The 144,179-nt window shown below is 39.8% G+C and overlaps 1 protein-coding gene across 1 annotated transcript; it reads left to right on the top strand.

Annotated features, from left to right (window-relative positions):
• Positions 1 to 29,022: 29,022 nt before the first annotated feature.
• On the top strand, positions 29,023 to 93,145 carry LOC122814458 (E3 ubiquitin-protein ligase TRIM39-like). Its single transcript, XM_044087038.1, has 6 exons — positions 29,023 to 29,416; positions 38,620 to 38,715; positions 51,774 to 51,920; positions 53,571 to 54,116; positions 83,325 to 83,451; positions 93,012 to 93,145. Exons 1-6 carry the CDS (start codon positions 29,246 to 29,248, stop codon positions 93,143 to 93,145), a joined length of 1,221 nt encoding a protein of 406 aa, XP_043942973.1. The 5' UTR covers positions 29,023 to 29,245.
• The last annotated feature ends 51,034 nt before the right edge of the window (positions 93,146 to 144,179 follow it).

Genomic DNA, 144,179 nt, shown 5'->3' with positions numbered 1-144,179 from the left:
GTCGGACATTCCTGGTCAACAAATGTAAATAAATAAATAAATAAATATCCTTGCGATTGGAATATGTGATATTATAGATGAGCTCAGTGCATTGTTTGACATTATTCTTTAATTTTCCAGCATAACTGAAGAATGATTTCTGTTTGCCTTTGTTATCTGTAGTGAAATTAAACTCGTACTGTGTTTTACATTTTGTAGTTTCATAGTTTCATAGTTTAGTACTAGGCTATCTGCCCTGGGGCATTTGTAAGCCTAGCCATAGTGATGTGGCTTTCGCCACCCCATGAAATGGTACAAAAATGCACAGAATAAATTTAGAATACTGTGCCTCTGCCTAGTAGTGACACAGTGAAGGTCCCCTTATATAATAGAATTAGTTTACTGTGCCCCTGTCTAGTAGTGACACAGATGTGACCCCTGGGGTAAACTTATGATCTCCCATCCACTCGCCAAGATTTCTCTTGAAGAGAGTCAGTGAGGGGCTCTGCCTAACATGAACTGGGATCTTGTTTCAGAGCATGGGAAGCCTCTGGGTTATGAATCTATCCCTCCAGCATGTCTTATTCATACTTGTGCTGAGGTTTAAGTCTTTAGCTCTCGTGGTTCTGATGGATTTGGATTTTTTGAGGTGGAGCATGTCCATCAGTTCCTGATTGGACATGGCCTTGTACATCAGGCAGAGATCACCTGTGAGCAGGCGGTATGCTACTGAATAGAGCTGGAGTTTCTTTAGTCTGGCAGAATAAGACATATGTTGGAGACCCTTGATCCTCTTGGTGAGGTACTTTTGTGGTCTCTCCAGCTGTTGCAAATGCCGTGTGAGGTACATACCAAATGGGGCATTGTACTCAATCATGGGTCTGATGAGGGAGGAGTACAGGGGTACAATGACATCCTTGGATCTGGATGTGAATCCCTTCATGATAAGGTGTGCAAGGTAGAATGTTTTTCTAACCACTTTGGTAACGTGGGTGTCAAATGAGAGGTCGCTGTCGACTTGGGTCCCTAGGTCTCTGATTACTTTTTCCGTACTCAGTGGGTTGCTGTCTATGTGATAATTTGTGGGTACTTTGTTTTTCCCAAAGGGGATGACTATACATTTTTTGGCATTTAGTTTAAGGCCATGACTCCGGCACCAGTTGTCCGTTTCTGTGAGGCCTTTTTGTAGGATGTATGTGTCCGCTGGTGTACCGACTATGGTGTCTAGTTTGCAGTCATCTGCGAACTTTGTCAGCCACAACCCTCCCATGTTTGCTTTAACATCTGAGAAATAAATGCCGAACAAGAGGGGTCCCAGGACAGATCCCTGTGGGACACCACTTGTGACTGGCTTTGAGTCTGACATTGCTCCAGTGATTTTAACTTTATGGGTTCTGTCCTTTAGCCAGTTTGCAACCCATCTAGTGACATAAGGGTTTACATTTAAGCTGTTGAGCTTATCTATGATGCCTGCGTGGGGTATTGTGTCGAAGGCCTTTGCCAAGTCCAGGTAGGCTGTATGGACTGCTTTTCCCTCATCAATGGCTCTAGTGACTGTTTTGAAAAAGTCAACCAGGTTCAAAAGGCAGGATCTGCCCTTTACAAAGCTGAACTGGGTGGGGTCAAGTGTCTGTAGGTCCCCAATGTCTCTGTTTATAAGTTCCATAATGATTCTTTCCATAGCTTTGCAGACCAGGCTGGTTAAGCTTATGCGGCGGTAGTTCCCAGGGTCTGTAGAGGTACCCCCTTTGTGGAGTGGGACCACTGTTGCTGTACGCCAGTGTTCAGGTACATATCCTGTAGTAAGGCTAAGGTTAAATAGCATTGTTATGTGCAGGTTTAGCTCCTCTTGGAGTTCACGTAGCACGCAACCCGGGATACTGTCAGGTCCCATTGATGCTGTGTTTTTAGCTTTGCTGAGGGCGGCTCTCACCTGGACATCTGAGATGACAGAGAGATTACATTCAGCTGGGATAAGTATTTCTTCTTTTGGGGGTGAGGGAGGGGAGAAATTTGCACTGAACCTGTCAGCCAGAATGTTGGCAATATCTGTGGGTTCAGTGTATTTTTTGTTGTTGTGAACTAACTCTGAGCATATTTGAGGGTTTCCGCCCAGGTTTCTAACATAGCTGAAGAAGGCTTTGTGGTTATCTTTAGTGTCCTTAGCGATTTTTCTCTCAAAGTTTGCCTTGGATGTTTTTATGAGAGAACGTAGTTTTCTGCTAGTGTTGATCAGAGATGTCTTCCCTTTATGGGATTTTGCTCTGTCGTGCAGTAGCTTCCTTCTTTTGTTATACAATTTGTTAATGGCTGAGGTCCACCAGACAGGACGCTTGCCTTTGGTGGAGAGGGTCTTGGATTTATTTGGGATTGCATGATCCATGCATTCTTGGAGATGTCCATAGAAAGCATTTGTGAAGGATTCAGCATTGTGTGATGTGGTATCCACTGGCCCAGTGGGCTTAAAGGATACCATCTCAGTCTTAAGAAGAGTGAAGTCTGCTTTTGAGAAGATTTCCACTGTGGTCTTTTGTGCTGGGGGTGGAGGTAGCATATGTATATCCAGGGTGATTAGTTTGTGGTCAGATCTCACTAGTAGTATTATTATTAGTAGTATTATTATGTTTCTAGATGAGATGCTTCGGTGTGGTCCTAACATAAGGGGGTGAAGATTTCTTATAAGTTTCTCAGCATTTTTCTTCTTTTCCTAAAAAAGACGCTTCAGGTGACAACCATGGTGGGAACTGATAACAATTTATTGTAATAAATAAAAACAAGTGAGTGCTTTTGTGTTTGTACCAGAACGTTTCTTATAGTTCAGTACTAAGCTAACTGACCTTGCGAGCCATTTTAAGCCTAGCCAGTTATCTCTTGTGAGACTCAAACCCTGCACCTTGTGTTTGTAAGGCAAACACCTTAACCATTAAGCTACCCTTCCAACCTCAAGCCTTAAACAACTCTCTTTTAAATAAACTCACTAAAACTGCATATTAAGTTGTGTGTATGTAAAAAGATATATAATACACTCTCTTAAATAACTGAGAAAATCTTAAAAAATATATAATATAAAGTTGTTTAAGTTTTCTACATTATAAAATCTTGGGTTCAATAATTATTTAAGTTAGTGTAAGTTTTGAAATGTTTTTAAGATGGATATACCTTTATAACAATTGCCACAGTTCTGTGATAGGTCTCTGAGTCTCACATTAATTGATTTTTGTATTTAAACAGATAGTCTGAAGAAGTATTCTGGAACAAACGTGAAAGCGCTCACTTGTTTTTATTTTATTTTATTACAATAAATTGTTATCCTTTTCCACCGTGGGAGTCACCTCAAGCGTCTTTCTTTGGATTTACTCATATTTTCATTGAGGTGCTTTGTCCTCGTACGTTTGTGCTTTCTCGTTGATTTTTTCTTCTTTTGTTATACAGTTTATTAGCATGTGAATGCCATGATTGACATTTATTCCTGAATTTATCATTATTTATAAGATGAGGACTCCCTCTTCTGTGCAGCTGTTTAGGTGTTGGCAGAAGTCAAGAGGTGATTGCAGTATCACTCCCAGTTGGGTTCATTTTCAGAGGATGTACAATTACAAAAGACAAGTGATTTTATTAGTGTGTCTTGAAGGAGATTGGGCATGCAGGTACTACATGGATCCCAGGAAAAATGTGCTTCTTTATTATTGTTGAGGATAGCAGTCAGCTTCTGCATCCTGTGTTCATTCCCAGAACCATTTCAAAATGTTACTGATAGTTTTCATCCTCAGTCTGCAGGCACAGTTTGTAAATATGTCATTAGCTACATTTGAGTAACATTTTACAATTGCTTACAGACTGCATAACATCTTTAAGAACAGTGGCAACACTAAACTTAAAAAAGTTACACTACATGAAGACGAAAGCCATTACTCAGTCTTAGCTCTGTGTTGGAATTCATTAATCAATTCAATATTCGCTTAAAACAAAACTTTTAAGTGGTAAGGAAAATCCCATAATAGGCGAGAAGTGATGCAGACATATCTCCAGTTAAGTGGATGAGGCATAGAAGAAAGGTGAAAAATGTCACCATTCATCTTGATGGGGCAGGGGAAATAGAGGTTTATTCCACATTTCAAAGATTCAAACACTGTCAATGCCTCACACTAAAGGGATTGTCATTTCTATGTGTAACTGCTGCAGAAGCCATTATTGGTAGAGTACGGCTTTGTAGAAGGTGAGGCATATTTTGAACTTCCCCGAAGACTTTTTTTTGGCCCAGTTGAGAACTCTTATTTACAGTGAAACTATGAAAGTTTAGTGCGCATTTTTTTATATTACTTCTCATTTTTTTTAAAGAGAGGGCTGAGAGGGTTTTGTAAAAGACCCATTGGTCCTGTTGAGCTGTGTGTTAGGAATAATTGTCTTGTTTTGTTATATGGGTACTAGATAGGTTTTTGATGGATTTTTTCAAATACAGTCTTTGGTGCAGCAGTAGTGTTGTCACCTCACAGCAAGAGGTTCTCCCATTCTATTCTTGGCTGGAGTGCCTTCTGTGTGGAGTCTGCATGTCCTGCCCATGGTCGAGTGGCTTTCGAAAGACATGTGTGAATGGGCGTGCCTTCGTTGAAGGTTGGGCATCGGGCTGGCACCTTGGCACCATAAAAATTGACTGCCAATCATTAGCGGACTGGAGTTCTGCTGGCGACCCCTAACCGGGAAAAGCCAAAAGAAAAACAACAACATTTCGAATACAGGCTTTGTAGAAGAAGTTTGTTAGCACAGCATATTTATACCAGACAACTGCTGGATATTTCAGGTAAACGTATAACTTTTTACTTTTGATAAATAGACAGACTGTGATAAATCATTGATTTCAGATCATGTCCTGTATGTATATACTGAGGAAAAATAGGTATGAATTATCCATTTTGTGCACGCCTATTGCAAAGTTTTATGAGTAAGGAATGTAGTGATATCAGTGGGCAGTTACATTCACATGGATATGTTTTTTTTCCCACCTCATTGGTCTTATATTATTTCATCCTATACTGGGTCATTTACTTTTCTGACATGTGGGAATTAGCTGAGCATTTGCTTTATGTATATGTATGTGTGCATGTGAGTGTGCGTGTGTGTGTGTGTGTGTGTGTGTGTGTGTGTGTGTGTGTGTGTGTGTGTGTGTGAGTGTGTGAGTGTGTGTGCGTGTGCGGGTGTGTGTGCGTGTGTATCTGTGTAAAAAAAATCTTCCAGCAATTGCTTGTGTATGTTTGTCCATACAACAAGTACTAGTCTGCGATTGGACACTTGACGGTACCTAGATGTCTAATTTAAAATTACTGCTATATATCAGTCCCCATTACCTTAGTTATTTAGTGGTGTCACAGTGGAACACTTAGGGTCTCGCAGCTTCTGACATGGTTTCTTTACATAATACAAAGTAACCAGAAGTCACAGACAATCAGGCTAACCAGTGGAGGCCTGAAATGTTTGCTGTTTTTATTTGTTTGTTTATGTTACTTCTATGCAGGAGTCCATGGGTAAGCTATTATTCATACATCACTGTGGATATAACTATAGTCTGAGTATGTCTTATGATAATGGAAGGGAACATAATTTTGTTATCTAGTAGTGTAAATACCACCTCAGGTCTTCCCCAAAAAGAGTCCCTTGTTGGACTAACCCAGTCGACAAAGGATAAATAAAATTAAAAAAAAACTTCTTTACTGCCTTGCAGTCTCCCACCCATTTCCCAGATGCTCTAGGCTTCTTCTCTGGAAAGTGGGGGCACACATTTGTAAGTGTAGGACAGTACTGTGCCTGAGATGACAAAGCAGGTCATGGATCAGGATCTGTTGGTTTTAACTCAGACTACATGCTGCTAGGGATGGCCACATTTACCTGGCACCCATCGCTGTCCTATATTTTCTTTGCATACTTTCCTGCAAAAGTGTTCTCTACTTGTTTCCAGGGAACAACATTTTTTATCCATATAGTGTGTATGTATATCTGTGGGGATATGCATAACAGATGCATGTGCTGATGACTGCACAGTAGCTAAGTATGCTCTTGTGTAAACTTGGAGTGCCATGGTACACGATGGTTTGCTGACTTTTTTCCTAGCAGTTTTAGTAAATTAATTTCAATACAAATTTGAGGGTTCATCTTTTGTGTAAGAACTTTGAACAACACTGAGAACAGAGAGACTCTGGTATTTCTCAGATACAGTTTATGCCCACAAATTGCTTTTAAGTGAAACTCTGACGATCAAATTATTAGGTCAAACTGGAAACTACTTTGATATTTGATATATGGGTCTACTTTACAAACCCGAAATCTCACTTACCCGACTTTCATATAACTGAGATGACAAAGCAAACACTCAGAAGTCTGTCAGCTCGTAACACCAACTTTGAACTCCAGGTAACTAACTGCTTTGCCAAAAAAACAGAAGCAAATTAAACCCACACATGTGGGGGATTTCACCCTTACATGCCCTTATGTAGGGGGCTGTGCCCCACACTATCCCCAACTAAATATACCAACTCTGCAATTGCACTACGCAGAGGTAAGGGGCAAAGCTGAACATGGTGGTCAAGCGGTTACTTATCTGGAGTTGAAAGTCAGTGTTCTGAGCGGTCGGTCTTCTGAATTTTAGTCTCGGTTATATGAAAGTCAGATAAGTAGGATTTTGGCATTTTGAAGTAAACCCATATATCTATATACATATGTTTGTGTGTGTGTGTGTGTGTGTGTGTGTGTGTGTGTGTGTGTGTGTGTGTGTGTGTGTGTGTGTGTGTGTGTGTCTATATATATAAATATATAGATATATATATTGTATTTTATAAGAAGCGATCCCCCTCCCAGCCTCTCCCAATATGTATATCACAAGCTGAGATCTTTGCACCAGCAATCCCTATAGATGGGTCTATACCTGCTTGTATCAGTGGTAGGGCCACCCTTATGAATGGGGAATCAACACTGCAGTGTGCATTGCCTGACCCTGTGGCAAGATTTAGGTTGAACAATAAAGGACTTTACTGATACTGTTTATAAGACAGCACAGTACATTGCCAGAATCCGCTGAAGATATATATTTTGCCTTAGATAGTACTTTAAGGCAGTAGCCCTTGGAGACAGTGACATGGGGGGAGGGGGGTGCCTCTAATATGTATGTGGTGGAAATGACAGTTTCAGTCGAGAAATTTACAGCAAACCTGTTAGCCAATAGATTGGCAATGTTGCAAGGATTTGAATAGTATGTGATATTATAGATAGCCTCTGAGAAGCGATGCGAATTATTCTTTAGTTTTGTAATGTTGCTGAAGAAGGACTTCTAATTATCCTTAACCAAAGTAGCGAGCCTAGGTTTATGTGAAGCTTTACTGGTTTTAATCGCTGCCTTCATTGTTTTGTTATGATATTTTATAATGTCTTGGTGAAGTGAGGTTCTAGGCTTATGAGGTAATCTAAGCAGTTTCTTCCTTCTGTTGTAAATTTTATGTATATGTATTGGTAACCATGGCAGTAGATGTTCTGAGCATAAATTTAACCAGTTTGTGATTAGACTTAACAACTGAGGGACCAACCATGGGCAGGGAGCAAGCCGAAGCTGAGTTTGTGAGAACTAGGTCCAGGATATTTCTGCCCTTGATGGGGGTTACAGACAGTTTGATCCAAGGAATTCTCATGCACTCATTCTATGAAATGTACATACCCAGTGTTAGATGTGTTAGTACTCCAATTTATGCAGGGGTAGTTAAAGTTTTTCTTTCTTTTTTATGTCTTTTCTGTGAGTATTAAAAACCCATCTTTAATAGAAATGTTTTTAAAAATGCAAGAAACGTATCATGGTAATGTCAGGCCATTGAAGGGGACCTATAACAACTTATAAGATGGAGTTCAAAGAGTTCACTAGGAGGGCCATTGGGTATCGCTATGGAAGAGGTGAAATACCTAAGAAAAACTGAGACATCATCACCATTCCAGTAGGCATGAATGTGTAACAGATATAGAACTCAGGCAGAGAGGGGATGCTGTCACTGCAATTTGAACCATGTCTCAGTTAATACACAAGCATGGACTTGTTTAGGCAGAGAAGTGCCTGCAGATCAGACAGTTTGTTATTTATTCTCCTGGTATTGAGAATGGCCATATTTATTTGGTCTAATTTATAATTTGAGTTATTGGTTATGTTGGGATGTTCACTAGATAAACTCTGACTAAAGAAGGCACAATGAAGGGAACAAAGGTTTTGAACAGTATATGTAAACCCTCAAAAGGTGTAGACCATCACTGGCAAAGCAAATAGGATTGTCAATAATCTTGTTTCAGGGATACAAATATCAGACAACTATGGAATGACACTGCGACAAAGGAGATACTGCCAACAAAGTATGCTAGAATTTTGTAAATAATTATATGCCATTTGTGCATATCAAACTAATTTATGGTAGATGGTAGTGTTACAAATGTATTAGAACTGTATGTCATATAAGATTCTTGTGTTACAAATGTATTACAACTGTATGCTACGTGTATATCAAACTGGTTTGTACAGATGTGTGTTCAAAAGGCATTTTATAAAATTTTGTGTTTGAAATTCATCCACAGTGTGCTCTACTAGAGAGAACAGAAATGTACATGCACTACTGTAACTGTTTAGATGCATATGCATAACAGAGGAAACTGGAATGTTAACCTCAGTCCAAAAACCTTTAGAAACAGATCTGAAATTAAATTACTTTATAGGCTATGCCACAAAGAGGTTCTCTAACATGTTCATTGCAGCTAGAGACACCAAGTCTGCACTAAATGCTTTCTGTATTGTCTTTAGGGGGAACTAATTACTACCTATGAAAGCATAAAGCAATGCAATTATTTTGTGACTTCCAGCATCTGCCAAAGATTTGAATGAAAGCCCTTGTCTATGTATTTTTACAAGTAGATGCTAAATGCTACCAGCTGCCATCAATGGCTGTTTTGGCCTGAGAACTAGAAGTCAGATGACAAGAAGTAATGTCATTCTGCAAGCTATCCTAGCAGTAATATTTGAGATATTATTTTGAGATGCCTCTGAGTGAGACAGAGCATTCTGCATTCTGTCTTGGAGCTGACAACAACTAGAAGATCCATTCACCACATCTGCTCTATTAGTAAGTTCTTAGGTTATAGCATAATTCTCTTAGATTCAGTCAGGAATAATGTGAAACTTAGTTTAGATATTTTTCTCCTGCAATGGTGTTTTAAATATTTCCTGTGGTTTTGAACTCTGATGTCACAGTGAATATATTTTTAGTATTGTCTTGTCCATTTATTGTTTATTGTTAAATATATTTAAATCTTTCATTGTGACTGATCTGTCTAGAGATATTTAAGTTTTGTGAGTACTTGCATATTTATTTGGTGACACTGTGTGGGCAACTCCTAACAGCCTTGTTCTTGGTCAAACTACCATTTGTATTAATATTAATATTACACAGTAAGATTGGACACCCTTTGTTAAGGGCCCTAAAGTAGCTGATAAGGGGTTCTGGTGGAAGTGGTAACTACCTTATAGTCTGGGCAGAAGGGAGCATAGGTAGTAAAATGTGCCAGACTTTCCCATGTATGTGTGTGTGTGCGTGTGTGTGCGTGTGTGTGTGTGTGTGTGTGTGTGTGTGTGTGTGTGTGTGTGTGTGTGTGTGTGTGTGTGTGTGTTTGTAAATCAAACCTCAAAGAGTGTGCGAGTCAGCTACTTGGACAGGGACATAAAGCACTGATTTGGCAGAGAGTGCTGGAGGTCCTGGCTTGGTCACTCAGCTGAGATTTCAACTTTATAGCTGTGCCAGTATGGAGTCTTAATGGGGATCTGGAGAAACAGGGAAAACCCAGACCTGGACTGATTGTGGTCTCTGTGTGCTGTTAAGGGAAATTGCACTTGATGCAGAGAGCTTGGTCTGGAAATATTGTGTGTCTACTTTTTATCCTCCCAGTGAATGCCCCCCACTTTTGCCAGTGGTGAGGATTTAAGCTCCTTGATTATTGGTTGGCAATGGAGGGTTGTCACATTTGGTGGGCAGTGGTGGGATATCCACATCACATTTGACTAGCAGTGGTGGGATTACCACATCACATATTAGGATTCAATGGTGTGGATACTGAACTCCTTAGCCTGTAAACAGTCGTCACTAAAGAAGGTGTTTGTACTCTCAAGCAGCTACACAGTGAACATTCAGAGTTTCATATCACAATAGTTTTATTTATTTATTTTTGTTAGCATCATTAAACAGGGACAGCAGGCAAAGGATGTCTGCAGAGGATTATGGCAAGCTGACGACTGCTGCATGCCAACCTGACTAAAGCTGGAATGATTGCAGTCTTAGTCACAGATGCATCACAGACCAGCAACCAGGAAGACAACCAGACTGGCCTTGGGGATGTACATCTCTCAGAAAATGGACCGTTCAACTTTTCTTTAGAGGATGTAAAAATCCATCTGGAGTTAGAGACTTGAACTGGAAGACAAATATTTGGAAATAGAATCAGCAGAGAAACTGTGGCATTTACAGGCTGAAGAAAAGGTGAAAGAAACAAATGAAATTAGAATCAGCAGATAGACTGAGACATCTTGAAGCTGAAGAAAATGAAAGGCAGAAGCAACATAAAAAGGGAATGCTGACTCTTTGCCAGGATCATGGAGGTAACAGGGAAGGGAGTAACCAAACCCCAGAAACAATAAATGTCAGTAAATTTCTTCCACAGTTTACAGAGGGTGATAATTTTGATAGTTTTATTCATATATTTGAAAGAGTATGTAAACAGTATAATGTTGACCAAGGCCTCTGACCCCCTTACTCCATGGTAAAGCTGTAACTGCTTTTTTCTAAATTGTTTGATACTGATTGCTTAAATTATAATACAGTTAAAAATTATCTATTGGAATGTTTAAGTTAACACCTGAAGCTTATATAAAAGAGTTTCATGAGCATAGATGCAAGGCAGATGAAAGTGCATCTGTGTGAATATACTGCTGAGTTAAGCACTTATTTTCATAGGTGGGTGAGTGAGTGTCAGGTCACCAGTTTTGAAGGGCTGGCAGACTTTTGGTGAGGGAACAAGCCCTTAGCACTTTGCCTGAGGACATGACGATCTGGTTGGCAAATAGAGAATGTAACACCGCAGATGAGTTTAGGAGAAATGGAGACCTATATCTAGCAAGCAGGACATCACTGTACAGAAAAGGGATACTCAGTGCTGCACATGGCTCTAAGAGAACCCATGGTGGGCAGCCTAACCCACCCAAACACAGTCCATCATTGGCAAGGAAAGCCACTAGTTCAGGAACATGGCCAAGATCAAGGGTTAAATGTTTTAAATGTAACCAGTGGGGCCATGTAGCATATAGATGTCCAAGCAGGCAAGGTGGGAAACAAAAGGTAGGGGAGCCAGCAAGTGGGAATGACAGAATGCCAACAGTAAGTTGTCTGGAGACAACAAGGGTACCAAACTACCACAAGAGGTTATATCCTATCTTAGTAGATGGGAAACAGGCCACTGCTCAAAGAGAGACAGACTCTGACCTAACCATCGTGAAGCCTGCAATGGTTAAAGAGGAGCACTACTTGCTTGGGCAGTCTACTCCAGTCAGAGCTTTAGGAGGAAACCTATTCAAAATACCTTTGGCTTGGGTTCACCTTGACTGGTAGAGTGGTAAAGGAAGAAAGCAAGTAGGTGTATTTGAGGTTATCTCTGGAAGTGTTCTAATAGGGAATGATTTTGATAATGCAGTACCTTGTGTGCTTGCAGTTACATGCAGTCAGAGTCAGCTTGGAGATCAGGCTTGTCGGTCTGGTAGCCTGGGGGAGCCCAGGCAGACCGCAGACTTGAAGCCAGGACTGGTGTGTTGGTTACTTCAGAGAGGGAGCTATCCTGTAGCAGGGAGATTGAAGGTAAGCCACAGCTGCTGGTGCGCACTGATGTTCCCTTGGACAGAGTGACAGCAAGAGCAGAGATGAGTAGTAGTACCCAGGCTGACAGGGAGACACCGCTGTCAGAGGACACCAGACTTCCTGTGGAAGGGGAGCTGGGAAGGGTTACAGAGAGAGAGAGAGAGAATTAAGACAGACTCAGCTCTCACACCCTACAATACAAGGCTTGAGGGAGGTAGTGACGGAGCCACCTGATTCTCAAGAAAAGGGGGAGATTGTATACTGGGACAAAGGATTACTGTATAGGGAATGGACCCTTGAGAGAGGGCTAGATGGTGAGAGAATACAGCAGTTGGTAATGCCCAGAGCCTTCAATCTGGCACTTCTAGCCATAGCCCATGATATTCCTTTTATAGGTTCATAGGTTGGTACTGGGTTATCTGACCGAAGGCATATATTAGCCCAGCCACATTGTGTGGTATTCACCACCCCTTTCGTAGTTCCCTAGACTCTTGTACTAGCAGCTAGTACCCTTGGCCCCTATCTAGTAGTGCTGTTGGTGTGATCCCTGGTGTGAACTTTCTGTTACCCATCCACTCATCAAGGTTCCTTTTGAAGAGTGATAGTGAGGGGCTCTGTCTTATGTAGCTCGGGACCCTGTTCCATAGTAAGGGAAGTCTCTGCGAAGGGAATCTATCCCGCCAGCATATTCTATTCATTGTTGTGTTGAGGTTTATATCCCTAGAGCATGTAGCTCGAGTAGATTTGGTTTTGCTAAGATGGAGCATATTCAACAATTCTAGGTTGGACATGGCTCTGTACGTTAGACAGAGATCACCTCTGAGAAAGCAGTATGCAACAGAGAGCAGTCTTAGCTTTTTCAATCGTGCTGCATAGGGCAACTGTTTGAGGCCAGTAATCCTCTTGGTTAGGTACCTCTGTGGTCTCTCCAGCTGCTGGAGATGTCTAGCCAGGTACATTCCAATTGGTGCATTGTACTCAATAATGGGTCTGATGAGGGAAGAGTAGAGGGGCACCATTACATCCTTAGATCTTGATGCGAACCCTTTCGTGATCAGATGGGTCACATAGAAGGATTTTCTAACCACTTTGGCAACATGGTTATTAAAGGAAAGCTGACTATCTACTTGGGTCCCTAGATCCCTTATTTCTTCTTCAGATTTCAGGGGATTACCTCCTATGTTGTAGTTTGCTGGTACTCTGTTTTTTCCAAAGGGGATTACTATGCATTTGTTTGCATTTAGCTTGAGACCATGGCTTTGACACCATGCATCAGTCTCATTTAGGCCCTTCTGGAGGATCTCCATGTCAGCTGGAGACTCTATTATAGCACCCAGTTTGCAGTCATCCACAAACTTAGTCAGCCACAGCCCTTCCGTGCTTGCCTGTACTTCTGAGAAGTATATGCCAAACAGGAGAGGCCCCAGGACAGAGCCCTGAGGCACACCACTCGTTACTGGTCTGGATTCGGACATAGACCCTGCTACTCTTACTTTATGGGATCTGTCTGAGAGCCAGTTTGCGATCCATCTTGTGACGTAAGGGTTTATGCCCAGGCTGTTGAGCTTATCCATAATACCTGAATGGGGAATGGTGCCAAATGCTTTAGCAAGGTCAAGGTAAGCTGCATGTACCTCCTTTCCCTTATCTATAGCCTGAGTAACTGTCTCAAAGAAATCCACCAGGTTCAGGAGGCATGATCTGCCCTTGACGATGCCGAACTGTGTGGGGTCCAGCGACTGGAGGTTCCCAATCTTTCCATTTATGAGCTCCATAATGATTTGCTCCATAGCCTTACAGATCACACTGGTCAGGCTTATTGGTCGGTAGTTCCCAGGGTCAGTTGTGGCCCCACCCTTGTGTAGCGGGACCACCGTTGCCGTGCACCATTCTATGGGCACATATCCTGTGGAGAGGCTGAGACTGAACAGGGTATTAAGATGCGGGGTTAATTCCTTTTGGAGCTCGCGTATGACACAGCCTGGGACACCATCTGGTCCCATGGAGGCAGTGTTTTTAGCTTTAGATAAAGCCTTGTTAACCAATGTATCAGTAATAATTGGACTTACACAATCCCCTGGAATGGTAATAGGCCCTGTAGGTGGTGAGGGGTGGGGGGGTGGGATTTGCACTGAACCTGTCAGCCAAGATGTTGGCAATGTCAGAAGGGTCAGTGTATTTTGTTCCATTTTGTACTAGCTCAGAACAGACCTGAGCATTGCCATTTAGGTTTTTGACATAGCCATAGAAGTTCTTATGGTTATCCTTGGCAACTTTCTTTTCAAAATTAGCTTTAGTTGACTTGATGAGGCCCTCAATTTCTTACTAATGCTGATCAGGGATGATTTTTCTACTTGAGATTTGGCCCTTTTTTGTATAAGTCTCCTCCTTTTATTGTAAAGTTTGCTTATGGCCGGGGTCAACCAGACTGGTTTCTTCTTGCTTGAGGAAGGAGTCTTGGTTTTATTTGGGATAGCACGTTCCATGCAATCCTGAAGATGCATATAGAGTGCCTTGGTGTAAGATTCCACAACCTGGATATCATTATCCTTCTGCAAGGGAATAGTGAAGCTTTCCACTTTGGATGCAGGTAGTTTGAAGTTTGCTTTGGAAAGGTTTTTGACTATGGTTTCTTTGACTGGGGGAGGTGGAGGGGTGAGGATGTCCAGGGTTATCAGTTTGTGGTCGGATCTGACCAAGGAGGGAGTGATAATGGGTCATATAGGAATAAAGCATACAAAGACCTGTATTATACAGAACTTCTATTGGCCTGGGATTCTGGGATTTCCAGAGATGAAACAGGGTACATCAGGACATGTGAGCAATGCCAAAAGGTAGGCAAGGCAGGAGACAAGGTAAAAGCTCCTTTAATGCCTTTGCCTGTGATTGAGGAGCCATTTCAGAGGGTAGCTGTGGATATTGTGGGGCCACTGAGTACCCCAAGTTCCACAGGGAAGAAGTATATCCTAATGGTAGTAGATTATGCTACCAGATACCTTGAGGCAGTAACGTTGTCCTCTATTGAGGCAGATAAGGTGGCAAATGCTTTGTTAGAGCAGGGTTGGTTTCCCAAAATATATACTGACTGGCATAGGTGCCAATTTCATGTCAGACCTGCTAGCTTGTTTGTGGATGCATTTTGGAGTGAAGCACCAAAAGACCACCTCCTACCATCCCTAGACTAGTGGTCTGGTGGAGAGGTTAAACTCTACACTAAAGACCATGCTGCTGGCATTCGCAGACCAGTTTAAGAGGAATTGGGACAAATATTTGCCAAATCTGTTGTTTGCTTACAGAGAGGTTACTCAGAAATCTACAGGTTTCTCACCTTTTGATTTGCTGTATGGGCATAGAATGAGGGGATCTTTAGATTTGATTTGTGATGTGTGGAAGGGTGAGTATGAATCCCACAAGGAGTCTGTTGTGGCATATGTCCTAAACAACAGGACAAGGCTCCAGGAACTTACGGGCTTGGTCCAGGAGAACCTGGCAGGTGCCGAACAGTAGAAAAAGGTGTGGTATGACAAGAATGCTAAAGCTAGAGAGTATGGTGTGGGACAGCAAGTTATGGTTCTCATTCCTGTCAGACACAATAAGCTGCAGGCAACTTGGGAGGGACTTTTCAATGTATTAAGGAAGGTCAGTGATGTTAACTACCTGGTAGAACTGCTAGGCAGGAGGTAGAGGCACAAATTATACCATGTTAACACCATGAAACCTTACCATAATAGGGATGCCCTGGTGCTAAATATTTGCAGTAGAAGGCAGGAGGAGTTTGAGGGGGCTCTATGGCTACAGGGAGCCAGCCAGCAAAATCACAAATTACTATGGTGGAGCCTAGAGTTGCAGGCATGTGATATGACAGTGCAGCACTGTATGGGTGTCAGCAATACCAAAGCAGCTGTAATCTCAAGACAGGGTATGGGGGAATGTATTCCCAGATAGGCTCATCCCTGTCAAGCAACATTTCTCAAGGTTCACTTGAAAAACTAGCTTGAATCTTCAAATGGGGGAAGAGATGTGATGAAGGAGATACTGACAGCACAGCTAGCCAGAATTTTGTAAATAATTATATGTCATTTGTGAATATCAAACTAATTTATGGAAGATGCTGGTGTTATAAATGTATTAGATCTGTATGTCATATAAGATACTTGTGTTACAAATGCATTAGAACTGTATGTCATGTGTATATCAAACTGGTTTCTACAGACGTGTGTTGAAAAGGCATTTTATAAAGTGTTTGTGTTAGAAATGCATCCATAGTGTGCTTTACTGGAGAGAACAGAAATGTACATGCACTATAGTAACTGTTTAAATGTATATGCTTAACAGAGGAAACTGGAGTGTTAACCTCAGTGCAGCAAACGTTAGAGAAATATCTGAAACAAAATTACTTTATAGGCTACACCATAAAGGCTACACCATAAAGAGGCTCTCTGACAGGTTTCAATGCAGCTAGAGACAACATGTCTTTACTAGAAGCTTTCTATATTGTTTTTACGGTGAATTAATTACTACCTTTGAAAGCATGAAGGAATACAATTGTTTTATGACTTCCAGCATCTGCTAAAGATCTGAGTGAAAGCCCTTGTCTATGTATTTTTACAGATATATGCTAAATGCTACCAGCTGCCATCAATGGTTGTTTTGGCCTGAGAACTAGAAGTCACATGACAAGAAGCATTTTGCAAGCTATCCCAGCAGTAATAGTTGGTATATTATTTTGAGAAGTCTCTGAGTGGGACAGATCATTCTGCATTCTGTCTTTGACCTAACAAGAAGATCCATTCAGCACATCTGCCTTGCTGTATTAGTATGTTCTTAGGTTATAGTATAATTCTCTTAGATTCAGTCAAGAATATAGTGAAGCTTAGTATAGATATTTTTCTTTATTTATCAGAGACTGTCCTGCAATGTTGTTTTAAATATTTCCTGTGGTTTTCATCTCTGATGTCACTGTGAATATATATTTGGTATTGTGTTGTTCTTTTATTATTTATTATTAAATATATTTAAATATTTCATTGTCTTTGATCTGTGTAGAGATATTTAAGTTTTGAGAGTTCTTGCATATTTATTTGGTGACACTGTGTGAGCCACTCCTAACACCCTTGCTCTTGGTCAAACTACCATTTATATTAATATTAATATTAATACTGCACAGTAAGATTGGACACCCTTTGTTAAGGGCACTAAAGTAGTTGATAAGGGGTTCTGGTGGCAGTGTTAACTACCTTATAGTCTGGGCAGAAGAGTACATAGCTAGTAAACCTAAGCCAGGCTTTCCCAGGTGTGTGTGCATGTGTGTGAGTGTATGTGTGCATGTTCATGTGCACATGTGTGTGTGTGTGTGTGTGTGTGTGTGTGTGTGTGTGTGTGTGTGTGTGTGTGTGTGTGTGTGTGTGTGTGTGTGTGTGTGTGTGTGTGTGCGTGTGTGTGTGTGTGTGTGTATGTGTGTGTGTGTGTGTGTGTGTGTGTGTGTGTGTGTGTGTGTGTGTGTGTGTGTGTGTGTGTGTGTGTGTGTGTGTGTAAAATAAATCTCCAAGAGTGTGTGTGTCAGCAACTTGGGCAGGGACACAAAGCACTGGTTGGACAAAGAGAATGTTAGAGGACTTGGCTTGGAACTCTGGCTAAGAACTCAACTCTATAGCTGTGCCAGTGGGGAGTCTTATTGGGGATCTGGAGAACGGGGGAAAAATGAGCCCTGGACTGACTGTGGTCTCTGTGTGCTCTTAAGGGAAAGTGCTGCATCTGGAAATACTGTGTATGTACCTATCATCCTCTCAGTGAACATCCCCCACAGGTGCCAGTGGTCAGGACTGAGGCTCCTTGACTTCTGGTCCAGTGGTGGGTCATCACAGAGACCAACTACTGAGCCAGTTGTTGAAACAAATTTTCTTTTATTTGAATCTTGGTGGCATTTTCTGTAAGGAGGGGTACTACTCAAGACCAGAGTCCTATCCTTGATGGAAGGATGTGTAGCAAGTTACAGCAAGTTGATCATTTCAATGATAATTTGTTCCATGGCTTTCCACAATAGACTAGTCAGACAAATAGGGCTGTAGTTTCCAGGGTTGGTTGATGGTCCATCCTTGTGAAGTGGGATAACCATTGCAGTCTTACACTCTCGTGGTACAAAGCCTGTTTTGTTGCCATAGTTGAAAAGTTACTCAAGTGGCCCTAATAGGTCATGTTTCAAGCTTTTTGGAATGCATCACCAGATACTGTAGGGGTCAACTGAGGCTGTGCTTTTGGCTTAAGCAAGTGCCATTAGGACCTGCTCCCTGTTAATAGTTGGGGAATTATGGTACTAGATATTTCATGGGAGAGACTGAGGGGGAGTGGGGGGTGGAGTATGAGCTAAATTTGTCACCCAGCAAATTCACTATGTTGCCTTGCTCAGTAAAGGTGGCACCACTGAACAACAGTTCGGCACACTGATGTGTGCTGCCTTTGAGGTTTTGGACATAGTTGTAGAAGACCTTGTGGTTGGCTTTAGCCTGTGATGCTATTTTGTTTTCGTAATTGGCCTTATTGGACTTAATTAGTCCTCTAAGTTTCCTGTTTAGTTTAATTACAGAGCTCTTGTCATTATGGGAATTATTCTTCCTGATTTTAGCAATAAGTTTTTTTTTTCCTTTTGTTATATATCCTGCTAAGGTTAGCATTCCACAAGTGTGGTTTGTTTGTTTGTTTGTATAGTTTGTTTTTGGGTTTACTTCTAGCAGTCTATATTATCAGCACAAAAACGCTTTTGAGCGAATACTACAACAGCGACACATGTAGCCCGAACCTCAAATGTGCCGAAACCCTTAAACCACGAAATTTAAAATCTCGAATCGTCATAGTCGGCCAATCCCACCACGCGCTACATACTACGTACCCAAACATCACATACATACACTAACCAAACCCTACTTCTAACCCTACACTAAACCTTACATACATTACTATCTATGCACTTACCTTAACCCACACTCTAACCCTAAGGTCCATAATTATTGCTCACTTACCCTACGGAGACATACCCAAACAAAACAAATAATCCACACACATACACTTAAAAAAACCCTACTTCTAACCCTACTCCAAACCTTACATAATTTACCTATCTATGCACTTACCTTAACCCGCACCCTAACCCTAAGGTCCGTATCTATAGCACACCTACCTTATGGAGCTATACTGCAGACGGGCCAACCATAACAAATCGACATTTCAACTTTCTCGGTTTTGGACGTTCGCTGTTTCCATTGTTCTCACAATATGTGTCACTCTTTTTAGATTCGCTCAAACGGATCTTCGGTCTTCTAATATGGACCCACTTCTAGTAGGCATGCAGGGTCTCTGTGAACAATTCTACATAGATTGCTGAGAACTCAGGGTTGGGAGAGGCACTGAATTTTGACAAACTATTGCTTAACAGGATGTAGTTTGCTTAAGAATAGTTCCTAACTGTTACATGGCTTGCAGGGTTATGGAATTGAGTTTTATTTTGAAGGAGACAGCTTTGTTGTCTGACCTCACCAGTAGGATGCGACACTGGTAGGGTGTAGTGCACCCCTATATTAATGAGTACCAGGTCTGTTACGTTTGAACCTTTGGTGGGAGTGCGCACTATCTGGTCAAAGGTGTTTGCATTAATAAACTCCAGGAATCATTGCACCTGTGGGTATGAGGCTGTATATGTTTTTCAGTTTATAGATGGGTAGTTAAAGTCTCCTATGAATAGGATACTTGGTTTAATGGTGAGTGTCTCCAGTAGGTCTAGGTATGAGCTAAGGGTTTATAGGGACATAGAGGATGACCTATAGCTTCCTAGGATATGGTATCGGAATTTGCTATGGTGATTTGCGTGTGGATAAATACCAGGGCATTGTCCTATTTAACCAATGCAGAGTTATGCTTGTTTCTAATACTGACTGATACTCCACCAGCTTCTGTCCCTGCCTGTACAGCTGATTAAATGTGTGGGAGGCCCTGAAACCTTCCACTGCAGGAGTACTTTCTGTGGATTTAAACAATGTGTTGGTAATGATACAGATGCCTATATCCTCCAGAGTGAGGATAGCTTGTAGGGTGTGGAGTTTCTTGTTTAGTCTCCTTGCATTGAGCAACAACACCTTCAGGTTACTTTGGGATGTATTTGTTATGTCGGTAGGTTGGGCAGCTTGGAAGTGTCTAAAAAAAGCTCTAAAGGGATGGATAAAGTTTTAGCCAATATTTGAAGCCTAGGGGAGATAGGTGCAGACCATCCTTTGTAAAGTAATGTCATTTGCTAACCATATCCTCCCATGCTGACAAATATTGAATTCCCGTGGACAGACACCAGAAACTAAGCCAATTATTGAAGTCAATCATCTTTTGTTAGCACCGTGGCATCATCTGTGGTGAAGGTCGAATGCTGCTCATTGCAAGCCAAATACTAACTGAGACACTTACTTGTTTAATGTAAAAGTATATCTTTAACATAAAGGATTAGGTCATGCATAGGGATGTCATTAGGAAGGTTAATGATAAGGGGCAGGAGGTATGAGGGGATGGAGTGAAAAAATGCTGAGCATGAGTTGGAGTTTTTGCAGCAGCTTTGAAACCGAGCAACTCAGCATGGTCATACAGTCACTGCCATCTACCATCACAGTCATACAGAAGTATTTTCCATATTGGTTTACTCTAATAATAACCAGACACACTGTTTTTCTTATAGGTTACCACCTGTCCCGTTTGCACAGGACAGTCCCTATTTGGACACTTGTTTCCTGCAAAAACAAACAAAAAAAAAAAAAATGTCAAATGTCCTAAGATTTTATGAGAAATAAATTTTATAAGCATCCTTTAATAGTTGCATAAAAGTTGTTTTTTATATGAAAGACCTGAATACTATATGAAACAGCTTTAGTAACCGAAATGATGAAACAGTAAGCTTTTATTTTGACAAAAAAAAAATTATGTTTAGTCTTTTGCATTGGCTGGGGGTGGAATTTGTCCTGAGAAATTTCATGTTTCCACCAAAAATCTCCCACTTTGAACATCTGAAAAGTCGGCAGCCGCCTTTCTTTAAGATTTCTGTATAATGTTAATTCTCATTTTCTTCAGCATTACCTTAGACACATGGTTTCACAGCTCCATAATGGACAGTGGTTACTGATAAATTGTACGTACTTAAGAAATCTGAAGAACTCTGTTTCTTATTGAATTTGTATCTCCCCTTATACTGGTTCGAAACATTTCTCACTACAGTGTATTTTTTTCGGTGTTGATGCTGTATAGCTATATCAGAAGCAAGTTGTGCATACATTTATTAGGGGTGCCACCTTTTAACAAGGCCAAAGTGGGACATGGGGGTGTGGTCAGTAGGACAGGGGGTGTAGCCAATTTGACACTGGCCACACCCCACATGACATCACCAGAGATGTTAAAGGAGATGCAGGATTACAGTTATGGGTACAACATTGTGACGTTATTACAGCATAATGAAAACTCACAAACCATTTAAATGAAGTTAAGCATTACTGCAAAAAACAAATTAATCAGTTATAACAATAAGTAAACTTTAAAGGAAAAAAACACACTACTCATTAAATAGGCACTTGTTTATTTAAAAAAAGTAAAAATATTCACAAACCAACCATACCCACACACAAGCCAAGTGTATAATTAAGACTGTTTTTATTGCAAATTAAAGCTAAAGCAAAGAAAAACACAAAACTACAGACTGAACCCTAGTACTACATACTACACAATGCACACTAGCAAATTAAAGCTAAAGGACATCACAATGATCTATTAACGAACATGCCCAACAGCAGCAATGGCTGTAATGGGATTATAATGAAAACAGTACATTGTAAATTTATTGGACATCAGTAAAAACAAAATACAAACTTTGCTGCTTATAAAAGCAAACTATTCTGAAATGACTGAAAATAACTGGAACAACAAACTCTCCAAAACGAACAAAACAACACAGGCCCCGATCTGGCTAGAATAACTCCAAAAACGTTTAATGTGAAGCGCTTTTCGTCTTCCACCTTTGGAAGACATCATCAGACAAAAGAAAAAAACTTCATACACAGTTTTAAAATGAAAAAGGTGCCAAAGCAAAGCACAGTAATTGAATTCAGCCACTATGCTCGAACGTTTTCTATCTGTAAGCAAAAAGTACGCTGAAAAAGCTACAACAATAGAAATACATCACACTACTTTTATATTTAAGACTGCCCCCACCAGAAATAAACAAAACTTCTATACACATGGTTCAGCCTTTAAAACGTAATGCTTCCAAATCATACCCCAACAACCACAACAATTATAATTACATATACATACACACACCACAGGTTTTATAACTTTAAAAACTACTACTCGAAAATCTCAAAATAACTACTGCACAGATGTAAATACTGCATACTGCCCACAGCCTTCTGCATCAAAAGCAAGTACACTACATGTTGTGCTATTAACAATGTAAGCAGACTCCGCATAAGCAGCACTAAACTTTTTCTCACATGCAGCTCTTAGCTCCTTGTAAAATCTACTTAACACTCAGCTGTATCTCTGAACTTTGCGGCACAAGAAATCTGGAAAAAGCCAAAATTTATTGGAGGGGGGGACAAAAGCCCAAAAACCAGGGAGACATTTTAAACATTGCTGGTATAATGTTGAAAAGTTGCTAGAATAAAATGCTTTACTACCACCGTACATTTCACTGCCAGGACCCTGAGCAAAACAGTCAGAGCAACATACCACTGTGCCAAATCAGCTGTTTTGTGAAAGAGAGGAAGACTGAAACTTAAATGGCTACCATTTAGTTTATTCAGTTTTCACCATAGCTGTCAACCTCTTAGCATAAAACACCTGAACAAAGCCAATAATAGGGGAATACAGCCCCCAAACATATTCAGTGAATTCAGTTCCCACCATAGCTCTCAACCTCTTAGCACAAATCACCTGGACAAAGCCAGTAATGGAGGAATACAGCCCCCAAACATATTCAGTGAATTCATTTCTTACCATAGATCTCAACCTTAGCACAAAAAACCTGGAGGAAGCCAATAATGGGGGAATACAGTCCAGAAAATAGGGACACATTTCAAATATCCATCTTATAAACTTAGAAAATTGCTAGAATAAAAGGTTTTGAGTTACCATGTACTTTCTGAAGAATATGAAGTCTGAAATTCAAATGCTTGTCATTTTTATTTATTTAACATTTTTTTAACCAGGAAAGTCTGACTTGGAACAAAAGCCAAATTTTTAGCAGAGGCCTAGGGAGAAACACTCCAGACACATGTCTTGGTATGATGGGAGGACACCAGAGCAAACCCACACAAACACAGGGAGGACATGCAGACTCCACATGCAACCCAGCCAAGAATCAAACCAGAGAACCTGTAGCTGTCAGGCAACAATGCTACCACTGTACTACTGACTGTGTAAAGAAACAAAAATGTAAAAAACACAGATTTTATGGGGAACAGAACAGAACAAATATGAGGCAAAAAATCTGCAATTTGTTTACAAATGGTGGTGGGTAGGGAATTTAGGCTCTTGCCACTTGGGCCCAAGGTACAGGGTTCAAGCCTGTGGTATTCTCTACCCACCACCATGTAGCAACTGGGGCATTTCTCACACACACACACCCTACCTGCAGCAGTAAAATCCATCCCAGCAGCAGCAAAATTGATGAGACAGCAGCTGTAAAATGTACAATCCAGCCATATAAAAGCCCACGATGAGAGGGCAGCTGTAAAATCAATCCAATCCTGCAGTAATTAAGTCCTTCCCCTTCTGTGAGGCTCATCCTTTCCCTTCCTATGAGAGCACCAGTATGTTGATGTTGCAGTACCTGCAGCAGTAAAATCCATTCCAGCAACAGCAAAATTGGAAAGAGAGCAGCTGCAAAATGTAAAATCCATCCTATAAAAGCCTGTGATGAGAGAACAGCTGTAAAATCCATCCATTCCTACTGTAAGCAAGTCCTTTCCCTTCCATGAGGCTCATCCTAGTCCTTCCCCTTCCCGTGAGAGCACCAGCCTGGGGAAGTTGCAGTCCGATCCCCTTCCAGTCTTTGCAGTTTCAACTGCATAGACTTCTGGAATATTTGGAGCTGAATGTTGTTTTCTTAATCCGGACTGCTGGTGAGACAACCTGGATTCTGTGCGCATGCTCCAGACTGGTTCACCAGCAGTCCGGATATCGGGAAATGCTGCAAGTGCGCATGCACTATGTTCCGGGACTCGCATTTGCTTTTCTTTTCTTTGTTGTTTATTTTTGTTTATTTACTTTTTCTACAGCTGGGGGGCTGCAGCCCTGCAGCCCAGTAGCATGAGCCGCCCCTGATATCTTGTGAGCTTGTGAAAAATCAAAATTTGTTATCATTCTTTATGAAGTAACTGATAATAATTGTTGATGTTGTCTCCACTACTGTCATAAACACAGCTTATGTATATTGCTATGATGTGATGGTTATTTTATTAATGCATATGTCTGTGTTGTAAAAATATAACATGCTTGACATAAAAACATTGTTTGGTGCTTTAAAGGGGCTAGATGGAGTTAGAGTTTCAAATTCAGTAAATGCAAATAAATACATTACTCTGTAGAATTACATTTTCAGGTTCTTCTCCATTATCAGCACTGATTACCAAACTGCAGCCATGTGTCTTGCTCTTCCTGTTAGTGTGGAACATCATGGCATTTGTTTTGTTGATATTATATAATGCTAGACTTTTTTCAGCTAATATTCTGCTGCAAAGCTGCTTGGACTTGAACTTGATGACATTCTTTCCATAGTAGAGAAGAGCTGACTATTTTGAGATTTAAGCCCTTCCAGTAGTTCTATATACATGCTAGCTACATAAATACGGTATATGCCCAACATTAATTGGGAAATGGCATGATTGCACAGAAAGTTTGCATATTTGACAAACCATGGTTATGTTTGAGTTTGTTGTCATCAAAGTATGGTACTATGGGTAAAATTCATGTGTGAATGTAGCCTTTGAGGTGTCATGGCAGCTGCAGCATTATCTTTGTCTTCTTCTATGTTTATATACTTTGCCAAGTGACTAGGAAAGTGTCAACATCATGGCTTATCATGGAACCCATGATGATAATGGGAATGGAGGTGATTGTGCCCAGGTAATTTAGAAGTTGTCTATGAATTATTTAGTCAGACTCAGACACCTAGAGAGTGTTGAAACAAGAGAAATAGATCAGTACATAGAATGTTAGTTGAATATATATACACACACACACACACACATATATATATATATATATATATATATATATATATATATAAGAAATGAACTTCGTGACAATAAAAGCATTCAATAAAATAATAAATAACACCAACAACTCTTGTAGAACTTTAGCGCTTTCGTCTTATTTATTATCAAGACAACTTCAGAAAGACATGTTTCATAACTGAAACATGTCTTTCTGAAGAAGTCTTGATAATAAATAAGATGAAAGCACTAAAGTTCTACAAGAGTTGTTGGTGTTATTTATTATTTTATTGAATGCTTTTATTGTCACGAAGTTCATTTCTTAGTTAAATTTTCTTCTCTTCGTTCAAATTTTTTTGAGTGCGGTTAATTTTAGTTATATATATATATACATATATATATATATATATATATATATATATATATATATATATATATATATACATACACACACACACACACACACACACACACACACACACACACACACACACACACACACACACACACACACACATCTGGGTTCCCTGCAGAATGTTGAGTCTGTGTTTCATCAGCAGCTGTTTATTCAACTGTATAAGAGTGACTAAGTGGCTGGTAGACAGATGTGTGAAATCACAGATGAAGGACAGATAACCAGTTTCCCATTTTTTAATGTAAATAGGCAATTTATTCTTCAAGGGCAGCAGGCACTGAATTTGTAGATGAAACAATGAAATATAAAGTTGTTTGATAGCAGCAACCTTTTCATTAGTTAACAGATTTCTTTAATGTGAAATTATTCAGATGACTTTTACTTATGCAAAGGTTGTGCATATTGACTGAGATTGGTGGATTGTAATGACAGAAGTTTTATGGTTCAAATGTTCTGAACTGGGCAATTTTATCATTAATGGTTCACATGTTTCATTGCATTGCTTACTGGAAAAATGTTCAAAACTATAAATTTAAAACATGCTTTAACAAGTGGTGCTGTATTATACAAAGCATATAATTGAATTATCATATATTATAATTTAATATAATCGGGAAGGTGAATCAAAGTACTTTTGCATGGTCCTCAAAATATGTGCAAGGGTATGTAATATGAAAACAGCCCAAAACTAAATGTAATCCGCCAGTGGCCAGATGCATTTTCTTTCAAAGTGGGATTTAATGCTGATTCAGTGAATGTGAGTTTCAAAGGTAGAGAGGACAGAAGTTTGAATGCTAAGTCTGTTTTCATTGTGAGACTGTATTGCTTTGTTTAGCAAATGTCTATCAGTGTCTGTGCTATAAAATTTGAAATAAAAGTTTTAAATTTATTCCAAATATTTGTAATTATTGTAGAAGCAAAGCACAAGACAATATGCACAGTGAGAGGTATGAACAGTGTTTATGGCGAATGGGGAGGAATGGAGAAATAGCCAAGTAATGGGATACTAGAATGCCTGCGTGGGGGGGGGGGGGGGGGTATCAAAATTACACGCATTTTGCTTTCACATAAATGTCCAGAATTTTTGACATGGAAAGTTGGCAACCCTAGCTCGCACTCTCTGTGTAGTAATGTAAATCATTGCTGGTATTACCTGTATAGTAATGTATATTACTGCAGGTACTCTCTGTGTTGTAAAGTAAATCACTGCTGGCATTACCTGTATAGTAATGTCAATTACTGCAGGCACTCTCTATGTAGTAATGTAAATCACTGCTGGCATTACCTGTATAGTAATGTATATTACTGCATGTACTCTCTGTGTTGTAATGTAAATCACTGCTGACATTACCTGTGTAGTAATGTATATTACTGCAGGCACTCTCTGTGTTGTAATGTAAATCACACTGCTGGCATTACCTGTGTAGTAATGTATATTACTACAGGCACTCTCTGTGTAGTAATGTAAATCACTGTTGGCATTACCTGTATAGTAATGTAAATTAGCACTGGTACTGCCTGTATAGTAATGTATATTACTGCAGGCACTCTCTGTGTAGTAATGTAAATCACTGCTGGCATTACCTATGTAGTAATGTATATTACTACAGGCACTCTCTGTGTAGTAATGTAAATCACTGCTGGCATTACCTGTATAGTAATGTATATTACTGCAGACACTCTCTGTGCAGCAATATAAATCACTGCTGGCATTACCTGTGTAGTAATGTATATTACTGCAGGCAGTCTCTGTGTTGTAATGTAAATCACTGCAGACATTACCTGTGTAGTAATGTATATTACTGCAGGCACTCTCTGTGTAGTAATGTAAATCACTGCTGGCATTACATGTGTAGTAATGTATATTACTGCAGGTACTCTCTGTGTAGTAATGTAAGTCACTGCTGGCATTACCTGTATAGTAATGTATAATTACTGCAGGCACTCTCGGTGTAGTAATGTAAATCACTGCTGACATTACCTGTGTAGTAATGTATATTACTGCAGGCACTCTCTGTGCAGTAATGTAAATCACTGCTGGCATTACCTGTATAGTAATGTATATTACTACAGGCACTCTCTGTGTAGTAATGTAAATCACTGCTGGCATTATTTGTATAGTAATGTATATTACTGCAGGCACTCTCTGTGCAGTAATGTAAATCACTGCTGGCATTACCTGTATAGTAATGTATATTACTGCAGGCACTCTCTGTACAGTAATGTAAATCACTGCTGGCATTACCAGTATAGTAATGTATATTACTGCAGGCACTCTCTGTATAGTAATGTAAATCACTGCTGGCATTATCTGTATAGTAATGTATATTACTGCAGGCATTCTCGGTGTAGTAATGTAAATCCCTGCTGGTATTAGCTGTATAGTAATGTATATTACTGCAGGCACTCTCTGCGTTGTAATGTAAACCACTGCTGGCATTACCTGTATAGTAATGTATATTACTGCAGGCACTCTCTGTGTAGTAATGTAAATCTCTGCTGGCATTACCTGTATAGTAATGTAAATGACGGATGCCACATAACTTACAATATACATGCCCTTCTTGTGTTTAATGAATATCTACATCATCGGGTTGCCACCTTTCCGTTCCCCATAGTGTGACATTTTTTACATAAATGTAAGATTTTGCGGAATAGAACATATTCACAATGGGTACAAAGGATTCGACTTCACATTTTGTGCAAAATAAAAGCTCAGATTTACAGAATTTCTGACTTGTTCCCGTTGCATCACATCATATTGTGATGTTTCAGATAAAAAAAATAACTGTTATAACTGTTTTAAGCAATAATTAAGGGAGAGTTAGAAAATATTTTTTGCACTAAAATCTTAGGACATTTACCATTGTTCATGTTTTTTTTTTTTCACGGTACATAGCTGGTCAGATAAGTGGTAACCATAGCCTAAGCCTAATGTCTTTTGTTAATGTTGTTTAAGATCATCTTGAGCCATTTGTAAAACTTTAGGATGTGGTTGAAGAAAGAACAATTCAGCCAATCCAACTACCTGCTTTAAAAAAATAACATTCTGGAATTTTTCCTGTGGGTTGTGGTCTGAGTCATGGTTAAATGGCTGAGAATGGTCACTGCTTCCAGACCACTTATTAACTAAGTAAAAAAACAAAACAAATAAAAGCAGAAGGAGTGAATATGAGAAACAGTTCGGATTGAAGTTTAAGCATAGTTTTGTCTGCTTTCATATATTTGAATTTACTTAAAATGTCTAATGTAGTTTACATCTGAGTGAAAGTTTGTCTGATCCTGAAAGTTGAATATAACAGAATAAAAAAAATATGTGTTTAAGTGAACAAACACACGCACTGGGATAATTGTCAAAATGTACATGCGCTAACTGGCACACTGCCCCTTTAAATGGAGGCTGTTCCTTTTACAGTCACTTACTTCCTGGGTTGTAAAAATGAAACTAAAAAGTATAGAGTGAGTGTGCTATATGTAAGCTGGGTTTATGCATAGTAGTGTAATGTGCTCAGTTTTCATGGCATTCTAGTCATTTTGGATTGTGGACATCAGTATATCACTCTGTTGATAGATTTTGATGTAAAGTAACACAACATTTCTGTCAAGAGTTATTCAGTGGATTGAATGTTGTCTGTATACATCAAATACCTCAGGGGCAGAAACTGGAATACAAAAGTGAATAAAAAGACTTCCGGGAGAAAGAAATCATGCAGAATCTCTGTACTACAAATGGGAGAACAGAGCAGTGCTGTGGTGAGCACAGAGAGAGACTGGAGTTGTTCTGCCAGGAAGATGAGTCCTTTATTTGTGTCCTGTGTGTTCCCAGACATTCCTGCCACAACTTTGTGTTCCTGCATGAGGCAGTCAGTGTATATAAGGTAAGTGACACTGTCTGATGAATAACATGAAGTAAGAAAATTACCCCAGTATTCGATAGAAGTAAAGATCTGTTTTTCTTTTTTCCTCAGGTTTCCACATGGAAAATTGTATTGCTTAGTTAATATCTTTAATGATTGTACAGTTGAAATTCCATATTTCAGGCACAGATTGAGAGTACAAAGACTGTGGATTTTTACTATTTTTGAATTATGTAGTTCTGTTCCCTTTTTGAAAAATCTCTTGGCCAGAAATCATAGAGGAAGAGATAAGAGAAAGTTGTTCTTGCCAACACAGATGTTTGCAGCTGGCAAGGCGGAAGCTGGGACATTGGGAAGGTTTAGAAGTTAATATTATGGAAGGAAGTTCCAGGGTATACAACTGTCCCAGTATAATGTGTGTCTATGACAGGAAGGTTATGCCAGTCAAATCTGAATCAGTCTCTTAATGGATAACCATGACATTATTTTTTATTTTATTTTACATTTGACTACCAGGGTGGTATGCTGATCGCAGCTGACAATCTGCAGATACTGACCTGTAAAAAGATAAAAGAAAGAGAACAGAAAGGTGGTAAGAGGTACATTATTAAAAACAAAACAGAAAGAAACAATATATATATATATATATATATATATATATATATATATATATATATATATATATATAAACAGAAGCAGTTAATAGAGATAGCAACAATTGTGAGAGAAAATGTAAAGTTTACAATTACTGTGATGATATTTTATGATTATGTCATGGTGAAAATGCCGTGGTGTAATGAGAGTCAGGGCAGGGTATGGCAGGGGAGTTAGGAGGCATTAGTAGTTGGAGAGAGTAATACTAGAATTTGGGAAGCCCTTTTGTGAACTCAGAGCTACTGAGGGCATACCATGCTTAGACTTTATCTGGGAGTGTGACATGGCTGAGTACAGCTGTTTTTTGGACAAATATTATTATAAAGATGTACTGCATTATGCAGCAGCAAACCCAGCCGAAATCTATCCTCCATGCATTGAAGGCATTCCCATTACCCTATAGCAAACCCAGCCGAAATCTGTAATCCATGCATTGAAGGCATTCCCTTTACCCTATAGCAGACCCAGCCCAAATCTGTAATCCATGCATTGAAGGCATTCCCATTACCCTATAGCAAACCCAGCCCAAATCAGTAATCCATGCATTGAAGGCATTCCCATTACCCTACACAAACACACAGGTACAGTTTTTGCAAAGGCTACTGGTGAATGGAGAGACCACGCAACCTTTCATATGAGGTATTCATGTTTTCTCTGAAGATCGCAGTTTTGACTTAGCATGTATAAATAAAGGGTGGTGGGGGACAAAGCTCTACAGAAATTATTTTTAATACCTTCTGGCTTCTCTAGCAGATTTTCATAATGAACGGTAATCATTCCTCTGTAGCTGATGTATCTGCTGCATTCACCCTAGCCATGCCCAAACCTGTGTGAAAAGGTGAGGTTGTGTGACTTTTGTAACAGTGTGTGTTATACTAAGGGTGACAGTCTACATAAGACATTGATAAGTAGTAGGGCACTAACAGTAAATGGACCCACTGAAGATGAAAGGGCTGTTTTGAAATGAATCCCACAGCCATCGTTAGTAAGGCCTGTTCTTTTCTATGTCTTTGTGAGCAGTATTACAGAAAGACTGAAGGAAAAGTCTGACTTTTTTAAGGGATCTCTGTTGGTGTAGAGGGATAAAACCCTGACTCAGGTGACCTAAGCACTCAATCATTCGTGTGGGACTTGGGCATGCAGGTTGATAACCATATTGCCTCCTTTGTAAGGAAAGCTTTCTACATAGCCTACCTCATTAGGAAGGGCATCTCATCCAGTGACAAGGTGGTTATAACATTCCTGTATTCTTCCCTTATAAGACCCATTATTGAGTACAGTGCCCCTTTCAGCAAGTACCTCACAAAACACATGCAGCAGCTGGAGAGACCACAGAGATTCCTCACCTGGAGAATCCAGGGCCTCAAACATCTACCCTACACAAGTAAGCTAAAAGCCCTGTCCCTCTACTCAGTCTCCCACAGACTCCTCAGAGGTGACCTCTGTCTGGCATAAAAAGCAATCTCAGACCCCACCCTGATGGGACTGCTGCATGTCCGCAAGTCAAGCTCCACTCGAGTAACCCAGACACATGACCTCAACCTGGTCAGTGACATCAATAGGACTTGTTGGCAAGACAGATTTGTGTCCCGGAGACTCCCTCTCCATGTAAAGCAGATTACCTCATTAATCCTTTTTAAGTGCAACCTGGATAACTGGATAGGGAACAGAAAATACACCCCTGGGATTCCATCAGTGTACCTGCTTGACAGTGGCATAGGGTGCTGACTTGTTGGAACATAGGCCAGATTCTTGGCTAGGCTTGTAAGGGCCTCAGGGCCAATAGCCTAGTAACTTCTTATGATCCTATGAATTCAGTTAGCAGATTGGGCGGCACCTGTTGGAGCTGGTCGGAAAGAAGAGGAATGATGAGGCATTGCCTACTGACATTTTCTAAAGGAGAGGTTGTAGGGACTCGTTGGAAGCTTAGATGCTTCTTTAGCCATTGTGGTGATTCCAGGTCAGGGATGATTGCCGGTACTGCAGTAGCTGGATGGACAAAGGACACATAACCACATATGTTGACGAATATTCCTCATGGTGTCAATGCATGCACAGCTGAGTGATGTCTCCCCAATGTCTTAGTGAATTGTATTTTTTTTTTTTTTTTTTTTTATTTATGCTTTGTTGACCAGGTTAGTTGTGTAGGCTAGTAGCCGCTTTTCAGGTGGGAGTCGGGGACCTGAGTTTTATATTACTAAGGGAAATTTGGCCAGGGCATTGGGGAATTTCCACTACTCTACAGCCGAGTGCTCCTCCAGGCGTCTTCTGCAGTTAACTCCTACTGCTCCTCTAGGTGTCAAATATTGATTGTTCATATTTAAATTAATAATTTCAAAACCATGTTACTTACAAGGTACCAGGATATTTTGTCTTGAAGCATATGTGATGGCAAACATAACTGTATTGATATTTGACCTCACTCAATGAATATTTTCTAGAACTGCAAGGTGATAACTTCATTTTTTAAGGCTTAAGCCACGCCCACTGGGAGTTAAAGGCACACACTCAAAAGAGCTGTACTGGAGGGAATGAGTTAATTGCTGCTGTGGGATCTTTTATATCCACCTGAGCTACCACCAGCTCATGCCGATCGGGCCTGTGTTTAATGTCTCATCTGAAGGATGGCATCCTTAGGAATGCATCACCCCCTCCCTTATGCTACATTACAGTGTCAGCAATCCATCTACCTGGTGTGATAATAGAACCCACAGCCTTCTGCACCAGTGGTGAGCGTACTAACGTTTGCACCAGTGCCACTGCTAAGGCCTGTTCGGGCCTGACTGGAAGAATTAGCTGGCTGAAATATGAAGGCCTTGGCTATTTTGCTCTTGTCCTAGTCATGGGGGCATTTATATCCCAATTGCTGTGAATTTTTCAAGTCTGAAGAGATGAGATCCATCTGAGGAAAAGAAAAAATCTGGGGTGGGATACATCTATGATGTGGTGGCCTTTAATGATGAGGAGGGATGAGGGAAGTTGGGGATCCAAAGATAGTAGATGTTTTAAAAAAAGTTTGCTTTTCGTGTGTGTGTGTCTGTCTGTGTGTCTGTGTGAGTGTGATGTTGATGTCAAGTTCTGTAGTAAGGCTAGTATACAGGAAAGTTTTGGAACTATTTTGCAGCAAGATTGGAGGGATGGCTACAACCTAACACTTTAAAGTCACTGCACAAAAATGAAAAATAATGCATCCATGAAATGCATAATTTATCTTATTTCCCCTAACCTTTTCTTTACCTGTCCCATGGCTTTATGAATACCTCTGTAGATTTCCTCTCCATCACCATTTGGGAAGTCCATTCTTATTTTCATGGTTTCAATGAGTTGTTGGTCCTTGCAGTCTGCTACCTTTGCTCTGTCTTCTCCTGTCCCTTCTTTTTCAGTCAGCATGATCCTATTTTTCCACATAATGCCTTCCTGTTTTTTTTCTTGTTTGTAATGAAAAGAACTCCAGTTTGTATAGTCCCCAGCCTGACTTTTTTAGTTTCAGATGAGACAACTTTTGATATCTTTTATCTTGGACTTCCTGTGGCAGTCTGATATCCTTTTCCTTGTATGACTTCCACAACTGAACATAGCACACAAGGTGTGGCCTGACCAGAGTTCACAGTACTCAGCATCTGTTCAGTGGAGGTATTTGGCACCCAAGGGGTGGCCTGACCGGGGTTCACAGTACTCAGCATCTGTTCAGTGGTGGTATTTGTCACCCAAGGGGTGGCCTGACCAGGGGTTCACAGTACTCAGCATCTGTTCAGTGGGGGTATTTGGCACCCAAGGGGTGGCCTGACCAGGGTTCACAGTACTTAGCATCTGTTCAGTGGGTGTATTTGGCACCCAAGGGGTGGCCTGACCAGGGTTCACATTACTCAGCATCTGTTTAGTGGGGGTATTGCCTCTTTGCTACTGGAGTCAGCATCTCTTGACTGATGCCTTGGACCTCTCAGTCATTTCCTGATGATCCAACCTAGGTGTGATTTCCCTAATTGGTACTTCTTACCATGGTTGTTATTGTGATGTAAGTATAGTATTTTGCATTTGTGTGCACTGGAACTGAAATTCCATTTTTTTGGCCTGTTGGTCAGCCTTTTTATATCCTTCCTTACCATTCTTCACCCCCTACACCTGACTTTTTTTCATAGTGGACAAAAATAGAATATAATGGAGGAAAAGAGCCCAAAATCAGGGATGATGTGTAAATAGTACTCTGATTCACTTTGAAAGTTTATAGAATAAAAGGTTTTGCATGTACTTTGATCCACTTTGAAAGTTTGTAGAATACAAGGTTTTACATCTACTCTGATTCACTTTGTAAGTTTATAGAACACAAGGTTTTACATCTACTCCGATTCACGTTGAAAGTTTATAGATTAAAAGGTTTTACATCTACTCTGAATCACTTTGAAAATATATAGAATAAAGGTTTTACATCTACTCTGATTCACTTTGAAAGTTTATAGAATAAAAGGTTTTACATCTACTCTGATTCACTTTGAAAGTATATAGAATAAAAGGTTTTACATCTACTCTGATTCACTTTGAAAGTTTATAGAATAAAAGGTTTTGCATCTACTCTGAATCACTTTGAAAGTTTATAGAATAAAAGGTTTTGCATCTACTCGGATTCACTTTGAAAGTTTATAGAATACAAGGTTTTACATCTACTCGGATACACTTTGAAAGTTTATAGATTAAAAGGTTTTACATCTACTCTGATTCACTTTGAAAGTTTATAGAATAAAAGGTTTTACATCTACTCTGATTCACTTTGAATGTTTATAGATTAAAAGGTTTTACATCTACTCTGATTCAGTTTGAAAGTTTATAGAATAAAAGGTTTTTACATCTACTCTGATTCACTTTGAAAGTTTATAGAATAAAAGGTTTTGCATCTACTCTGAATCACTTTGTAATTTTATAGAATAAAATGTTTTACATCTACTCTGATTCACTTTGAAAGTTTATAGAATAAAGGGTTTTGCATCTACTCTGAATCACTTTGAAAATATATAGAATAAAGGTTTTACATCTACTCTGATTCACTTTGAAAGTTTATAGAATAAAAGGTTTTACATCTACTCTGATTCACTTTGAAAGTATATAGAATAAAAGGTTTTACATCTACTCTGATTCACTTTGAAAGTTTATAGAATAAAAGGTTTTGCATCTACTCTGAATCACTTTGAAAGTTTATAGAATAAAAGGTTTTGCATCTACTCGGATTCACTTTGAAAGTTTATAGAATACAAGGTTTTACATCTACTCGGATACACTTTGAAAGTTTATAGATTAAAAGGTTTTACATCTACTCTGATTCACTTGTAATACTCTGATTCACTTTGAATGTTTATAGATTAAAAGGTTTTACATCTACTCTGATTCACTTTGAAAGTTTATAGATTAAAAGGTTTTACATCTACTCTGTTTCACTTTGAAAGTTTATAGATTAAAAGGTTTTACATCTACTCTGATTCACTTTGAAAGTTTATAGAATACAAGGTTTTGCATTTACTCTGATTCACTTTGAAAGTTTATAGAATAAAAGGTTTTACATCTACTCTGATTCAGTTTGAAAGTTTATAGAATAAAATGTTTTACATCTACTCTGATTCACTTTGAAAGTTTATAGAATAAAGGGTTTTGCATCTACTCTGAATCACTTTGAAAGTTTATAGAATAAAAGGTTTTGCATCTACTCTGATTCACTTTGTAAGTTTATAGAATAAAAGGTTTTACATCTACTCTGATTCACTTTGAAAGTTTATAGAATAAAAGGTTTTACATCTACTCTGATTCACTTTGAAAGTTTATAGAATAAAAGGTTTTACATCTACTCTGATTCACTTTGAAAGTTTATAGAATAAAAGGTTTTGCATATACTCGGATTCACTTTGAAAGTTTATAGAATACAAGGTTTTACATCTACTCTGATTCACTTTGAAAGTTTATAGATTAAAAGGTTTTACATCTACTCTGATTCACTTTGATAGTTTATAGAATAAAAGGTTTTACATCTACTCTGATTCACTTTGAATGTTTATAGATTAAAAGGTTTTACATCTACTCTGATTCACTTTGAAAGTTTATAGATTAAAAGGTTTTGCATTTATTCTGATTCACTTTGAAAGTTTATAGAATAAAAGGTTTTACATCTACTCTGATTCAGTTTGAAAGTTTATAGAATAAAAGGTTTTACAACTACTCTGATTCACGTTGAAAGTTTATAGAATACAAGGTTTTGCATCAACATGCATTTTTTTAGTAAAAAGAATTACATTAGAGTTTTGTATCACATTATTGACATTTATCCTGCCTCTGTAACTAGACATTCCTTCTGATTTTTTTTCTTTTTTTTTGGCAGCTATGTCAGTCTTCATTTGTAATGAATAATGTTTTCTCTCCATCACTGAAATGTTATAACTGCACTGTAAATATAAATGTATACTTTCCAAGAACTGTACTTGACAACAGCATGTAATTGTTTTTGTGAGAACTGCTGTTATTTCTTCCATGTATTTTTTTATCTTTTGTATTATTTCTTTGTTGATAACTGGAGATTTTTCTCCTCGGGCCTCCACTGAAAAAAGACCTGCGCCCAGTTGGACTTTCCAAGTAAACTAATTTAAAATAAGTAAATATTGTAAATCCTTAGAGATTTTCTAGAAAAGCAGACATTTTATGAGTCAAAATTAGAGATGTTGTAGAAAACTAGGGATACTTGAAAGCTTTATGTAATCCCTTCTCTATGTGTTAAACAAACTCATTGTACAGTACTGGATCCAGTACTGACCCATGCAGTACTCCATGAGTCATGCGCCTTATTCACGACTGCACCATTCTAACCACAACACTCTGTGTTCAGCTTTTCAGTCATGCTGCAGTTCAGTCCCTCAGTCTGTTTCATCCTGACCTGTGTAGGTCCTCATAGCACCCTTCTAACCACAACACTCTGTGTTCACCTTTTCAGTCATGCTGCAGTTCAGTCCCTGAGTCTGTTTCATCCTGACCTGTGTAGGTCCTCATAGCACCCTTCTAACCACAACAGTCTGTGTTCACCTTTTCAGTCATGCGGCAGTTCAGTCCCTCAGTCTGTTTCATCCTGACCTGTGTAGGTCTTCATAGCACCCTTGCTGCTGTCTCTGGAAGACTAAGTCAGAAGCCTCAATTAACTCAGGGAGACATCATCTCCTAATTCTCTGCTGTCAAGTTTTCCTGTAACCTAGTTATAAAAACCAAATCAAGTTGTACTGACCATTCCTTCAGCCTTGGGTTAATGTTGGTTGTTGTCCTGGACAATGTTGCCCTACAGGAAAATGACCAGCCTTTCCCTTGGGATTCTCTGTATGACTTTGCCTGCAACCACAGTTAGCCTAGCAGACTTGTGGATCCCAGATTTTATTTGCTGTGAATCGGTCTTCAGCTAATTCCACAATAGCTAGTAATCTGTTGTAGATCCCCGTCATCAGATCGACCTGCACACTGGCCAGGAAGATGGTCCATGTGGTTCCCATATGTATCCTGCCTTTTGGCAGACACTTCCCTGTATGTGTTTTTGGGGTTTATTTGGGTTCCCATCCACTACTGTCCCATGTAACTAGGTGCACTTTTCTCCACGCATCAAAAGGAAGTTTTAATTCAGTATTTCTGGTTTTGTCTGTATTCTTTTATCGCCTGCTTGTCCTCACTGAGCTGCACTAGCTCTTTCCTTCCATTCCTCGTTTCTGGTTTATAAACCCTTTTTTAACATCCTTGCCCCAGTCTGACAAATCCCTCCATGAGACTTACTAGCCCTGTTCTTTATTCCTCTCTTCTGGTATATAAAGCTTTTTTACCCTCCATGACCCAATAACAAAATGGATCATGCAGTTATTGGTTTTCTGTGGGCTGTGTGTGTCATTTTTTTGCCTTTATTCATATTTGTTTCATTTATTTTATTACAAACTATGTGAAAGATCGTGGAGGTGCCGTTTGAATTTGGAGAGGTAACTGCTCATATGTAATATGAGGAAATCGGTTTTACAAAAGGACATATTGATGACTGGCAAAGTTGTATTAGATAAGCATAGAGTAGAATATTGTGTTGGAATTCAGATATGCATCATTGATATGTATTGGGGATTCATGGATGGAAATAGGAGGTAAAATCTTAGGATCTGTAAGCCATCCATAAGGTAGCAAAAATTGTTAATCTTTGGCTACAAGGAGACTCATTGTTTATATTCCTCATGGTTTCCCCCCCTTTTCATTTCTTTGCATGACAGTGCAGGCTTCCATTTTCTGACATTATTCATACACTGTCATTTAAACTTGGGAGTATAAAATGTGCCAATCCTGTTCTGTGTAATATTATTCAAATAACGCACAATGATTTAACTGTCTGTTCATGGTTGGGTCTTCAGCTGCACTGTACAGTCTCTGTGCATGTCAATATGTTTCTCTTTGCAAAGACATTAAGTAAATTTGCTGACTCCTTATTTACATTCCACAACTATGGAAAATTGTTATGATATTTTTGCAGTCTATATTCTTTTTGTTTATGTTTTTCTTTTTTCTTTTCATTTTTATATTTATAGGACAAAATCAAAGTCTCCTTATCGGTTCTTGAATCCAAACCTAATGATCTCAGAAACTTAGCAAACAAGAAAGAAAAGGAACTTGGAGACCTACAGGTAAGTAAACGGACAGTGATGTGTTGCAGATGTCTTGAATGGCAGTAGTCTGTAAAGAAAAGGAACCCGTACAGGTAAGTAAACTGACAGTGATGTGTTGCAGATGTCTTGAATGGAAGTAGTCTGTAAAGAAAAGGAACTTGGAGACGTACAGGTAAGTAAACTGACAGTGATGTGTTGCAGATGTCTTGAATGGAAGTAGTCTGTGACAAGAGTAAATGAGGCACCAGGCATGTCGTTCAGTCTGCTTCATATATCATTTTATGGTGTAAGTATGTTATTAGTTAACGGTGAGCACTGCACGAAATCTGGTGTTATATTGTTATATAGCATTACCTTGTATGTGTTATGTTTAGGAAAAGTGAAACATTTCAATACCCAAGTGGAGTCATATTTTATATCAGAAAGCAATTTGGAGGCACTAATGTTGTTTTCCTTCCATCTTTTCAGTCTTTGTGAATGTGATTTGGAAAAGATAATTGTTAAGTCATGTAAATAGTGTTAACATTTCAAGCACACAATTCATTTAAAATTATAAAATTGTGGGGTGGGAGGTTGGTGTAATGGTTAAGGTGCTTACCTTAAAAACACAAGGTGCAGGGTTTGATTCTCACATGGGGTAATTGGCTAGGCTTAAAATGGTCCCCGAGGACAGTTAGCCTAGTACTAATCTATGAATTTATTTTAAAAATGTAAAATACTTGCATTACCTAAAAGTAATTGTCACTGTCTTTGTGTCAGATATGCTGCTGAAGCCTGAGTCTGTGTAATGTACACTTGTATAAGCAGTACTTCAACAAGGAGGTTATCTGTGTAGTCATTAATAAGCTATGGGTATACTCAACTTGTAAACCATATGAAAATTTCTCACAGTCATTCTGTATGCTGTGAAGGCCAGAATCTAATTTATGCTGCCTTACACCCTGATGTTACTTACTCCAGACCTGCTGTATAATCCACACTGCGATATGGAATGCTTAAGTGACTGCTTCCATGAAGGTTGGAACCAAATGGCTAAAATTAAAGACTTTAGCTCTGAAGGGGGGGGGGTCTATTTTCCATACTCCCATGGAGGGGGCTTCACTCCTATACATCCTTGCTTTAAGATATTTTGCACCAAGGACATACAGTGTAGAGTGCATTAACAACTTTTGGGGAAATGATCTGTTGCGTGGGGACTTGATTGTCCCTTCACATTGACCAGTACAATCTTCAGTTCATGATGGCAAAAAAGAGTGAAGTGCTTATATCAGACAAAAATTAATACATGTTACTGTAGAGACAGTGATCATTTTCTGTTTTACTGTGGTTTCCAGGTGAATTTTCCAAAGTTTATATTGTAAATCTTAAGTTAGTGCAAAACAAATAACTTGTTCACCAGTGTGGGAGACTCAGAAAAATGCAGCTTGAGTTCCACCTCTGAAGAGTGAAGGATGGTTACCCTTATGAAGCTGCACCGTCTTCGTGAGGGGTATCATTTCTGCAGTAGCATATATCACATGGGTTGTATTCCAGGTAGTAAAATTCTGTCCAGTTTGGTCAATAAGGCTTAGCGGCACATTTGTATAAGTAGTAATAATTAACAGATGTAAGTTAAGCAAGATCGACACTAGAATTATTGAAAAGAAAGAGCTCTGATGTACAGCTCCAATAACTGATAATTGTGAAATGTAAGCTAAACATAGAATAGCACTACAACTGGAGGATGCTTGCTAATGTGGGAAACAGTATGAAAACATTTTGAGACTTTGTATCTACTAGATGACATAGTTTATGAATTTTTTACCACTTTTAGACAGGCTGTGGTAACTTTAGTACGTACTTGGTTATAGCCAAAATTGGCAAATCTTCTGAAGACTGAGGTGAATGCTTAGAGTTTGAGAAAACACTGTGGCCAGCTGTAAAATGAAGACTTGTTAACTCCACAATCCTGCACTAAAATGCTTTCTTGAAAAGATCCTACTACACAGCATGTAGTGTGCTTTTATGTACTGAGAAGTCTGTTATCTGTGGGTGAAATTCAGAGACGTACCATGTAAGGCCACATACACAGGAGTGCAGGGAAAAAGACCCAGTTCCATTTCAGAGATAACTAGAAAATCAGGGCTGCAGAAATAATACATGACTGTGCACCAAGCAGGCAGCTGATGCCGAAGACGTATACAAATGAGGTACACGGTACAGGTAAGAGTGCTAACACTCTTCAGAGAGGGATACTGTGTGGTAACACTGTTTACACAAATTATATTACATCACATTTACAAAGTGTGCTAGCACCTGTTTGGTAGAAAGAAAGCACAACCTGTGACTCCCCTAGCTATTTCAACAGTTTGTACAGATCTCTATGGGGCAAAATAACCATCTTTTCTCCATGTTTCATCATATAATGCAAAAACTGCTGCCGATTACAACAGTAGTACAATAATGTCCGCTTCAGGCACTGCTCTAACATACATGTCCCTGCAGTACATAGAGCAGGGGAAAGGTCCTCATTCTTGTCACAACAGGAGTGGTTGTAGCAGCTGTTACAACACATCAGCACTAAGCAGTAAGAAAAAAACACTGTAGAACCCACCACGCTGGAGAAATTAATCAAGGTACAAAGCATAAATCCACGAGGCAGTTTATTGAACGATAAAACAGGATAAGCGCTTTCGCGTACTATTAACGTACGCTTCTTCAGATCAAAGTTAAAATGAAGGCTTTCCTTTTTATACTAGTGCAAAACCATCTATTATTCAATTAACCATGTAATTATAAAGTTAATTGTCAAACCTGGCCATTATCTTAAAGGCACATCTCTGCTTTCTTACAACATAATGTGTCTTCCATACAAAACTAAAAATAAATTATAAAATATAAGCTGTTGTTGACAGCCTATGTATAAAACATCAAGCATGACATATAAATCAACAATATTACAATACTGCAAGTACTGCTAAAATACTGAGGCAATTAATATACAGATAACTTCCAGCTGAAAAACAAGATTAGATGACTATTGCAGAAAATATAAACTGCATAACTGATGTGAAGTATACTAACCTAACTCTTTAGTACACCTGTATTAGATCAAATCATAACCTCTATTATACTAGCAGAATATTATCATATGTATAAATAAATATATAGACATATATAGATAAATAGATAAATATTTAGATATATAAAAATATCTAAGACTTTCTGGTGGTCTAAAATATGTGCATATACATATAATAACACTGATATATACAAATATTTATATTATTTATTTATTTATACTGAAACTAGCATATATATATGCAGACATACTAGCAAAGATGAAATATGTAAGGAACCTTAATTCCAAGTGTTGATGTTTAGTATCTCTATACATTAGATAATATTCCTAAATATACATTTATACACACTTCTTTGTTTTGTTTATTCATTCATTCAGTTGGAATTATACAACTTTTTACATTTTTACATTTTCATTCACTTGGAATTAAGGTTCCTTACATATTTCATCTTTGCTAGTGTGTCTGCATATATATATATATATATATATATATATATATATATATATATATATATATATGCTGGTTTCAGTATAAATAAATAAATAATATAAATATTTGTATATATCAGTGTTATTATATGTATATGCACATATTTTAGACCACCAGAAAGTCTTAGATATTTTTATACATTTTTATATATCTAAATATTTATCTATTTATCTATATATGTCTATATATTTATTTATACATATGATAATATTCTGCTAGTATAATAGAGGTTTTGATTTGATCTAATACAGGTGTACTAAAGAGTTAGGTTAGTATACTTCACATCAGTTATGCAGTTTATATTTTCTGCAATAGTCATCTAATCTTGTTTTTCAGCTGGAAGTTATCTGTATATTAATTGCCTCAGAGTTTTAGCAGTACTTGCAGTATTGTAATATTGTTGATTTATATGTCATGCTTGATGTTTTATACATAGGCTGTCAACAACAGCTTATATTTTATAATTTATTTTTAGTTTTGTATGGAAGACACATTATGTTGTAAGAAAGCAGAGATGTGCCTTTAAGATAATGGCCAGGTTTGACAATTAACTTTATAATTACATGGTTAATTAAATAATAGATGGTTTTGCACTAGTATAAAAAGGAAAGCCTTCATTTTAACTTTGATCTGAAGAAGCGTACGTTAATAGTACGCGAAAGCGCTTATCCCGTTTTATCGTTCAATAAACTGCCTCGTGGATTTATGCTTTGTACCTTGATTGATTTCTCCAGCGTGGTGGGTTCTACAGTGTTTTTTTCTTACTGCTATCTTGTTGTTCGCTAGTAGACCCTTAGAGAGTGTGACATCTGTTTGAATTTTAACACATCAGCACTACAACTGCTTCCACAGACACCGTGGCATTTGTTCACTTTAGATATCTTGTGGTCACTGTGATCGAATGTAAACACTTCAGATGCTGTTACAACACATCAGCACTACAACTGCTTCCACAGACACCGTGGCCTTTGTTTACTTTAGATAGCTTGTGTTCACTGTGATCGAATGTAAACACTTCAGATGCTGGTGCAACACATCAGCACTACAACTGTTTCCACAGACACCGTGGTTTTTGTTTACTTTAGATAGCTTGTGTTCACTATGATCGAATGTAAACACTTCAGATGCTGGTACAACACATCAGCACTACAACTGCTTCCACAGACACCGTGGCCTTTGTTTAGATAGCTTGTGTTCACTATGATCGAATGTAAACACTTCAGATGCTGTTACAACACATCAGCACTACAACTGCTTCCACAGACACCACGGCCTTTGTTTACTTTAGATAGCTTGTGTTCACTGTGATCGAATGTAAACACTTCAGATGCTGGTACAACACATCAGCACTACAACTGCTTCACACAGACACCGTGGCCTTTGTTTACTTTAGGTAGCTTGTGTTCACTATGATTGAATGTAAACATTTCAGATGCTGGTGCAACACATCAGCACTACAACTGCTTCCACAGACACCGTGGTCTTTGTTTACTTTAGATAGCTTGTGTTTACTATGATTGAATGTAAACTCTTCAGATGCTGGTACAACACATCAGCACTACAACTGCTTCCACAGACACCACGGCCTTGTTTACTTTAGATAGCTTGTGTTCACTATGATCAAATGTAAACACTTCAGATGCTTGTGCAACACATCAGCACTACAACTACTTCCACAGACACCGTGGTCTTTGTTTACTTTAGATAGCTTGTGTTCACTATGATCGAACGTAAACACTTCAGATGCTGGTGCAACACATCAGCACTACAACTGCTTCCACAGACACCCCGGCCATTGTTTACTTTAGATAGCTTGTGTTCACTGTGATCGAATGTAAACACTTCAGATGCGGTACAGCACATCAGCACTACAACTGCTTCCACAGACACCACGGCCTTGCTTACTTTAGATAGCTTGTGTTCACTATGATTGAATGTAAACACTTCAGATGCTGGTACAACACATCAGCACTGCACCTGCTTCCACAGACACCGTGGCCTTTGTTTACATTAGCTTGTGTTCACTATGATCGAATGTAAACACTTCAGATGCTGGTACAACACATCAGCACTGCAACTGCTTCCACAGACACCGTGGCCTTTGTTTACATTAGATATCTTGTGTTCACTATGATCGAATGTAAACACTTCAGATGCTGGTACAACACATCAGCACTGCAACTGCTTCCACAGACACCGTGGCCTTTGTTTACTTTAGATAGCTTGTGTTCACTATGATTGAAGGTAAATGGCCTTTGTTTACTTTAGATAGCTTGTGTTCACTATGATCGAAGGTAAATGGCCTTTGTTTACTTTAGATAGCTTGTGTTCACTATGATCGAAGGTAAATGGCCTTTGTTTACTTTAGATAGCTTGTGTTCACTATGATCGAATGTAAACGCTTCAGATGCTGATGATGTGGCATAGAGGGATTATACCTTGGGAAGCACAGGTTTTATTAGAAGCCAGAGCACTAAAGGAACTAAGGAAGGATGGGAATTAGAGGCCAACAATGGCCCCACCATCCTTCAGGGAGGAGTTGGACAAGGCCAGCGAGGACTGGATAGGCACAGTAGTGTGATGCCACAGATTTGCAGAGCCATGCTCTCTCACTGGCTTTAAAGTGGCAGGCACTGCACTGTGTTTCTGCCCTGTGTGGGGGTGGTAGGGATATATCAAAAATCTCTGTAACTCCCTATTCAATTTCTCCAAGTCTTTTGGGTTTGTAATACATGATGGGAATGGACCCCTTGCCTAATTCAGGGCATGTTTAAAGTTCATAAAATTAGTGCTGTTTCATTATTAGATGTTGGCAAAAGGTGCTCTATGCAGCACCTACAGTGTGCCCAGAACTGACTCCTTCTGTAATTCATATGAAGTTACATGATTTGGTAGCATATCCAAGCACAATTCTAAATTCTTAAAGACCTGTTGCTCCTACTACTGTTAGAACTATCGGTGTATCTCTCTTTCACATTGATCTCACTTCTGTCTGTTCATAGGTTTCTAGTGGTGGAAAAATTAGCACTGACATTACATCAACGTCAAAAGTTTCAGCATCAAGCTGTTTTGTTGTACTCCTAGGCAATCTGGATAAGGTATCAGCCAGATATAACAATTTACCTTTTGTGTAGACCATGTAGAAATTGTGCTTTTGCAGTTTGAGCATCATTCTTTGTAATCTCCCTGGAGAGGAATGCATAGACTTCTTTAGAATGATAACTAAAGGATGATGATCAGTTTCGATCTGGATAGCTCAACCATAAATATAATCATGAAACTTGGAATGCATAGACTGTTGATGATCAGTTTCGATTTGGATAGCTCAACCATAAATATAATCATGAAACTCGGAATGCATAGACTTCTTTAGAATGATAACTAAAGGTTGATGATCAGTTTTGATCTGGATAGCTCGACCAAAAATATAATGATGAAACTTGGAACATGTGAAAACTATCACCAAAAGCTCTTTCTCAATTTCAGCATAATGCATCTCAGTTTGAGTTAGTGTCCTTGATGCATAGGCTACTGGTCTGCCCTCTTGAATAATGACTGCACCTAAACCAAATTTTGAAGCAACACAGGAAAGAACAACTGGTTTATTCACATCATAGTATCTTAACGTGGGGGGGGGGGGGGGGGCAATTTTCTGACATTTCTAAAATAGCTGTTTGTTTGGTTGCGTCGAGTCTTAAACTTGTACTTGTAAACAAATGACCTATGTATGTAACTTCTGGAAGTCAGAATTTGCACTTTAGAGGACTGAGCTTTAAGCTTACTTCATGTGCTTTTTCTAGAACTTGCTTGACGTTTCTGTCATGCTCTGCTTCGCCATTGCCCCAAATAATAGATTGTCTACTATTGTGACACAAGGATAACCTGAAAAAAATTTGTTCCATTGCACGTTGAAAGACTTCACTTGCAGAATTTATTCCAAATGGCATCCTTGGGAATCTGTATCTGTCCAACAGAGTACCAAAAGTGTTAGAAATGAGGATCAAGCATCACTTGCCAAAATGAACTCTTTGCATCCAAAACAGAAAATACAGTGGCATTCAGTACACATTGGATGATATGGTCTTTTCAATGCTTTGCTCAAATCTCTAGGATCAATACATATTCTGATTTCGTCTGAGTCTTTCTTATGTGCGGCTGCCATGGAAGGCACCCATTCAGTTGGTTCTGTGACTGATCAAATCACACTTTGCTGCACCATCTATCCAACTGAGCTTTACTTTGTTTTGCATTGCTATCAGAATTCTTCTTGATGGTCTGACTACTGTAGTGATCTCAGGGTTTAGCTTCATAGACTACACAACTGGAAGTTTGTGCAATTTCTCATTGATCACCTTATTGAAATGTTAGTCTTCGGAACACCAAAGGCTAACATGCTGGGGAAACAAAGAAATTGCAGGAAATAGCTCTTCTCTTCCTTTAAACTAATCATAGGATCATAAGGAGATTACTAGGTTATTGACCCAGAGGTCATTTTAAGCCTAGTCGTTTCAACCCAATGTTATAACTAGAGGTACTAGTCAATACCCAAGATTGCATTTAGTGATGACTGCCCATGTCCAGGAGGGCTGTGTTTTCTATCTGTGGTAAGAATTTTTGGTGCCCCATCTACTCATCCAGGTTCCTCTTGAACAGTGTCATAGAGGTGCTCTGTTTCACATGAATTGGCAGCCTGTTCCAAAGCCATGGCAGTCATTGGGAGATAAATCTGTCCCTCCAACATGTCCTGTTTAAGTTGCAGGTCATATTCAAGTCCCTGGAATGGGTAGCCCTAGACCCATTTGATTTACGGATATCCAGTAAGTTCATTAGGTTTGGGTCATGGGTGGCTCTGTAGGTCAGGCATAAGTCTCCCCTAAGAAGTCCATACAATATGGAGTATGGTGACAGGGATTTTAATCGTTCTGTGTAAGGCACTTGCTGGAGGCCCCTGATCTTCCCTCTAAAGTCTCTCTAATTGCTGTAGGTTCTTAGTACAGTACATACCGAATGAGGCATTATACTCAGTTATGGACCAGATAATGAGTAGAGGGAGGTTATAACGTATTTTGCTCTCAAGGTGATGTCTTTACTAATTAAGTGAACTACATGGAAAGCTTTCCTTACAATGATAGACACATGGTGGTCAAAGTTAAGGTCACGGTCAACCTGTGATCCCAGGTCCCTTACCACTTCATGGGTATTTAGGGTATTGTTATTGATTTGATAGTGTAAAGGGACATTTATTTTTTGTGCCAAAGGAAATGGTGATGCACTTCTTTGTATTCAGTTTGAGACTGTGACTAATACACCAGCCGCTGGTCTGTGTGAGACCATCCTGGAGTATACTGACATAATTTGGGGATTCAGTGATTGCACCTAATTTGCAGTTGTCTACAAACTTTATCAGCCACAACCCTTTAGTTTTGACCTGAACTTCTGAGAAGTAAATATCGAACAGTAGGGGGCCCAGCATGACCCCTGTGGCACCCCACTGGTAACAGGTGTGCTGGTCGATGTGGAGTCACCCACTTTTATAGTGTGTGTCCGGTTTGTGAGCCAGTTGGCAACTCATCTTACAATGAAGGGGTTTACATTCAATTTGCCAAGTTTAACGGTAGTGCCTGGATGTGGGATTGTGTTGAAAGCCTTTGCCAAGTCAAGGTATGCTATGTGCATGTATTTGTCCTCATCAGTTGCCTTGGTCACACATTCAAAGAAATCCACTTTAACAGGCAGTATATGTCCTTCACAAAGCCGAAATGGGTAGGATCTAGGGTTTGGAGATCACCTATGTCTTTATTTATAAGGTCCATAATGATACATTCCATGACCTTACAGATGAGACTGGTCAGGTTTATAGGTCTATTGCTAGGCCACATTAATAACTGTAGCTGTTCTCCATTCCACAGAAACAAAGCCTGTGGTTAGGCTATGATTGAAAACGGTACTTAGTGGTGATGCTAGTTCATGTTTTAGCCTATTTATAAGACAACCTGTAATGTCATCTGGTCCCATAGAGGCTGTGTTCTTTGTTTTGGACAGGGCTTTGTGGACCTGCTCTTCAAATATGTAAGGTGGGGGGAAGTTTGGGGGATGGTTTGTTGTATGTTAGGAGGGAACCTATCTGGTAGCAGGTTCGTTATCTCTGTGGGGTCAGAGTGTGTGATACCACTGGCCACCAGTTCTGCACATGCTTGGGTCCTACCCTTTAGGTTATGTACAGAGATGCAAAAGGCCTTATAGTTATCCTTGGCAATACTTGCTAGGTTTCTCTCAAAGGAGCTCTTGGAGAATTTGACAAGTTGTCTTATTTTGCCTGTTAAAACTGAGGAGGGTGCTTTTCCACTGATGAGTCCTTGTCTTTGTCTTTGTTTTCTTGGACAGCATTTTTTTGTGTTTATTGTAGAGTTTATTGATGCTGGAAATCCACCATGGCAACTTGATTTACTTGGGGGTCTGGCTTTGATTCTGTCTGGTACAGCCAAGTTTATACACTTATGCAAGTGAGTGCACAGGGCTTTAGTGTAAGCTTTGGCATAGTTACCACTTTCATCTTGGGCTGGGGCTTGGAATGCAATTATACCTTCACCTAGGAGGGTACAGTTTGCCTTGGTGAAGTTTTTTAGTCTGATTTCACCCTTTGTGAGTTCTGATGTTAGTGTCATTCAAAGATGACTGACTTGTGGTCAGTTTTAACTAGTGAAGGTCCAACAGTTACAACAGTATACCTGTTTGACATGTTGGTGAGGACAAGATCTAGAATGTTTCTTCCTCTTGTTGGGGTATGCACAGTTTGCTCCAGGACATTTGAATTCACAAAGTCAATTAATTTTCGTTCTAGCCAGTTTGGGCTAGAGTAGGTTTCCCAGTTGATTGTGGGATAATTGAAATCCCCCATAACCAGTGTGTTTGGTAAAATCTGGATTGTCTTCAGTTTGGTTAAGTAGGCTTTGTGGGTGTCATGACCCATGGAGGGGGAATCTATAAGTGGCTAGGACTTGAATGGTGGTCTTACCCATCATAACCTGGACCTGGAGTAACTCCATGGAGTTGTCTGGTCTAACTAGACATGAAGTGAATTTATCTCTAATATACATTGAAACACCAACTCCTTTGGTTTTCATATGTTCATTTTCCGTTCTAAAGGTATGGAAGGCATTATAGCCTTGCAGGGCTGGTGTACTCTCTGAGGCCTTAAACCAGGCTTCTGTGACTGCACAGACATCTACATCTTCTAGTGAGAGAAGTGCTTCCAGGGAGTGCGCTTTTTGGTTTAAGCTCCTAGCATTTAGCAGCATGACCCTTTTTTTGTTGTGCTTGGTTAATGTCCTGTCAGTAATGTTGTTTACGAGACCTTGCCTAAAAAAGGCTCTATGGGGGAGACAAGAGCCTTTTCTAGCAGCTGAAAGCTTGGGCATGCCAAGTGCAAACCTTCTCTAGCAAAGCAGCCAGGTATGTCAACCATGGCTTTCCAGGCAGACAAGAACTGGATCCCCTTTGAATGACACCAAAAACTAAGCCAATTATTGAAATGAATAATTTTTTTGCTTATACTGTGTCATCATTCTAGGTGAGGGTAGTATGCTGCTCAAAGCTAGGGACATACCTGCTTGAGACACATGCTCAGAGAGCTCAACAATGTCTCTCTTCTCTTCATATAGTCCGGTTAGATATGTCTCAGGTCATTCACAGCAACATGAACTATGACGGAGTCATAACAGTACTTGTTGCTGAGAGACCTGAGTTAATGCATGATTTAGCAACTTCTGGCACTGGACAGGCAGCAGTCTGTGACTTTCTATGTGTCCAGCCTGGTGAGTGGGACATCCTTGTGTCTCACTATTGAGTCTCCAATGACAAAAAAACTTAGTCTTTGAATGTTACGCCTTACGGGCTTGGTGGGTGAGACACTGGTGTTGCTATGTGTCAAGCCCCCCTGAAATTATTTATACCGACTCCAAGATCACAACACCTTAGAGAAAAGGGAATATACTAAGAAAGGCTGTCTTAGATTTGGTATATACAAGTCCTTATTTTTCAGCCATGGAGTCTCGGCATTGCAGGATTCACTTATGCAGGTCCTGATACTTCATATGGTTACTCATTCTGTATCTGTCCACACTGGCTCTCACAGATCATTCTTTATCGGAGATGTACTACCCATCCCATTTCATCACATGTACAGCTCTAAGTGACACATCTACTCTCCAACACCATAGATCCGTATTTGACAGTCTGTAAGTAATATATGTTCTTTAATTACAGAGATCAGCCTGAACAGTTTTTTATTCCAGATGTTTTCCCCAACATTACACACCCCACATAGGTCATTCTATGTTATGTCAATCCCAGATTTCCACAGTATGTAATTACAGCTATATTACAAATTCTTGCAGGATTTAGTGATTAAAATACAGCACAGCTGTTTCATTCTGCTTGTATATACTGATTTTGTCATTGTAGAAGTAAAAGCCTTATGTTGGGTAACCTAACTTTTTCCCTTTGTGAAACGTTATCCTACATGTGGTCAGGTTATATTTTTGCATTTGAATTTTATTTAGAAATCCTGTTTTAATATAAGGTCTCATACTTTCCTTACAGTGGTATCTCCATTTATATAACACTGTTGTGCACTTTCAAGGTTAGCACCTTGTTTCCTGTTGCATGATTGTGGGGTTGGTATATTTAAATAAGGTTAATCTGGAGAATTAAGCCCTCCATATGGGGGTTGCAGGGGGGGGGGTTCTCTTCCTGCAGAATAGGTTGTAGGTGTTTTATGATACATTTAAGTAACATTTTGTTTCATTAGCAAAAGTTAACAAAACATAACTTATGTTACAATGATTTGATTGAATTTGGGGGAGGAAGACATTTTGAAAAAGTATTTTGTACTACAGCAGAACCTAGGCTTTGTGGCTTTCCTGTGTTGCTCTGATCCACATCATAACTCGGCTACCATGATGATTCCAAACTCTTTTTCCTCTTAGTCAGTTACCGGCCTTCCTACTGTGACTGATCCCACATTGCTTCTAGAAGCTGGAAACATCTTCCTTCTAAGGGTAAGCCCTCTTACTTATCAAATATGTCCATGGAGATGTTAATCATCTGAAGCCTATCAGACTATATAGCAGGGGTTGGACTGGCATATGGCCAAATCCGTCAAACCGCCAGGAGCCTGCTTGCTTTTCTTTTCTCATTTTGTTTCTTCCTTCCCAGCTTCAGATACCCAAGTGTGCAGCCAGAACATTGCAGTGACTCTTGCGGTATATTAAGGGTCATCCTTGTTCTGGGTATCCCCTTTCAATACCTCCAGAGAAGGATCATCCATGGTGGTTGTTCTGTATATTGGTCATACTGGTGGGCCGACCCTTTCTCAGCACAGGCCATCAGTGCTGCTCTGCGATACCCTGCTTCTATCATGGTGGACTTATCTTTACTCATTCTGCTTTGCAAAAAAAATGCATGAACACAACTGGTATTGCAATGTACAATTCAACCTTTTTTTCTGTATTTCTTGTTTCTCAGGAAGAAGTGTGTAGTTTGGAACAGTACATTACACACGAGTTTGCAAAACTGCACCAGTTTCTTCATGATAAGGAGCAAAAACTAATCCAACAGCTTAAGGATGAAGAAGCAGAAATTTTGAGACAGACGGAAAAAAAACTTGAAAGTGTAAGAAGTTGTTATTCCCAGATTTACATTTACACAATATGTAATTACAGCTATATTACAAATTCTTGAAGGATTCAATTATTAAAACACAGCACAGCTGTTTAATTTTGCTGGCATATGCTGATTGTTCTTGATTTTCTCATTGTAGAAGTAAACCTTGTGTTGGGCAACCCCCCCTTTTTGAAAAGTTCTCATATATGTGGTCAGGTTATGTTTTTGCATGCAAATTTTGTTTAGAAATCCTGTTTTGTTATACTGTCTCATACTTTCCTTAGATGCAGTGTATCTCCATTTATACAACACTGTTATGTACTTTCAAGTTAGCACTTTGTTTCCCATTGCGACTGTTGAGTTAGTATATTTAAATAAGAGCAGTCTGGAGGATTAAGTCCATATTGGGATTGCAGGGGGGGTTATTCCTTCACAATAGGTTTTAAGTATTTTATGATGCATGTAAGTAACATTTTGTTTAATTAGCAAAAGTTACAAAACAATACTCATGTTACAATGATTTGATTGAAATTTGGGGTGGGGTACATATGGAAAAAATATTCTGTACTATAGCAGAATCTAGGTTTTGTGGCTTTCCTGTGTTCTTCTGACACACGTCATAACTCAGGGGTCACTTTCATTTCGTCGACAGTTCATTTCACTGACAACCAAGTCAGCAGGCCCAGTTCACTGAAACTTAATTTCACTGACACTCATTTTGTCGACAATGATATATGGCCTATTCCCCACTGTAGAGCAACCGTGGAGTTAGAATAGATAGTAAGGGGGATGTGGGGGGCAAAGCCCCCCACATATCATAAACGTTTTACAGTATACAGATGTATTCTTACAAGTGCAATGAATAACTGTTTCAAAAAAAAATTATAGAACCCCAGTATGTGGGGGGCTTCACCCCCCACCCCCCTTACTGTCTAGTCTAACTCCAGGGTCGCTCTACAGTGGGGAATAGGCCATATATAATTGTCGACAAAATGAGTGTCAGTGAAATGAAGTGTCAGTGAAATGAAGTGTCAGTGAATTGGGCCTGCTGAGTTGAGTGTCAGTGAAATGAACTGTCAACGAAATGAAGATGATCCTAACTCAGCTACCATGATTTTCTAAAATTTTCCCTATTAGTTACTCATCTTCCTGTTGGAACTGATCCCACATTGCCTCTTGAAATTGGAATCGTCTTCCACCTAAGTATGTGCTGTCTTACTTATCAAATATGTCCAGGGAGATATTTTGAACATGTGAAGCCAACCAGACTTTATAGCAGAGGTTGGACTGGCATCTGACCAAATCCATCAAACCGCCAGGAGCCTGCTTCCTTTCATTTTTCTCAGTTTATTTCTTCCTTCCCAGCTTAAGATACCCAGGTGTGCAGCCAGAATATTACAATGACTCTTGGTGTATATTAGGGATTATCTTTATTCTGGGTATCCTGTTTCAGTACTTCCACAGAGGGAGCATCCATGATGGTTTTCTTTCTACCAGCCGTACTGGTAGACCGACCCTTTCTCAGCTCAGGTACCCTGCTTCTATGATGGCGCACTTAGCTTTACTTGTTCTTCTTTTTTGCAATAAAAATGCATGAGCACATTTGGTACTGTAATGTACAATTCAACTTTTTATTCTTCTGTATTTCTTGTTTTTCAGGAAGATGTGTGTAGTTTGGAACAGTACATTACACAAGAGTTTGTAAAACTGCACCAGTTTCTTCATGAGAAGGAGCAAAAACTAATCCAACTGCTTAAGGATGAAGAAGCAGAAATTCAGAGACAGATGGAAAAAAACCTTGAAAGCGTAAGAAATGATATTATGGCCACCCATGTGCCAGTGTCTGATGCAAGCTTGGAGCTCAGGAAAAAAGTCATAGAGACTCTGGAAGAAAAGGAAGAAAGTACTCTAGGTCTTAAAAAAGTCATAGAGACTCTGGAAGAAAAGGAAGAAAGTACTCTAGGTCTTAAAAAAATCATAGAGACTCTGGAAGAAAAGGAAGAAAGTACTCTAGGTCTTAAAAAAGTCATAGAGACTCTGGAAGAAAAGGAAGAAAGTACTCTAGGTCTTAAAAAAGTCATAGAGACTCTGGAAGAAAAGGAAGAAAGGACTCTAGGTCTTAAAACTTCTGTTATGGCCACTCTGGAAGCAGAGTCCAAGGATATGTCAGAACTTATAAATCAAAAAACTACTGGTTTTCTAACAGTAAGTGAACTTTTTTGTGTGTTTTTGTTTTAACTGTGTAGTAAGGCTGGTCTACTGACCTCTTTTAGTCATGAAATGATTTCTGTGGGAGACAATAAGACAAATACATAAGTACAAAGCACATCTCCCTCTTTGCCTGTATAGGCAGTTATATTTTGTTTGTTTTTCCCTTTTCTGTGCCCTAACATTTTCACCAACTAATAAACAACCAACTTCTACTTTCAACATTAAACATGGTTAGCTTTAAAAGTAAAGAAAAAGTCCTTTTCTCCTTTTTCCTATCGTACACACCTTTGTAGTTTGCATCATCATAATAAACTTAAGCCTCTTCTTTCACATCAGTACTTCAGTACAGTTGTATTTCCCATTCGCATATAACCTTCAGGCTTACAGATAATTTTTCACCCACAACAGCTGGTACCTCCTTCTCAGCCTACTTCGTTCACCCTCACTATGCTTGATCAGGCTTGCTGTACTCCCCCACCCTACCCCCTGTTCCCACCACCATGTCATCTAAGCTTGTACCATTCAATCCTCAACCCCCCTACAACAAAACATCCAAACAAATTTACTGAGGCATCCAGATGGCCTAACTCCTCAACTTGCAAGCTTCTGTCACAGGCCCACTTAACCCACTTCTCCGAATCTACTTCAGCAAAAATAGCATATAATATCCCCCCAGATAACTCTGTCTTCCCCTAATTTATGCCACAACTCCAGGTTACTTTCACAATTATACTAAGCATACACAGGACTGCCACATCCTACCACATTCCCCCTTACCCATTGTTCTATTTTCTCCAACTCTGTACTGCTGGTCAACAAATACCCACCCATAAACTACAGAACTGCACTCAGCCTTTACCTGTTAGGAACTCTGGCCCTATTAATTTATAGCTACATCAGACAGAACAACCAGATCTATATATTAGTATCAGACTGGGTCCTTACCACCTCACCTTCAAACATAAACACCTTTGGCTATTTCGTAGACAACATCAGTGACCATCTCCCTACATTTACTACAAGACAAACTAATCACCCCCCAAAATACAGTATTAAACAAGTGCATAGACATTAACAAAAACACCTTTATAAACTGCCACTCCCAAATACAAATGAAATACTGTAGACACCTACTGCTAGAAGATGCTGTTACCCATTTCAATAAAACTATCTTTAACCCAAAAAGAACCAAAAGTAACCCTGCTCCATGGCTCAACAAAGAAACCAAATAGCTCATGCTAGATAAAGACAAAACCTAAAAGCTGTGGTATAAAGACAGAACAAACAAAAGTGGAAATTTTTTAATCAACTTAGAAAGTGATGTAAACAACATGTAAAACTAGACAAAATTGTATTCTTTCACTCGCTTCAAGTCTAATATCTCCACAATCCCAAACAATTCTGGGCAACCATCAAAGCCTTAGTATACCCCACTCAAACCACCACCCCATCTCCTACCACAAACAACAACATAGACAATGTAGCCATCCAGTTCAACATACACTTCATTCAGTCTGCCTTCACTCTAGTAGAATCTAATCCACCCTCCCATCTTTTTGTCTCCCCCAACAATACTCACAATACCCCTCTTACTTCTTTCTACCAAATACCTACCTCAGTTATCAAAAATTACCTTTAGAATCATTAGCTGCAGGCAAACTCCCCGATTTGTACCTTAAGTTAGCTGGCATACCCCATCTCAATACTTATAAATAGATCTATAGCAGAAAACTATGTACCCACTATCTGGAAAAAATCACAAATTAAACCACTTCACAAAGGTGGATCAGCCACAGACCTCTCCAACTTCCTCGCCATTTCAATTCTCTCCCTTCTGTCCAAAATCTTAGAAAGATGCAGACACTCCCAACTGTTAGCCAATCTCATAAACAACAAATTACTCTCCCCCACACAACACTTCTTTCAACCACACCACAGCATAACAACAGCAGGTCTTTTTAGTTTCTCAAAAAACATAAATACCAACAGAAACAGTTGTAACCTAATATTCTGCCTGTTCCTAGATGTGTTAAAAGCATTCAGTAAAGTATCCCACCAACTCCTAATCAATGAACTGTCTTCCATATCACTGTCCCATTCTGATCGCTCTTTATTCTGTAACTGTATCTCCAACAGACAACAGGCCATAAGGTGGAATCAAGACCGATCACCCCTCCTCCGTGTTTCTGTCCGTGTACCATAACGGTCAATTCTAGGCCAGTACTTTTCAGTATTTTCACAAACAATCTGCACAAAGCCAGCAAACCTGCCACTTTAGTACAATATGCCAACGATGCCACTATCATCTACTGATCCCCAGTCCTTCCACTACTTCAACAAATAACTTCCATAGAATCATGGGTAAAGGGTCATCAGTTAATCTTAAATGCCAAGTAAATAAAATTAATGTTTTTCACAACCAGATCTCTTTCAACAACCTCAAGAAACACCACCACCATAGAAACTGTAGCAAATCCCAAACTACTAGGAGGCGTACTAGACAGTAACCTAAAATTTGACCTGCATATCACCCAGGCCATCAAAAAAAACTCATCAAAAACTGGGCTTTCTCTAGTGAAAGAAACCCTGCCTTACAGACTCATCAAGAAAATCCTTAGCATCATCCTGCCTTCTCCTTTCCCTTCTGTATGCATCGTCCATATTACCCAACATTCAAGTTACCCTACTAAATAAATTAGAGTTATGCTTTAACAAAATAGTTAAGTCTGCAGCTAAAGCATCCTACCGTACACACTGCTGCTTAACATTAAAGAAGCTCAACTGGCTGGAACTACCTAATCACCTTACATTCGCTCAGCTTCAAATTGCCCACAAAGTAATATACAAATTACACACATGGCCCTCTCTACAAAAGATTCCAAAGCACGACTCCCACCACATTGTCTTCGCTTGGGTAACCAGAGCCTACTAATAACTTTTTAATCCCGTAATATGGCTGGAGACCCACCATACTCATCCTGTCATCAGACAATAGAACCCCCTACCTGTCCCACTAAAACAGGACAACTGTGCATCTAGCTTTAAGCACAACCTAAAACAGAACATAAACTCCTCCTGGCTTTGTTCTTGTTCACACCCTGACAGATTCTCACTCACTCTCTGTCTCTTTCGCTCATCTTTGGACTATCACCAACCCCTAACACCCCAGCTGTCCTACCTTATCCTGTAAATGTAAATAAATCCTATCTGTATTTTTAACTGTGTACTACTTTTAATCACTCCTTTGTAAATGAAGTTTGTATATTGCTGCATGTGTAAATGCAACCTATTTATTATTGTATAACATTCCTACAGAAATCAAATTGTAATAACCTCTCTCTGTCTTTACTGGATTTCACAATGGATGATTCTAAGATCCCATGTCTAATGCTAAGAATCTGATTCTTTTTTCTCTGTAAATTGTTTGTAATTTTTTGTAACTCTAATGGAGCTTTTCTCACCAGGCCTCCACTGAAAATGGGCCTGGGTGCCCAGTCAGACCATCCCAGTAAACAAAAAGCAATAAATAAATAAATACAAAGATGCACGGTAGTAACTAGTGGTACCAAATGATTTCCAGTAGTGGTCAGAGATGAAACATAATATAGTCATTTACAGTAGCAAGTAATGCAAACCAATACAGTAAGTTGCACAAAAAATAATAATTTGCTGAAGTGATCAAACGTTATTAGAGTGTTACTAAAATATTAACAGTTTGTTATGCTTACAAATATTTTGCATAAGTATTTACAGTTTTTACATTAGATTTCAAGAAATTCTGTGAAGTGATTTAATGATGATAATAACTTGCTATTATTTGTAATAAAATGATCCAGCTGTATTTCTTAAACCTTTGTTCCTGAAGCATCTACATTAATTTTCTCAGTCAAGAAACACTTGTTTTAAAATACTTCAATGTTTGTTAATTTTTAATGACAAATGGAATTTTATTCCTTAAGACAAGGACAGTTTTGTAAATTGTTCTTTCATCTATAGCTAGGTCTAAGGGCATCTGTTTATTTAGAGAGCATCATTGCTGTTGTTTCAAGGTAGTAGAAGATAAATTTGATAGTCGGCTTTATATTTGTTGGCAGGCGGTAGTGCAGCTTGATAATCTTGTGCAAGATGGCTTCCAGTTGGAGAATGGCCTTGCTGTTAACAGCCAGAGGGATTCCTGTAAAAGTCCACTGTGATAGGTTCTAGAGACTGGCAATAGGAAGAAGTAACATACTTTATTTTTTGTTCTGCAAGTCTCAATTTTTACTTTATACTATTGTTTCCAAACATGATCTCTTTCATGCACTACCTTTTTGGTGTTTCTAGTAAGCCAAGGGGTTGTATTAGATCTGATATATTTTTGCTCACCAGAGTTTGACTATGGAGGACTGATAACAAAAGTTGAAATCTTTAACTGCTTGATCCAGAGGTAATGTTTTTTAAGGAAGATACTTTGATTTGGCTTAATATAGAGGTAAAGGAAGTTTAAACTGAAATGTGTGAAATGTCTGACTAGGTTGTCTGAGATGTTTTTATAGCACTGTTGCATGGCATGTGTGGAATCATGATCACTTAGGGAGTCTGGAATTGAGCCTGTAGCTGAGATTCTTAGGGTACCGTTTATAATCCAAAGAAGGACTATTCCTTTTAGTCTTTTTATTGAATCTCATGGGGGAATTAATCAATAGAGTAAAGTAATACAGTTACTTTGTTAGAGCCTTTATTATGACTAGTCCATTTATTGTTAAAATCACAGAAAACAATTCCTTGGGCGATATTGTTTTTGGTCCATGATAGTTTATCTTCAGTGTTGGAGGAATTGATATTTGATGTGATGTAGATTGTAGTGACATGCAGTGCCCTCTATGGTACTAGTTTGCCTTCTTCCATTTCCATTAAAGATGGTTTTAACAAGTGCTTGTCTCTAATCTTGAGTCTTCCCCGTACTTAACAGATATAATGGTACTGCAAGGTCTCTCTTTGCTTTATTTGGGTCCAGTTTATACTGTACTTTTTCAGTATAATCTAATTTAATTTCAGTATCTTAAGTTACTTGGATGTTAACACAGATCATCTCCCCCCTTTGTGGAGCCAATCCCTTTTCATAAGATTTTGTAAATACATCTGAAATCTGTTGTGTTTGAGAATAAATTTTAGAATCTGCCCAGTTTATCCATTTGTATGGTTTCACTCCTACCCTGTTGTATCTATATCTATAAAATATTTGTTTTTCTATTATGATTAATGTTTTCCTAACTGTTCTCTTCAGATGTTTCATGATCTTGTCCCACACTCTGTTTAATTTGTCTGTCCAGTTTGTTTATTTCAGTTTTGAAAGTTATAGTTCAGCCTTGATGTTCTTCGTGTTTTGCTGTTGCAGTCATCGCACTTGGTTTATTCTGCCAGGGGTAGCCCTCAGTTGGCCTGAATACCAGAGGCTTAGTATTTCTGTGTCAGTGGTTATCGCTCCAGGACTGATGTCAGGTCATCAGTGGTATAAAAACAGGCAGCCAACACCATTACATCAGTCTTTCTTGCCAAGGAGCCCAAAGCAGAAGCAGTTCGCACAAGTACCGGTTGGCTGCTACCTGAGTTTTTCGTTTCCGAAATTGAAGTTGAAGTCTTCTAAAAGCTAAGTACCCCATTGGGGATCCTTTTTTCTTGCTCTAACTGATGTTAGAAAATGTTAACAATTGTTTCGCCTGTGGAAAGCAAATACCACACCGGGATTTCCATTCTTACTGAGTCACCTGTTTAGGCCCAGACCACGATGTCCCTCATTGCTGGTTTTATGCTTTGTTCAACACCCAAACTATTCATCATCGGGCCTGGGCCCTTATTGTCCGAAATGGCTTCAGTAAGCCATCCAACTACCGATCTTCTGAAAAAAATGTAAGGATAAAGACAGAGACAGACCACACAGGTCCAAAACTGCCAACGACGCTTCCGTTAAGCTAGTTGTCAGTTCGCCGGTACTCATGGATTCCCAGGCCACTACCGAGACCCATTCGGAGTCCAGCATGCCGCGAGACCCTTCTTTGACTACGGAACCTGCAGATGTCTCTACCTTGGATGGGTCCGGAGCTGCTGTGCAGGCACCAGCTTCTCAGGAAGTTCTTCGCACTACCGATATTCGACACAGACCGACGACTTCTTTTGCGTCTTCAGTTCTTTCTAAAACTACCAAGTTTCTAAGGCCCAGAGTACGAGCTACGCCTAGAAAACAGACGACCGAAACTCACACGCCCGCTTCCTTGCCACAATCTCAGATGCTTAAAATCGCAGAAGACCTTATCATGCTGATTAGGGGCAGCCAGCCTTCTCCTGCTAAAATAAAAAGAGACTTGTCCCCAGCACCTTTATCTGACCAAGAGTCCGACGACTCTGAGGTTTCTGATTATAAAGACATGCCCTTATCTGCTTATGAGGATTCAGATGCAGAGGAATCCATTCCTTCTGCCTCTCCTCCAGAGGATTTTTCTTTTGGTGAAACCCTACATACTTTGTGAGACCACTTCCATTGGGAATGCCAGGATTACCCCCAGTCCAAAAAGAGACTCCAGGAATTTCTGGATTTACCTCAGCACAGGCCCTTAGCTATATACCCCCTGTCCTGGATGTTGTGATGCTTTTATGAAATCCAGTCTAACCCCGGATACTTTACCTCCTGCTCCCAGGAAACCAGACCGGTATTACAGAGTCCCTAACTCACACAAATTTCTTTTCAAGAATCCTACTACTGACCCAGACGTCATCTCACAAGGGCCTTAGGAAATAAAAACAACTACAGCTAAGAATCCCACCCCTTCAGACAGGGATTCTCAAGCCTTAGGCAGATGGGGTAAAAAAGTATATACTTCTGTAACTCTTGCCATTAGAGCATTAAATTGTCAGTTCCACATGCTGAAATACCAGCAACATACCATGGAACTCATTAAACAAAAATTATCTACCTTTCCTGACTGTGCAGAAAATAAAGACTTACAGGAACTTATGCATTCTGCAAGCCAAATCAGTAAGCATACCCTGCAATGTGGGTTTGACGCCCTAGAAGCATGCTGCAGGGCAGCAGTCACAGGTTCTGTACTTCGAAGGCATGCTTGGCTTAAGGAACATAACTTGCCAGATCTTGTCAAATTAAAATTATTGGATGCACCTCTTAACAAAGACAATCTGTTTGGTACCAAAACAGAAGAGGTTTTAAAAAAGAAGGAAGAAAAAGCTAAATCTATGCAGACATTTAAAGACTTTTTGCAAGTCCAACCTCCAAGATTCATTAGACATTGTCCCTCAAAACATTGGTCCTTTCCTGCCCCCTCAAGGCCTCTTCAGACAAGACCTAGGGGTAACAGACCCCCAGACAGCAGTCTCAGGGTATGCAAAGATCTAAACAATGGAGTGCTTCCACTTCTGAACCAGGGAGTGCTAAGCCACCCCCTTATGGAAAGAATTCCCAATGACTCCTCAACTCCTCCTCTCACCTCTGCCTGTCTGCCCATGCCACTAGGAGGAAAACTTGCCTCCCATGCAGAAAAATGGGCCTCCATCACCAACGATTGATGGGTCCTCAACATAGTGTCCCTGGGGTATACATTTTATTTCCACACCTTGCCAACCCCAAAGGGATTCCCAGATCTTCCTCCAAATCATTGGGCAGAGGCACAAAACCAAGTTCATTCCTTGCTCTCCATCCGGGCAATTCAACCTGTCCCTGCAGATCAGAAAGGTCAATGGTTCTATTCCAGGCTTTTTCTAGTACCCAGAAAAGAGGGCACATGGCATCCAGTCTTAGATCTATCCATTCTAAACATTTTCCTGGTGGTACCAAAATTAAAAATGCTCACTCTGCAGCAGCTTCTCCCTGTGCTGCCCAAAGATGCCTGGTTAGCCACTCTAGACCTCAAAGAGGCCTATCTGCATATCCCAAGCAGAGATTCTTGCAGGAAATATCTACATTTCAGGGCAAGATCTATGCATTATTAATTTTCTGCACTTACCTTTGGCTTATCCACTGTTCCCAGAGTTTTCACAAAATGCCGGGCTCCAACCATTGCTTATTGCAGACATAGAAATATTCAAATTTACCCTTACTTGGATGACTGCCTGATTCTGGCAGACAGTCAGGAAAGCTGTTGCAGCACCTGACATTTGTAAAGGACCTACTAACCTCACTGGGTTACACTATCAACGAGAAGAAATCCAAACTTGTCCCTGGTCAAAAAACTGTATTCCTGGGAGCAAGCTTGGACACGGCATCCCAGATGGCATTTCTAACTCCAGAAAAACAAGCATATCTGACAGGCTACTTCTGTCAACTGGCCACCAGAACCCAGTTATCCGCAAGGAAAATCCTGCAAGCTCTAGGGTTCATGGCCTCCTGCATTCTACTAATTCCATATACCAGACTGCATATGAGGAATCTTTAGTGGTACTTAAAAAGCCTTTGGTGTCAACATTCACAGGACCTGGAAACTATTATACCTATGATATCCTGTCTAAGGAAAGATTTTCTTTGGTGGGCAGCAGCATGCAACCACAACAAGGGACTTCCCTTTTCACAACCCCACACCACCCAGACCCTAACCACAGATGCATCAGACTATGCCTGGGGTGCTCACCTGGATGGCAGGTGCATTCAGGGCCATCTGTCCGACTCTAGCCTAGAGGTTTGTTGCCTTAATAATAATAACAAAAATGCTGTTAACGTGCAACAAGTCGGAGGGCTTGAAATGGATTTAATTGATTGTATTTGCAGTGCTGACTACAATTTGGATTTCGCCATTAATTTTTTAAATTTTGATAACCAAAATTATTTTGATAAAGTTGTTAACAATGCTGACCTATGCAACAGTAAGATAAAATCTTTTAATTACAATAATGGGGCAGTTGAGAATGGTGGTTTTGAGTCAGTTAATTCTAATTAATTAATTGAATCAGGTCTATGTTATGCAAACTTGGATTTGTTAGCAAGCCATATAGGGTTGGAAAGTACTTGCCTTATTTCCAGTTTTATTAATCCCACTACTAGTGTGGTGAGCCCTATGGTGGAGAACATTGTTTCAAGTGGGATTAATCATATAGGGAGACAAGTGGATGTGCCCACCCCTCTTTTAATTGATGTGGACGGTGGGGGGACAACCAAACGTGTGTTGATGCTATGGATACTACCAATCATGGTTTGACCTTCGATTTGGAGGTGGAAAACCCTGGGCAATTTTGTATAAATAGTTTTGTAAATTCAGACAATGACAAAAATGTTTTTTTTGTGACCTTTGTACTATAGTCAACAATACTGCTAATGATTTTAAAATTTTTAATTATTCCTCCAAAGTAGTGGGGATTGAACACGCTAACCTTTTAGCAAAAGGTTTTACTTTTGTCCCTGCTAGAAGGGGGAATATTGTTGATACTCTTATTGATTTAAAATGTTTTACTCGTAAGCTAAACCTTAAAGTATGGTTTAACAATGAAGACAATTTTGGAGAAGGTGGGCAGGGTACGCTAACAAGACCAAGTGCCTTTAGTCCACCATTGAACAACGCTATACGTACCTATGAAAGGATTTGTGAGAAAGATATTAGACAGCATTTTAAATGTTCCCAGTTTGTAAGTCCTGGTAACCTAACTGGTAAATAATGTGATTTATTAGGAGAATTTATTAATGATCAAACGATTCAGATAATGAAACCCGACAAGGGAAGTGGGGTGGTTTTAATGAATAGAAGTGAATATCTAGACAAAATAAATTCCTTGCTGATGGATGGGACCTATGAGGAAAGTTCCCTTAATGAGATCCATATAGCTTACAGGAAGATAGATTTGGCATTGGATGACATGTTATTTCAAGGCCAGATTTCTTTGGATGAATATGAATATATGAGAAATGACCACCCTATGATACCTAATATTTTCAGAATACTGAAAATTCATAAGGGTCTGTCAAATTTAAAATTTCGCCCTATTGTTGATGGACATAGATCAAAGATCTGTTTTATTAGTAAGTCCTTGGATCACATTTTACAAAAGGGTTTGTTAAAATTCAGTTATATTACGAGAGATTCCTGGCATTTTTTAGAGAAATTAGAGCACATTAGTATATCTCCTGGAGTGATTATGGTTACTATAGATGTCGTTAATTTGTTTAGTGTTATACCCCATAATGAGGGTGTTCAATGGTTGGAAAGACAGTTAATAAAAACTCAAAATGTATGATCAGGACTCTATTAATAAGGTCACTGCTCTTATGGATATTGTTTTAGGTAACAATTATATTCAATTTGAAGGTCAGTATTTTAAACAGTTGACTGGTATTGCAATGGGTGCCACTTGTGCCCCCATTTTTGCCAATTTCATTATGTCTTTCTGGGAGCAGGAATTTTTAATGAATAGTGTATATTGGCCCAATATTTTGCACTACACCAGATATCTAGATGATTTGTTTTTGGTGTGGAAGGGCACTGAGGAACAACTTAAAGAGTTTTTTTACTTATATTAACCATACTGTGGATGTTTTGTGGTTCACCTACCATTATAGTAAAGAGAATATTTCTTATTTAGATGTAAATTTGTCCTGGAACATTGGTGAAGGAAAACTGTGCTCTAATATATACAGAAAACCTACTTTCTCAAATTCCTATTTGGAATTTAGTAGTTGGCACCCCTTATATCAGAAGAAGTCTATTGTCAAGGGCCAACTGGTTAGGGTGGCCAGAATGGTCAGTTTATATTGTCATTTTTTAGAGGAGGCTAATTTTATTACTAGTATGTTTGTTAAGAGGGATTACCTTGAAATATTTTTGGAAAGAATTAGTCAGGAAGTAGTGGAAAAGCATACTAAGGGTTTGTATAGACCCATTTTAAGTGGAACAATAAGGCCTAGCCCAGAACAGAATTTTAATGTGAATAATGGAATAAGGGCAGGGTTCGGCCTAAGTTTCATTACGACCTTTAATTTGGACGCAGAAAAGATTGTTGAGGTTATTGTCAATAATTGGAACATTTTGAGCTACAGTCATAATGTAGAGTACAAAGTGGGTAGGGTAACCCCAAAAATAGTTTTTAGAAAAGATAGGTCTTTTAAAAATCATTTCGAGTTGGGTAAGGATGTGTTTGGTAGTAGTTCCACTAGACATTGGTAATTTTAAGTGTGGGAGGTGCAATTTTTACACCTACATACTAGAAACCAAGGACAAATTTAAACTCAATGGTAAAAACATTCTTATTAAAGGGCATTTTAATTGCAATAGTGTAAACATAATTTATTTGGCTAAGTGCGAAATGTGCCCTTTTTTTATATTGGAAAGACTTCAAGAGCTTTTAAAACTCGAGTTAGTGAACATGTGTATGACATAAGGAAGGGGAAAATTACTAACGCCCTATTTTGACATATTAAGGTGCACTGTAATCACTGTTTCAAGTTTTTGGTAGTTGACAATGTTGCAAAAGATCCACAGGGAAAAACTATAGACCTGCACCTAGATATTTGCAAATTAAAATGGCAACACAGTATCCAGGAATTAATGAGGTTACAAATATAGCTTGTACTTTAAAACTGAAACACATAACAGGTTAAATGATACTTAATTGTTTTTAGTGTTTTTATTGGATGTGTTTTAACAGGAATGTATTTATATAACATGTATATTTGTGTATTTATTTCATTCATTTTTATATTTGTTGTTCATTCAGCATTGTCATGTGATCTAATTTAATTAATTACTTGATTTATGGGTATTTAAGGGGGGCTGCGTTTAACATTGTGTATTTGTTCTGAGGAAGTCTCTATTACGAGAAGAAAGCGCTAAACCTAATAAACTATTGCACCTGATTTAGAGCTGTAGTCTTTTGTGTTGGTTATAGTACACTATCAATGAGAAGAAATCCAAAGTTGTCCCTAGTCAAAAAATTGTATTCCTGGGAGCAAGCCTGGACACGGCATCCCAGATGGCATTTTTAACTCCAGAAAAACAAGCCTATCTGACAGGCTACTTCTCTCAACTGGCCATCAGAACCCAGTTATCCACAAGGAAAATCCTGCAAGCTCTAGGGTTCATGGCCTCCTGCATTCTACTAATTCCATATACCAGACTGCCTAAGAGGAAACTTCAGTGGTACTTAAAAAGCCTTTGGTGTCAACATTCACAGGACATGGAAACTATTATACCTATGATACCCTGTCTAAGGAAAGATTTTCTTTGGTGAGCAGCATCATGCAACCACAACAAGGGACTTCCCTTTTCACAACCCCACGCCGCCCAGACCCTAACCACAGATGCATCAGACTATGACCGGGGTGCTCACCTGGATGACAGATGCATTCAGGGCCATTGGAGCCCAAACCAAATTCATCTGCACATCAACAAAAAAGAGTTGCTAGCTGTTCAGCACGCCCTGACAGCTTTCAGTCCCCTACTCTCTCCAGGGCCTCTACTTATCAAACAGACAACACCACAGTAATGTGGTACATCAACAAGCAGGGGGGAACCCACTCCTTCCCCCTCTGCAGGCTAGCCATGACCCTTTGGAACACGGCCTCAGCCATGCATATTCATCTGCAAGCTCAATTACTGCCAGGCAACCAAAACTCTCTGGCAGACAACTTAAGCAGAAATCTCCTAGACCCACACAAGTGGCAATTAAGCCACAACACTTTCATCCTTGTGACCCAGAAATGGGGTACCCTGAAGGTGGACCTGTTTGCCTCCCCCTACAACCATCAGCTCAAAAAATTCTGCACCAGGGAACCTCCCAGCAAGGCCTGGAAAGTGGATGCCCTATCCTTCCAGTGGGCAAACCTCTCAATCTATGCCTTTCCCCCTCTACCTCTTCTGACCAGACTATTACTCAAAATAAGGGAAGAAAGACCATGGGCAGTCAGGATTGCCCCAGACTGGCCATGCCAACACTGGTACCCACTGCTGTGCAGTCTGTCCCTGCTGCCTCCATGGCACCTATCCCAGTGTCCACCTCTCTTGATTCAACAGGAGGGAGAGTTCTTACATCCACAGTTGCAGACACTGAATCTAGCAGCCTGGCTTATTCCTTGACTTCTCCTCCAGTGGCTGCCCTAATCAAACAAGTCCTGGATGTCATAAGTGAAACCAGATGACCCAGTATTAGAAAGTCCTATGCTGACAAGTGGAAAAGGTATTGTTCCTGGATCCAGACTAAAGGAGCTGACCCAGCACAGCCCCCCTTACCTCTCATCCTGGATTACATAGCAGAATTACTCCACAGGGGCCTATCCTTCTCTTCCATTAAAATCCATGTCACTGCCATCTCTGCACATTACAGCACTGAGCCACAGCTCTTCTCTCACCCTCTCATCAAACAATTCCTGAGAGGGGCTAACACCTTAAGGCCACCAAGGAGAGCCCCTACTCCTGCTTGCGACCTTAACTTTATGTTGGAAAGCTCACGCTCGCCCCTTTGAGCCTGCAGCCTAAGCTGAGTTAAAATTCCTCTCTTGGAAAACAGCCTTGCTTCTGGCCATCACTTCAGCTAGAAGAGTGTCTGAGTTACAAGCACTTATGGCTGTGGAACCTTTCATAATTTTTCATGCTGACAGGGTCTCCCTCAGGAGTAACCCACCTTTCATGCCTAAGGTGGTGTCCAGTGTGGCTCTCAACCAATCTATTCATTTGCCCACCTTTTTCCCTAAACCTCAACATAAGGGGAAAATGATCCTGCACTCTTTAGATGTGCACAGACAACTCAGATTCTACCTGGATAGGACTAAGCCCTTTAGGAAGTCTGACCAGTTATTAGTCAGCTTTGCACCAGGGGCAGAGGGCAAAGCCATATCAAAACATACCTTCTCCCAATGGATAGCACACTGCATCCATTTCTGTTACAAACACCATGGGAAACCACCCCCACTGGGGGTCAGAACACATTCAACTAGGGCAAATTCAACCTCTACAGCCTTCCTCAGAGGGGTCCCTACCAGGGACATCCTGGATGCTGCAACCTGAAGTTCTGTTCATAGCTTCACCAAGCATTACCACCTGCCTATCTTTTCTAAATCCAGGGCAGGCTTTGTAACTGCAGTCCTGCAGGGCATTCTAGCCAGCCCCAGCTCTTCTTGACTGCCTCCACCCAATCCTCAGCTTTGGGAATCAACCCAAGTGTGATGACTGCAACAGTGAAACACAAAGAACATAGTACAGTTGTATACACTTGCCATAAATATAGATGTCTGAGTATATTCACTGTTGCAGTCCTGGTTTCCCACCCTCCAGCCCCCTTCTCTCTCTCTCTCTCTCTCTCTCTCTCTCTCTCTCTCTTCTTCACCCTTACAGGGCTATTGGTATTTACATTCTACTGGTGGTGTTACTCCACCATAATTTAGCTCACTTTTGGGAGCTCCTAACATTTGGGGCAAGAAAAACTGATGTAATGGCGTCGGCTGCCTGTTTTCATGCCACTGACGAACTGATGTCAGTCCTGGAGTGACAGCAACCAACGCAGAAATACTAAGCCTCTGGTATTCTGGTCATCTGAGGGCTACCTGCAGGCAGATAACCCAAATGTGATGTGTGCAACAGTGAATACACTCTAACATCTACATTTATGATGTGTACACAACTACTTTTATGTTTCTTATATTTTTATCTCTCATCTTGATTAAGTATCTTGTTCTTGTGGAAAATGTATTCTCCCAAAGTATTGTGTGGCTAAATCCTGATTTTAAACATTTTTTTTTTTACATTCAAACAATTTCTTTGTAAAAATCACCCGTTTTCTTCTCTTGTCTTTCCATTGAAGGATTCACTCCAATTAGTTTTACTTAATGACTGTTTTGCTTCCATATATAGTCTACTCTTCTGCACATTGGTTTAGATTTCAGATTGATAAAATTATCTGGCAGTAGTTTGACCTTTATGACTCCATGATCACTGCACATCAATGGTTTTAAAACTTGATATGAACTAACAATCATCTCCTTAGAAAAACAAACAGTATTCCGTACGTTCTGTTTCCTGGTAGGTTTGTTTACAGTATGGAACGGTTGCTGTTCTTTTAAGTTCCTTTGTAATATTGCTTTCCCTCGTGTGTTTCATGCAAGAAATATATGACTTCTTTTAGGCCATCAGAACTTGACTTTGGAGATCTACACATTCAGTAATTGTAATGTGCTTCCAGGTTGTCTTTACTGTAACATATTCATCTGCGCAATCCAAGGAACCTGTTGCACTGTGCTAACCATAAGTCCAATTTTAGACTGTATTTTCATAGGCTCATAGGTAGGTACTAGGCTATCGGCCCTAGGGCCTATACAAGCCCAGCCAAAAAGGTACCCTGGCTTTTGCCACCCAAGAAAATTATTTTCCTGTGCCACTGTCAAGCAGAGCCACAGAAGTGATCCTCGGGGTGAATTTCCTATTTCCCATCCAATCATCACGATTTTTCTTGAAGAGTGCTAATGAGGAGCTTTGTTTGATATAGATAGGTAGTTTATTCCAGAGTATGGGAAGTCTCTGGGACAGGAATCCATCCTTCTGGCATGTTCTGTTTATTGTGGTGACAAGGTTTAGGTCCCCAGAGCATGTAGCCTGGAGGGATTGGGATTTCTTTAAGTGGAGCATGTCCAACAGCTCTGGGTTTGACATAACTTTGTATGTTAGGCAGAGATCACCTCTGAGTAGGTGATATGCGACGGAATAAAGCTGGAGTTTTTTGAGACGATCTGCATAGGGCATCTGTTTGAGGCTGGTAATCCTCTTTGTGAGGTATTTCTGAGGCCTTTCCAGTTGTTGTAGATGTCTTGTGTGGTACATACCAAAAGGGGCGTTGTACTCTATAATGGGTCTAATGAGTGATGAGTAGAGGGGAACAATGACCTCTTTTTTTCTGGATGAGAAACCTTTTGTGATGAGGTGTGCCACATAGAAGGATTTCTGACTACTGTGGCGATGTGATAATCAAAGGAGAGACTACTGTCCACCTGTGTCCCAAGGTCTCTTATCACACTTTCGGTGTTAAATATACTACCACCTATGTTGTAGTTCATGGGTACAGAGTTTTTATCAAAGGGGTGACAATGCACTTTTTGGCATTGAGCTTGAGGCCATGGCTTTGACACCAGGCATCTGTCTCAGTGAGGCCCTTTTGTAGGATGTCCACATCGTTAGGAGTTTCGATTATGGCTTCTAGTTTGCACTAGGATAGTTTTTTACTTTTAAACTGTATTTTTGCTATATTGCTGTTTTAATACTGTTCCTGCTGATTTGTTGCACTTTTTGTCTGCTGAAGCATAGACTAGATTCAGACCTGCTGAATCTGGTTCTGTTTGTTCAAGTGAGCACTAAACCAGGCTATCTTTTGTTGGAGAGCCCCCCCCCCCCCCCAGTCCCTTGTGAGAGGAGAGTGCATTTAGGACTCACCTAATTGAAGGTTGCTGGCACAGAACTCAGCTTTGAGCTTTTTTATTAGTTAAATTGTTCAATTCAGAGATATGATTGAGCTCTCTGAATATGTGTCCCAGGCAGGTATGTCCCTAGCCTTGAGCAATATTCTACCCTCACCGACGATGATTTCACAAAATAAACAAAAAGTGTTTGGCTTCAACAGTTGGCTTAGTTTCTGGTGTCATTCTAAGGGGGATCCAGTTCCTGCCTTACCAGAGATGGTGTTCAACTGTCACCTCTTGGCTTTTGGTTACTGGCTAAGGCACGTGCCTCCTCCATAGTATCTTTTTTTTAGGTAAGGTCACAAGAACAAAATTTCTGACATGAAAATATCACTGTCTAATAAATTAATGGTTATGCTGCTAAATGCTAGTTTAAATCAGAAACTGCACTCTCTGGATGCACTTCTGTGCCTGGAGGATGTTAACATCTGTGCAGTCACATTAACGTGGTTCAAGGCCCCAGAGAATAACCTGGCCTTACATGGCTACAATGGCTTCCACACTTTCAGACAGGAAAATGAACGTGTGAGAAACAAAGAAGATGGAGTACCTGTCTTCATCAAAGACAAATACACCTCTAGATTAGTTAGACAAGAAAACACCATTGAGTTACTCCAAGTTCAGCTAACTGTGGGTAAGACACCCCCCCCCGTTTAAGTCATGGTTCACTATAAGCCCCCTTCAGTGAACCAAGATACCCATGCTGCTTATTTGACCCAACTTGACTCAATCAAATTACAACCAAACACTCGTCATGGGTGATTTTATCTATCCCTCCATTGATTGGGAAACTTATATGAGTACCAACATACTTGCACAAAGGTTCCTGGACTTTATCACTAATGCCCTTGGACAAATAGTATGCAGCCCCACAAAGGGCTCAAATATTATTGAGCTTGGCCTCACCAACATGTTTGACTGTTGCACCACCACAAGTATAGGACCCTCACTGGTAAATCTGATTGCAGATCAGTCACATTTGAAGTAGCTATAACAACTGAACCCCTCCTAGGTTGAATCAGGCTAAAAGATTTCACTGAAGCTAGTTATATTCTTCTAAGGGATGGCATAAATAGCTTCCAAGCTCCTGTTCCCACAGATGGTATTGACAACTATACTAAGGTATACACAATTTCCCTGTAGAAACACTTATAGAAATGTATTGACACAGCTGTACCTGATAAGATCAAAACAAGAACCTCGGGGAAAAAACAAGCCTCCCTGGTGGACATCTAGCATTAATAAGTTATAAAACAAGAGGAAGAAATTGCTGTCTAATAATAAAAAGGAAAGGTGCCAACACTAGAAGAACACCCTCTTCTGCTTGAGCAAATAAATAAGACAACTTGTAAAATCCTTTAAGGGCAACTTTGAAAAAAATTAGCAACTATAGCTAAGGATGACGATAAGGCATTCTTCAGTTATATCTGTAACCTAAAAGGTAGGACCCAGATGTGTGCTGAACTAGATGTGGGTGGCATCACACACACTTATCCTGCAAACATAGCTAACCTATTAGTTAACAGGTTTGGCAAAAATGTCACCCCCTATCCCTTCCAAACATTCCACAAAGCATTCCCTCTTCATCTCCCCCACCCAGCATCTCCAGACAGCAAGTCATTAATGCTCTTTCTAAGACCAAAAACACAGCCTCTATGGGACTGGATGGCATTCCAGGTTGCATTTTAAATGGTCTAAAACATGAGTTAGCAATAAAAAGTGCTACTTTCTTCAACCACAGCCTGAGTACTGGTTTTGCCCCTGCTGAGTGGAAAACAGGAACTGTCATTTTCCTTCATAAAGGGGGTACAGGAACAGACCCTGGGAACTACAGACCCATACGCTTAACCAGCCTTATCTGTAAGGCCATGGAATGAATCATCATGGACCTTATAAAAAAGGATATATGATCTGCAAACCGTTGATCCAACACAGTTTGGTTTTGTCAAAGGTAGGTCATGCCTGTTAAACCTGTTGGACTTCTTTGAAAACATCACCAGAACCACAGACAAAGGCATATCTGTGCATACAGCCTACCTTGATTTAGCCAAGGCCTTCGACACAATCCCACATTCAGCATCATTGATAAACTCTTCCAGTTCAGTATCAGCCCTTATGCCATCAGGTGGGTTGCTAACTTCTTCACTGACAGATCACACTCAGTCAAAGTTGTGAACTTTACCTCAACCAGCAAACCAGTCACCAGTGGGGTTCCACAAGGGTCAGTACTGGGTCCCCTATTGTTTGTTTTGGCCTGAATTTCTGAGAAGTATATTCCGGAGGAGTTGTGGCTGACTAAGTTTGCCGACAACTGCAAATTAGGTGAAATCATTGATTCCCCAAACAATGTCAATATACTTTAAGAGGGACTTACACAAACCAGTGATTTGTGCCAAAGCCATGGACTCAAACTCAGTGCTAAAAAATGCATTACCTTCCCCTTTGGTAAAAATGATAATAATACCCCAAGTAACAACTCAGTAGTGAGAGAATTGGGAAAGCAAGTTGACTGTAGCCTCAACTTTGACCAACATTTGTCAACTGTGGTAAGAAAGGCGTTCTGTGTCGCACACCTCATTAGCAAAGGCATTGCCTCAAACACGAAAGAGGTCATAATTCCCTGTAGTTGACCCTCATCATGCCAGTAACCGAATACAATGCTCCCTTTGGTATGCACCTTACCAGGAACCTGCAGCAAATTGAGAGAAGGCAGAGATTTCTACCCAAGAAAATTCTGGGTCTCCAGCACATGTCATACATTGACAGACTGAAGTCACTTTCGCTGTACTCAGTAGGGTCCAGACTACATAAAGGAGACTGTGTGCCTGTCCTACAGAGCAATCTCAGCAAACCTAAGGGAAATGTTGTACACTTGCTAGTCAAATGGTACAAGGGTCACCCGCTCCAGGGACCTTAACCTGGCCTGCAACATAAATAGGACCTGCTGGAGAGACAGATATGTCTCTCAGAGGTTGCCACTCCTCTGGAGTAGTCTACCAACTGACATCAAACAGAGCCCCTCTATGACCCTGTTTAAGCATAGCCTGAAAGACTGAATGGGAAACTGTAAATTCCTGCCAGGGATTTCACCTTTGACCCTCTTAGATATGGGCTGTCAATGCTAACCAAGATCTTGTGTTTAGGCAAGATCTTTCATATTGGGTTTATCTAGTGTTATATTGTGTATACATGGCTAGGCTTATAAAGGCCATTGGGACAGTAGCCTAGTAACCACCTATGAACCTATGTAACAGTTGCACAATCTACAGCATTGGTGTTACCTTCAAAGATATAATAATCACAGGACTCCTTTTTAAATACTTTTTATTAAATTATCACTCAAAACTTAGGCACATTAATGGAGAAGTAAACAAATCATATTAGCATGTTTCCATTTACATACATTATATATTGCATATGTTTCCTTCTTCATAACCACTATCATTCAGCCCAACATAATGTAAATTGCTCATTTCCTGTCATCCCTTAAACCTCACTCCTCCTCAACATTATTCTGTATGTATTGTTTCCACAAATTCCATTTTTAAGTAATGTGCTCCTCTTTTGTTTCTCTCATAATATTCAATACTTTAAACTACAGTTATTTTAGATTTTGATTTCCATTTTATATAAATTGTTTTTTTTTTGTTTATTTTGCAGCCAACAGAATTAAACTTAATAAGGCCTTACTATGTCTAGGCAATTTAGATCCTATTTCCCATCAGAAAAGAGTAATTTTCTTACTTGCAGCCATTTGCCCCCCCCCCCCCAATATTTCTGACAGGAGTACTCTGTAAAATATTTTTTTAAATCTGCCAGCTCATTGCACTCCTCAGAACATGTTCTCATTTAACTTTCTCTTCCCCATCCCACCGCTGACATTTGCTATCTCTCTGAGGAAAATTTATTTTGAAGTTAATTTGGATGTAAAAATACCTAGGCAGAAACTACCAAACAAAACTCCTAAACCATCTGGACTTTGTTGCATACTTGGGGGTCATACATATGTCATCCCATGGTTCCTTTGTAAATTACTTTTCCAGTCTCTCTTCCCAATCTTTCATAACCTCCTAATTATCCCTTCACTTTCAACTAAAAACTCTATCAGAGCAGGCCTTTCACTTATGACTCCCATATCCCTTTCTGTTTGTCTGTACCCTGAGATCATTCACTGGTAGGGAAGGCAGTCTCCAACCTTCAGTCCAATATTCTTCTTGGTCTCATCTGAGTCTATTGCCTTTCCCTGCCTAGTTATTTGGTTGATTCCTTTGCCACTTATTTCCAGTAAATTCCAGCCCCCCTCTTGTCTCTTTCTGTACCACTAGTTGCAGTCGTCCCTATTAGTAAAAATCTCCCTTCTCAATTCCCTCACTTCTTGAACTCCCTGCCACCCTGCTTCATCATCATTACTTTCCACTTTCAGTTATACCCTTCTAATTGTCTTATGTTTATGAGCCTTTAACAGTGTAGCTCTAAATATCCCCTGAAATCAGATAATCCTAAACCATCGCATTGTATTTGGAGGATCAGCTCATTCTACTGAACTCTTATACTCTTTCACTCCCAGACAAATTGCTTCAACTCTTTATTAATCATTGTCCTTAACCTCTTCTATGGTTGATAAAAATGTGCCCAATTTGTAAAGGGGCTAAAAACATTTTCACTGCCTGCATTTTACTATCCATATCTGTAAACAAGAGCTTCTAGTTTCTCAGTTTTTGTCTTGTGCTTTGTTTACTCGTTTCCCTCATATCCTTAGCTACCATAACTGAAGTCTTTCTAATCCATACTCCTAAATATTTAATTTTATGTCACCATAAATATGGGTACTGCTGAACCAGTTGATCTGTGAGTTACAAAATTGATGGTTATAGCCTTTGTTTTGTCTTCATTAATTTTATATTCCAAAAAGACGTGAAACTGTCCCGAAGTTTTCCAGAACACTGAGAATGTTCTTTTCTGGATTTGTGAAGTACAAAATAATATCTACAAATAAAACTAATGGTTCTTGATTACTGTATACCAACCATATCCCTGAATTTCTGAGTGTTATTTTCTTTGTGAACGGCTATAAATAAAAAGCAAATAATAAGGGGGGGAACAAGGATACCCCGCTTGGTTCCTCTGTCCAGACACAACTTATCAGAGAAGAACCCACCCACTCCCATCCCATATCATGAGTAATAGAATGCATTTAAGAAACTTGTCTCAACCTCTTAATGTGGCATCTTGTATGCATATATTTCACATGGGCATTGGAGTTTATGTATTATATGTGTGACTGCACTGCATTGTATGCATATCTTAGCTTCCATTTTGTAGATATTTTTCTTTTCTCATTACACTCTGACATGATCTGTTAATATTTTCCTGTTAGCATTCAATCTTACTTTATGCTCTTAAGTTTGCTGCATACTTAATTTGTTGATTGAAAGACCATAATGTATTTTCTGGACTTTTAGCTCTGGTTGTGGTTGAAGAGGGTTAATAGACTGATTCACTTACCCTGTGAATAAACAGTAAGTCTTGCCTCAAATCCTTCATGTATCCCCCTAAATAACCTTATTATTGTATCAGGGAATGCAAATGCTTCCATTGCCCTACTCACAAAATCCCATCTTACTGTTTTGAATGCTTTTTCTACATCAAGACTCACCAACAACATAATTTTCTTATATTCTGCTTCAGTCTGGGTCATCACTGTTCTATTAATGTGAAATGTTTACCTTTCCTTCTCAAAATAACACTGATCAATGTCTATCAATGTTGGTATCACCTTTGCCATTCTTTTTTCTAGTATTAGCCTAAATACATTATAATAATGATTTACAGTTGAAATGGGTCTGTATGAAGCTGGGACTTTACCTTTTTTTGTTGTTGTTGTTAGTACAGCCATCACAGCCTTCTTTTAAGATCCTGTTGCTTCCCCACCTTGTAAAATACTATTAAACAAAATCTTCCAGATCTTTATCACTATATTCCCTTCTAATTGCTACTGAAGTACCATCCTTTCCTGGAGAATTCCCAGCAGATTGTTTATACATTCCAGTTTTATGTTATCCCCTCCTGTCTTACTATTACTTGTTGAGTCTCCTCTTCCTTTAACCTTGGCATAATTTAGTTTTCCATAAATATTGCTATTTATGCTATTTTTGGTTTCCACATACTTTTTCTTTATACAGAGTTTTATAAAATTTCAGAAACATGTCTAAACCTCAGTTGGATCTCCTATTTATTTTTTCTTGCCACAGGCTCCTTAAGTTTAATGACAGCACTTTTAACTTTCTGTTGCATAAGTTGTGCTAAAAGATTTTGTGCTCCAGATTTGTTATCAGAAATTAGTTGCTTAACAACGATCTTTGTAACCTCATGTGTATTATTGAGGAAGTCCCTTATTTTTTGTCTTCCACTCTGCAGTTGTGCCTCTTCTGATTCTCGGAGATTCCCCGCATTCTGCATTACTTTAACCTTTGTCAACTGCTCTAAATAATTCCTAGTACTACTTAACTATATTTGTTTTTATTCCTACCCTATTTTAAACTCCATTTTCATTTTATTGCACTCACTAGCTATCTCTATTGACTGTTTTTGAATAATTTTCATTACCCATTACTTAAATTCCTTTCTTTTAAACAGGTAGGTGAGGAAAAAGTCGTGTCTCATTTTTTTCTCATTACCATGCATTTTTATCTTAATTTGTATCTGTGCATGATCTAAAATAGTTATTGGATGATTGTCAAAGCATTCAATTAAATGTACTTGTTCCTGTGAAATATAATTTCTGTCCAGTTTATCCAAGGCTGTTGTAACCTGAAGAATAATATATAAATTTTGTCAGAGTTCATTCAACCAAATTTGTATCTTCCGTACTAAATTGATTAATAAATTTGTTCAGAAACCTAACCTCTTTCATTGTATTTTCCTTCTAGGCCCCCAAGATATAGCCTCACTGTTGTAAATTTAATTCCAGTCACCACCTATTATTAATATTCCCTGCTGAAAGCTGATTATTTAAACCAAAATTTTATTAAGCTCTGTATAGCCATTTTAGGTGGAATATAAATACATGCCAGCATAATCCCCCTCCTTTGCCACCACAAATCTAACATAATTGTCTTTCTTTTCCTCTTCTAGAAGTATTGGAGCCCCTCTAGCTATCAGTATTACTATTCACTTTTAGCTTTTCTCGTGTTGTCTTGTTGAATATCCATCTTGAAATCCTTTCTTTGATAAATTCACATGCTCATTTCTTTATCAATATGTTTTCTGCAGCATTGCAGTTTGCACTCTTCATTTCTTAATGCAATTCAGTACTGGCTACTTTCTGCCCATACCTGTAAGGACATTTACATTCTAAGATAATATTGATAGAGCAGCCATTATGCTAAAAAGCTCTTGTTCCTTTCTGTGATACATGACAGTTTTTTTGAATGTGTATTTCCATATTATTTCTTACATGCACATGTTTCACAGTGTAATATTTTATACAGTCTCTTATCTCCATTTGAACCTACTTCACATTTTCAAGACATTTTGTTTTAATGAAAACCTACAGACAAAACATTAAATACATTCTTGGAACACCCTATCCTGTATAACTTAAACCAAATGCACAAAACTATATATATATATATATATATATATATTCACCAAGTGAAGTTTAACCATGTAGATAGGAACAACTGCCCCAAATCAATAGCCAAGCCCACAGGCATTACCTAATGTAAAATTATGGTTACTCATGCTAAAACGCATGTTACAGCCTGCTTTCCCACTTACACTGATTGCTGTCTGTTCTTTTCTCATCTCTATTTCCCTCCCAGTGTGGAAAAACAGTTTTTATGGCTTCAGAAACATTACATTTTAGCCTTAAGAAAAAGTGCACTGGCTACCTGTAAATAAAACTAAATTGTGCACTGTTCTGTTTAATGCATTAAAATATTAAAGCTGCTGGGCTGGCTACTCTTATTCACTTCTCATAATTTCAAACTGTATTTTTCACTGAACTGCTTATCACTGTACCTTTTGAGTTTTGCGTTTCTCTTAGCTGTTGTAAAGTGTTATAATGTACTGCAAGGACAGGAGAATAATAAAAAAGAAGGAAGCCCATGGAGGCAAGTCGGTGTTACAAACCTGGCAAGTCACTTGTCAAAAACAAACTGACAAAATGATAGAAAACAGATGGAAAATTGCTATGTTTTTGCTTTTCTTTAAAACAACAGAAATTGTAATGAAGACTTGGGTCAGCTTTAATGCTATACCAGTGCTAAGAGGGAGAGAGCTTTGTGAGTGCACCTAGGGTAGAAAGGGTAAAAGTGTAAATCATTATGCAGGTTCCAAGTGATAAATTTATGATACAAGATGTGGAAATTGTCCATATATAAAGTCCAAGATATAAAAATGCATGTTAGAGGGAAACACAAAAATATAAAAGTTTATTGTTAAGAACAGGGTTGGCCTGTATTTCAAATCGGGTCATTTATGATTTTTTTAACTACTATCAAAAGGTGTGCATGTGTGTGTGTGTGTGTGTGTGTGTGTGTGTGTGTGTGTGTGTGTGTGTGTGTGTGTGTGTATATATATATGTATATATATATATATATATATATATATATATATTTCTATATATATATATATATAGACAGTCTCAAGTTGGGCATTTTCTTGGAATAGAACTTAATATAGAAGACTATGAACTTTTTCCTGTTGAGAATAGTTAATTGTAACAGATCTGTGAACATAAAATACTTTTTGTTAAAAACTGCATGCATTTTAAAGTCAGCACTTTACATGCACATGGACTGAACCAATAAATAAATCTGAGAGTCTTTGTTTAGTAAGATGTATTGTAAATTGTGATCTGTATCTAATTCTTAAAAATAGTTTAACTTTTTAAGCTTGTGACCTTTAATTCTTCTTAAACACATTGTTACTAAGGTGGCAGGTATGCACATTTTCTTACTTTAGTAAAAGTTAAGCTTTAAAGTAGGAATTTTTTCATGTTTAGAATTGTTATTGCTACTTTAGAGAAGTATGTGATAAAGACCATTTAAACTCCCTGGCATAGAGACTGTGCTGTTAAATGGTGACATTTTATTCTTTTTCTTGACTGAATTGTTAATGTCGTCCAAACCTCTGACTCCACACTGCTGTCTACGAACAAAGTGTCAGGTTATTTTGTTGTGTCTGGTAGTATTACCTTTTAAAATTTACTGAAATTGTCTCTCAACCATTTACTCTTGGCTAAGGTCTGAACTGTGTTACTGTTTTAGCATAGTAACTGTACCTCCGATAGCAAATGACAAAGTTTCCATTTGAAAACTGTAGCTTTTTCTATTGCATGCTGTAAAAAACAGGGATGAAGAATATCCCTAACTCCCAAGTACCAACTGACATAGAATGGGCTGCAACCAAAGCACAAATCAGAGGATTGTTTATCAAAAAAGCAGCATACTATAAAAAAATACAACTGAAAGAGGAGTATATACTGAAAGGGAAAATAGAGCATCTTGAAAAAGAACTAATAAATAACCCTAAGAACCTAACAGAAGCAGAACTTTTAAAACTGCAAAGGGATCTATATATGTTAGAAACCAGGAACCTATCTTTCTATGAAGCCAGAATGTTAGCCACCTACGCAGAAGAAGTTCAAATACCATCTAGAGCTCTGGCCAGAATTATCTGCCAACACAAAAATGCCTCCAATATATCAGAAATAAACTACAGAGACAAAAACTACACAAAAAATGAAGACATTATTAAAACATTTGAACAAATATACTCTCAAATATACGGAGCACAAATACTACAAACCTCAAAGGAAGATAGAACACTTTTTCTTCAAAAACTGAAATTCCCTAAACTCAATTTAGACCAACAAAAAAAAAACTAACTGAGCCAATATCCATCAGTGAAATTATTACAACAATCAAACACTTAAAAGTGCATAAGGCTCCGGGTCCGGATGGACTCGCATCAGAATTTTACAAAGCATTTTCCCCCTTGATAGCCAAACTACTATACTATACACTGAATTACATAATAAACTATAAAATAAATGATATCCAGTTTAATGCCTCTAAAACTATATTTATATTAAAAGAACACACAGACCCAAAAAAACCCCGACAGCTACAGACCCATCTCCCTCTTAAATATAGATACTAAAATATTTACCTCTATACTTGCAAACAGAATGAAAAATCTGATAGAAAAACTCCTCTCCCCAGAACAATCCGGTTTTACACCACATAGACAGACTAGTGACAATACATTAACATTAGATGCACTAATATCCTACGCCAACCGATACAATATCAACATCTACACAATGGTAGTGGATGCCCACAAGGCATTTGATAGGGTTAATCTAGAATTCTTACTCCAAACACTACCCTACTTTAATATACCCAATAACTTCATTCAGATCATCCAAACTCTCTATGGCAACCCATACACATCTCTGTATATAAATAAAACTTGGTTAAATAGGATCCTAATAAAAAATGGAACAAGACAAGGATGCCCACTATCACCCTTCCTGTTTAACCTATACCTAGAACCACTCTTTCTATACATTAAACAAAATACATATCACAATCCTCTATCAATACACAACTTCAAAATATACCTCACTACATTTGCAGATGATCTGAACATATACTGCACTACACCAAATTCAGATATAAACAAAATAATAGCTGCAATTGAACATTTCTCGACTATGTCTAACTACAAACTAAACCTTAATAAAACTAATATTTTCCCCCTAAAAACACCCAAACTCATCTCACTAATACCATTGTTAAACAAAATAAAAATTAAAGAAGAAACTAAATACCTGGGAATCACCTTTTTCCAGAGTAACAAAGACTTCTACCAACACAATGTAAACCTTAAATGGCAAAATATAATACAAGACTGCAAAAGATGGAGCAACCTAAAACTACCATTCTTGGCCAAAGTATCAATAATCAAAATGAACATTTTACCTAGATTAATGTATATATTCATGACATCACAGACAACAATACATAATAAATTCTTCAAACAAATTCATACCTTCCTAGCAGAATTTATATGAGAACCCAAAAAAACCAGAATCTCCTATCCAAAATGAACACTCCCCAAAAGCAAAGGAGGACTAAATCTACCAGATTTTAAAATGTACTACTCGATCATTAACACTAACAGAATATTGAGAATAGCTGAACATAACCCTTCAATGGAAAATTGGTCTCCTCTGTGGGTGACAATATATTATAGATATATTAAAGCTCTAGGTTTCAATCCCAAAGCACTTCCATTCCTGAAGCAGAAAGAAATACAAACTTATAACATTATAGAGCCCTTAAAACATTCTATCAACCTAGCGCAAAAACTCTTTCAATTCTTGAACCTTAGACATGCCATGACAATACTGCAACCCCTTCATAAAAACCCAAATTTAAAAATAAACAATAAGATGCGGGACTTATTCCCTTTTCCCAAACTAAAAGATAAAACAATCCAAGATATCTATCCCTACATTAACTGTTCAATACAAGAAATGAGGACCAACTTAAACCTCCATAAATTACACATAATAATCCTAAGACAAATCAAAGAACTGTGTTCCAGTTATCTCCAAAATATTACTATGACCAATAGTGACATAGAAACTTGTAGCAGGCTTTGGAAAACTATTATCACAACAAAGAAAACTATTACCAATTCATATAAAATGATAAATGAAATCAAATACCAGAAGGACCTCCTCTTCTCTAACTACTGGAGAAAAATTAAACCATCCATAGATGATCAGCAAATAAGCCAGGCAATCAATCTAACACTGAAGATTCTACCCCTCAAAAAGTTAGGATACACTCAGCTCATGATCAATAATAATGCTTATTTTACACCTGCAATCCTACACAAATATAACACATCAAAATCACCTTTCTGCCCACACTGTAAGGACCCGATAGCTGACTTAATCCATGTATTTTGGAGCTGTAAATGTGTCTATAAACTCTGGAACTCTCTCAAGGTACAGTTACAAAAAACGGGTTATCAAACATCAACATTAACTTGGGAATTCACTCTGTTACAGATTCTCCCACCCAACATCTCAAGAAAACAAGCAAATACACTTTTAACAATTTTCCTACTAATGAAACTGTTTATAGCTTTTAAATGGCTAGATACGATAAATATCTCTTGGGAGGGTTTTAAACAAGTAGCTGTGCAACACCTTTTAGCTCATAAAATAGTAATAGATAAAAGAAACAAAAACATGAAATCCAGAGAAATTTGGGAACAAACGTTTAACATCATATTAGCATAATTCATCACACAGCAACTTAGAAATACACTATAATGGAACCAAAGAACACATACAAGTTCATATATTAAATAATAACTTGGATATTACGAATGTATATACTGTCTATATAACTGTGGAATTAACAATGAAAGTATCTATGTACATAGTGTAAATAGATATGTTGTATGACCTATATCCTGTGGTATTTGACATCAATGTATAACATATGTATATGTGTGTATGTGTATGTATGTATATATGTGTGTATGTATGTATGTGTGTATGTATGTGTATGTATGTATGTGTGTGTATATATATATATATATATATATATATATATATATATATATATATATATATATATATATATATATATACATGCACACGGTCATGTTGTAAGATGGTTTTTATTTGTGACATTTATTAATGTAAAAATAAAAATTATTGAAAAAAAAAAACAGGGATGAAGAACGCCATGCTTCTTTTACAGGCACCAGAAACATTTGAGGATGTTGCTGTCACTTTTTCAGAAGAAGAGTGGAAGATGTTAACTAAACAAGACAGGGAGCTACACAAGGAAGTGATGGTTCAGAACTATGAAAGCTTGGTATCAGTAGGTAAGTGTAGCCTTATCATAGGAAGTGAAGTATTTATTCTGAGTTTTAATTCCTGTATTAAAGTGCTATTCTAAGAATTATTTATTTATAAGCTGGATAATTGCTGTGTCCAGCACTGCAGTTTCTTGGATTATTACAGGTACATAATATTATTTTGAATTAACTCACCAACAGCACTGATCACACTGTAGTGTCAATCATACCTGCAGTGCTACTTGTGCGGTCAACAACAGCACTGATCACACTGTAGTGCCAATCATACCTGCAGTGCTACTTGTGTGGTCAACAGCACTGATCACACTGTAGTGTCGATCATACCTGCAGTGCTACCTGTGTGGTCAACAACAGCACTGATCACACTGTAGTGCCGATCATACCTGCAGTGCTACCTGTGTGGTCAACAACAGCACTGATCACACTGTAGTGTCGATCATACCTGCAGTGCTACTTGTGTGGTCAACAACAGCACTGATCACACTGTAGTGTCGATCATACCTGCAGTGCTACCTGTGTGGTCAACAACAGCACTGATCACACTGTAGTGCCGATCATACCTGCAGTGCTACCTGTGTGGTCAACAACAGCACTGATCACACTGTAGTGTCGACCATACCTGCAGTGCTACTTGTGTGACAACAACAGCACTGATAACACTGTAGTGTCAATCATACCTGCAGTGCTACTTGTGTGGACTAGCTTGTCGCATTTAAGGCAGCAGCACTTGTAAGGCACTCAAAAGGCAACCCCCCCCCCCCCACACACACACACACACACACACACACACACACACACACACACACACACACTCACACAATGCTTTTGTCTCATTGTAACTTAATCGTGGCACTGAATCTGCAGTATTCAGTGATACAAATATGGACATTAAGTGTGTGAACATTTCTTCATTTGGTCAAGAATTGTCAAAATCCATTTTTTGTGTTCAGTAGAAAAGACTTTCTCATATTTAATGTTATTTCAGACTCTGTTCTAGATAGTTTTAGTCCAGCTTACTGACAACCAAAAACGTCATACTTAACTGTCTGCCAGTAGGCATTGATGAATTTAAATCTTGCACCCTTTTTCCTTTCCAGATTCGTAGCTTTTATATGACACCAGCTTTGGCCATTTGTTTGTTTTGTGTTAAACACCATTTCCTTTCCCAGTGTGTACTCTCACTTGAATCAACGCCAGTTCTGTAAGATTCAGTCTGTTAAGACATTTGTTTAACTAAAATGTATTCATGAACATTCCAAGCACAGGTAAAAAGTGTCAAAATGGGAGGAATAGTGAATAAAAAGAATAAATAGAGTTAGAGGAAGAAAGTGGGAGGAGACGGAGGGGTGAAGAGGAAACTATATATTTGTTTTTGCAGCAGTCTGTTTTCTTAATTCTCACTTTAATCTTTGTTTCCCCTTTTCTTTGCTTAAGATTTTCATTATAGCTTCATGTAACACAGCAGTTTTGCACTAGAAAGTTATAATCTCCTCTGGATGCATTTAGGGTAGAAATACAGTAGCTTGTACAGTAACTGATGAAAAAAAAAATAAAATGCGAAAACAACACACTTTGGGCATCAAAAACTGTATAATTTGGTAATGTATAGATTGTAAAGAAGTTGTACCCAACTTACAGTTTTTTTGTTTTACTCTAATTTGATTCAGAACATGATTAATACACTAAGTTTTATACTTTAATTTAATATCACTGGATAACTTTTGGAACAGCCCAGGATTTTGTGTGTTCTGGAGTCCAATGTTTCATATTATGTCATTTTCTCCCATCAACTTTTTGCAGAATGTACCTTACAGTTGTAACACCATGTGATTGACAGTTAAATAGCAAATATTAGTCACATTTGGACATTAAAACAGCACTACCTTTTTAAAGTAATAAAACTATATATATAATTTTTTTTAGTCCGGTCTTGTTGTCAAGCCATTTGTTCTGCTTTAGATAGAATAGTCTTTGCCAAAATGCATAGTATTAAATGGGATTCAACTACAGATTTGAGAGGCTCATTGAACCCAACTTTTTTATTCCTCCCAGAAATAATACAGTCTGATAGAACTTGGAAGCATATGTTTGATTCTTTATAATGAGTGGAAATTCAAAATATAACTGCCTGGGTGTCCTGCAGAGTTCTACAGCAGCAGAAGGAGAAAAGAGACACTGAGTGGATTAAGTATCTCTGTTTGCTTTTTATTGCTTATTTTCGCTAACTGCACTATTCCTAGCATTTTTTATTAACTTTGCTACTTATTTGAACTGTTTATTTAAATTCTGTTATTGTTTGCAGTTTAACTGATTGTTTTTAAGTGTTTTTCAACTGTTTAATTGCTGAGGGCTACACACACAAGTGTGCTAGCCATTTTTCTGCCTCAAAAGTGTTTGTATTACTATATCTGTTCTAATTTTCTAAAAAAAATCATCTCTCTCTATTCGTTTCCTGCCTTTATTTAACCAGAAGAGTCTGGTTTTCAGATCTCACTGAATTCTGGGCTGTTTGGTATTTTCTGTGTTGCCCAGACCTTACTAAGATAGAAGGAAGCTTCTCTGTTCATCAGTGAGAGTAGTGAGCTTTGAGCAGCCTATCTGTCATTGGAGGAGTGGTTTCAGCTCAGAATCTGTAGTTTTATTGGCCATGTTAGGCTATTTCTATCCCTTTCATCTTTCTGTTTAAAAAGCCATGTTTCTGTGTTTTTTTTGCGCTTGTATTACCTCAGCAAGAGCCTGCCTGGGTGTCCTGCAGAGTTCTACAGCAGCAGAAGGAGAAAAGAGAGTCTTTGAGTGGATTAAGTACCTCTGTTTTGCTTTTTATTGCTTATTCTCGCTAACTGCACTATTCCTAACATTTTTTATTAACTTTGCTACTTATTTGAACTGTTTTTTTTAAATGCTGTTACTGTTTGCTCTTTAACTGATCGTTTTTAAGTGTTTTTCAACTGTTTAATTGCTGAGGGCTACACACACAAGTGCGCTAGCCATTTTTATGACTTGAAAGTGTTTGTATTATTGTATCTGTTTCAATTTTTGAAAAAAAATCCTATCTCTCTACATGTTTCCTGCCATTCTATAACCATTTGAGTCCGGTTGTCAGATCTTGCTGAATTCTGGGCTGTTTTGTTGTTTCTGTGTTGCCCAGACCTTACTAAGATAAGTAAGTAAGGAAGCTTCTCTGTTCATCAGTGAAACTGGTGAGCTTTGAGCAGCCTATCTGTCGTTGGAGGAGTGGTTTCAGCTCACAATCTGTAATTTTATAGGCCATTTTTGGGTTATTTCTATCCCTTTCATATTTCTGTTTAAAAACCTGTGCTTGCATGGTTTTGCGCATTGCACATCGCCGTTTAACTACGGTTAAACTATTCCCGGTGCCAGAAAGTCTGCTCTTCAAATTTCCCTTAGAACTGACCAGTGTTCTAGTTTCAGCACTCAAAATTGTTTCCTTGTGTTCAGCACTTGCTCAAAACTCCTTGTAAGCACTAAATAAACTACAAATTACTACAGCACTCGACTTTCCTTACTTGTCAAGAGGAAAACAGTTCTTAGTACTTAAATTAATAAGCACCTATCCAGGCATGTCCATGGGTCAGCTCCCTGTGTTTTTTACTGTCCACCTGATGATTCTGGGTATCTTGGGGCAATGTGGCAATTGCCTCATGTACACTGACAACCCTCTCCTCCTACCACCCAACACTACAACCTGTGAGAGATGCACCTATACAGCCAAACTGGAAGCCAAGCTCTCTCCAGCCAAGACTGGACTAGACAGTCAAGAGGAGAAGGTTAACATCTGCACCACACTACACTCAACACATAGTCCTTCAAAATCCACACTACCAAAACCCACACATTGAAACACAAAGCACACACCCACATCCGCAGAGGCTCTCAATAAATGTCTGCCCAAGCAACAGAGACCTCCTTAGCTGAAACACAGACAGCCCCCCCACAACACTATCCAAATGACACATAGCCCACAAAATCAGTGTGCACTCAACCTTGGCCCATAAGGTAAAACAGCATACCCAGCACACTAGTAATAGGTGACTCTATAGTCAGGCACACTGATGTCCCATTCACCAGGCTAAACAAGGAGAAAGTTACTGTCAGCTGCCTGTCGGGTGCCAGGATCCACCACATAATGCATGCACTCAGGTCACTCCACAACAAATACAAAATCGTCTCTGTCATTGTCCTTGTTGGTGTGAATGACCTGAGACGTACCTCCCTGGACTACATGAAAAAAGACATGGAGAAGCTTTCAGATCTTGTAGCCCAGATAGGTATGACCCTAGCCCTGAGTAGCATCCTGCCATAACCAAGAACAATACCACAGTACAAGGACAAAATGATTGACTTCAGCAATTGGCTAAGCTTCTGGTGGCATTCTAAGGGGATCCAGTATCTGTCTGCCTTGGACCACATGGTCGACAGACCATGATGCTTTGCCAGAGATGGCCTGCACCTGTCACCGCTGGGATTCTGAATACTGGCAAAGGCTCTTGCCACCCCATATAGTTCCTTTTCTAGGCAAGGTTCAAATGCTAAATTCACTACACTAACAGGTACAAGCAAGCAAACTCTGAGGGTAATGCTACTCAATGCTAGAAGTCTAAACCACAAAATGCACTCACTCAAGGCACTCCTTAAAATGGAGAACATCGACATCTGTGCAGTGACAGAGACCTGTTTCAAGGCTCCAGAGAGCACCCCTGCATTACCAGGTGATAATTCATACCACACTATTCGGCCACCTAACCTGGACCAAAACAGATGGAGGTATGTCCATATTCATTTAGAATATCCACACCTCCAGGCTAGTTGTTCAACATAATGCATCTGAAATTATCCAAGTGCAACTAACACTGGACAAGACTGCAATCCAGGTTGTAACCTGTTACAGATCCCCCATCATACCCCAGGATTCCCACTCTTCATTTCTTAAGATACTGGAAAATATTAAGATACAACCCAATACCTTAATTATGGGAGATTTCAACTACCCCACCATCAACTTGGAAAACTACTTATGTACCAAATTATTTGCTCAGTGTTTTCTGGAATTCATAAATTCCAGTGCCTTGGATCAGCTTGTTCACACCCCCACCAGGTGCAGCAATATCCTAGACCTGGTCATTACCAATAGGGGTAACCAGTGTTCCACGCCAGAGGCCAACTCCTCACTGGATAGATCTGATCACAAGCTAATCACCCTAGACATCCATATCCCCCACCTCCCATTAAGGAAACCACTATAAAAACTACTCCAAAGCCAACTTCATGCTTCTTAAGACAGAAGTGGCAAACTTCACGACGCCCATGCAGACGGAAAATAGAGGTACGACTGCCGAATCTTACACAAATGCACTTTATAAGCACATGCACGAGTGCACGGATTGTGCCATCCCCAACAGAACCAAGACGCTATCCTCCAAAAAAGGAAGCCAGTCTGGTGGTCCCCTGCCATAAACAAACTCTACAACAGAAGGAAGAAGCTGTTGCAAAAAAGAGTAAAATCCCAAGATTGGTGGAACTCCCTGGTCAGCCTCAGCAAGAAGCTGAGATCCCTCATAAAATCCTCCAAAGTCAGTTATGAAAAGTAAAATCGCCACTGATTCCAAAGACGACCACAAAGCATTTTGCAGCTATGTCAAGAATCTCAATGGCAACACTCCGATCTGCTCTGAGCTACAGCAGAATGGCACTAAATATACAGAACCAACTGATATTGCCAACATCCCGGCAGATAGTCAGTGCCAACTTTACCCCCCTCTCACCCTCCAAAGGGCCAATCTTAATACCGGAAGAATGCAAAGCTCCTGTAATCATGGACAAACAAGTAAAGACCGCACTCTCCAAAGCCAAGAACACAGCATCCATGGGACCAGGCAACATCACAGGCTGCATACTGCACAAACTACAGAACAAACTGGCACCCCACCCAAAGAACCCTGTTCAAGCATAGCCTCACCTCAGGCTATGTCCTTACTGAATGGTGTATATCGGCAGTTATCCCACTCCACAAAGGGGGTGCCACCACAGACCCCAGAAACTACCACCCCATTAGCCTGATGAGCCTGGTCTGCAAGGCCATGGAATGTATCATCTTGGAGCTTATAAACAAAGACTTAGGTAACCTCCAAACCCTAGACTCCACTCAGTTTGGGTTTGTAAAAGGTAGATCATGTCTACTAAACCTGATTGACTTCCTTGAAGCAGTCAACAGAGCCATAGATGAGGGCAAGGTAGTGCACACAGCCTATCTTGACCTTGCCAAGGCTTTCAGTACCATCCCCCACTCTAGAATTATAGATAAACTCACTAAACTGGGCATAAATTCCTATGTCACAAGATGGATGGCCAACTGGCTCACTGACGGAACCCACACAGTAAAAGTAGCCGACTCCAAGTCCGACTTCAGACAAGTGATGAGTGGAGTACTATATGGTTCGGTCCTTGGTCCTCTCCTGTTTGGCATCTACTTCTCTGAAGTGCAGGCCAATACAGAAGGTCTTTGGCTAAAAAAGTTTGCAGATGACTGCAAACTGGAAGCCATAATAGAATCACCTAATGATGTAGACATTCTACAAAAGGGCCTTACAGAGACAGATGCTTGGTGACACAGTCATGGCCTCAAGCTCAATGCCAAGAAGTGCATTGTCATCCCCTTTGGGAAAAACTCGGTACCCATGAACTACCACATAGGTTGTCGCTCACTAAACACTGAAAGTGTGATAAGAGACCTTGGGACACAGGTGGACAGTAGTCGCTCCTTTGATAACCACATTGCCACAGTAGTCAGGAAATCCTTCTACATGGCACACCTCATCATAAAAGGGTTCTCCTGTAGAAAAAAGGAGGTCATTGTTCCTCTCTACTCATCCCTTGTCAGACCCATTATATAGTACAATGCCCCGTTTGGCATGTATCTCACAAGACACCTACAACAATTGGAAAAGCCACAGAAATACCTCACTAAGAGGATTACCGGCCTCAAACAGATGCCATACGCAGACCGTCTTAAAAAACTCCAGCTCTACTCCATCGCATATCGCCTACTCAGAGGCGATCTCTGCCTAACATACAAAGCTATGTCAAACCCAGAGTTGTTGGACATGCTACACTTAAAGAAATCCCAGTCTCTCCAAACCACATGCTCCAGGGACCTAAACCTTGTCACCACAATAAACAGAACATGCTGAAGGAATAGAGTCCTGCCCCAGATACTTCCCATACTCTGGAACAAACTACCTATTCATGTCAAGCAAAGCTCCTCATTGGCCCTCTTTAAGAAAAATCTTGACGACTGGATGGGAAATAGAAAATTCACCCCGGGGATCACTTCTGCGGTGCTGCTCGACAGGGGCACAGGAAAATAATTTTCTTGGGTGGTGAAAGCCAGGGAACCTCTTTGGCTAGGCTTACATAGGCCCCAGGGCCGATAGCCTAGTACCTACCTATGAACCATTATACTGTGTTTCACACTTTTAGTTTCCAGTCCTGCTATCTGTATATTATGAAAAGTAGCTGCATTATTTCAGTAAAGGATTTAGTCATCTTTTTTAGTGATTGTTTTTAGTTGAAAAATGACATATTATGATGTCTGCAAAATTTATGTCTTAAAACTGGTGACTAGATGAATTGGCAGGGGCATAGGAAAGAAGGCACTTTTATTTTGAAGTACCCTGCTCTATTTTCTCTTTTTTGGAACATACACTCTTGAGTTAAAGACATTATCTCTAAGAAGAAACAATCCTGTATGGGGTGTCAGGTCTATAGCACTTTGTTGAATCACTGTTTAGTGATCACCTCTTTATTGAACACCTATTGAACAAAAAACCTAATCATTGAACTAAATTTTCAGCCTAGACATTCCTAGGGTGACGTGATGGTAGTCTGCCCTAGCGACCATTAAAAAAAAAAAAAAAAAAAATCTGAAGACCTACACAGGTGCGGGGGGGGGGGCTACACCCCCCACCCCCTAACTAAATATAGCTACTCTAAGATCACACTACAGTGGAGAAAAGGGCAAAGTCCAGATGGTGGCCAACCATCATTTTAACCTACAAAAGTGTTAGCTGAAAATTTAGTTCAATGATTAGGTTGTTCGCTCAATAAGTGAACAATGAAGAGGCATTCGCTAAATAGTGATTTAACAAAGTGATACAGACTGGAGGTGGGGGTCAGTTGTACTGCATGCTTACCAGCATTTATTGGCAACCTCAATGCAAGGCTGTTTTTTTTTTTTTGGCCTGATCACATACAGGTGTAAAAAGTGACTTTGAAAAGGTGAATTATTGTGAGTTATTTTTTTCTGTGTAATTTTTGTTGTATTTTGGTATCATTATGGGAAAATGCAACATAATAATAAAATGTACATAGATGATCAATGCAGGGTATGAAAGCATGCATGAAGTAATGTGTATATTAAGATGCAGATATGTACACGTAGGAAAAGTGTTATCTTTGTAGGTGAAGAAAGAAGAATGTAGTCAGTTTGAAAGCAAGTCAAGCAGGAGTTCATTCACAGTTTATTTCTAAGCTTTGTTCTTAGTATGTAGAGAAATAGTGGGTCATTGATGTAAATAATAGCTCTTAAACACAAAAGAGGGATCTTGCAGTTGGGCAGGGCATGAATATTACAAAAACTGTGAGGATTAAGACAGTTGGGAGTTAGACTAATCTGTGATTTAACTGGATATATGTGCACCTAATTTAGTATGCCTTCTGTGGCTGCTCATACCTATACTTTCTTATGATTCTGAGAATATTTAAAATATAAACCATTCTCACTAAACTGCTACTTATAAGGGAATTCTGTAACCCCATTCACAGACGTATAATCTGTGAACATAACTCTAACCTGTGGGCTGCAACTTACTACAGTTCCCCCTTTAATGCAGAGCTCTGTGAGATACAGATCACAGCATTCTTAGATTTAGTAAATGCAGCAATGTGCTAGGCTTCAGAATATTTCCACATCTAACAGAAGGCGTATGCATTTCCAAACATCAACAGTGTAAGAAATGTTGATTAAAAGATTCTGAATCGTCTCCTGTTTTTCCATGTAATTGTAACTAGTGATAAAATGTGTAAATGTTGGTCAAAAGTTCCTTATCAGAAATACACACTAGTAACTTCATTAGAAAGCAAATATTATTGTGAATTGATTTTGAATGAGCTTCCTACAAAACATTGTGTAGCAACAAATGTGGTTTGATCTTGTAACTATAAAGCTACATAATAACTAGCTACACAATAACAAAAAGAACATCTGTACAAAAGTATTTATAATTAAGCTTGCTATGATCACAAAAGGTTACAATTTCAAGCTGTACTTCTGAGTATTTTGTTTTATTTTAAAATTGATTGCACTGTGATTCTTTCAGTAAAACAAACTTGTATGCATAAGTACAAGGAGCCGTACTTATAGAATGAGGGAATGTATTCTAAACCTATCAAAAGAAGTCTATAGTCTATACACTCTGTTTATTCACTTTGTATGAAATCTTGAGAAGAATAAAATTTAATGTTATGGTTTTCAATTTTTTTATATGCAGGGTACAAAATCCTCCCAGAAAAATTATTACTGCTACTTAAACAAGATTCTGATGAACAGCCAAAGTGTGATGTGGAGGGAAAACATATCACAAAACAGCAGGGTAATCAAGAAGGTGGCTTCAACAGTAAGTGAAAAGCTCATTAATGCATTTTTAAGGACTTGTTTTCACTGATATTGATACTTTTTGAGGAAAATTTACAAAGTAGAAGACTGAAGGTAAGACAGTGTAATAAGGTAATGATAGCCTTGGCTAAATCCATACATGCAACATTTATTTGAATGTAAACAAGGCTATTGCAATAGCAGTTACATTGTTTATTTATTTTTTATTTTTTATTTATTTAACATTTGTTGACCGGGAATGTCCGACTAGGTTCCACAGAGCCTGTTTTCAGCGGAGGCCCGGGGAGAAACGCTCCAGATGCATGTCTTTGGAATGTGGGAGGAAACCGGAGTACCCGGAGGAAACCCACGCGAACACAGGGAGAACATGCAAACTCCACACAGAAGGCATCCCAGCCGAGAATCGAACCGGTGAACCTCTTGCTGTGAGGCGACAACGTTAATCGCTGCACCACTGTGCTGCCCACATAGTACTGGGAGTTGGAAGGTGCTATGAAAGACATGACATTATGAACAAAGACTATTGAACGTTTTCTCTGTTTCATTGTATTCATTTTTGAGTAGTGTCTTATAACATTTTAGAGGTGAGACTCAGAAGGCAGTTGTAAAACATCTGATTTTTGTGAACTTTGGCACAGCAGACTATATAAGTGCTCATCAGAATGTATAGTTTTTAAACTTCACACTTCATTTTACTAGGCGGCTAATATAATGTTATGCCTGGCCCAGTGGCATTAAGGATAAGGGTAAAGGCTTGATGGGAAGAATGTGTGTATTGACTACACTGAGGTTATATTCAGTAATTGTAGAAAATGTGTGAATCCATGAAGAGGATTTGATTCAACTGTAATCCAGGTGATGTAAAATATTAACTAGATAAATCAGTCAGTTTGTGTACATAGTCACTGATTACTATCTGTAAGCATTTTGGATTGATCTGAATAATAATTATTCAGTTCTTCACAGAACTTAATGAGAAGCAGTGAAAGAAAGTGTTCCTGACTTATACTGCTGTGTAAGGCAGTTTACTTAAGTATGTACCTTTTCCCCATGGTGGAGGGTGCCAAAATTGACAGTAGGTGAAGTTTTCTGACAAAATCTGTACAACATCCACCAAGTATACAACATTTCTGATCCTGATGTCGGAAGTATGGAGCTTTTGATAAGTGTTCCAGTAGTCTGTTTTTTATAACCCCCACAAACCAAATCTTGCAGTACTTGGTCGCTTGCTTACACATGTGAAAGCTTAACCCAAAATTGTTTAACTCACTCACTCCAGAGCAGCTCGGGAAAAGCTGCCTGCTTACTTCCACCATAGGAATAACAGTGCAGCCTGAGCTCATTTTCAGAAACTCCATTTCTAACACCATACAGAAAACAAATGTTCATAACTCTTTAACTGTAAGAGCTAGACTAAAAATGTAAATACAAAAGTTGTTCAGCAGACACTGTCCTTTCCAATAGTGTAAGTGCATATCAAAGTCATTATTAAATATTTGGCAAGGAATGCTGATATTGTGCATATTTTTTACCTTTTTGGAAAAGCAAAGCACAATATCTTGGTCAATGTACCATGTAGACCCATACAATTTGTATGTAATTTGTTTGTATGAATGTCAGCTTTAAAGTGATACCTTAACCATTACTGCTTGATGTTCCTTTATGGACATATTAACAGAAATATGATTAATATAATATTTCTCATAATTGATAAATAAACAAAGTATAATATATCATCACCTGTAACAGACAGAGGGTGCATAGTGTAGAAGTTGTGTGTCTCAATGTCAGCTTCAAAATGATGTATCATTTGTGTCATCACCATGCTCCCTTACAAAGATATTGGCATAATAATGAGAAGTATTGGAAATGTATAATTTTCATAATCCTACAAGACTAAACAAACTGTGATATCTGTACATATGTACACTGCACAGACACAGTTCTTTTACCATGCTGTAAGGAGTAACACTGTCTTCAAAATGAGGTATTACTTGGCACATTGACATGCTCCCTTGCAAAGATATTTATCAAACTATTAACAAAAAATCATAATTTGCATAACCTAAGTCTGAAACAAACTTTGATATCTGTACATGTTTACAACATACAGGAACAGTTCTTTTACCATGTTGGACCTATGAATACTGTCTTCAAACTGAGGTATTACATAGCACATTCATATGCTCCTTTGCAAAATTATGTACCAAAATATGAAAAAAAATCTTAATTTCCATAACCTAAGTCGAAACAAATTTTGATATCTGTACATGTGTACAACATAGAGGCACAGTTCTTTTACCATGTTGGAACAATGAATACTGACTTCAAACTGAGGTATTACGTAGCACATTCAGATGCTCCCTTGCAAAGTTATTTACCAAAATATGAAAAAAATCATAATTTCCATAACCTAAGTCCTGAAAAACAGATATCTGTATTTGTGTACAGCATTCATACCATTGTTTTACCATGTAGACACATATAATTGTAAATATACACATGCTTGTTGTAGCCAACATACTGCTGAATGGGTACATGTAAACAGAAAAAGCAAGGTAAGGACTGCCACTACAGTAATGAACCCAGAACAAGCATGTGACTTCAGTGGCAGGCAAGGACATCTGATCTGTCTGATAGCTGTGCTGGCTACCCACTCAGACAGCTGATACCACTACAGTCTCACGACCTCCTTCAGTGTCAGCAGTCTGCCTTACGTATGCCTTTTCTCTTTACATGTGTCCATTCAGCAATGGATCTAAGGGATCAAGTTTTATATTACTAAGCCCTTCCTGTCATCTAAACTCTACACATCCCTGATAAAAGCAGAATAAAAAAGGAAGCATTGCAGGATGGTTACTGACATATTAGATTGTACGTGCTAGCACTCGCCTGAAACAGTTGTTCTTTCTCAGCATCTTTGCCAGCTCCTTCCCACAGTTATTTGCCAAAATCAGAAAAATATATTACCTGGAGACATAGGGTCATGTGACCATGCTTAACATTTCATGCCCTCCATGACACTAACACAATGGGTTGTTACAGTGTGGACAGGGACACCATGTAAGAAATTGTAGAAATGTGTTGGATTCATCAACTGACCCATGACTCAGGTATTACTTAGCACATTGACATGCTTTCCTTGCAAAGTTATTTACCAAAATATGAAATAAATGTCATAATTTCCATAACCCAAGTCCTATATAAACTGTGATATCTGTACATGTGTACAGGATACACAGATACAGTTCTTTTATCATGTTGTAATACTGTCTTCAAAATGAGGTCTTAGCATGTTGAAATGTTTCCTACCTGAACAGATGCCATCTTCTTTGAGGGGTGTGTTGCCTTACACTTGAACTTACAGCTGAAAAACGCAACAGTATAGAACACTATGATGTTACTTACCTGCATAGAGGCAGTTGGAAAACAACACAGCAATATTTGTAGTAATTCACAAAAATATGAACCATATAACCACAATGGATGCCTTCACTTTTATCTTACAATAGAAACAATTAAGAAAAAGAATTTTGAGGGAATTCTTCTGCATGACTCTGCATATACAGAAACCAAAACCTAGCAAGTGCATCCATCAATGTGATAACGACTTTTCCTAAAGTGAATAACAGTGGCAGCTGCACGAGGATTTTACCTGACAAGTGATAAGGACTCAGTGTTATTCTGTAACAGCACAGACTGTAAATTAATAATGTGATCATGACTTGCACTGCATTACTGCAGTGTTCTGCATGCTCATACAAAGGTGATAATTGCTGCACCGTGTTGAGCAGACATTTATTACACTCCTGGTGTAGTTATAAGGGAAGACTGACTCATTACCTTCTTTCAGTATAGAAGTAGTGCAACATTTATATTACTGAGCCATTCCTCTCACCTAAATCCTAGATAATACAGAAGTATTGTCCAAAATATATGGTTGCTCCATGCCAGAATTAGTTTAAAAATAATAACATTTATCTCTCTGTCCCATCCCACTGCTTAAAATAAGGCACACAAATATCTAAACTAACTGGTTGATCGATGTAAGAATTAGTGCAATAGTAATAACAACATTATCTCACTGTACCATTCCTCGGATTAGAATCAAATACATAAATGACAAGGGAAAAATGTTGTTCAAAATATCTAGTTGATGAATGCTGTAATTAATTAGTGTAAAATCAGTAATACCATATGTCTCACTAAGCCCTGCCACCCAAACTGTCCAGGTGAATCAGACACACAAAGTCAAAAATATTTAAACTATCTGACTGATTCGTGCCTTCCTGTTACTTAAACTGTCACAATTGATAAAGCCAGAAATATTCTGAAAAGCATATGGTTAATTCATCCCAGAATGTACAAGTAATATGGATGCCATACCTTTCCTTGTAAGTTGTGACACACAAAAGGATTATCTCACCACTGTTGACACATGGCTGTCAGACTTCTAGATGCCATCATCAGTTCTGCTAACATTCCTTATTGTCTTCAGAAGACTGCCCCCCCCCCCCCACCACCACAGCTCGTATTTCTGCTCTGTCCTCTCCCAGAGATGCCAACTCTGGACCCCAAGTGAAGTGGCTTGGTTGGATTCTCATTGTCTCCTCCATAAATGGGATATTCATTCTCTTCTCTAACATCATGTCATCCACTTCCAAGCTGCCACAATAAAGTTGCAAAAAATGTGGGTGGAAGTAACTAAAGGAAGTTAGCCAAAGAACAATGTACTGGGAACAAATCAACAAGAAGAAAAGTTAATATAGTGGGAGGAGGCCAAGAGAGTAAATGGCTTTTGGGTTACAAACTGTCTTCCAGATTACAGAATAAAACAGAGTATTGACAAAGACACCATCACTGAGGAAAAACTGAAAGACCAGAGAATTTCTAATAAAGCAAAAAGTCAAAAAAGACAAGGGAATATACAATTTTCATGACAACTATAACTAATCAAGTCAAACAGGTACAGTAAGTACTGGGAAAAGAGTAAACAAATTACAAAGGAGAAGTGGGAAAAGATATGTAGGGCAGCAAAGTATGCAACAACACCCAGATGGTTTAAATATCTGCATGGCTGAATTGTTTAGAGTCATATCTGTGTGCCTTTTTTATACTTTAGTATATTTAATGCCAGTGGTATGATACTACTGTTATTGTGGTCCTGCAATCCAGACATGGAAAAGACCGAGCTAATGGATTTGCATCACTGAAGTTGGGAAAATACATTCTTCCAATAAGAAATCAAGGATAGTACTCACGATGCCAATATGTTGTTCAGGAAGTGAAACGACCCACAATGCCTACAGGATTTCTTTGTTAGCACAACCATCCCAAACTACTAACTTATCAAACGTCAAATGCAATGCAAACAAATGCACATCAAGAGATCAAGGGTCAGGAAGGTAACTTGGTATATAATTCTAATCAGTGCCTTAATCCCACGTTCCACTCCTTTTAAGGACATAACCAACAGATATCTCAAGTGTCCCGGAGTTTACTGAAAGCTTAACTCTGTCCCTCTTAACCCCTCTGTTACTTCAAAAACATACATCAATTTGCACGTTTACTAATGCTTCTAAAAGTGCTGCCATTTTTCTGGATCTGTCCTCGATTTGTTGAGAGCTATGGATTCAGTGCATACAAACTAGATAGCTAGACTTCAACTCCATGATGAGCTTCACCATATTACTGTAAACGGGCTAAATCTACAAATTTCAACTACAATGGGACATTATAGATTCATAGGTGTGTACTAGGACAATGACCACAAGGCCCTTTTTAAGCCTAGCCATGTATCCCAAATCTCTGACAACTTAATAAGTGTAAGCATGGGCCTGGAAGATGAACCATTTACATATTACCTGTGTCCATTAGAGACATAGGTGCCAAACCAGGGATGAATTTCCAGTTTCCCATCCAACTGTCCAAGTTGCACTTGATTTGGGTTAGGGAAGAACTCTGCTTCACATGGATGGGGAGCCTGTTCCATAGACTGGGTAGTCTCTGGGATACATACCTATCCCTCTAGCAGGCTCTATTTATATCACAGGCAATTTTTAAATCTTTAGAACAGATAATTCTGCTGCTGTTTGTTTTGTGGATATGCAGGATGTCCATCAGAGTGGCATGTGACAATGCCCTGTATGACAGGCATAGATCTCCCTTCAAAAGCCTGTAGGAGACAAGACTACAGGGATAGGGACTTGAGGTGGTTTGCATAGGGCAAAATCAAATTGTTGAAACTAATGCTGCAAGATGTTGATTTTCGAAGATGAGTTAGCTTGGTGGGCAAAGAACAGGGTGATAAACAGTACATGTAAGAAATAGAGGAGGAAAGCACTACTTGTCCCGAGTAGTAACGTCTTCAGGATACCCACGACTTTGCCAATGATTCCAAAAACGTCAGTCTACCACAGAAGACATTACTGAATCACTTTTCCCTTTTCAGCATAACCCTCCGACACAACTATACAACTGTAATCCCTAGCTAATTATGAGGCTATATTTCCCTTTTCAGCAATAATCCTCTAAAGAAATCAAATCACTGTTCCTTAAAACTTTAGCCCATCAGGATCTACTTCTGTAAAATGCATCCAAATTTTCTTAAAATGGCAGCAATTAAAAAAAAAAGTGTGTAACCACTAACACACATACTCATTCTCTCTTTAACCACCACTACAGTCCCTGTAACCTTCAAACATTCTATCATACAGTTACTAAAATTTTCCTCACCCATGCAAAGATTTAAAACCTATCTCAAATCTCTGTCCAATAATGTAAATATTTGAAAAGCTTTTCTATAAACAACTTATCAAACACAAATGCTTATGACTTAATGTGTGACCAACAACATGGTTTCAAAAACTTCTTTAGTGCTTTTAACAGCCCTTCTCACTGCTGCAGATAATACATTCTCTAGTATAGGGCCTGCTTTCTGAAGCCACTTACTATAAAACAAGGATAAGAAGAGATGTGGGTGATCAATACAATTTACAGATGCGCTTTTGTTTTTGCCCATACATTTCTTCATGTCACACAAGATACTCACATGTAGCCAACGGTGTCTTAAGATCAAAAGCATTCGGAACATCTACCTTTTGTTGTGGAATTTCCGCCCTGAATCATCCCTATAACGTTCCAACTGTCATATTTGAAGTTTAAAGTGGAAAATGAGTTGGTTTAGGACAAAATGCAGAAGTTTTAATAAACTATGTTGTGCTGATTATTTCCATAGGAATTGTTACAGTAACCTCCAGCGTCTGTGATGTATAAAGTCAGCCATTTATGCAATTTTTTACGACCAAATGTAAAAGAAGCATTTACCTGCTCGGTATCTTGCTCCAGAGAGAGTGAATGAAATGCTCTTTCGTACTCTTTTTTTTTTTGTTTTTTTTTTGTTTGTTTTTTTTTCCAGTATTGAACAGTAACCAGTTCAAGCATCTTGCTGATTTCCTGATGCTCAGTTCCACCACATTTTCGGCGCTTTTCCATTTCAATGATTAGAATACAGTGCTGTCAGAGCAAAACAAAAGAACATAATTTTGGGGGTGGAGGTGTGACGCAGGTGTTGGCTTGGATTGCAGAAATCCGATTGGCTGCCACCACTTGCTTATCAACAACTTTAGAAGAAGATTTTCTAAAAAGAAAAGTTTAATGTAAACGTATGTAAAAACATGCTGAATCATAACTGAATAAGATAAATTACAAGTTCAGTTACGATTTCAGCATGCTTTACATTAAACTCAGCTACAAACCTGCAATAAGAGTTTATTGCGCTTGTGGAAGGCACTCTGGGGTAACAGCCTGCATTTAGTATCTTCTCATGGTGTGCTCGGTGTTAAGCACAGAGGCGCCATGAGAAGGTACTCAGGGTTAATGAGATTATATTGCTACATTGTATCACTGATCTACACAGCTGAAAGCTTACCCCACCATACTCTACCTTGATACAGTAAATTGCTTTTTTCCCATCAGGGGAAAGCCTATCCCAGAATCCACACCTTACTACATATAGAATTATTTGTTTACACAGGTGAAAGCTTAATCCAACAAACTCTGCTTTGTTACACACTGACTTGTTACTTAAACATGTAAAAGCATAACCCCAACCAACCTTACACAAAATTTTATTATATTCTGAATTATTTGTTTACAAAGGTGAAAACCTGTCGCACCATTCATACTTACTATTTGTTTATTGGTTAATGTATTTATTTTGTTTACATTTAAGTGTGTTGATGTAGTTGTCTAGTGACCCCTTCTATACATTATTAGTACAATTTTTTACAGAGTTACATAGCTTATAATTCTAAGTACAGATTTCATTAGAGTATGATTTTTGTTGCAGGATTTATGAACTCTTTTTTGAGTGTGTTTGTTATCAGAAAGCAGTTGAATAGTTGTGAAGTGCACATTTGGAAGTATAGTGTGGAGAAGCTGTACTCCTGCTTTCTGAATAATACTGAGCTATTTTATTTATTTATTTTTATATAATATTTGTTAACTGGAAAAGTCCGACTTGAAATGAAGCCAATTTTCAGCAGAGGCTCAGGGATAAATAAATGCTCCAGACACGTCTTTATAATGTGAAAGGAAACCCACATGAATGCAAGGAGGAAATGCAGACTCCGCACAGAAGGCACCCCAGCCAAGAATTGAACTGGGGAATCTCTTGTTGTGAGGTGATGCTACCACTGCACAGTCTGTATTTAATATGTCTACCTTGTTGTCTTATGAGGCCTCTGAAAGTCTGACAAATCCTTTCTGTTACAGCAATAACTCATTTAAACTGATTAACGACTAGAGGAGCAGCTTTCAGTCTCATGACTGAGATCTTAAATGCTGCAGTAATGCTGATTGGGTCTTCCAGATCTGGCCTGCATGCATGTTGAATTCCAATAACCACACTTTAAAAAGAAGGGTAAACTCATTCTTCAGTTTCGAACATTTGGTGGCTCAACATTAACAGTGCCACAGGGGGAAAGTTAAGGGAAAACTATAACTCTATGTTCTCTGTTTTAAAATGACCACAAAATATGTGTAGCGCCTGCAGATTGAAATCTGTAAATCCAATTACTATACGAATCCTGTCTGTACATACATTGTTTCATGTGCCCAAAATTATAATACTTTTTAATGTTTTTCTCATACCTCTGTGTAGTAAGTAATCATTTATGGCTGACATTCTGGAGGTGATGTTACTGACAGACTGGAGCTAGCCAATCTAGAATGAGCCCTAATCGCTGAAATATATTTTCTATCCATAAATGTTTAAAATTTGTGTAGAGTTCTTACTTGTACTGGAGAGGCAGAGTGGTTCTATGAACATGCCATCAAGATGTAGTGTTTGTGATGGATGTCTGAAGATTTCCAAGACTGATGAGCAGTACTGGGTTGAAATGTGAGATTGAAATTGATAGTGCAAAGAAATAAACCTGCAGACAAATATATACAACATGACATCATGGTTATAACTGCTACCAGTTACAAAGGTATGACATCATGGTTATAAGTACTAATCTGCCTCTCTTAGATATGGAAAATGTCTTAAGTTTTGTCAGGTATGCTGCTTTCTTAAGGAAATACACAGACAATATGTTTTATGATGAGAGTAAAGTGGTGCCTATGGTGCTATTCATTTTATATTTGTTATAGTTATTACTATTATTTATATCTATTATATTTGTTTTCTGCTTCTGCACCACTGAGGGCTGCAGCTTGGATAGCTTGGATGTTAGATTTAATTTCCGACTTGCTGAGTGTGTTTGTACAGTAATGCTGGTTTTTGCCCACTCAATGGTATTGCAGCCAAAGCAGCTGAAAGCATCTCTGAGAATGTATTAACTGGCTGTTCTGCACACACATTTATCTTTTGTTGACCAGGTTAGTCTCATTAGGTCAGTGGCTTTTTTTCAGGGGAGACCCAAAGCAGTATTTATACTGTTGGGAGAGATTTCTATTGGGGAACTTCCCCTACTCGTGGCTTGCACAGTGAGTGAGTACACGTGCAAGTCTCATTCCTGGTGCAGTGGCATCTGGGATGACTGTTTGTAGCATGTAGAGAGTAATGGAAGGACCGGAGGTGTGCTTCAGCTTGCAGGGAGATATGTGCAGGGAAATGGAGGATTCCGGGGTCTTTTAAAAAATGTGTTTGCTGAGTCGGAGGAGATGGTGAAGGAATATGTCATTACAATCCTACAGTCAGGGGCTTTGCAGAATGATATATTGCAAAAGCTAGTCAATCAGAGTGAATCAGAAAATGGAAGACACATTTTCTGGGGAGAAATAATGGAGAAAATACAGGAGGAAGATTTGGAGGTGGTCCTAAAAGGGGACACTGCTTCTAACTGTCTCTGTATATGTTTTAAACAATCATGGAGAACAGAAAAAAAAATGTCAGCATAAAAATAAAATTTGTGGTGTGAATACAGAGTAAAAAGAATAAAGCTGAATAGATATGAGGTATTTGACACTATAATGCTTCTTTAGTTGTGAAGGTACAAGAGGTAAGAGCTTTCTTTTTGATAAAAAACAAGACATTTTGTTGCATTATTTTTGAGACTGTTCATGATACGGTAAATTTTCTATGAGAGTATGAAAACAGAATGATAATCCGGAACAGTTTAAGCTTTTTTCTGGAAATGAAGAAAATACATATCCGGTTTTGGACAGAAGTAGAAAAAGAGACTTTTGAAAGGGCGTTTTAAAAAAATTGTAAAGAAGTAACAGACATTTCAAAACGTTAATGATAACAGCGGTTTATGATGTGGGGATGGGATTGCAATGTTTTGAAAATAGAAATGGAAAAACTTGTCCATATTCCAAGTTTATAAATGTCAAAGGCAATAGGGGTGTGGTAAAAACTGGGAGAAACCAAAAACATGTTATTTTTGTGAGAAAGAAGGGCATTTTTGTAAATGTGATAAAATGAAATTTTATATGTGGAAAATAGGCCATGATGCAAAGAGATCAGATGAGGTTACTAGGCTATTGGCTTCAAGGCCCTTATAAGCTTAGGCAAGAGTTTGGTCCATGTTTAGACAAATCAGCACCCGATGCCTCTGTCCAGCAAGGACACAGGTGGAATATTTTCTGTTTCCCGTCCAGTTATCCAGGTTGCATTTAAATAGGGGTAAAGAGGTACTCTGCTTGATGTGGAGAGGGAGTCTATTCCATAGATGGGGGAGTCTCTGGGACACAAATCTGTCCCACCAACTAGTCTTGTTGATATCACAGACCAGGTTGAGGCCAAGAGTGCGGGTTACTCAAGTGGAGCTTGACTTGCAGATACGCAGCAGTCCCGTCAAGCTGGGGTCTGTGATCACCTTGCATGTCAGACAGTGGTCACCTCTGAGGAATCTGTATGAAACTGAATAGAGGGATAAGGCTTTTAGCCTATATGTGTATGGTGGCCCCCGATTCTCTAGGTAACGAGCCACTGTGGTCTCTCCAGCTGCTGCATGTGCTTTGTGAGGGACATGCCGAAAGGGGCTTTTTATTGAATAATGGGCCTTATAAGGGAAGAATACAGGGATGTTATGACCTCCTTGTCCCTGGATGAGATACCCTTCTTAATGAGGTGGGCCATGTAAAAAGCCTTCCGTACAACGGAGGGAATATGGTGGTCAAAAATCAGGTTGCTATCAATCTGGGTGGCCAAGTCCCTCATGACTGATTGCATGCTTAAGACATTGTTATCAATGTGATAATTTGGGGGGACATCACCCTCCCCAAAGAGGATGATGATGCATGTTTTGGCATTCAGTTTGAGGCCATGTTTCTGGCAGCAGTCATTTTGTGTGAGACCCTTTTGGAGGATGTCCATGTCACTAGGGGAACTGATGACAGTGCCCAGCTTGCAGTCATCTGCAAACTTGGTCAGCCATAGCCCACAGGTTTTGGTTTACACCTCAGAAGGGTATATCCCAACAACAGAGGCCTGAAGATCGATTCCTGAAGTATGTCGCTCATTACGTGTGTAAGGCTTGAGGTGGTTTCCCCTATTTTGACTAGGTGGGTTCTATCAGTGAGCCAGTTTGCTAACCTTCTGATAACATACAGACTGATGCCTAGTTGAAAGAGTTTTTCTGTTATACTTGAGTGGGGTAAGTATTGAAGGCTTTGGCCAGTTCAAGGTAGGCGGTGTGCACCATCTTCCCCTTATGCATGGCTTTGATGGCTGTCTCAAAGAAACTGACCAAGGTTAACAGGCATGACCTCCCCTTGACGAAACCAAACTGTGTGGGATTGAGTGTTTCAAGGTTGCCAATGTCCTTGTTAATGAGGTCCATGATAATCTGTTCCATGGCCTTGCAGATCAGGCTAATTAGGCTGACGGGGACTATAATTTCCTGGATCGGTGGATACTCCACCTTTGTGCATAGGGAAGACAGTGCCTGAGTTCATGTAGAATGCAGCCTGGAATATTATCAAGTCCCATGGTGGCTGTATTTTTGTATTTATAGTGTTTACACAAACATTATAAAGTGGGGGGCTTCACCCCCCACACCCTGCCTAACTAAATGTACAAACTCTGAGATCGTACTAAAGTTGGGAAAAGGGCAGATTTAAAAGGACGGCCAACCAATTTCTTTCCCTTGGATAGAAATCGATGATTTGGCCATTCGCTGAAATGCAGCTTCGACACATATGTGTCAATTAAAGGTTAGTCTACATTCTGCTTGTTCGACTATGAGATAGAGACACATATTTTTTACCTTTGAGAGGGCAGTGATGATTTGCTTCTTAAAGTTAAGGGGAGGGGGCAGGTGCTGGGGATGTCCTGATCTACTGATGGGGGGGGGGCAGAGTGGTGAAGTTTTCACTGAACCTGTCTGCTAGCAGGTTGGCTATATCTACGGCATTTGTGTATGTGGTGTCCTTGGCCACCAGTTCTGAGCAGATCTGAGTACTTCCTTTGAGATTACAGACATATGCGAATAAAGCCTTATGGTTGTCTTTAGTAGATGTGGCCAGATTGGACTCAGTCTTTGGAGGATTTCACTATTGCTCTTATTTGCTTATTCAGGCTAAGGAGAGATTGCTTCCAATGAGGCACCTGCTCCTTCTTGGTCCTGGATAGCAATTTTTTTTATTTTCATTGTAGAGTTTATTTATTATAGATGTCCACCAGACAGGTTTATTCTTTTTTGAGGAGGAGGATTTTGTCCTGTCAGGTATTCCTGATTCCATGCAGCTATATAAATGCTTGTATAGTACTTTTGTGTAGGTTTGGGCATTTGTGCCAGTTCCTACAGAGGGGAAGGAGGCTATGAAGCTGTTAATACTTTCCCCCAGGAGGTTGTAATCAGCTTTGGAGAAGTTTTTTTTGTTTGACTGTAGCTGGGGGGGGGGGGGGGGGGGTCAGGGGAGATGGTGAGTTCGAAAGTGACTGCTTTGTGGTCTGATCTTACCAGGGTGATGACAATGTAAGGATGCTGCAGTGGTTACTCATGTTGGTTAATACCAAGTCCAAGATATCACCTCTTATGAGGTTGGATAGTTAAAGTTGCCCAGGATTAGGGTAAAGGGTTGAATCTCGGTAGATTTAAAGAGGTCCAGATAGGTGGAGTGGTAATCTTGAGTCAAAGTTGGGGGTCTGTAGCTAGTTATGATTTGACTAGGGGTCTTGTCCATGGTTAACTGCACCTGGAGTGTCTCCTGTGTGTCATACTGCTTGACCAGCTTGGATAGATATATGTCTTTAATATATATTGAAACTCCACCTCCTTTTGCTTTGCTGCCCACAGTTTGGGGTCTGAATGTATGATAGAATGAGTAACCCGATTTGGCTGGGGTGCTCTCTACAGCTTTGAACCAGGTTTCTGTGACTGAACAAAAGTTGGCATCTTCCCGGGTTAAGAATACTTGCAATGAGTGCAGTTTCATGTTTAGACTCCTAGAGTTTATAGCAGCAAGACCTTTAATTTACGTTTTGATGAAATTTTCATGTTGGTAGTTTTGACCTCATGGCATTGTCTAAAAAGGCACTATGGGGACGCAAGAGCCTTTGCCAGGATCCTGAAGCCTGAGGGAGACAGATGGAGTCCATCTTGGGCAAAGCATCATGGTCTGTTGATCATGTCTTCCCAGGCTTTCAGGTACAAGAGCCCTTGGAATGACACCAGAAACCAAGCCAATTGTTATTCAGTCATTTTCTGGTTACATTGAGGCATCATTCTGGGTGATGGTAGAATGCTGCTTAAGGCTAGGGAGATACTGTCTTGGAAACATATATTCAGTGAGCTTGATCATGTCTCTGTTTATATAGTCCAGGGAAGTACATCTCAAGTCATTCATGCCAACGTGGAGTATGACAGAGTCATAACAGTACCTGTTGAGAGACTTGAGTACATGTGTGATATGGCGGATTCTGGCACCTGATAAAAAACTAATGGTGACTTTCTCCTTATCCAGCCTGGTGAGGGGCTCATCTGTGTGTCTCAGAATGGAGTCTATTATGACTAATATGTTGGGTGTGTGGTTAGGCCTTAGTGGCTGTGAGAGACAGATGTGTGGACTATGTGTGGCGTGGTGGGCTGTGCAGTATGCATGTGTTTTTGCCTCAGAGGTCTCTTTGGGTATATTTTAGTTGAGAACCTCCACATATGAGGTGTGTGTTGTGTAGATGTGGGTGGTGTTTGAGGTGTGGTGTTCGTGTTGACAACCTTGTCAGTGCCAGATATACTAGCTTGTGAGGAGAGAGCATAGACTCTAGGTTCTTAATGTAATTGCATCTCTCATAAATTGTTTTCCTAGGTGGTAGTAGTAGTAGTAGTAGAGGGTTGTCCTTGTACATGAGGCAGTCGCTACACTGTCTCAGGATGCCCATCTCAACCAGACTGGTAGGAGAAACTGTAGGAAATTATCCATCCATATTTGTCAGAATCTGAGGGAGAGAGGCCAGAAAGAGCTATGAGCGTAAAGGGTGGAAGGTCTAAGATGAGTACTACTTAGGTGATCACACAAGTGCTACTAAGGTAAAATTTGTATCTGGAATACCTCACAATGCATTAAAAACAGTGCAGCTGTGGTGCACAATGCCCAAACCAGCTCAAAAGCCGAGTTTAAATACCACAAAAAATAGATTATAGTAACACAGAAATCTAGCCAGTCCTGCTAGACCCTGTTCTTTTTTCCAGTCAGCTTGTGCCAGACAAGGTCCAGGCAGCCCTGCTGCTCTCACTAGCAGGGAAGATAGGCCCCTACCAGTACAAGATGGCTGCCAGAAACACAGAAGTCAAATACAAGATGGCTGCCAGAAACACAAAAGGCAAAAACAAACCGCTCTGGATGCAGGAAACCTGTATTCAGACTATGCTACTCAATTTAAGGGTTAAGAATACAGTAAAACTCACAGAAAAACACAGATTAACCACATACAATAACAGAACTCACAGTACAATAAAATATAGTTAAACAGTAATGAAATACAGTAAAATACAGTTAAACAGTAATGAATTGCAGTAAATAGCAATGAAATACAGTTGAACAGTAATGAAATACAAATATGTTGGACCATGGTACTCACAAATATGGGAGAATGCTGCACCCCACCCAGTGTCATGCTCTCTCTAGTAAGGTTGGATTACAAAGCGGTCTCCTTTGAAATAAAAATCAATTCTGCAGTCCCAGTAAACCCAATAGAAGTAGTTTGCCTTGGAATAATTCCTAACTGTTATAAAGTTTTAACCACTGAAAATTCCAAGCCCCTCCAAACCCAAATAGCACAGCAGCCTATGTGGAATTGTCCACAGAAGCTCTGTACAACCATGTAGCCTAAAGCCTGCTGTATAAGCCCAAAACAAACTCTAAAATAAACTCTGGTAGAACCCTTAATTAAATAAGTTTTACAACAAAAGAAAAAAAAGTTATAGCTAAAATTAGGCATAGAAACACCCAAAAAGATAAAAACTATGTTATCAAACTAAATAGACAACTAAGAGGGCTAATTAAGTCCAAGAAAGCCAATTTGAGATAAAAATAACTTCCCAGGCAAATGACTATCATAAGGTCTTCTTTAGTTATGTGAGTAACCTCAAATACAGCATAAAATAGTGTTCAGAACTGTTTGTAAATAGAGCCATGTTCAGAGTCAGGAGATGTAGCAAATCTGCTGTCCGACAAATCAAATTCCAACATAACTCCTAACACATGCCCAGCCACTTTCCAGTAAATACCATCTAACTTAACCCCTCCAGCTATCATGGGGAGCAAGTTTTAGCTGCTCTCTGTTAAGACTAAGAATACAACTTTGATGGGCCCCAATAATGGCACAGGATGCCTTCTAAATAACCTGAAATATGACCTATCAGAACCTCTGAACAGGCTTTGTGTCACAGAAATGGAGGACTCCAGTGGTCATCCTTCTGTACAAAGGTGGACCGCCAACAGATCCTTTAGTCTAACTAGTCTCAAATACAAACCCATGGAAATGACATAGGAAACCATCAGACACTGAGCCCCATCTAGTTTGGTTTCATCAAAGGCAGTTCATACCCGTTAAACTTTTTTGAGACTGTCACCAAGGCAATGGATAAGGGCAGAATGATAAATACTGCCTAGCTTGACATGTTTATGCATTTGATGCAATATCCCCCTCATGCATTGTAAACAAACTCATGGAATTAGGCATAAAGCCATCTGTAACACTTTGGATAGCCTGCTGGCTCACAGATAAGACCCAGGAAGTTAGGATAATTGAGACCAACTCCACAAAGAGGCCGGTCACTAGCAGTGTCCCTTTGGGCTCTGTGCTGGGTCTGCTTCTCTTTGATATCCATTTCTTTGCAGCCAAGACCAAAATCAGTGTCCGGATAATCAAGATTGCAGATGATTCCAAAATAGAATTATCCCAAGATACTAACATCCAACAGGAAGGTCTAAACCTTGCATTCAGATGTATTGTTTGTATGTATGGCACTTGTGTCCCAATGCTTGGACACTAAATTATAGGGTCTATATCAGAACATTGAAGTTTTAAAACTTTGAATGTTGTAATATAGACCCGTTTTGTGCGAATGCTAAAAATAGCGAAGCTGCAGAACACACCGAATTCTTTCCCAGGGAAAGAATTTGGTTGGCCGGTTCTGTGGCTTTGCTATTTTCAGCACTGTGGTGGAAAGTTACGGGTCGGGTTCAAGTAAGTGTGCGATTATGTGGTCGTTAGGGTTAGGGTGCGGGTTGGGTGAGTTAGGGTTAGGGCGCGAGTTAGGTGAGTTAGGGTTAGGGTGCGGGTTAGGGGCGGGTTAAGTGAGTTAGGGTTAGGGTGCGGGTTAGGTGAGTGTGCGATAGTGATAGACCTTAGGGTTAGAGTTTGGGTTAAGGTAAGTGGATAGATAGTAGTGTATGTACAGTTTAGTGTAGGGTTAGTTGAAGGATTATAAGTGTATGTGTGTGGATTGATGTTTTTTAGGTGTGCTTGTGTTGTGTGTATGTGTTTCGGAATAGCAAATTTTTTCCCAAGGAAAAAATTCGCATTTCTGAATGTTCGATATTATGTGGTTTAGATATTTTAAGTTCGATGAAATAGCGTTCGCTATTTTCATCTTTCGATAGCGTGATATAAACGCTTTATACAATATAAGAAGCAGAATCTCTGTAGCAGTTATGTCCTTCTGTCTGTCATTAAAAAAACAGACAGAAAGTGAGTGAAGTATAAAACTGTAATATGTGGCATGATTGACTGCCAAATTTTTGGTGATTGAAGAGAAAATTTTAAATAAATTATGAATGGCAAGGCAAGTATATGAGGTAAATCGGGGATATTTTGTAAAACTCTTTGCAGTTGAGTGGTATGATTACCAGTAGTATGATCTATCATAATGCAGGTAACCAAAAATTCTTCTCAGCTGTGCAGAGTTTTGCTGAAGGTCCTAATTGTTCCTCATATTTTGTTCTGTTCTCTGAAAAACAGGTTATGGATAGGTTTTTCATTGTATACCAGTACAAAAGTCCATCTGTTCAACATTATACTAGTATACAGACTTTTTTCTTTTGATATGTACTCAATTTACAATAGCCAGGCTGACTTAATTGTCCAATCAGCATATGAGTTTTGATAAGTAATTACCGTTTATTGCGTAATTAACAGCTTGTTCACATTCCACTCTGCAGTCTATAAAGGTACTAGCTTTGCACTCAATTTTTTTTCAGTTTTTCTTCCAATGCAAAGAGTTTCCTTTTTCCAACACTCGTGTCATTTAAATATAGCAAGGCTTTTCCTCTTAGTATACTAGCCCCGAAATTATTTTTCTTGTATAGTCACAGGTAAAGAAAGAAGTGTAAAATTGCTAGATTTAAGTCTGTGCATCACTACTTCTGAAAGGAAAAGTAACTGGAGAAAACATCCTGTAAAAGGTAACCGTATCTGATGAATATGTTGAGTCCTGCTGTGAAGACTTTGAGGTGTTAGGATCCAGTAAAACTCCTGACCTAATCACCTTCCATTCCTACATGTTTTTCACCGAAAGCAGTGAACCCAAGGCTGCACTCCCCCTTTCTCCAAAAGAAGTACCCTTCTCTGCCATCACCTCCGGCTTCACAGTTCAAGTCAATCTGCGCATTTTGTCTTTCAGAAGCAGATAATAGGATGATGCAGAATTTCCTCCAGATGCAAAGTCAGTTGTGGCTCCTTCTGTCACTGCTACCTTTGCAGGTGCACAGTCTGGTCCCTACTACCACCACTACTATGTCCTTTACTGGTCCGTTTGTTGGATCTGAAATCCTCGGATCCAAGCATACCTTGTAGATCCCCTATGCCAGCACCATTGGTCTTCTCAACGTCAATGCCAACAGCTTCCCTTGCTGTCTCGACTCCAGAGTCAAATCAGGCTTAGTTTCTGAGCTGAAGCAACAGCATATGGTTTGGGGTGGGGTTGACTCCAAAGTTTTTGGAATCATTTCTTTCTTTCTGTGCCTTGGTTCTCAATAGCTTAGCATATTCCTGCTTCTGTTATGGGAGAGACTTCCTTTGCTCCAATAGTGTCTTTGGCTTTTTCCATGATCAGAACCATCTTGACCTCCATTGCAGTCTGTTTCAGAGTTTGCTTATCCTGATCTGCAAGTACAGTCATCTTCTCACAACCTCAAGGACACTTGCCAGGAAAACACCCCATCTGATTCTGAACCTTCTCCAGAGGTCCTTACTGAGGAGGATCTTAGGAAACAGATATGTAAGAGGAGACATTTGGACTCTTTGCCCAAGTCACTTAGGACTTTGATAAAGGAGAGGGGTCCCCATTATCCCCTCTTGATGACATTTCATTCAGAGACATTTTAGAGCTGATGAAACAGCGAGGGTGGCACAGCTCAGTGGCACAGCAGATAGCATTGTCACCTCACAACAAGAGCTTCCCTGGTTTGATTATCAGCTGGGGTGCCTTCTTTGCAGAGTCTGCATGCCCTCCCCATGTTCACATGGATTTCCTCTAGATGCTCTGGTTTCCTCCTACATTCCAAAGACATACAGTGGATGAATTGGACACTCTAAATTGGCCATAGGGGTGTGTGTGTGTGTGTGTGTGTGTGTGTGTGTGTGTGTGGGTGTGTGTGTGTGTGTGTGTGTGTGTGTGTGTGTGTGTGTGGGTGTGTGTGTGTGTGTGTGTGGGTGTGTGTAACCACTTGGCTCTAGATGATTGTCACTATTGAAGTGGCCATGTGAACCCACGTGGAAAAGTGGGGAAAAAGAGGCTGTGAATGGATGGATGGAAATGGCAAGGAAGTAGGTCATCAGAAACTCCTCTTAGGAGGAGTCCATATTCCTTGAAGTGTTTAGGGTTGGATCTTATACCTCCTGGGTGGTTCTGCTTGCTGAAGAGCTTATAGACCTAGTTTCTCAGTGGGCCTGGAAAGAACCTGATGTGGTGGAGCCAATTCCATGTAAACATGACAAAATTTAGTAGATCCCAGGAATATTTCTCATGGGAGCAAGGGTAACTCAATAGATCCTATAATTGTGGTGGCAGCCATAAGAGAGAACTCTCCTAGGAGAGTAGTCTGTCCAACCCCATACATCTCTGAATTGCTTTGGGGAATGGACATATGCTTCAGTGACTTTTTGCAGTGACTAGGTTTCAGAGAGATTTAACTAAAGAATTGACCAAATCCCTCTCAGGTAATCTTCCTGCAGACATCCAGAAGTTGCTAGAGTTCTAGTTGTCTAGTCAATGTTCATGTCCATGCATCTGCTTTCCAGTGCAACTAATTGTACAGAAAGGGCAGCCAGGCAGCAGCATTGCAGTTCTGTAGCAGACCTGTGTGTGCCTTTGCGATTTTGTGGAAGGCTTCACAACATGTTTTATTAATGCTGTATTTGATGGTTAAATACTTTTTGGACCTAAAGTGAAAGATATATTTACCAGGAGTGAACAGGATAACAAGATCTTGTTTGTGGTCAAAATTCATTATTCCACTCCTCAACTGACCTTTTCACAGAACCAGGAGGGGGGTCATTCAGAAAATCCCAGGGTTTCATTAAGGACATTCTTGTGGACAAACCTGCCTGGGGTGAGGGGTTAGTTTTAATGGATGTCACCTATAAGGCAAAGGCAGACCAGAGAATTAAGGTTTTATTGGTCCTATCTTGGAGAAACCCTTTAAGCACTCTTGAATGATTGCCCAACTCCCACACTCTGGAAACATTTGGGGGTGCCTATCCTTGTACCCTCAGGCCTGGCAGGCCATTCAAGATTCTTGGGTACACTGGATCATCACCAGAGGCTACATTATTCCTTCTGTTTCCAATCCTCCAAAACATAGAAAAATTTCTGATGTTCCACCCAGTCATATGGAATTAGCAGTAGCAAAATTAAAAAAAAAAAAAGGTGCTAGAAAGGAATCATTCTGCAGATGTTCTTCGTGTTTCACAGTTGCAGCCATCCTATCATACCTTGCCTATGCCTAGAGTTCCTTTGGTGGGCAGATGCCTGCCACCAAAACAAAGGACTACCATTCACACTACCCCCTGCCACCCAAACCCTAACTACAGATGCATCAGACTATGCATGGGGGGCTCACCTGGCAGGGAAGTGCATTCAGGGCAAATGGAACCCAAGTCAAATGCACCTGCATATCAATCAAAAAGAAATGTTAGCTGTACAGAATGCTCTGATAGCCTTCAAGGACCACATTCTTCCAGGACAATTAATGGTAAAGACGGACAACAACACTGTTATGTGGTACATAAACAAGCAGGGAGGTACACATTCTTACCCTCTCTGCAGACTAGCCATGGCATTGTGGAACACAGCCGTGAGCTACCAAGTGCATCTACAACTCAATTCCTGCCGGGAAAACTAAATACACTGGCAGACGGACTAAGCAGAAACCTCATGGACCCACACGAGTGAAAACTGGAACCAAGGATTTTCAACATGTTGACAAGCAAATGGGGGAGCCCAGATATAGACCTGTTTGCCACACCCCCCTCCAAACTGTCAATTGGACAAATTTTGCACAAGGACTCCCCACAAACAAGCTTGGAAAGTGGATGCTCTGTCCTTCAGCTGAAAAAACCTATCAGTTTATGCCTTTCCTCCTCTGCCTCTGCTCTCCAAAGTACTACTAAAGATCAAACAGGACAAACCAAGGATGATTTTGATTGCACCAGACTGACCACGCCAACACTGATACCCCCTCTTGCACAGTGTGTCACTGTTGGCACCATGGCATCTGCCTCAGACTCCTTCCCTGTTGTCTCAGCAGGAGAACCAAATTCTGCACCCTCAGCTTCAAACACTGAACCTAGCAGCCTGGCTAATTACCTAATCTCTCCTTTACCATCCCTCAGTAAATCGGTGTTGGATATCATTTTAGAGGCAAGGAGGCCTAGTACTAGAAAATCTTATGCTGAAAAATGGAAAAGATTCTGTGCCTGGAACCAATCTCAAGGGATGAGCACAGCAGCGCCCAATTTACCTCAGATTTTACAATACTTAACTGAGATGCTTCACAAGGGCCTGTCATTTTCCTCCATCAAAATTCACGCCTCTGCCATTTCAGCTCATTATAACACAGAACCTCCCCTCTTATCTCATCCACTGCTCAAGCAGTTCCTCAGAGGGGCCAAAAATTTAAGACTACCCTGGAGATTTCCAACTCCAGCCTGGGACCTTAACTTTGTCTTGGAGAAACTCACTCTGCATCTACCTCTATAGCCTTTTTCAGAGGCGTCCCTACCAGGGACATCCTAGAAGCTGCTACCTGGAGTTCTGTACATACTTTCACCAAGCATTACCATTTGCCAATTTTCTCTAAATCCAGAGCTGGCTTTGCCACTGCAGTCTTGCAGGGTCTTATAGCTGGTCCTAATGCTATTTAAATTCCTCCTCCCATCCTTAGCTTTGGGAGTCTACCCAAATGTGATGACTGCAACAGTGAAACACGAAGAACATAGTACAGTTGTGTACACTTACCATAAATGTAGATGTTCGAGTGCATTCACTGTTGCAGTCCTGGTTACCCTCCCTCCAGCCCCCTGACCTGTTTTGGCTATACCTCTACTCTCCTTTACTATGCTTAAACACTTTTTTGGTGTATTTGCTTTTTTGGTTGGAGGTATAACCTTGTATATTTATATATTTAATTGCTTCCCATTAGGGGTACACCTGACATCTGGGGCAAGAAAAACTGATGGAATGGCGTTGGCTGCATGTTTTATACCCCTGACGACCTGACGTCATGGAAGAAGAGACAGCAACCTATGCAGGACCCAAGACTTTGTTAATCAGGCCGACTGAGGGCTACTGCAAGTAAATAACCATAGTCCCTTGTTTTGGTGGCAGGCCTCTGCCCACCAAAGGAACTCTAGGCGTAGACAAGGTATGATAGGATGACTGCAACAGTGAATACACTCGAACATCTACATTTATGGTAAGTGTACACAACTGTACTTTCCCCCACTCCAACTAGGGTCTAGAGTCTATTTGAGGTTCTTTTTAGTTCCAAAGAAAAAGGAGAACCCAAGCCAAACAGTTTGTAAAACAAAGTTCCAGATGGTTACAATTCAGTCCATTGTACCTCTTCTTAGGAAGAATGACTGGATTTGCTCCATAGATTTCCAGGATGCTTACTGTTATATCAAGATAGTCAAGCAGTCCATCCAAAAGATTTCCAATTCAGAGCACTGTCTTTTGGCATCACCACAGCCCCCAGGGTGTTCACCATATGCTTGGCAGTGGTAGCAGCATACCTTAGACTCCATGACCTTCAGGTGTTCCCTTATATAGGCAATTAGCTCCATATTTCTCCAGCTGAGGATCTACTGGTAAAATGCAGAGACTTTTTCCTTCACCTTATCACAATCGACTTTCTTGAGAGTTATCTAATACTGATGCAACAGATAAAATTTATCAGATGCCACTTGGACACAGTTCACTAAATAGTCAAACTTCCCCAATCCGGGATACTTCCTTATCCCGTCCTTGTCCTCCAGCAAGATTTTTTTTTCTTTAACTTTTAGCTGCAGCTATCACTTTAGTTCAGCAAGCAAGATACTACATGAGTTCTGCTGTGGACTGTTTCTGTCTAATGGACACCAAGATTTCATCCACTTCATTCACCTATCTGTCTCACACCAGTTTACAAGAAACATCGCCCTTTGGTTGACCTGCCTTGTAGGTTCATCCATTTTCTTTTCATCACAAATTGCCACAGTAATCATAGACACTTCCTTTCTGTGGTAGGGGTAGGGGGCATTTTGAGGGAAGACAGTTCAAGGTTCATGGTCAATGATGGAGGCCAGACTTCACAACAAAACCTTGGAGATGAGGAAAGTCTTCCTAGTGTTGCAGGCTTTTCAGTATTCCCTATCAGAGGATGTGATTTCAGTCCAGTTTGACAACATGGCTGCCATCTGGTACATCAACAAGCAGGAAGAAATGCAACATAACCCTCTATGCTGAGAAGCTATGACAGTGTGACAGTAGACAATGTCTTCATGTCACTTTCTAATCACAACACACAACCCATGAAACTCTCAGTGTACTAAAGGACAAACTTAGAAGGTCTGTCCTCCTACCTCACAAATGGCCTTTCAATTAAGCAGTGTCATTGAAGATTTTCCATCCCTGGGCCAACCTTGCTGTTGCTCTCCTACATTGGACACAATAGAAGAGTCTGCATGGGTTATGTTCAAGCAATGTATTTTACACAAACACATAATGATAGAAGTTAACTGACTTTTTTGGTTTCTGACTTTAACTTAAGTAACTTATATACAAACTAAGTACTGCGATCATGCATGCTCTCTCTCTCTCTCGCTGCTCTCTCAAAATGGCAGTAGGAATAACACGTGTCCAACATTATTTTTTGGACCAGTGTCTACTTTAAGCTCTGTGGGTTTAACATTGATCTGAACAGTACAAAATACTTTGCTTTTCACCAAAAATGAACTGCATCAGCTCTTTCACCAAGCACTGATACGTCATCTACATAGAAAGTTGATTGCTTCGGCTCTACTTGATCAATTGCTTTTTTTGCGTGACCTTTCTTTACAACTGTTTGAGGTTTACTTGATTTGCAAAACTTTTGGAAATGGTTCCATTTTTTTACACTTGTGATATTGCTGGCCAAATGCTATGCACTTCTCTCTTTTAGAATAATGATTTGCACCACAATTGCGACAATTAACAATAAAGCTAGATTTGGGTTTTACTGATCCATGCTTGTACTGTGCTGAGCTTGAGCATGCTTCTTTAACTGAACTGGTCTTAGAACTTACTGGAAAGCTACCAGGTTTACCTGATGAGCCAGCAGGGGTAGTGCCTGCCATGTGCTTAGGCCGACCTCTATTTGCCACACATTGCATGCTATCTACATTTGCTCTGGAGCCTACTGAAACCATCCTGTTATCACTTGCAAGCATACTTGTGTGTTTTTCTGTCACTTCCTGGATTTGGCAAATCTCTATGGCTTTACTCAACATTAAATCACTGTCATGAAGCAAAATCTTTCTCACAGCAGCACTATTAATACCACACAAGAGTCTGTCCTTTATTAACTCCTCTATTAAGTCACCAGACTGACACGTTTTAGCTTTGTTTCTCAGGTCAGTTATATAAGCTGCAAAAGTTTTCCCTGGTTTCTGATCTCTCATGTAAAACAAATGCCTCTCTAATGTAATATTTATCTGGGGCTTATGCATTTCTCTGAACTCTTCCCTTGATTCAGCCCGTACAACAATCTGATAACTTTCACCTTTCCCTTCATATACTGCTGGTGCATATAAAAATGAACGCTCTCTTTCTATGGCCTCAGACACAGCTAGGTTTAGTAAAATGAATGCCTTAGTGTGTGCATCTTTATCTGAATAAGCTGCTTATATAAAATATTGTAGTCTTGCTCAAATATTCTCCAATTCTCTGCAATATTCTGATCAAATACAAGAGGTAAGGGCTTTTGAAATCCGTCTGCCATGTTAACACATACCAATGAAGGGTTTTGGAAATAAGCACACACACATATACACATACACATATGCCTGAACTTTAAGCCAATATTTGTAACTTTGCACTTCTGAAACTATGCTCTTGGGCTTCCAAAATCATGCAGTTGGGCTTATTCTGCAAAACAACTCTCTCAAGCACTGTAATATTCTTGAAATTAGTGTATTGCAAGAAATCGCATCTTATCAATGTAAGAAACATTTCAAATAACTGCACAAAGCTCTGTGTAACTGAATTTTGTGAAATAAGTCTCTAGGGCATTGTAATCCTCTTGAAATTATTCTGCAAAAAGTAATTTATCACCATTTTAACAAGCACTTCAAATAACTGTACAATGCGAATAAACTGGGCAAGAAAAGCTCTAAGTCAATAACATCTCGAAGTAAGTGCACTTTGCGAATAAACTGTAAACAACACACTGAAATCTCACCAAAATGGCAGCACCTTGCTAAGGAACTCTTTACAGTGCAAGAAACAATCTGTAATGGCAGCACTTTGCAGATAGACACACCCAGCACAAGCAAGTTTTTCAAAATGGCCGTACTTTAACTGTACTTCACGAAATAGTTGCACTTTGCACACAAGAAATTCTTTGAAATACTACACAGTAATAAGCACACACTGTAAGTACTTTTAGAACTTTAGTTATGCCCTTGATACAATACGAAGTTGCAGTTATACCAAAGCACAGCACTTTGCCAAAACATGCACTCGCCCTGCTTTATTTTATGCGTAATGTGCCCTTTTTTGCCCTTATTATATTTGTTTTGCTCATTTAATCTCTTTTCATGCCCATTGTACCTTTCTTGTGCTCATTTTACTGTAAACATGCCCGTTTTGCCCAAGCACATTTGTTTACTTTAAACATATTTGTTTTGCTTTTCTGTTAATTGTTTCATTAAATGCTTTTGTTTTAAACATTTCCCTTGGTTTTGTGCTTTCTGCTTTTCTAATAATGTGGTGTTTGCCTTTGTAATGTCCCATTTTATCTTTCTTAGAAAATAAACAGCTTGTGTGGTTTCTCATTACCTTTGATTCCTTTTTCTTTTCTGGCTCTGTTTCTACTCGTTTCTTTTTATTTTACCTTCATTGTCATCTCTGCACCTCATGGCTCTGAATATTACTTTCTTCAATCCCGGTTCTAACACCATGTCACTCTCCTACTTTTGACACAATAGAAGAGTCTGCATGGGTTATGTTCAAGCAGCTTTATTTTATACAAACACATCTCGATAGAAGTTAACTGACTTTAACTTAAGTAACTTATTTACAAACTAATGGTGAGTGTGGAAGAGAGGTGAAGAAGAGAGTACAGGCAGGATGGAGTGGGTGGAGAAGAGTGTCAGGAGTGATTTGTGACAAGACGAGTACCAGTAAGAGTGAAAGGGAGGGTCTACAAGAGGGTAGTGAGACCAACTATGTTATTTGGGTTGGAGACAGTGTCATTGACAAAAAGGCAGGAGTCAGAGCTTGACGTGGCAGAGTTGAAGATGTTAAGATTTGCACTGGGTGTGACAAGGATGGACAGGATTAGGAATAAGTATAGTAGAGGGTCAGCCCAGGTTGGAAGGTTTGGAGACAAAGCCAGAGAGGCAAGATTACGATGGTTTGGACATGTACTGAGGAGGGATGCAGAGTATATTGGGAAAAAGATGCTAAGGATGAAGCTGCCAGGTAACAGGAAAAGAGGAAGGCCTAAGATAAGGTTTATGGATGTGGTGAGAGAGGACATGCAGGCGGTTGGTGTGACAGAGCAAGATGCAGAGGACGGGAAGAAATGGAAACAGTCGATCTGCTGTGGTGACCCCTAATGGGAGCAGCCAAAAGAAGAAGAAGACGAAGAAGATTTACAAACTAACTACTGTGATCATGCATGCTCTGTCTGGCTGCTCTCTCAAAATGGCACTAGGAGTAGCACATGTGCAGCATTTATGTGTGCATGCACAGTCTTGAAATGCTTTTTAAAGACACAGCATACCTCACATGTTCAGTCTGATCTACACTTGCCTCCTACCTAAACAAGTGCAGTAGATTGGCATCTGGGTCTTCTTTATGCCTTCCCCCTCTTCCTTAATTACCAGGTTTTGTCAGAAAGCCAGAAGGTACAAGGCCAAATGATTCTCATTGACCCCTTTTGACCCCAGCAAATTTGGTTTTCCATCCTCTGGTCTCATCTTGTTCACCTTTCCGGTCAGCCTCACCAGTACTTAAAAAATCTGAAGTTAACCGTATGGTTTCTACAATTCTTATGGTGGCCAGAAATGCCAAGCTATTTTGTCCTTCAAATTTTATCTTGTTCTCTGAAGACCAGTACATGAAAGGTTTATATCAGTAAATGGAAAAGATTTACAATATGGGCATCCTTCAAAGGTCTACACGCATTTTAGCCACTCTCCCTTCCATTTTTAGATATATTGGGCAGAATTTTTTCACAGCAATTTAGTATTTCCACCGTCATGGTACAGCTGGCAGCATTTTTTAATTTTTCACATAGGACAAAACCAGATATCCATTACTTCAATAAGGGTGTCTTAAGGCATTTTTGAAAAAATTTTTTTTTTTTTTTTTTTTTTTTTTAGAGACACCCAGTTAAGGACCCAGATCCCCTTCATAGGATATAACTGTCATGTTGCAGACATTGTCAGAACCTCCATTTGAGCCACCTTCTATGGTAATCTTAAATTTGTGACTGTGAAGAGTGCATTTTTGTTTCCTAAAACATCTTCAAGGAAGATTTCTGAGTCGCAAGCCTTATCTTGTAAAACCCCTATCTCATTTTCCATAACGACAGGCTTTCTCTGGGAACTAACCCTCAATTTATACCAAAAGTGGCTCCTGAAGTAAACCTGGAACAAACCTTCAAATCTGCTTTTCTTTCCAAAATATTCCAGCAGAGGAGAATACCTTTTGGATTTGCTGGATGTTCCTCAACAACTTAATTTCTGCTTACATAGAACAAATGATTTCAAGAAGTCTGATCAGCTTTTCTTACCATATCCAAAGCCAGATTTGGTTAAGTTGTTTCTGAAGTAACCCTGTTCAGGAGAAGTTCCAATTATATAAGGTTTGTATACTGTCATTTGGGTCCTCTTTTTTACAGGAAACTGAAGGTGGACTCTACTAGGGTGGTTGTTACATCTGCAGCATTTTTGTGTAGGTACCTATTGATGAAATTTGTGCTGTAACCACTTGATCTAGTGTCCACACTTTTGTGTCACACTACAAACTGGATGTACAGTCAAGAGCTCATACATTTTTGGCTCTGCCATTCTCAAGAGTATCCTTTCTTGATACTAACCAATTGTTTTGGCAGCTTGGGAATCTGTCTCAAAGGTAAAATAGACAAAAACAGACCACATTGGATATGAAAGTTATGTACTTACCATAAAGCTAGATCCATGTTGTCTTGTTTTCATTCAGTTCAACATCCCTCCCTCCATCCTCAAAACAAATTGTCCTTCAGATCTCACTCAGGTGGTTGGAGTTCACCTGGGTCCTTATGTCTGAGCAGTCTTTCTCTGGCTTCTTGTTTGCAATAGTTTGTATTTGTCTGTGCAAATCCATTAAAACTGTAATATGCCTGTGCATATTCATAAACTTTTATGTATTTGTAAGGAGCTTTTCTCCCTGGGCATCTCCTGAAGAGAGATTGATGTCTAGACAGACTGTCTCGGTAAACAAATACAAAATAAAATTAAAATAAATAAAGTATATTTTTTTTATTATGTAAGTCTGTCATTTTTAAATTGTGTAATTTACTAGCTTTTGAATTGCTCCAAAAAGCAAACTGACAGTTTGGAAACACTGAATATGAGTTTTTCTCCAAACCAGTTATAAAGAGAATTGAAATCACTTTGCAGTTGTTTCTGTTTTATTGTAGAAATTGGATTTGATCCATGAAGGAGCATATCTTCACTAGCAGTAATTGATTTGGGGAGATACGGGGTCATTATTTCATTAATGAATAGTGAAAATTGAGTGGTAAAATTAAATAATGCAAATAAACGCAGAAGCTGGTAGGGTAGAGCATGCACTTTAATAAAACAAAAAAAAAAAAAAACACAACAAAATAATAAAATTAGTAAAAAGATGAGTGCATTCGCATCACTACTAGGTGCTTCTTCAGATCTAAAACAACATAAAACATGCTCCATATATGTACAGCTTTAATCATACTAAATAAAATACTTCAACCATTCAACATTTTAGACTTCTCAATCTCATTGCAGGTTTTAAAGGGACATATTAATTTAGTTCTTTATGCCCGTGAGCTGCTAATCTAAGAATCCATTTTATTTCAAGGCATTCAGTGTGAGTCTTAATATCACTCCCTTTAAAAGTGTGTGTAGCACCCTCATTTACTACATTACATCCATTACAAGGATACGTCCCTACTTTCTTCTGCACTGACCTACTAACATCTGTTTTTAAATGCAAAGATTTATAACAAAGCATTTTCCTCAAACAAGGACCATTTTTAAAAACAAAACGTGGCTCACTATCAAATTTACTCCTACATTTAACGTCAGACACCAAGATGCGGCAATGATTTTTAATATTACATATAGGACCCCCATGACAAGAGTAGGTCAAACTCATTTTAAGTTTGTTGCTGCAATCATTTCTATCACTGCCATGGTCTCTATTAGCAACAGCAAAATGCATTTGCGCTCTGTCCACCCTGCATGCTACTATGTGATTTTGTACTTGAAAAATATCTTGGCTGAGGAAATCAAGTGAGTTTTTGCCAGTTAATCCGCCAGTGGTCAAGGCTAAAATATGTGAAGATAACATTTAGGAATATTTTAATAATGAACATAGGCGCACATATTTTAAGTTGAATAGAATGCAGTTTGGCACTTTGTCAGTTAGTTGCATGAGATAATCTCTACATTCATCCTGCGGACAAAGGGGGAGGGATCGTGGTAGTTGTAACTTACCAGAAAAAATGGATATTTAGTGGAACAAGAATAGTCATTCTTTTCATAAGTCTTGATTTAACTTGACATTTGATAGATCGGCTGTTCCAGAGTCTGAGATTATATAGCACTCTTATAACCAAAAAAGCAGTTTAGAGCTTCCTTACAGATGTTAACTGTGGACTGGATGAAATTTCATCTGACTGAGTTCAGCTTACTGCCACTGAATTCTGTGATTGCTACTTTCAGTAGGAAAGTATTGCTTGTGTGTGTTTTTGTTTGTACCAACAGATTTCTTTGCTTAAAAGTGTCATTTTTATTTTCTTGTGTGTGTGTGTGTGTGTGTGTGTGTGTGTGTGTGTAGTTTAGCTGTAGGACTGCTGTTCGGATGACAAGGATATCGACAGCATTACATCGAAATACTTAAATGTGACATGTTTTTCGCATGCTCCAGTGATTACACCAACATCCCACTGCTAATTATATATACAAACACTGAGATCACACATTCCGGGAAAGGGAATATTCTTCAACCTGGGCATTGTCTGTCTCTGAAACCTGCTGACCATTGGATGTTCTTCGTGTTTCACTGTTGCAGTCATTACATTTGGGTAATCCTGCCGGTAGGTTGCCCTCAGTCGGCCTGAATTCCAAAGTCCTGAGTCCTGAGTCCTGCATCGGCTGCTGTCGCCCCTTTCCTGACATCAGGTTGTCAGGGGTATAAAATATGCGGCCGACGCCATTTTCTTTAGTCTTTCTTGCCGTGTGGTGCCCGAAGCAGAAGCAGAAGCATGTTGCAAGTGCCGGTCGGACGACTCCTGAGATTTTTGTGTTCGAATTTCTGATCCAAAGTCTTCTATAAAGCTAAGTACCCCATTGGGGAAACTTTTTTCTTGCTCCAGAACCGATGTCAGAAAAAGTTAACAATTGTATTTCTTGTGGGAAGCAAATACCTCATAAGGACTTTCATTCTTACTGTATTCCATGCTAGGCCTGATCATAATTTTCTGGGTTGTCGGTTTTGTGCTAGATTTAACCAATGCACTATTAAGCATCTGTATGATTATGCTTTAAATTACTTTGGGCGCAGATTTAATTATCCAGAAATGTCGTCGGAAAGCCATCCGACTACCGGAGTTCACAAAAAACGCAAAGAAAAAGGAAAAGAAAGACAGCCGAGGCCCAAAACAAATGAAGCTTCTCCTAAGCCAGTCGCCGGTTCGCTGGTTCTCAGTGAGACGCTTTCACAGCCCCTGATGACCGCTACTTTAGAGTCACAGGCTGCTACCGACTCCCACGTGGAGTCGGCCATGCCGCTGGAAACTCAGAGTATTGGAGCCTCTGACGCTAATCCTTCAGATGGGTCCAGTGCCGCTGAGCAGGCACTGGCTTTTGGGGGTGTATTCAGACCCAAACACCTATACATTAAACCAACTTCAAAGGCAAAGACGAAAGCACCTTCAAAGACAAAGAAGCAAACTCAAGAGCCATGTGGACAGGCCTCCATGCCCAAAAAACAAATGCTCAAAATGGCCGAAGATTTGATTACCTTGATCAGAGGTTCCCATCCCCCTCCTGATAAAAGGCCTAGGCAAGAGACTGACTATGAATCTTCAGATCAGGTTTCCATTTCTTCTGATTCCTCTTCTGATCAGGAATATTCTTTTCCCCCTATGAGGATTCTGATGCTGAAGAATCCATACCTTCAGCTTCTCCTCCTGAGGATTATTCTTTTGGGGAAACCTTACATACCATTTAGGAGCATTTCCACTGGGAGAACCAAGATTTTTCAGAGTCTAAAAAGATGCTCAGGGATTTCCTGTTACTACCTCAGCACAAGCCACTAGCCATCCCTCCTGTGTTAGACATTGTAGATGATGTGTTTTCAGAGTCAAACCTTACCCCTGACTCCTTGCCTCCAGCTCCTGTTAAGTCTGACATATATTACAGGGTACCTGACTCACATAAATTCCTTTTTAAAAACCCTGCTGCAGACCCGGAAACTATTTCTCAGGGTCCCAAGGGTGTTAAGGCTTCCGCTGCAAAAAACCCTACCCCTTCTGACAGGGATTCTGGGACACTGGATAGTTGGGGAAAAAAGTTTACACATCTGCCACCTTGGCTATAAGGGCCTTAAACTGTCAGTTTCATATATTCAAATATCAGCAACATGTCATGGCATTGCTTAAACAGAAAATGTTGTTAAATTCTGAATGTGCAGAAAACAAGGAAATGCAGGATATATTGCATGCAGCTGAACAAGTTGAAAAGCATACTTTGCAATGTGGTTTTGATTCTTTAGAGGCCTCCTGCAGGGCCGCAGTTACAGGTTCTGTAATTAGAAGGCATGCTTGGTTAAAGGAACAAAATCTGCCAGATCATGTTAAAGTTAAATTATTAGATGCACCTTTACAGCATGTTTCTTTGTTTGGTGTTAAGGCAGAAGAGGTGTTAAAGAAAATGGACGACAAGGCTAAATCTATGCAAACGAGCAAAGATTTCTTACAAGTACAGCCACCTAGGTTTAGTAGACACCGGCCAACAAAGAATTGGTCCTTTCCATTGTCAGACAGACCTCAAAGGGGTAGACCCCAGACAGACCTCAAAGGGGTAGACCCAGGCGCCCTAGAGGCAGAACCCAGGCTTAAGGTTCATACAGGTCAAAACAATGGGGTGCTTCTACCTCCAAAAGTGGAGAAGACAAATCACAACCTTACAGGAAACAGTCCTAATGACTTCCCCCTGCCTGCACCAAGCACGTATTTCCTGGTAGCACCCTTAGGGGGAAAATTAGCACTTTTTTCTCAAAATTGGCACATTATAACCCAGGACAAGTGGGTTCTAAATATCTTGTCACAAGGCTACAAGTTCCATTTCCATACCCTGCCAAAGACAAACGGCTGGCCAGATCTGCCAAAAAATCAATGGGCAGAGGCACAAAAACAAGTCTCATCCCTCATGGACATGAGGACCATTCAACACGTGCCAGAGCAAGAGCGGGGACAAGGATTTTACTCAGGACTGTTCTTGGTACAAAGAAAGGGCAAGGCCTGGAGGCCAATACTGGACCTATCTATTCTGAATACATTCCTGGATATACTAAAATTCAAAATGTTGACTTTGCAGCAACTACTGCCAATGCTGGGCAAGAATGCTTGGCTTGTAAGTTTAGACCTAAAAGAGGCATACCTGCATGTCCCAATCAGACAAATATGCAGAAGATACCTCAGATTCAAGGCTGACTCAATGCATTACCAATTCTCTGCACTGCCCTTTGGCTTATCTACTGCGCCCAGGGTCTTTACAAAGTGCCTGGCACCAGTAATTGCATTCTGCAGACAAAGAGGAATACAAATATATCCTTACTTGGATGACTGTCTGATTCAAGCAGAGAACAAGGACATTCTTCTACAGCATCTGGCGTTTGTGAAAAAAACTTTTAACACAATCAACGAAAAGAAATCAAAACTAGTACCCTCTCAAGAGATAATATTCCTGGGTGCAAGCTTAAATACAACTGCCCAGATGGCTTATCTCATGCCAGACAAACAAAGACAACTGATTACCTACTTCAAAATGTTAGCAACAAAGGCCCAGTTATCTGCAAGAAAAATTCTGCAGGCTTTGGGTTTCATGGCATCCTGCATCCTACTAATTCCATATGCAAGACTGCATATGAGGAAACTTCAATGGTACCTAAAAAGTGTTTGGACTCAACATTGCCACAGCCTGGAAACTAAAATTACTCTCATTCCCTGCCTGCAACAGGAGTTTCAATGGTGGGCAAAGGCTTGTCACCAAAACAAGGGACAGCCGTTCACATTACCCCCAGCCAGGCAGACACTAACAACGGATGTGTCAGATTATGCCTGGGGCCCACATGGCAGGAAAATGCATTCAGGGAACATGGACCCCAAACCAAATGCATCTACATATCAATCAAAAAGAGATGCTAGCTGTTCAAAATGCCCTGACAGCCTTCAAGGACCTTCTTCAACCAGGACAACTACTGATAACAACAGACAACACCACGGTCATGTGGTATATAAACAAACAGGGGGCACACATTCTTACCCCCTTTGCAGACTAGCCATGACTTTGTGGGATGCAGCATTGACTTACCAAATACATCTGCAGGCACAATTCCTGCCAGGAAGGAAAAATATTCTGGCAGACGAACTAAGCAGAAACCTCATGGATCCCCATGAGTGGCAGCTGGATTCACAAGTCTTCAGCATGATAATAAGGAAGGGGATGCCCAGACATAGATCTATTTGCCTTCCCTCACAACTACCAACTACAAAGATTCTGCACAAGGATTTATCATAGACAAGCATGGAAAGTGGATGCCCTATCCTTCAGCTGGAAAAACCTATCAGTGTATGCCTTTCCCCCTCTGCCTCTCCTCCCCAAAGTACTCCTAAAGGCCAGACAGGAGAAGCCAAAGATGATACTGATTGCACCAGACTGGCCCCGCCAGCATTGGTACCCAGTATTAAGGAGTTTGTCTCAATGCCCAGCTTGGACCCTACCACAAGTACCGCATCTACTGTCCCAGCAAAACAATCAGATCCTGCACAGCCAGCTCAGGATTTTAAACCTGGCAGCATGGCATATAATGTAGTCATACAAAATACACCTCTCAGCAAAGCTGTGATGGATGTCATTTTGGAAGCCAGAAGGCCTAGTACTAGAAAATCTTATGCTGATAAATGGGAGAGATTCTGTGCTTAGAACCAGGCACAAGGAACAGATACAGCTGTGCAAAATATTCCTCAGATTTTACGATACATAACTGAGATACTGGACAAAGGCCTATCCTTCTCATCTATTAAAATTCATGCCTCTGCCATTTCAGCTCATTACAATGCAGAGCCACCAATCTTTTCTCATCTCTTATTAAAACAGTACCTCAGAGGGGCCAAAAATTTAAGGCCTCCAAGGAGATCAACAATGCCTGCATGGGACCTCAGCTATGTCTTGGAAAAACTCAGTCTGCCTCCTTTTGTGCCAGCTGTTACTGCTGATTTAAAGTTTTTATCTTGGAAAACAGCTCTGCTCCTAGCAATAACTTCTGCAAGACAAGTTTCAGAGCTACAGGCACTCATGGCTGTGGAACCTTTTATCATTTTTTATCCAGACAGGGTCTCCCTGAGGACAAACCCAACATTTATGCCTAAAGTGGTATTCATTGTGGCTGTCAACCAAACCATTCATCTGCCAACTTTTTATCCAAAACCACAGAACAAGGGGGAAAGAATTGTGCATTCTTTGGACGTACACAGACAGCTTAGATTCTACTTGGACAGAACCAAATTTTCAGAAATACAGAGCAATTACTGGTGACATATGCTGCAGGATCACAAGGAAAGGCTATCTCAAAGCAGACTATTTCAAAATGGATAGGCCAATGCATTCGTTTCTGCTACTTATACCATGGAAAGCCAGTGCCTAAGGGCATTAGGCCACATTCAACCAGAGCTGCAGCCACTTCAGCAGCCTTTCTCAGGGGAGTACCTACCAAGGACATTTTAGAGGCTGCTACTTGGAGTTCAGTGCACACCTTTACAAAGCACTATCATCTGCCACTCTACTCTAAATCCAGGGCAGGCTTTGCCACTGCAGTTCTGCAGGGTCTCATAGCCGCCCCAAATGCTGTTTAGCTCCAGCCTCCCAACCTTAGCTTTGGGAATTAACCCAAATGTAATGACTGCAACAATGAAACATGAAGAACATAGTACAGTTGTGTACACTTACCATAAATGTAGATGTTCGAGTGTATTCACTGTTGCAGTCCAGGTTACCCACCCGCCATCCCCCTTTTCTTCTGATGGAACCTATCTTTCTTTCTCTGATTTATACAACCTATGTGGTGTATTTGCTTGTAGATGTAGGTAAAGTTTATATTGGTGCATGTATATATATATATATATATATATATATATATATATATATATATATATATTTTTATGTATATATATGTATATATATATATATAAATTTTGGCTACCCTTTTAGGGGCACCTGACATCTGGGGCAAGAAAAATTAAAGAAAATGGCGTCGGCCGCAAGGGGTGACAGCAGCCGACGCAGGACCCAGGACTTTGGAATTCAGGTCGACTGAGGGCAACCTGCCAGCAGGATTACCAAAATGTAATGACTGCAACAGTGAATACACTCGAACATCTACATTTATGGTAAGTGTACACAACTGCACTTTTCAGTTGACCAAACAGATGTCAAAATTGCTGTTTATTTGACCAACTGCCATAAACCCATGTATGCTACCCTACTACTGCACAATATTAAAATGACCAAAAGTCAATTCTCTGACAGTATCAGTGATTCCATTGAAATCTGTTGTCAGAGAATATTTTCCCTGTGGTTTGCGTGTACAAATACAGGGGTAGAAGGGACTTCCCCTACAAAAATGATTACATTTAATTTTATTGAAAAGTTGAACTCCTATCGGTGAGTTTATTTATCATCATGTTGTAACTTGACATGTCATAGTGGAGCTACCTTATCATCTGTACTTGGCTGTAAGTGTTTGATTATAAAGTCTGATAAAGTTTGTTCTTAGACAAAAACACTCACCTGAAGCCTAAAAAATGCAATTTTGAACATTCTGTGTTACTCTTTCTTCCTTTTACTGCCCGTTTGCACTGATGTCTAGTATTAGGAACCTTAGTGATTAATAGTACAATTTGAAGCCTTCCATTTGTTCCATATTTTCCCTTTTTTCATTAGCACTTTTATATTTGAATTGATCTGAGAGCAACATTGTCCATGCAGTCTTTTCAGAAAATAGCTCAAATTTACATGCTTTTTTAAGAAGTTTTATGTTTTTATTATTGCTTATTTTGCTGTTTGTGTTTTATTAGAAATTGTGGCAGCTAACAAAATTATGGTCATAAAGAGAGTTTGAGAGGCAAGTGATCTGTTTACATCTGTGAGATATTTGTTAATAGGTAATCTAATATGTATTTATGTGACGTGAGACTAGGCCTTGCAGGGGAAGAGATTAGTTGACATAGTTTTAGTCTGAGGTGGCATAACACTTGTGTCTGTCTGTTGGCTAATAGAATGATTTTGAAGTTTCCTGTTAAGTTATTTCCTTTGGGTACCACTATTAGAATTTCATCAGTGGGATTTTCCATTAAGTTTGGGCTTGAAGGTGGATGGATGGGGACAGCTTCTATTTACGATATTTTCTGTTGCTTATTTGGAGTTATTTCACAAGTGAATTCTGGGAGCCCTCATTTGAGCAAGAAGTTTGACTTACAAATGATATTTGATAAGCAGGATTCTTTTCAGTTGGGAGTATGGCTCTCTGTTTTTTGGCCCATGCGACTTCTTCCAGAATAGGAGGTAATTAAAATTAAGAAAAGAGGAAGGGTGCAAATTTAGTTCAAGTCATGTTTCTGATATTACTAATCTATCAGGCTTGGCTTGTTGGAACCATGTTTTTATGTAGTCCCAGTTGTTGACATTTTGGCCATTGAGGTGTAAGAAAGTTTTTACTTGTAGTTTTGATTTTGGATTGTGGAATTTTAGGGAGAATGAACATTTGGGTTTGAAGGCTGCAGCGACAGTAAGTGGTAGGGTTTGGGGTAGATTGTGTAGCTGGGTTATGAGATTTGGCTGATCTGTTAAGTCTGAGTGATTATTATTATTAGTGGTTTCTGTAAAGTGTACACTTTGTGAACTGTTTTGGGTCAGAGTTGGAGTTGATGTCTCTGGCTATGATCAGTTTTATAAAAGATACAGTTATTCATTTTTTCATTGCTTTGTATATTATGGATATGAGTTTACTTTTAACTCCTAATTGAGACAGAGAGAATGGTTGACTATATGTTTGGTTTTACATTTTCTGAATGAGTCTTGGTCTTCTTTGCTGTTAAATTTGTAAATGTGTTTGGCCTGGATTCAGACTGTTGATGTGGAAGGGATGGGGATACTTTTCGGTGCTTGTGGAAGAGGGGTGTAAAGTGATTAAAGTGCAGATTGGTTTGGAGGAGTTGAGTCTGGAAGGTGGTAACAAGTATTCATTTTGGAGTTTTAAGCGGGAGTGTGTATTAAAGAATTAAGCCCTGCACTCTGTGGAATGAGTTTCCCAAGTAATGGGTAACCGTGAATGATATGAAGTAGCAAGTTCAAAAATCATGGTTCAGATGTGGTTGGGAGGGAGACCACATTGACCTTATGCTAACAATGTAGTTAATACATGTTCTATATCAGCCAATGGCTATTTGATTAGAGGGGAAAAGAACAATGTATTGCTATTGTCGATTTGAACCACTTCAGCTACTACAATTTCATTTTAATTAGAGTGACAAAGGAGGTGTTTATGAGCCACCTAGCAAATTTCTGTCATCACTGTTCAACAATACAAGCAGGCATTTTTGTTGAGCTAGGTGACTACATTTTTTCACTAGGAGTAAAGTAGTTAAACAAAGTGAAAATGGTTATTCACCTGTATTCTGTACATTATGCAGCGAGACAATATTAAGATGAATTTAATTTGCAGCAGCATATATGGAGAGAGAGACAGGTAATGAGTTGACACGTTATAGTAAAGAAAGGGGCAGATTTATAACATCAAGGCTGTAATTTGCAGAAATATGCTACAAGTCTTGGCAAGAGTTGCACTGCATATGCAACGCAAGGCAGCAGTAACCATAATTAAATAACCACTTGTGAGCAGAGTGTACATTGGAGCAAACAGCGGAGTAAAGCCACAACCTGACCAGAGCCTAGCAGAGCCACATGTAGTTAGAAGATCAAGAGTGCCATCTGCAGTAGCCATATTCCAGCTCACAGTAACCTCATGAGACTTTTATTGTAGAATACAGACATTGTAGCATAGCTATAATGGAGAGCACAGGTCTGTTCATGCAGCAATAGGGGTTTTACTATGTGTTGGTAGCCACCTCATAGCAGTTACACATCTGCTGTCTCAGGGGTTAAGAAGTTGTACATCTTTTATTCTCATTAAAGGGAAGGAAATGGGAATATAGGAGAGGATGAAGTGGGGGACTATAGCAAACAGAGGTACATGTGAAAGGCTAGCAGGTAGGTGAGAAAGATGGGGCATTTTTTGTGGGAATAGCTGCCATGGTTTACATATGGAGAAATACAAGATGATGAGAAAAATAACAAAGGAAAGAACAATGGGGCAAAGTGCGTGGAAACAACTGAAGAAACACAAAATACTACGGCAAACCATGGTGGATATGGATGCTAGCAGGTGGAGATGTCCTAAATAGGAACACACAGAGGGCAGATAAATGATGATGGGGGTGAAAGGACGACATACAATAGATGGATTTTGGCAGAATAATATGGGAAAACACTTGGCCAGGCACAGGGAGAGGTATGTGCAGCTTGCTATCTGCTGACTGACACTGAGGAACTTTAGTAGGACCCATAAGATTGGTCAGGGTGGCCAAATGAAGGGGCTGCACCCTCCTCTGGTGGACTGATGACAATAGTCTACGATTCAAGTAAATCAGCGATATGCTCCAGAAAGCGCTCCATTCTGTCTGCTCAGTAGCACAGCCGTATCAACTTCTGACTTCACCATGTCCTGCAGAAATTGTTATTCCACAGCAGGTACCTTGGCTGGACTACCTGCCAGGGACAGAACTGAGCTCTCCTCTGGGAAGCACTCCATTCCATCTGCCCGTAGCACAGCCATGTCAACGTCTGACTTCACCATCTCCTGCAGTAATTGTTAGGTTACAGCAGGTAATCAGGCTGGAGTATTTGCTAGGGACAGGACTGAGCTCTCCTCTGGGAGGTGCTTTTAGCAAATGTAGTTGAATCTGGACCAGGAGCAGGCAGTGGTTGCCATACCTGGAGACCAATGTGATCTTAACTTGCAAAAGGGAGACACAGAGGGTAAGGTACATACGTGAAGATGTCCTACAAATCATACTCTCTGTCTGTCTGTCTGTCTCTCTGTCTATATATTTTGCCAGTCAGTAGAGAATAGTCTAGCCCTGTTCCTATGCAAGTTTCCTGTGGCTGCCAAAGTAGTTGGCCTTTTTGCTTTCCAGTTGCTGAAAGCCAAAGGAATAGGTTGACAGCCAGATGCAGGCGCACGTAATTCATGCCAGTCAACAGTGTGAAGCTACAGTCCCACAACTAAATGCTGCAGAGCGGAAGCTCGATATGGTCCTCTCAGCCTCATGGCAGAATAGCCATGTGCAGTACACAAATGTATCAGTGCCAGAGCAGTAATATGTGCCATCAACAGCAACCACAGTACAAATGCAGAGCCACCACAGTAGCCAATGTGGTATGTCCTAGTAGCTGTCAGAAGAAACAACTGTTATTAGGAATACTGCCCTGAATTATAACAACAGCTTGTTTTAAAATTACACAGTGAAAAATTATGCCTGTGCGAAATTCTTAGGGCAATCCTGCCTCATCTCTGTTTCTCACAGCTGGAGCTGTTGTTGGCTGTGGCATTGCAAGTAACACCAAGCATGCACTTCTTGCACATCCTGGGAATCCCTGTATCCCTGGTATGTACCAATGCCAAGTCATACCAAGCATCCACATTCCTGAATGCAGCTACATGGGGTGCTGCTTGAGATGGCTGTATAGAAGGTATAGCATATGCTTGTTCTCTTTGGAATACTAGGTGGGCAGTGTCCCTGAAGAACTAGCTTTTGTAGCTGTCACTGTGAATAGCCAATGAAAATTATCACAATTTCACAAGGAGTAAAACGAGAACCTGTGACTTGGACAGGAAATGGGGATCTGTGAATCGGGTGCAGTGCACCTTATCACCACTCTGAAGCATGATGGAGGTGCACACATAAGGGTGTATATCAGATAATTGAAACGGCTCATTATCGAATGCCGTAACGTCGAACTGCAAAACCGGAGCCTTAACAATATCGAAAGCTCAAAACAGCAAATTTTTTCCCAGGGAAAAAATTTGCTGTTCCAAGAAACACACACACACCACAAGCACACTAAAAAGCAGCAATCCACACACATGCATTTAAAAGTTACATCTAACCCTACATATACACTACTATACCCTAAGCCTAAGGACCGTCACTATCGCACACTCACCTCACCCTTGCCCTAACCCTACATTCTCACTATCGCACACTCACCTCACCAGCACCCTAACCCACTTAACCCGCCCCAACCCCAAATTCTCACTATCTCACACTCACCTCACCCGCGCCCTAACCCTAACTCACTTAACCCTCCCCTAACCCCAAATTCTGTCACAATTGCACACTTACCTGACCCGTGCCCTAACCCAAACGTTCGCACAATCACACACTTACCTTAACCCAACCCATAACTTTCCACCGCATCGCTGAAAACAGTGAAGCCACAACAACGGCCAACTGAAAGAATTCGGTTTTGTGCAGCTTCGCTGTTTTCAGCATTCGCGATATTGGGTTCGATATTAGATCATTCGAAATTCTGCTGTTTCGATGATCTAATATAGACCTCACATATAAGCATCCTGAATGTACCCACAGGCTGGGTATATCAGACGTGCACTGCAGTCCTCCTGCTGTACCGAAATGTAGCAGTTCATAGGTATTGGGGAAAATTGCCTCATTTTCAAACATAAAAATAAACTGTTATGCATTTGTAGCTTTTAGGTTCATAGGTAGGTACTAGGCTATAGGTCCTAGGGCCTATATAAGCCTAGCCAAAGGTACCCTGACTTTTGCCACCCAAGAAAATTATTTTCCTATGCCACTGTCGAGCAGAGCCACAGAAGTGATCCCTGGGGTGAATTTCCTATCTCCCATCCAATCATCAAGATTTTTCTTAAACAGTGCTAATGAGGAGCTTTGTTTGATATAGATAGGTAGTTTGTTCCAGAGTATGGGAAGTCTCTGGGACAGGAATCTATCCCTCCAGCATGTTCTGTTTATTGTGATCACGAGGTTTAGGTCCCTAGAGCGTGTAGCTCGTAGGAATTGGGATTTCTTTAAGTGGAGCATGTCTAAAAGCTCTGTGTTTGACATAGCTTTGTGTGTTAGGCAGAGACCGCCTCTGAGTAGGCGATATGCAACAGAGTAAAGCTGCAGTTTTTTGAGACGGTCTGCATAGGGCATCTCTTTGAGGCCAGTAATCCTCTTTGTGAGGTATTTCTGTGGCCTTTCCAGCTGTTGTAGATGTCTTGTGAGGTACATACCAAAAGGGGCATTGTACTCTATAATGGGTCTAATGAGTGACGAGTAGAAGGGAACAATGACCTCTTTTTTCCTGGATGAGAAACCTTTTGTGATGAGGTGTGCCACATAGAAGGATTTCCTGACTACTGTGGCGATGTGATTATCAAAGGAGAGACTACTGTCCACCTGTGTCCCAAGGTCTCTTATCACACTTTTGGTGTTAAGTAGACTTACCACCTATGTGGTAGTTCATGGGTACTGAGTTTTTACCAAAAGGAATGACAATGCACTTTTTGGCATTGAGCTTGAGGCCATGGCTTTGACACTAGGCATCTGTCTCAGCAAGGCCCTTTTGTAGGATGTCCTCATCTTTTGGAGTTTTGATTATGGCTCCTAGTTTGCAGTCATCTACGAACTTCATTAGCCAAAGACCTTATGTGTTGGCCTGTACTTCAGAGAAGTAGATACCAAACAGGAGAGGACCCAGGACTGAACCCTGTGGTACTCCACTTGTCACTGGTCTGAAGCTGGATTTGGAGTCTGCTACTTTCACAGTGTGGGTTCTGTCAGTGAGCCAGTTGGCAACCCATCTTGTGACGTAGGGATTTATACCTAGTTTAGTGAGTTTATCTATAACTCCAGAGTGGGGGATGGTGTCAAAAGCCTTGGCGAGATCTAGATAGGCTGTGTGAACCACCTTACCCTCATCTACGGCTTTGGTGACTGCTTCAAAGAAGTCTATCAGGTTTAGGAGACATCATCTGCCTTTTACAAACCCAAACTGGGTGGGGTCCTGAGTTTGGAGATTACCAATGTCATTGTTTATAAGTTCCATGATGATGCACTCCATAGCCTTGCAGACCAGGCTCGTTAGGCTAATGGAGGGGTAGTTTACGGGGTCTGTGGTGGCTCCCCCTTTGTGGAGTGGGATAACTGTCACTGTGCACCATTCAGTGGGCACATAGCCTGAGGTGAGGCTATGATTGAACATGGTACCAGTGGGGTGCCAGTTCGTTCTGTAGTTCATGTAGAACACAGCCTGGGATGTCGTCAGGTCCCATGGATGCTGTGTTCTTGGCTTTGGATAGTGTGTTTTTTACCTGTGCAGCCGTGATTACAGGAACTTTGCATTCTTCTGGTATAGAGATGGGCCCTTTAGGGGATGATAGAGGGGTAAAGTTAGCACTGAACCTATCTGCCAGGATGTTGGCAATATCCGTTGGTTCTGTATATTTAGTGCCATTGTGCTGCAACTCAGAGCAGATCTGAGTGTTGCCATTGAGATTCTTGACATAGCTATAGAATGCTTTGGGGTTGTCTTTAGAGTCAGTGGTGATTTTGTTTTCATAACTAGCTTTGGAGGATTTTATGAGGGATCTCAGCTTCTTACTGAAGCTGACCAGGGAGTTTCTCCAATCATGGGATTTTACTCTTTTTTGCAACAGTTTCTTTCTTCTGTTGTAGAATTTGTTTATGGCAGGGGACCACCAGATTGGCTTCCTTTTTTTGGAGGATAGCATCTTGGTTCTGTTAGGGATTGCACGATCCATGCACTCATGTAAGTGCTTATAAAGTGCATTAGTGTAGGATTCAGCAGTCGTACCTCTATTGTCCGTCAGCATGGTTGTCGTCAAGTTTGCCACTTCTGTCTTAAGAAGCGTGAAGTTGGCTTTGGAGAAATTTTTTACTGTTGTTTCCCTAATGGGGGGTGGGGGAGGGATGTGGATGTCTAGGGTGATTAGCTTATGGTCGGATCTGACCAACGAGGAATTGACCTCTGGTGTGACGCACCGGTTTCCCATGTTGGTGATAACCAGGTCTAGGATATTGCTGCCCCTGGTGGGGGTGTGGATAAGTTGATCCATGGCATTGGAATTTATGAATTCCAGAAAACGTTGAGCACAAGAGTTGGTACATGAGTAGTTTTCCCAGTTAATGGTAGGGTAGTTGAAATCGCCCATTATTAGGGTGTTAGGTTGTACCCTAATATTTTCCAGTGTATTAAGAAATGAGGAGTGGAAATCCTGGGGCATGGTGGGGGATCTGTAGCAAGCTACAATTTGGATTGCGGTCTTGCCCAGAGTTAGTTGCACTTGGATAATCTCGGATGCAGTATGCTGAGCTACTAGCCTGGAGGTGTGTATATCCTAAGCATGTGTCACCATTTTGACTGCTTAAATACGCAAAAGCAAGCATTGGGCACAATAGTAATTAAGCAGCTTAAAGCAAGCTGTAAGATCAGTAAGATCAGAAGTCTGTGGGTTTGATTCTTATAGCAAGTTCTTGGATTAATTTTCCGATACTGTCATTGCAGTGCAGCATAAGGAGAGGGCTGCACTGCTGAGTGTGCTGTCTTTTTAATGAGATATTAAACCAAAATCCCACCTGCCAGTTGGTGCAAAGTGGATGTAAAAAAGTCCACAGCACTTTTTGAAAAAGAACAGAAGATGTTCTTCGTGTTTCACTGTTGCAGTTATCACACTAGGGTATCTGCTGCAGGTAACACTCGTTCGGCCCGAATACCAGAGTCTTGGGATTTCTGCATCAGATGCTGTCTCCTCTTCCATGACGTCAGGTCGTCAGGGGTATAAAACATGCAGCCTATGCCATTACATCAGCTTTTCTTGCCATGTGGGAGCCCGAAGCAGAAGTTCACAAGTGCCGGTCGGCCGCTACCTGAAATTTTCATTTTTCGAGTTTCAGACCTGAAGTCTTTTAAAGCTAAGTTCCCCCATTGGGGATCCTTTTTTCTTGCTCTAACTGATGTCAGAAAAAGTTAATTGTCTCGCCTGTGGAAAGCAAATACCTCACAGAGATTTTTATTCTTACTGCGTCATCTGTTTAGGCCCAGACCATGATGTTCCTCGTTGTAGGTTTTGTGCCTTGTTTAATGCCCGAACTATTCATTGCCGGGCTATCTTTGTCACTATATTCTTTCTCGCTCATTCTCAGTTTTCAGAAATGACTTCCATAAGCTATCCGACTGTCAGTCTTCTGAAAAAAGTGTAAGGATAAAGACAAAGACTGCATATGTCCAAAACTGCCGACGATGCTTCCGTTCCACTAGTCGCCAGTTTGCCGGTACTAAGTGAGGCGCTTTCACAGCCCCTGATACCCATTTCTACAGATTCGCAGGCCTCTGCATAGACCCATTTGGAGTCCGGTATGCCGCAAGCTGCTTCTTTGTCTATGGAACCTGTGGATGTCTCTGTCTTGGATGGGTCCAGAGCTGCTGTGCAGGCACCAGCTTCTGAGGGTGTATTCCGACCGTCCGATGTTCGCATTAAACTGACAGCATCATTTTTTACTAGAAATACTGAGTTTCTCAGGCCCAGAGTTCGCACTACGCCTAGAAAACCGATGACCAAAGCGCATGCTCCAGCTCCCTTGCCACAGAAACAAATGCTTAGAATGGCTGAAGACCTTATAACTTTAATTAGGGGAAGCCAGCCTTCCCCCTCTAAAAGACAAAGAACTGATTTTCCTTCTGATTCTACAGACCATGAGTCCGATGACTCTGATCCCTCTGATTACCAGGACATATCCTTGTCTACCTGTGAAGATTCAGATGCAGAGGATTCTATTCCCTCTGCCTCCCCTCCAGAGGACTTTTTTTTTTGTTGAAACCTTGCATACTTTAAGAGAGCATTTCCACTGGGAATGCCAGGACTACCCTCAGTCCAAAAAAAGACTCAGAGAATTTTTAGACTTGCCACAGCACAGACCTCTAGCTATACCCCCTGTCCTAGACATTGTAGATGATGTCTTCATGGAATCCAGTCTTACTCCTGATACTTTACCACCAGCTCCTAGAAAGCCTAACAGGTACTACAGAGTACCTGACTCTCACAGATTCCTCTTTAAGAATCCCACTGCAGATCCAGAGACTATTTTCCAGGGACCTAAAGGCATTAAGGCTACTACAGCCAAAAATCCTACCCCTTCGGACAAGGATTTTAGAACTTTAGACAGATGGGGTAAGAAGGTATACACTTCTGCAACTCTTGCCATCAGGGCTTTGAATTGCCAGTTTCACATGTTGAAGTACCAGTAGCATATTATGGAACTAATTAAACAAAAAATGTTGTTGCTTCCAGACTGTATAGAAAATAAAGATTTACAACAGCTAATGCATTCTGCAAACCAAGTTAGTAAACATACTTTGCAGTGTGGTTTTGATGCCTTAGAAGCATCTTGCAGATGCTGTCACTGGGTCTGTACTGAGAAGGCATGCTTGACTGAAGGAGCAAATCTTGCCAGACCATGTCAAAGCAAAATTACTAGATGCTCCATTAAATCAGGAAAAATTGTTTGGCGCAAAAGCAGGAGACGTTCTTAAAAAGATGAAGGAAAAAGCTAAATCTATGCAAACTGTTAAAGATTTTTTACAGGTGCAGCCACCTTGATTCAGTAGGCATTGATCTTCTAAAAACTGGTCCTTTCCAGTCCTTCCCAGACATTCTCAGTCCAAACCCAGGGGCAACAGGCCACCAAGACTACAGTCTTAGGTTATGCAGAGATCTAAACAATGGAGTGCTCCCTCCTCTAAAATAGGGAGTGGTAAGCCACCTCCTTATGAAAAAAGTTCACAATGACTTGTCTATCTTCCTTCCCAGCAAAGCCCAAGTACTTACACCCCTAGGAGGAAAACTCGCCCTGCATGCACAAAACTGGATGTCCATTACCCAGAACCAGTGGATCCTAAACATTGTATCCCAGGGATACAGATTCTACTTCCACTCACTGCCAATGCCAAGCAGGTTGCCAGACCTTCCTTCAAACCATTGGGCAGAGGCTCAAAAGTAAGTGCTTTCTCTTCTTAGTATCAGGACTATTCAACATGTGCCTATAGAGCAAAGGGGACAGGGTTTCTACTCCAGACTATTCCTGGTGCCCAGAAAGAGGTCTTTTGGTGCCCTATCCTAGATCTGTCAATTCTCAACACCTTCCTGGTGGTCCCAAAATTGAAAATGTTGACTCTGCAACAGCTTCTTCCTATGTTAGCCAAGGACGCCTGGCTAGTCACCCTAGACTTAAAAGAAGCTTATCTGCACATCCCCATAAGGGAATCTTGCAGGAAATATCTATGTTTCAGGGCAGGCTCTCTATCAGTTCTCTGCACTTCCTTTTGGCTTTTCTACTGCGCCCAGGGTATTTACAAAGTGCCTGGCTCCAGCCATTGCATACTGCAGGCAGAGAAATATTCAAATTTACCCATACTTGGACGATTGCCTAATTCTGGTGGACAGTCAGAAATTGCTACTTCAGCACCTGGCATTTGTAAAGAGACTTCTAACTTCTCTGTGGTACACCATCAACAAAACAAAATCACAACTGGTGCCCAACCAAAAGATTGTATTTCTGGGATCAAGCTTGAACACAACTTCCCAGATGGCATTCTTCACTCCAGAAAAACAGACTTATTTGACAAACTACTTCAAACTAATGGCCACCAAAACGCAGCTATCTGCAAGAAAAATACTGCAAACCCTAGGGTTCATGGCCTCATGCATTCTACTAATTCTGTATGCAAGACTGCATATGAGGAAACTTCAATAGTACTTAAAAAGCCTCTGGTGTCAACAATCTCAGGATCTGGAAATACTCATTCCTATCATTCCTTGTCTAAGGGCAGAGTTCCTTTGGTGGGCAGAGGCATGCAACCACAGCAGGGGACTTCCTTTCACTCAACCCCTTGGCAACCAAATCCTGACAACAGATGCATCAGACTACACGTGGGGAACTCACATGGCAGGCAAATGCATTCAAGGCAAATGGAGCCCAGAACAAATTCCCCTGCATAGCAATCAAAAAGTAATGTTAGCTGTACAGAATGCTCTGAAAGCCTTCAAATACCTTATCCTTCCAGGACAACTCCTGATAAAGACAGACAACACCATAGTTATGTGGTACATAAACAAGCAGGGGGGAACTCATTCCTACCCTCTCTGCAGGTTAGCCATGGCCCTGTGGAACACAGCCCTGAGCAACCAAGTGCACCTGCAAGCTCAATTCCTGCCAGGCAAACAGAATTCACTGGCAGACAACTTAAGCAGAAATCTACTGGGCCCACACAAGTGGAAGCTGGAACCCAACTCATTCAAACTTCTAATCTGCAGGTGGGGGACTCCAGAGGTGGACCTCTTTGCCGCCCCTCAAAACCATCAGTTGAACACATTTTGCACCAGAAATCCCTACAGCCAAGCGTGGAAAGTGAATGCTGTATCCTTTACATGGGAAAACATCTCAGTTTATGCCTTTCCCCCTCTGCCCCTCCTCTCAAAAGTACTACTCAAGATCAAACAGGACAGGCCAAGGACAATCCTTATTGCCCCAGACTGGCCACGCACTGGTACCCACTCCTACGCAGTCTGACAGCAGTGCCACCCTAGCACCTACATCAGACCCTCTCCCTGTTGTCCCAGCAGGAGGGACAGATTTTGCATCCACAGCTGCAAACCCTGAACCTTGCAGCCTGGCTTATCCCCTGAATACACCACCAGCAACCCTCAGCAAACAGGTGCTGGACATCATCCTTGACGCCAGAAGGCCTAGTACTAGGAAATCCTATTCAGAAAAGTGGAAAAGATGTTGTTTTTGGAGCCAGTCTTAAGGAAAGGACATCGCTGTGCCCTCCTTACCTCAAATCCTAGATTACCTAGCAGAGCTACTCCACAAAGGCCTATCCTTCTCATCAATTAATATTCATGCCTCTGCCATCTCAGCTCACTACAGTACTGAGTCACCTCTATTTTCTCACCCTCTCATCAAACAGTTCCTGAGAGGAACTGACAATTTAAGGCCTCCGAGGAGAGCTCCCACCCCTGCCTGGGACCTTAACTTTGTACTAGAGAAGCTCACGCTCCCCCCTTTTGAGCTTGCTGCTACAGCAGAGTTAAAATTCCTTTCATAGAAAACAGCCTTACTCCTGGCCATCATTTCAGCAAGAAGAGTGTCTGAGCTACAGGCACTAATGGCTGTGGAACCCTTCGGTACTTTTCATGTGCACAGGACTAACCCATCATTTATGCCCAAGGTGGTATCCTTTGTGGCTGTAAACCAATCCATCCATTTACCAACTTTTTTTCCTAATCCTCAGAATGAAGGGGAAAGGATTGTGCACTCCTTGGATGTGCACAGATAGCTCAGGTTCTACCTTGACAGAACTAAACCTTTCAGAAAATTTGACCATCTGCTAGTCAGCTTCGCTACAGGGGCAGAGGGCAAGGCCATTTCAAAGCAAACCATTTCCAAATGGATAGCACACTGCATCCATTTCTGCTACAAACACCATGGAAAACCTACCCCACAAGGTATCAGAACCCATTCCACTAGGGCTACCTCAACCTCTATAGCATTTCTCAAGGTAGTCCCTACCAGGGACATCCTGGAAGCTGCAACCTGGAGTTCTGTACACACCTTCACCAAGCATTACCACTTACCTATTTTTTCTAAATCCAGAGCTGGATTTGCCACATCAGTCTTACAGGGCCTGCTAGCCAGCCATACTTCTTGACTGCCTTCACCCTTCCTCAGCTTTGGGAATCAACCCAAGTGTGATGACTGCAACAGTGAAACACAAAGGACATAGTACAGTTGTGTACACTTACCATAAATGTAGATGTTTGAGTGTATTTATTGTTGCAGTCCTGGTTACCCTCCCTCCACCCCCTTGTCTTTTCTATTCTTTCCACTTATCCTCTTTTTGGCCATATCTTATGGAAATGGTATTTACTTTTTACTGGACGTGTTCCACACCATGTAATTGCTTCCTATTTTGGGGGTTCCTGACATCTGGGGCAAGAAAAACTGATGTAATGGTATCGGCTGCATGTTTTATATTCCTGACGACCTGACGTCATTGAAGAGGTGACAGCATCTGATGCAGAAATCCCAAGACTCTGGTATTCAGGGCGACTGAGGGCTACCTGCAGGCAGATAACCCTATTGTGATGACTGCAACAGTGAATACACTCGAACATCTATATTTATGGTAAGTATACACAACTGTACTTTCTGTGGTGCCTTGGCCAAATTTCCCCTATTCAGTAAAAATACCATCTTAGGGGGTCCTCTGAAAAGAGGACACTGGCTTAGTTAGACTAACCTACTCAACAAAGAGTATGTGAGTAAATAAATTAAAGTTACTTATGGAAGAATTGCCATTTTCAAAGAAGACAGCTGTAAGGAATGACAGTGTTATGCATCTGTGATAAGATGTTCTTTCCATAGTTTGTTACAGATGTGTACCCCTACATTGGAGAAGACTATAGCCAAAGATACTGATCTATTCTGTTAGGAAATACTATATGTATTGCACATATAGGAGCATAGGGGATTACTAGGCCGTCAGTCTTAGCAGGCCTTTTTAAGCCTAACCATGCTTCACAGAAATGTTAGCCAAATTTTGGTTCATAGGTTTTTATGAGGGTATATATTACTCTGGCATGGTTGGCCAAGTATTTACTAGATAAGTCTCTCTAATAGAGACACAGGTGCCAGAGCAGGAGTAAAT

Source organism: Protopterus annectens, chromosome 10.part0 (assembly GCF_019279795.1).
Source record: "Protopterus annectens isolate FY-2018-M chromosome 10.part0, PAN1.0, whole genome shotgun sequence".
NCBI lineage: Eukaryota > Metazoa > Chordata > Ceratodontiformes > Protopteridae > Protopterus > Protopterus annectens.
This window is presented reverse-complemented; position numbering and strand designations above follow the sequence as displayed.

Excerpts from the sequence above, each read along its gene's own strand:
- LOC122814458 (XM_044087038.1), top strand. The coding sequence starts at position 29,246 with ATGCAGAATCTCTGTACTACAAATGGGAGAACAGAGCAGTGCTGTGGT. Across the intron at positions 51,921-53,570 it reads CGGAAAAAAAACTTGAAAGT|GAAGATGTGTGTAGTTTGGA; the intron begins GTAAGAAGTTGT and ends CTTGTTTTTCAG. Across the intron at positions 83,452-93,011 it reads TGAAAGCTTGGTATCAGTAG|GGTACAAAATCCTCCCAGAA; the intron begins GTAAGTGTAGCC and ends TTTTATATGCAG.